Raw genomic sequence first — 141653 nt, 5'->3', positions numbered from 1 at the left:
TTAAGGTAGAATTTTTGCACAATCCGTCAAAAGTCTATTGTCAAACTTTATGTACGGATACATTCATACGAAACCAAATGCTTTCCCGTGGCAAATTGAAAAGATGTTTAGGGTGACATGTTCAAATAATCAGTTGAATCTAAGATCTTGATACTCTCTCAATGACTTTACAACTTTCTGAACACTCTGAGTCCCAAGGCCAAACATTATAACAAAAAAGTTGAAATCCACAGTACATTATTCTGCTGAATGAGGTTTTGGAAAATCATGTCAATAATAACCCCTTTCCTAGATTAAATTAGCTGGTCCGTGCTATCGCTAGGAAGCAGCTGGGTTATCAACAGATAATGTTGCTGGCTCCAGGCGCTCTTCATATTGTCTCAATTATAACTCAATAAAGAGCCACGAGGCGTATGTTCACGCATAGACATCCTTCCATATGTACTGACAAACGAGTACGAGACAGATACAAGTAACCCATTGAATGAGGTCCTATTGAATTTTTATTACTGTCAAATGTTAAGTACAATGAATGTTTTATTATTGTTAGTGTTCATAAGAATAGACAATTAAATAATGTTTTTTTGCTGTTGTTTCAGATCACTATTTACATAGTGAACTGAAAAAATATATTTGGGCTAATTACTTGCACTACTCCTACAGTGTAATTACAAGAGCAATTACAGTGATTATACAAATAACTGCCTTGGGGGAAAGGGGCCTTATTAATGTAAATTGAGGTGTTTGTAATTTCAAGCAACATCAAAGTGATATAAACATAACAGAAAAAAAAGGGAGAAGGTTGTTTGTGTTTTCAACTCGTGGTGAAGCGTTGCGCAGCGGAGAGGACAGGAGAGCAGATGCGACCTCAGGTAGGGGCAGCGGAGGTGGACGGGGGAGGATGGGGATGAGAGCATAGGGCCATCTTGGTCCTGCTCCAGGCCTCCACAGATGGAGGTGAGAACCAGGGATGATCTGGCACAAAGAGAGAAGCTAATCAGAGCTGGACAGACTGGAGACTGGTTCAGTCCACAGCAGGGATGTTATCAGGGGCCCACACATCAATGTCATGGCTTGATTGGGTGACAGAGGTGATGAAAAGGATGGAAAATATGGGATATCTTGCGTTGAATGTGACAGTAGAGATTTGATCACAAATGTTGTTTAAGCATGGGACTTCAATGTTGGAAGCCATAATACAGTTCTGTGTTCACTTGCTTTGACAAAAGTAAATAATGTGACAGAATAGACTTTTTAATTGGTGGTTGTGGTTGTGTTCATTATATACATCATTTCACCAAATAACCAATAATGAAGCTTTAGCAATTTTTTCAGTCTAACTGGTTCCCTTTTAGGTTATGATGTGCCTGAGGTCAAATGCCAGATAATGTAGACACAACAGCTTAATTTAAGATGCTAAGCTTTTTAAACACTGTTTAGATAATGCTCAAACATTATTGGTTGGCAGTACAGTAGGTATCAAGTGTACACAGGGAAACATACAGAGACTTATCTGGAATCGATACTGTTTGTGAGTGGGTTTGATTTACGATCGGTTCTGCCTGGTTGACATTCATTTGAGAAATCTATATATCATTTTTTTGTTCATCCAAAGCACATTAACGGCATAGGCCAACTGTCGGTGAAATTAATTAGGACGGAAGTGGAGCCTCGTGAATGGGAGGTGACCCCAACATGGTGGTGTTCCAGGGAGACGAGCACACACGCCTCATTCATCACAGCGCATGCTCATTTCCATATTTTTATTGGCTGCGTTTGTCAGGACAGGGAAAATACATAATATGTGAAGCCGCATTGTTTAATAATAGACTGCACAGGCTCTGCATATTTCACCAGCTCGCTGTGGCCTAAGAGTCAGAGATGCCACTGCAAATTGTATTTCGGTGTTATTCAATTGAGAGATTCCTCCTCTAAAGCCTGTCTATGACCACTGGCAGGGACTCTGGATATTAGTATGACTATTACTGATAAAACCCCTCAGCATTACCTAATAAATGTCCTTCTTTCGTTTCGCAAACACAGTCTTTCACACCAAGGAAAATTGTGCCGTGCGTTAACAGAGGCTTTGTCACATTGTTCGAGATGGGTTTTACCGCAGCTACCACCAACCCAGACATTCTCCACATCCAAACCCTGTGGGCATGAGTAAAGATGAGAAAGAAGCCTCTTCACTTTATCAGCTATCCCAGACCCCTTTTAGCCTCTGGTCCTCTATCCTACCCTGGCTGAAGCTCCCTCAGTCCAGCCCCGTCCCACTCCATCCCCCTTCCCTCGCCTCAGGTGAAACAGAAGAAACAGACAGCTTGACCCACCCCAGGGCAGCGCTCGATTCCGTAGCTGTCAATCAAAGCAAGTAACCAGAGAGCATCATTGGAGGATGCCCTCCTGTGTTGATAGGTATATGTGGCATTGGAGACTGATGAGTACAAGGGAGTTGTTTATTATGGCTGATCAGCCTCAAGTCAGCTGTCTTCAAGTAGGACTTGAAGGCTGTACATGCTGTTAAACAAGTAACATCTGGCAGGAAATTCTCCAAGCTTGGCTGTGGGGTAGGATTTATCTCTGATTATCAATGGAATTTCAAAGCAACTTAAAGTCAAGATGATAATGGAGGTTTTGCTGCAGTGCGTTTCAGAAAAACTATCTTTCCATGAATGTATTGCCTGGAAATTGATGCATCATAATTAAAGCTTTCGCCCTGCAATCGTCCCATTCCAGGAAAAGCAGAAAACCCTCGCAATGATGAGAATGATGATGACTCCCACGCTTTCTTACGAACGTTTCCCTCCAGAATAAAGACTCTTGCAATGCCATGGTCATGAGGATAATAGTAATGAGTTGGTATCTATGGAGACCTACCATGCTATGGAAGCAGTAAGTCTTCAACATGTCTGTTCTGCTATCAGTTAGCCTCACACTAGAGCTCCATGAGCCCCAATGGGACTCATCTCTCGTTAGATTGGACAGCAACAGAGAGGGTACTCTTGTCCGGACAACATGAATTATTAACTGTTTTTATGTGTTTATGTGCATGTGTATTTCATTGCGTCTGTCTGTTTTCCATCTACCTTAGTATTTGGGTTAAAGGGTTAAGGGGGTTGAGTCACGTTCTTCTTTTCCGTCCCAGACTGTTCTAGTCAGGATTTTCATTGTTCAATCTAGCTGTGGACTCCCAGACGAAAGTTTATTTTTCCATGAGAAATGGAATGGCCAGGCTTTTGTTCTGCTACAGCCCTGTCTGCCACTGCCTAAACCTTGTTTAGTTTCATAAAGTGGTCAGTAAAAATCAACACGTTCCTTAGTGATGGTGAGTCTGAGGCAGTGAAGGTTCCCTCTCAAAAAATGAGGTCATTTCTGCATATATACTGTACATCAAAGCTGGGATTGAGAGTATGGTCTAGGAACCATTTTCTGTTGGACCAACCATATACCACTTGGCTTTTTTATATATCTTGAAACAAAACATGCTAACAGTTAGTGTGGTTAAACAAACGCCCTTCTGCAGTTTCCAAGAGCTCATTGAAGCAAGTTACAAACAAACAAGCAAGTTTGGTTTTCTTTCTTTGAATATTGAGTTTTGGCAGAATATGCTGATGTCTGTCCTGTGAGTTATAGGACCAATATACTGAAACTGGCCCTTGGGACTAGCCTGATTTAGCTTAAGGATCAGCAACAGTTTTTGTCATCTTTTTGATTTATTAATTAAAAGATAGGATTTTCATACTTCAGATCATCAAAAGATTGTGGCCTTAAGGGGGAATTGTACCTCTGGTTTCTTAGCTCTTAGCTAACCAAAGCAGTTATTATCCAACACAAGCTTGTAATCACAGAAGGGCATTCAAACCTCGCTATTAGCTGTCTGTGTCAGTCCTGATAAAACCTTTTTTTTTCTGAGATGGTCATGCACAAACAGCTCATTTTCTGCAGTTTAATTGAAGAAGTCATTATAAAGTTAAATGATTTCAAGAGAACTAATTTGAGTGTATCCAATAGTACACACTTAATCAAGGCTGACATTTCTGGCCTTCAGAACTGTTTTGAAAAGAGGTGATAATAACACATATTGGATACCATGCAAAGGATAAAACATACATTATCTATTAGTTTAGACAAGCAAAGAAAATCAACTGCTCTTTCATATCAAAACAGAAAGTTGCCCTGTACACGCAATATGTTCACAGAAACTTCAAACATTATTGAAGAACATTAGATTGATCCACGTGGTAGCTTCCACTCTGTCCACCTCTGTTTTCTTGTCATTTTTAATCATTTCAAATGAGAGCACACATTCTTTTAACGCAGACTGAAGTCACTTTAATGAGAATAAGAACAAGAAATTCTAATGATTACCTGAATATATGAATAGTTTATCGTATCAACTGACTACAGTCTTCTGATTAATGTAAAATATAATTCAAATAAACTTTAATTACTGGATGGCCTGGGTTTTTCTTTCGTGGCTAAGTGAATGAGAATTGGAAATTGGATTAAGCCACTGCTTTTATAGAGTGGGTTTAACTCTTGACCAGTTCAAATTATTTTCACTTCTCACGGTCAAGTCGAGGTCGTTGTCCAAGGTGACACAGCTGCTGGCTCTGCAAAGCTTATCCAATCCTGGTACACCACGGCCTTTAGAAACACACACATCCACATTCTATAATCTCACACTCTCTACTCACTTTCCTCCAACTCTGTCAGAGAAGTGGTTAACTCCTTCACTGCTAATCCAGTGACACAATGCACAAGCACCCAGCAGTCTGCCAAGCAGGAACAGTCTCCTATCTATATCATGCTATATTCATTTTATATTGAGTTAAATATAATTTCACATCACCCTCCCTGTGTTATCTCTCATCTGTCAACTGCAGGGCATATTTTAATACAATTTTACTATGTACAATTCAATCTTAGGAAATGTACTGACTAATATCATAAGGACAACCTGGAATGCACAGAAATGTACATGGAATGTATTGTGTCTCCAATGGTCAAAAAACAAATCCTGGCTTCAGGCTTTAAGACAAAACCAGCATAGATTTATATCAGTGGTCGCCATCATGTCTGTCTCCAGTATATTCAAAGCCCACTGCAGTGCTATTTCTAAACCTAATCAGTGCTCAGGTGATGTAGAGGTTAGGGGCCTATCTTCATAGGAGTGCCTTGTCAGGTCAACATTCTAGAGATGGCGATGAACCACGTATTTTAAGTTAATGGAGTTCATGTTGGGTCACTGACAAACCTGATTACCAAATGCTCTCCTCAGTATATGAAACGATGCATCTCTAAATGAGCTGCCAAAGCAGGCGCCGACTTTCAAGAGCACCTGCATTGCGTTCCTGAGGGATTGTGGAAAAAAGACTGAGGAGGTCACATTGCAATTGTCAGGAGATGGCTCTTCAGTTTTCAAATGGTGACCTCTAGGTGGTGAAGACTGTCTTGTAGCTTAAACAGGGAATACATGGACTTCTGGGAATAAAACTACATTTAGGTGCTTTTTTTTATGCAGTTGCAGCAAACACAGTGCATTAGATTGGTGACTGGAATAGTCTCAGTGGTATTTGTTGCTGCTGTTCATTAAAAAACATCTACAAATATTTTTATGCCAGTGGGAGTATCTGTTTTTCATATAAGAAGGCCTATGATCAATATCGTTAACTCCAAAAGTATACTCCTGAAACCAGTTGATCAAAAATCTTGAGCCTTTCCTTCTTACACATTTACAACATGCTTATTTACATTATCGCCTGGTTTACAGCAAAAGCATGGCAATATACCGCCTTCGCTAGGGAACTAATAATCCCCATATTAACACATGGCTAAAAACCTGACACTTTTTTCTTCTTTTGGTTTATTGAATGATTCCGTCTGCCTGCTCTCCTGCGTTTGGTTAGCCATTCAAGTGCTTTACTCAGCGTGTTCAGTTCCCTTGAAACCAGCCCAAGCAGATTCCTAGCTCCAGAACCAGGCCAGGCAGCCGCCATAGGTTCTTAGCTACCATGTCGGCTGCATCCCTAGTTTTTGTACTGCATCCTCAGTCATCAGGGGCCCTATTGAGGGCAGGTCTGTCTCTTTCCACTGGTTCCTAGCTCCAACAACACACCTGTGTCTTGTTTGTAATCACTCCGCTGTTGTCAACTGCCTTTTTTTCCCCTGACACACACACACACACACACACTATGTGTATTTATGGTTGCTCCCATTGTCAGTCTATAGTCGTGTTTCATAATGTACATGTTCCAGCTTTACATGTTTGCTGTTGGTTTTGCATGCCATCTTACAGTGTTGTTCTGAATACCTATGTTTTTGTATTCTTTTGGTTTGTTGAAGAAACCCATAGTTCTTTTGATCCTGTCTCCTCTCCTGCATTTGGGTCCACTCGCTCTCCTACACACGTTACACCGCTCAAATAAATCACATTTAATCCCTCAATCCTTCTAATAGCATTACAATTAATTAGCTGGTGACTGTGATTTTTATCCAGGGTCATGGTGAGATCAATCCACCACTGAATTCCAGCTTCCAATAGCATGAAGAGTTGGTGATACGCTGCATGGACAGAAAAAGGCTTTAAAATGGCTGAATGCTTGATCTATTTTGCATAATTAAAGTCTCTAATGAAAACTCAGGGTTTGTTGCACCAAGCTCAGGAGCAAGACTCTGTTCAAATGAGGCGTGTGCATAAAATTATATTAAACCTCATGAAATATTGTTTAGCCGTAATTCCATTTGTGGAAAAAGACAATGCTTTTGAAATAGCCTACCAACATTTACAGAACAAAGGTACACCAAGTCTGTGTGTCAACAGTGTGTGTATAGTAAATGTTGTTGTACTATTATTGCAGTGATGGTATCAAGATATTGAAATGTAACTGGATTCTTTGTTTTACATAATGTATTAAATTGATATGCATTTTTTTTGTTCAAACACATTGTGGATGGCTATGTAAACGTAAATGTATAAAATGTATGAAAGTAATTGAGAACTATATTTTAGGACAGACACAGTCTCTCCGAACACCGAGATGTTACAGCACATGGCAGTTAGCTAATTTATGATTTTTTTTCTGCTTGAGAACCAAATAAATGTAATCGAACTATCATTCTGTACCATATTTAATTGCACAGGATCATTCTTCTATCGCATTTTTTTGTATTGAATCACGTTGTGTTGAATTAAATCATGTAGAATCGCCCTGCATCACAAGAGGGGAGAATCATGTCGTATTGTATTTGTAGTTGCTTCATACGTATCGGATTGTTGGCAATGCATTGGATTTGAATGAAGACATGTATACCATCTGCCTCAATGATGGAGATGCATATCCCTAGTCATTTGGGTTACACTATTTGAAGAAACATTCGTATTTAATCAACCATGTGTTGCCACAGCATTCGGTTGTGCTGCGCATGGGACAGGAATAGCTCTTAAACTGAAACATCTGCTTTTTATGACTATATTCCATTTTCGCTATCTTGCCACAATAAGTTTGGTACTACAGGCAATCGTGGAAGAGAAGCCACATAACACTACTGTACATAACCTACTCAGAGTCATCTTTGCTAGGCTAGCCTGAATCTTAATCGTAATCTGAATAATTTTAATTGTGTATAAGCTATTTGCTTATGGTTTAGAGTAATACTGTAGGAATGGTTCTGAGGGGTTGTGCTGAAGTGGAGGGAGGGTATAAACAAACAAACACACACAGAACAAAATTATTGTTCTGTTTGTTTTCCTGTAACCTCCTTCTCATGTGCTAGTGCCCCAATTACAAAGACCCCTGATCTTTCATCACAGCAAGCTAACTGGCAAATTGTCTCTTGACCGTTGCAGTTGCAGGCTACATTACTGACATAGCAGAGGCAAAGGTGGTCATAGAAAGTATAAGAAAAAGATGTACAGGCATAATGTACAGGCATAGGGTTTTATAATTACTTTCTTCTGTTCTCAATAGGCTACTTGACAACTTACTGTTTGCCAGGAAATGGAGAGGTGTCCATTTCAAAGATTCTGTTTTGGTTTACTTCTCCTACTCTTTCTTTTTTTTTTTTACATACAGTAGGTCTATGTACAGAAAAATCTTACTTAACCACTCTTAAGTGTTGCTTTTCATGTTTTGCATATTGTATGCTAACCCTAACCCTAACCAGCCTATAAAAGCATCAGCCTCAGCCAATTAAATTAGCTGAGACTTTTTCTAATTATTTGTAGGTTAACTCAGTGGTTCCCAACCCTGGACCTCAGGGCACCCCTGTCCTGCATGTTTAAGATGTTTCCCTGTTCCAACACACCTGATTCAAATGAATGGGTCGTTATCCAGCTCTGCAGAAGCCTGCTTATGACCATTCATTTGAATCAGGTGTGTTGGAGCAGGGAAACATGCAGGACAGGGGTGCCTTGAGGACCAGGGTTGGGAACCACTGGGTTAACTGATCTCAACACTGTGCTTTGAGTCATGTCACTCAATCTTTTTCATTATGTTTTTGGCGAGAAAGAAGCGTGTAAGAAAAATAAATTCATTAAAACTACTGGCGTCAGATTATTAAAGCAGATGTTATACATGAAGAAGCTTTTAATTACAGCAAGGTTTTAATTAGGTACTGATTTTGGTTTAGTTGTTTTACCTTAGTTCATTTACAGCTGTTCAAATGATGCCGCCATAGACCTCCTCTCCACATACTGTAAACAAGGTCTGTCTCCGTTATGCATTCCACAGTCTGATTATAAGGGTAATGTATTGAGTACAAAATTATGATTTATTTAAAATCTGAGCATGTTTTTTTCAAATATCGTGATACTATTTATTACTACATTGCCATTGATGCATTGATGCCGCATAGTTAATTATACATGTTTCATGACTTTAGATATGCCTGTTTGTTAGGAAGCAGTGAGTGACACTTGTTTGGTAAATGGTAAACACAGCCAAGTTAAAGCATTAGTTTTTTTTATGACTGCAGAATGGTTTAAAGGTTTAACGCATGGTTTAAAGGTTTAACGCATTCTACGATTTCCCTGACAGTCAGAGATCCAGGTGATACAAGCAGTGATTAGGTCACACTCACCCATTCTCCTCCCACCCTCCGTCACTTCATTTGACTGAGATTAGAATACCCCAACAATCCAATGTTGGGGTATTCTGGAGGTGAGTAATGAAGACAGTATATCCTGGTACGGACTTGTCATTAACACACCATTACCAGCCTGGGTAGATGCTGCTGTAAATCAAGGGGCAATTTCACTTGGAAGGTGCTTGTCTACCTCAGGCAAAGAAATATCAGATGAGCTCAACTCTCAAGTCCACACTGAAACAACAATATTATCATTCATAGTCATCAGAACAGTTGGAAGGAAAATTGTTTGGTAATGCTGCCATCTCATCATAAGGCATTCTTTTAAGTGGTGATGTAGGTAAAGTAGATATTCCTCCACCGAGATTCATCCCTGATGGTTTTTGTTGGAGATCAGTGCATTGCTTGAATGTGGCAGAGATGGTTGACCTTAAAGACTAGCCTTGCATGGGCTTCCTCTTAATGAATATTGGCATAAAGCTAACATGTCCTTGAAATCCGTTTTTGAATATGATTACCTCACCATGGAGATTAGTATTGTTTACCAATGGTGCTCTGTGAGACACTATACAGGCTCTAAAACCTCATTGGTTAATGTAGTTTGTCCATAGACAAACAAAGGCCCAGTTAAGCATTAATGTGATGCCTTTCATTGACTGTATTAGAATGCATGTAGGTTTAAGGTTTACCAGATGCTTTTGTCCAAAGCAACTTATTGGGGGATTGAACCTGGAAAAACCTTTGATCTGCAGTTCTACCACTGAGCTAAACTTATCTCCTCCAATACACAGTTAACATTTCAGTGTGTATTACAATGCTTATTAAATATTATTTCAATCCAGTCACTTACAATATGCAGCATCAAGATTGTTCCTTTATTCATCAGTTAACATGTCTGAGCGCACTAGCTTTTTAAGTGCTATGTTAGCAACTGTAGGGGATTATTAGGGGTACACCATGGGAGCAGTGCTGAGAGTTGCCACTAGTGTGTATAATTAATTGCATCCCAACATGAAGTGATTAAGAGGAGTAATGATGTTGACATTATGTCTCATCTGGAAATAATACCATCCCCCATGAAGGCACAACACAAAGACACCCGAAGTCTACGAAGCAGCTGCAAAAGAAACACACCCTTCCTCCTTGATAGTTAATGATCATGTCCATGTTGACAATCTCCCCTGCTGGGAGGTGTCACCCTGTCCTTGACCTGAGAGCACAAGAGGCAGTGTAAATCAAATGGCATGCTGGAGACAATTCAAAAACATGATGCAGTCCAATCTTAGGCATGATCATGGCTAAGATCACTGGGGCACAGTTCTGATTCACAGGGTAAAGGGTTTAAAATCCCTCATCTTTCAGATGGCAGATCATTCCCTTTTAGCAGCTCTCAGGGATGGAAAGTGGCTACTAATTATACTGGGAGGGGATCACCCTCTTTATTACATACAATGGCAAGAGATGATTAGCGATATGCTTGAGAGGTTGAGAGTACGCAGTAGATCTTTTTCTCTTGCTAATGCTAATATGAAAGTAATGATCTCTGTTTTTTCTTCTCAGTTGTTTTTCTCTTTTTTCAAACTCCAAAGAATCCTCATCTGTTAGACAATCCTTAGAAGTGAATTCTCAGGGGTTGCTTTGACATAGAAAAACATTTCAGTACACGTGAGAGAGGGAAATGTATCCCATCCCAGGAAAACCTGCTCAGGGCAAGGGTCACAAAGAAAAATAATTATGTGTGAAGTATTATAATATACGCCTGGTGGAGTTGGGCATGTTGTGAATTGTGAGGTATTTCTCTGACTCAATGTATCCCAGTGAATGCACAGTATAATTGAATTGTCACATCTAAAGCATACTGTACACGTCTCTCTCTCTCTTTCTCTCTATGTCTGTGCCTCTCCACCCCCTGCCCTCTCTCTCTCTCTCTCTCTCTCTCTCTCTCTCTCTCTCTCTCTCTCTCTCTCTCTCTCTCTCTCTCTCTCTCTCTGCTCTACCCCTGACAACTCTGTCTGTGGTCCGATGCAGAAGTGATCATTATTACATTTAGAATCCAGTAGAGTCTCTCTCTGTTCACTGCTGCTGTACTTCATTATGGTCCTTTTCGCTTCACTTCTTTGTCTAATCCCCTGTAGCTGGGAGCATGCTGGCTTGGAGACCCTGAGGCTTCTCTGATAACAAACTCATACTGACTTGCATCTCTCTGTCTTTCTTTCTCTAAATAGTTCTTAGTTTCCCTTCTTCTTCCTCTTGTAAAAAAGTAAAGTTTGATAACATTTCCACCTCACTCCTGCTCTTTCTCTCTTGTTCCCTCTCTCTCCTCTTGTCATACAGAGAACGAACATACTCCGTTCAATATCTATATTATTTCATCTCATTGCTGCACACTGAGACATAGCTTTAACACTGTGCGATTGCCGGAAAATAATTTGTGTTTTTTTTGATAATTATTTTGGGTGTTAAAACCTTATGGGAGCTTTTAACAGGGTAATCCTCTTACATGAATTCAATTTGTGGGCAGCCTATAAGCCTTGGGCTGGAAAGAGAGAAAATTATAAGGAGAGAGATAGAGAGACATAGAGAGAGAATCTAAGGCAGAGAGAGATAGAGACATAGAGAGAGAATCTAAGGCAGAGAGAGATAAAGACAGAGAATCTAAGGCAGAGAGAGATAGAGACATAGAGAGAGAATATAAGGCAGAGAGAGATAGAGACATAGAGAGAGAATCTAAGGCAGAGAGCGGGAGAGAAAACGAGAGGTAGAGAGAGAAAAAAGGGTATGTGAGAGGGACGGAGAGGGGGGGGGAAGAAAGTGGACAGGACGGGTCAAAAATGTGTTGAGATTCAACACCGTTTTATTCCTCAAAAGCTTTTTACAAGGAGAGTGTTTCTCCCACTCTCCAAGCTGTGACTGTAATATTGGGACACAGGAGGACGCAACACTGAGTTGTTGCATATGACCTCTTATGTAAGCTGACAGTGTGCATATATTAGTGTACAAGACCAGTCTCATCCTTAAATCAGCCGAGGAGTGCGTGTGAGCGTGTGACTGTCGGTGTGTGTGAGTGTGCATGTGTTCGTGGTTGCACGCTCACTCTTAAACAAACCACGGTGCAAAGTGAAACAGAAATCCCAGTGGAACCCGGCTGTTCCTCACACCCCAGTCGAACTCGCATGTCCCTCATACCCCATTGAGTACAGTAGAGAAGCAGGTGAATGTGGAGACTCCTTCTGCTCTCTGTGATTTCCTACATTAGGGACTTGATCACGACCTGCTCCAGTAGAGCCAGGCTGTCTCTAATCACTCTGGGGTAATTGGAATTTGCAGGGGATGGTCTTGCTGCTTGAGTAAACTTGTATTAATCCAGGAGGCGTTCAAGTTGAAAATAGTCTGTTCTCTCCGTACCCCGGGAGAATGAACTTGCATTGCATTAGAGTGATTTTTATAGAAGAACATGAGGAATGGGGGAGGGAAGACCACGATTTAGGAGATTTAACGACAGTGCTAGTCACCCCGGATTCATCTAAACTGGACAGGTGTTGGTGATGCTCAGGGAAGCAATTACATAATGATATTATAACCCATTAAAGAATTCCCATTCACTTGTTTCACTGGTGCCTGGTACTATTATAGAATGAAATGCTCACACATTTGGCAGTCACTATAAACTGTAAACTCAGCAATGTGGCGTCCTTCAATTCGTGAGACCAGTGGACTCCATCAAGGACCTGAGGTCTTTGCTAAGATATTTTGATCATGGCTCACACCCTGCCCTGCCAGACTGATCAAAAGCAAGCTGGAGAGAGAGAGAGAGAGAGAGAGAGAGAGAGAGAGAGAGAGAGAGAGAGAGAGAGAGTTAGTTAGTTAGTTAGTTAGTTAGTGTTAGGCCTGGGGCTGTTTTCCTTATCTAAGACTTTGTGAAGCTCCTTGTGAGGCTTCTTCAGACATCCCAGCACACTTTATTTGCTCTCTGGTCAAAGGTCTAAGAGCTGTGAACTTGGCAGTATTTTGTTATATGTAATATCAGTTTCTACTTCTTTTAACAGCTCATCGGGTACTTTCTTTAGTATATATTTACATTCTCCATATAATAATATAAGTTCACCATTACACAATATCGGAGTGGCATTGATTATGGAACATCTTGTAGGTATAGTATGTTTGGGACAAAATTGTTTCCCTGTTATGAAATTAAAACGCTCTGTCCACAATGTTATTTCAAGTCTGAAATGTTACCTGACCGAAAAATATAAACATCTGTCCTGTCAAAATTGACTATATAACAGGGCAACTATTTGCGAAGTGTCCAGGCTGAAAGCATCAACTGTGAAATGGTTCTTGTCTGCTCTCATCATTGTTAGTGGTGTTTGAGAAGATCTGGACAGAGGCAAGGATGTCTTTGTTGGATTGAATAAGGCGTGGATGGAAGTGACACGCTGATGCTTGTTCCAAGCTGTTTCAACCAAATGCCTCCACTGAAAACTTGCTTGCTTCATCATTGCAGTAGCATGCGCCAGGATGGTTGTGTCTGTGGTCTAACTTCACCTGGTGTGAGATCTAAGTGAGCTCTTTTCATGCACACACACACACACACACATGTATGCTATCACACACACAAATACATGAGCACACAGATACACACACTCACACACCATGTTTATCTCCTTTTAGCTGATTATTACTACGATTATTATTAAACTAACAATATGACTACTTCTGGGTACTGTTTTGGGTGTTAGCACAATTTATTGCCAGGATGAACCCAGATGTACTGTATAGTGGCAATATTGTTCATCCTACGCTGTATTCAACAACCGCCATTGGAGTGTTTTGGGTAAATATTATAAGTTCTTTTTATGTGGATAATCGGATAAGCGTAATTTGCATAATTCTGTGGAGTGGATTATAGAGATTTTGTGGGAGAAACGTGTGTGTGTCAATGTTTTTCTTCATCTCCTTTCACCTCCATCACCTTTCAGCTTGAAACACTTTAGAACACTGAGTTCTTTCTCTCTTCAACCCACATCCCTCCAGCGTGTCATCACATTCCTACTGTACATCCTTCTCTCCACTCATCCTCTACCTCCCCTCTGCTTTCCTCACCTTGTCCACCCCTCCATCTCTTTCCCTCTTTAAGTCTTTGTGTCTTCAAACCCCTTAACTACTTCACTGGGTGGAGCGCTGTTCATTTGACAAACAAATTTGCACGCAGGCCTCGGGTTGGGTCAGGTATGTGGCGGTGCTGATTGGTATTTCTGTCTTCGGTGCACTCTCACACTGCAGGGCTTCCTACTGTTGAACGATGATACGAGTCACAGAGAGCTTCTCCACGCTTTTAATACACGCTTTTCATAATCAACCTATGGCACCCTTGAAAGTCCTCCACTGGCAGATGGAGGATCATTTTATCCATAAAACCATCCAGATGTTTCCTAAAGTTAATTCTACACCTCACTGATCTAAGATCAGCTACTGCACCACTTGTTTGTTAGATAACATGTGAGTTAGCAATCTTCTTTTTGCATGACTGACACAGTCCCAAAGGACCTGTCCCAAAAACCTGGCTCTTTGTGATGATGTGTGATGCTAACGCTAATAGGCATATTGCCATAGGTTACATGCACAACATGTCCATGTTGTGCATTTCTTAGCCCACAACGTGGATAGTGTGGATAGTGAAGATGTCATTTTGGCAAAACTTTTTTCCCTGACAATGTGGGAAATTTTGACAAGCTTGTTTACCTGCTACCTTGCATTGCTTATAACGAGCAACTATGACAGGAAATTGAGACACAGCCAGTGTTACTGTAGCAATGATCATAGTTCGTAGATCATAGATCATCTTCAATAGTCTGGAAGAAACGTTGGAGATTAGTATCTTCCACATGTGACATGGGACACAGAGTTATGGTCTAATCACTGACTGGAGCCTTCACTGATCTGGTTACGGAAGACACCTAATGGTGATGTGATGCAAATTAATAAATTTGAGGAAGAATCATGAATAATTCAGACGGTGCCGTGCAGGCAAGTCAATGGTGATTAAACCCCAATGACGCCCTGACTGATTAGCTACCATCCAGTGTATGAACCGTTCGATTAAGATAGCATTAAAGAATGGTAAAGGATATGATGCGATTGCACTGGTGTTGCGTCAGTCTGATGCTTTCACCTCAGTGGACTAGTGTCAAGCCTTTGTATTGCTCAAAAGGATGGAACTCTTTGATTTTCCTTGTCTGGACCTAAGACTGATTGAAGTGAGAGAATGATGGAGAGTAAAAATGACGGATCCTGGAAAGGCTGCTGTTTCAGAGCTCTCTCCGTCTTGGTGGCTTGTCAAGCAGATCATATTAAACCTAGAACACATGTTCAGAAGGGTTATCGCGTAAGAGGCTTTGTGTACGCAAATGTGTGTCAGTAAAGAATTTCACAGTCAAAGAAAATACGCTTTTGCTTTGATCAGAAAACCGAGTGATCTACTCACCTCTCGGATGCGAGTTCCTGCTATTATGAGATCACTACAGTCACCTCACTTTGTATAATCTGTTGTTGGCATCAGATGTACATGGTGTTGAAGATGTTTCATGGTAAAGTCGTTTGGCAAATCTGCGTACTCCGGTGTGGGGCTATTGCTCATCATATACCGCACATTAACATTTCAGCAACATCCGCACATCCAGTCATTTAACATTCATGAATAATTGAAAAGGAGTGGGGAATATAACTAAGGTGTAGTGAGATACAAATGGTAAAATGAGGGCTTGCATGCAATCATGTTCTGAGGGACCATTAGGGATTGGCCGGTAGGGGAGGGGTGGGGGGAGAGAGAAGAAAACCGTCAGGAGCAGCTGTGAGAAGAAGGGAAAAAAAAGAAATGATGAAAAATACGGATTTAGTGGGAGAGGAAAGAGCAGAGCTTCTTGGGTAATTTCATATAGCACTGTAGATCCTGGAAAGTTTTTTTAAGCCTCTTTGTGGAACAGAAGGTTTTAAAGATGGCCCTGGTGGGTAGAAAATAAGTTTAAAAAAAGCATTATTATCTCAGTTGTGGGAAATCCAACATACCTTTTTCTCAAGGATTTTATGTGGCATAGTCTTTAAATTATTCACCCACAATTTGAACAGTAGAATGCATAATGTATGGTGACAGGATAGTCTTTTTTTCATGCGGTTGCTGTTTATTATATTTGAAATGGAAGTAATTAAGATGTAGTTATGATATAAAGCATTATATCAGTAGAAGTTAGTCTAGAAATTATATAGTTATAATTTCATAGTCATGGTTAAAACCATTGCAAAAAAAAAGACTATATGAATATTGATTTAGGGCTCGATCTGTACCCCTGGTTAATCTGTTCTGGAGAGAGTAATATGACATGATTGGACAAAGCTTTAGAGAATACACTGCCTCAGAACCAAAAATAGCTATCATTGTTTTTTCCCTGAGGAAATTAGCCTGGCCTTCCAATCCTTGAGGAACAGTATCCTTGCTTGGCTTACTCACAGACATTGCCCAGTAAAGATTTCAGAGAGGCCTGCATTTCCAATGTAACATTGTAATTGATATTCAAAGGATTCTTACAAGGTAAACAAAGCCGTCTTTATCGAACAACTTCGATAAAGACGTCAGTATAGCTGTCAGACGATATAAGATATTAAGGAGGTGTTTTCGTACAGTTGCAGATTCTGAGGAGTCAACAGCAAGAGTAAAGCTCTGATTCTTCCCTGGTAAACAATCAATATGCACTGGCCACATGTTCATACTGTATACTATGCTGTAAACACCTTGAGTGTTTATCCAAATAAATAGTTTGACAAACCAGTGGTATCTTATTTCACATTCTTAATATACCCTACCTCGATTCAAACATGAAAGTAACCATTAATAAAGTGTTCTGTGTTTTCCATGGCATGACCATGACACTAGAAAAGTTTTCACTAGGGCAAGCAAAGAAGCCGGCATCTGGCACTTAAGTCACATGATCTTGTCCTTAAGTAGTTATATTGAGTTCATCACTGGGCCCATGTTTAATTAACTTCACAAATTGCAATGAGCCTCTGGCCTAGTAATTCCAAGGTACATTAGTCCTCCCCTGTGTGCTGTACATATGCATTACACTTTATTTTTTCTCCCTGCATCTAATAAAGTTTCATATGTTCAAGCTGTAACACAAAGATATTTAATATATTTGTTACCAACAACGTGTAATTGAGGTTTAAAGTTTAGGAAAATTGTTTATAATGTCATTTTATTCTTTCTTTCAGTGCTTGAGCCAAATGGAAAAGAAACGTTGACTCTGGCAAGCAGTGATGTGAACAGATTGGACCTTTTATTCAATTTGCAGGTTTTGGAGAATAACCACCCAGCTTGTCAGAATGAATACATCTCAAAAAGAAGCAAAATCATGACTATTTTCAGAAATGTGTCCTGATACTGTTTCCTTTAAAGAGCAAAGCTGTCGCCAGGTGTGCATCGCTGGCCAAACCTTGTCCCCAATCCCAGCCGTAGTCCACTTCAGCCATAAATCATCCCAGAGCTGAGAGCTAATACAGAACGAGCACAGCAGTATTTCACTCTGAGCTGTCTGCAGGGCCTGTGTCAGTGAAGGCACACTGATATCCACACTGCTGGAGTAACACTATGGTCTGCAGTACCACTCTGTTGTTTGTTAGGTCTCAACCCATGTCACCTGACAGATGTTTTAGGGGACACTCATTGTGTTAGTACTGACAGGAAGGATGAGTGAGCTGGTCGGTTTTACAGTTTGTGTAAAAGTTACATAAGACCATTACCCCAGCCCTAAACTTGTTTCTGTGGTTTATGTGTGTGGTTTTTACACGTTTAGTACAGTAGTTCTTCGTCGTATGTGTACTGCAAAGTGTGCTGGAAAAGTACAGATGTACAGTAGCATAGCAAATTCCCACATCCCTTCCATCAATGAATAAGGTGAAAATGGTTTCGAACATATTGTCTGAAAAAAAGGCTTTTTCATGCCTTTTAAAATCAATCAGTCATTTAAAATACTAAAATCCCTCTTTGTATCCAACCCACTGCATATTTAATGAATGATAATGAACGACAATGTTTAGATTTTGGTTTCCTTAGGGACACTTGTGTTCTGGGCGCTCTTTTCCTGTGCTTCCACATAAACTTCCCCAAAGGTACAAACTTAATCATTTTGTAATTCCTCTTCCATTTCTTAATTAGATGTTTTAACTTGCTGTGCGGCAGTCGCTTGCAAAGGTCAATTAGATAATTAATTAGTCTAGTATATTTAATGGCTTTGAGCTGCATGCTAATTGTTGTTGCTCCAATGATTTATTTTTCCAGTTTTTCTTTATTACCACCTGTTAAACCATCAAGTAAAAATACCCTGTGTTTTGAGAGAGTAGTCTGACTTATAGTCTGGTAGTGACTAATTGGGAATGCCAATTACAAACACTAATGGCCTGACCTCCATGTTGTTTCACTAAGTGTTTCTGGACGATGAACATCCAACAGACAAACGCACATAAGCAAAACATGCAAATACATAAACACACAAGCGCAATGCAGTCAACTGAACACCTTGTCTCAATATATATCTCATCACTTGTCCTTTCCATATTATTGTGCCGTAAACATTAAACTGTGATTAGCTGTCAAGACCACACACAGACCCAGTCACTTGCTGTGCTCCTGCACTTTTGAACCATAAGCGCACAGACAAGCATGGTGGGATGGAAGCCAGTACTCATTTTATCACTAAATACAGAATCAAGTTGAAGTACATCCATGACCTCCAAATGCAGTATACGTGACAGTGCAGCAGCATGTACAAATGAATGTGTTTTGGCAGTTGAGCACATCTGTGGGCCTGCTTTCATGGGTCTCCAGTGTTGCATCTGCTCCAGTTTCTTCCTGCTGTGGGTCAATGAATCTCAGAGACAGTTAACAGAGAAGAGCTCTTTGTGCGTTTGGCCATCCTGTATTGACAGGATTCACACCGTGATGTGATTTCGGGATTGATTGCTTATCCTCACTGTGGTAGGAAGTATACTTACCTGCTAGGAGTGTTTGCTTTGGTCTTTAACGCACACAATGTTTACACACTGTGACATTCCCACAGCGTCGGAACCTCCCCAGTACTTGCTGCACCAGGAAGAGCTGCAAATAGGGGTGAGGGGGACCTGTGTCCTGCTCCCCACTCTAACGAGCCGCACTGCTGCAACTCGATTCGCAATCAGAACCCCACCTTCCCGCCAACATACCCCCATCCTCTCTCTCTCTCTCTCTCTCTCTCTCTCTCTCCCTCCCTCTCTCTCTCTCTCTCTCTCTCTCTCTCTCACACACACACACACACACACACACACACACACACACTACACAACCCAACCTGAAACTGTTTGCAGTGAGACTTTCATTTTGAAACCCTCAAACGTGTTTTCCAAGGTAAGTCGAGAACTCACAGAGGCTCAGAGTGTAAAATGAGTCCATTGTGTCAGCGTCCCTTTCAAGCTATCTCCTTCTCCTCTGCAAATCACTTTAACGAATGAACACACATGACTAATTGTTGGGAGAGTCCAAGTGATTACCTCTTCGAAGTGAAGGATGGGGAGTGAAGTGAGGCGGAGCACTGCTCTCTCTCTCTCTCTCTCTCTCTCTCTCTCTCTCTCTCTCTCTCTCTCTCTCTCTCTCTCTCTCTCTCTCTCTCTCTCTCTCTCTCTCTCTCACTCTCACTGCACTCCATGAAAATATATTGCTTTCATGGGAAAAGAGGAGAGATGACTTGACAATGCAGAGACATATTTTGTTAAATTTGTTATTGTTTCTACAATGCTCTCTTGTCAGTTACACATAAGTCGTATACTGCGTTAAAAAGAAAAACGTGTCAATAATTTGGCCTGTCGGTCTGTTTACTTCCAATTATCATCTTCTGAACTCTTATCAATGCTGTAGCCCATCAATACTCTACTGTAACATTGATAAATCAGAGATCCCTTCTGTGTAGAAAATATTTATTGGATTTTCCCTTCATTAAAAGTTTTGAGCATGAGCAACAGAAGAGTCGAGAAGTTTTCCAAAGATGTACCCACAGTGCTGTATTAATTTCCTATTACTACTTCATGATTGCTGATGCTGATATGTTTCAAATAGTAAAGGGTCTCACACTCAAAAGTTGGATTTTGTGATGGTTGGTGTGTGCCTGAAGCAAACGTCTGCACATCCTAGTTCGTTCTGAAGTCAAAGAGATGTAATATGTGTACCTGTGTAATGTCTGTACCAGCCTGTTCTCCAGTGAGCGACATAGTTCGATATATACACATCACAACACTACTCTTTCAAACATTAGAATGCAGTTAAAGGTGTGTTTCAGTTGGGGATCATTATGAATTCCCCTGTTGTCTGGGCCTCTTAAAACACATTCCCTTTACTTTGACCTTTGTTCAAATGATGAAATGAGTTTTGGGCGACTGCACACTCACCTAGCAATAAATTCTATTTCTTCGTTTTCGTTTTTTTAAATGTCATCCCATTCTTCTTTCTTTTTATCTGGTAGCTTGCATCAGAATACAGAAGGAGCCATGCGCTCATTAATCTACGTTTCCGGTTTCACGACCTCTGAATAACAACGGATTCTTCATGCGTTTGTCCTTTGAATAACAAAAGCCCATCATACAATAGAAATGATCTTCACTTGTGTTCGTTGTATTCCCTTTTTCACCCTGTCTGGATTATCCAGTGTCAAATGGTAATGTGTGCATACCTCCAAGGTATGTAACTAAACATTGCCTTTTTAATCCTGAAACACATAAACGTGATTTGTCTCATCACATTTTAGAGGAAGCCCATGGCGCTACTCTGACTGATCTACTGCTAATGATTCTGCAGTGTGCAAAATTGGTTGAGAAAATGAATTTGCTTTAGGCCACAGGCAAGACTGGCAATATGTAAATGGTATCGTTCACTACAGGCCTGTCTAAAGTGCTGAAGAAGAGTAACTTGAATGTCTCAAGTCCAACATGCTTTACTGTAAGTCGATACCGGACCTCAAGTATGACTGGCTGTGACTGAGCCTTCGCCAGTGCCCCTGCCCTCATTCACACATGTAATCACAGTAAGTTAACCAATCAGGAGGAGCGTCCGACCTCTGACATCACGGCTCCTGAACTTTAATCATTGGAGACATTAAGCACTTCTCTTTCCATGCAGTGGGTTAATGTTGCCATTAGAAACCCATTACTCACCAGTGAGACCCTGGGCTCTTTCACTCCAACAGAAATACACCAAATCCTTCTCCTCGCAGCCAACAGGATAATTAGCATGCGAACGCTCAGAGAATGGAATGCTATAGACCCATATTAATCACTGAGCCGCATACACACAGACATAAGTCAACATGGGCACCATTAACCATGTCACAAAGCATCGACCATGTGTGTGTGTGTCTGAGTCCTTAGGATAGAGATAAAGAATGTGTGAATAGAAATGTGTGCTTCTGAATTTAATCTCAACAAACCTACTTTAAATTGCCTTCATAAAACCGTCTTTGCCAGTTGTTAGGATTCATTCATGGAACTCTGGCTAACTCTACTGTACTCGGATGCTTTCTTTCTTTTCCTCAATCTGTGAAATCCCATCGACCAGTCTGTGCATTTCAGCAAGACGGTGGCTTCCTGTGGCAGGTGTTTCATAGCCCCTCCTATAAATACATATAAACATATTTCACCATAAATATCATGAAGCTGCCACTCCGAGGCTGTAATGGATGCCAGTGTGCTGTGGAAGGAGGGAAAAGATTGTTAAAGACATGGCCTCCATCCCACACCTGTTCTGACATCAGATGGATGGCTGTAATGTAGGTTCTCTTCACTGAGGCAGCCCTGCCAGCTGGACTGGGAAACCCCAAACACCCATCCCTCTCAGCTGGATCTGTCAGCTACTAGGCGAGTAGGTCTTCACCTGGGAGACTGATGGGTTGAATTCTCAGAGGAAAGATTGGAAATTCACTCCAGGTGATCTACTATAATACAGATAATATTATGGTAACCCTAACCTATAGGATTATGTACCAGCATGAAAGCATAGCTTTCATGGGACACACTCGATTCTGACTGAAGACGTTCAAATCAAGTAATAATGATCAAAATGTAGCATAGTGTGAGGTTATTTTATGGGGGTCTGTTTTTTTAACAAAGAAAATGTATAGCATCAGAATAGAGCAGCACAGATCAGCATAATGCTAAGCTCTGTGTTTTGTGTGTGTGTGTGTCTGTGTATGTGTATGTGCCCCACTATATACAGTCCCCTCATATGATGCAACTGGATGCAATTTAGCTTTGTAATCCTCTGAACACAAATACAAATTTGATGTTTGTCAATTTCACTGCAGACAATCTAATTTATATTCATAAGGACCGTCTAACCCTATTGGGAGATCAAACGACCTTCACATTGCGTGCAGATTTTGTGATACTTTACTCATATTATTGTATTAACATATACATAGAAATTTACTCTAGATATTTTCCCAAACATTTTACATAATACATTTAATTAACAACTAATGTTTAATAACAATAACAAGGTGCTACAATTACTCATAAAGTTATCTGGTATAATATATTTCTTTATGGGAAATGGTTGGGCTTTTGAATCTTATACAAGTAAGCACGAAGTCGTGGTTTAAAAATCTTGGCGAAGGTTAAACTTCACCTTTGGTTAATAGTAAGTATGGAAGACCTTCCTTGTGTAGACTCATGAAGGTTAGCAGCTCTTAACGACCTACATATATCCCACACAATACCAATCATCAGATGCAGGCTTTAAACAAATACAGACACACATACCTACATACATACATGCGAACATATACACGGTAAGGCTAACCAGTTAATGAAGGCTCTACGGGATTCCTGGACTGTGCTGGCACTGTGAAGCATTGGAGTGATAAAACTCCCTCGATCCCTCTTGGGATTGTGACATCATCACACAGCTCCTTTTACCCTCCCGGTGTCTCTCGTCCCCTCTCTCCCTCACTCAGGCTCAAATGAAACAGCTCCAGCATCCCCCAGCTACTCTGGCTGTGAGGGCGCAGGGTGCCGGAGGAGGGAGTGGTGGGGGGGGGGGGGGGGGTGACAGCCCGCTGCCTGGAGCTGTGTGGGAGAGAGATGGGACTGGGAATAAGGGATGTGGTGCGAGAAGTGGAGTTTGGGTGGGTGAATGGATGGGGGGGGGGGACAGGAGGGGGGAGCGGGGGTTGTGTCAGAGAGGTGACGTTTGTGGGTCTGTGTGTGTGTGTCTGTAAGTGTGTGTTGGGGGGGTGGGTTACAGCATGTGACATGGCAAGACTTGTAACACAGAACAAGTGCAGGTGTGCATGTGTGTGTGGGCGTGTCAACCCTGCAGCACATTTGATCTGGCCTGCCATGACAGTAGCATAGTGGGAGAACTTAATGCATTCCCTCCTCTCAGATGTACCTTCCATGTGCACTCTCGCTGAGAAAGTCAGAGAGAGAGAAAAGGCGGCTTTGGGAATTTCTTCTTTCCAAAAGTGTCAGAGAGGATTAGCTTGATGTTGACTTGAGTTTTGAGAGAGGTGGTGTTAAAATGAGTATTGAATGTAATGGCTTCTATGATGTCATGCAGCATATTTAGCACTTCATAAAGTAGTTTATAGGAACTATTGATGGCTTTGTTGTTTTGTTGTTGTGAGCTGAGAGGGTGGAGAGGAGGTGAGAGTAGCTGTGAATAGAATTCTTCTGGTTTTTCAATGGCACTTCATACTCAAATACTGGTATTATTGCAAGTTTTTCGTAGTTCTACAACAGGACTAGAACAGGCTGCAGTTGGCTGTTTACGATGGTACAATCATACTATTTCTAAGTGATTGGACACAAGTAAAGTAGGAAGAGTAGGAAGACATGCCAGAGAAAGGAACGTGCCTCTCAATTAACATCGATATAAAAATGCTTGGGGAAGAATAAAAGCTTGATTAATCTGCTTTTTATATTAATACACATGATTGAATTATCTTTGGTCAATTCTAAATCTCTCTTATATTAAATGTACCACTGTGGCAGTGGAAAAAGCAGGTGCAGGAAGGGAATTGATACAATTTTGAATCAGACAACCATTTAAATTAGGCCACTTTTTCTGGTAAATGGCCACTTGTAGGTCCATTACACACTACCTTGAGTTACTTCCCCTGAGAGAAAATTAATGACCACTCTCTATAGCCCAGCTTCAGATTGCACAGTTATTGCAAAGTGAGGCTATTAATCATTTCTATGGACCATAGAAGAAATGGTTCGTTTTGTAGTCTGAAATACTGTCTAATTACCTTTTTGGTTCTTTCTACTGTATTATTTCAAGCAAATTTCTAACGTACAAAGAAATTCAAATAACAAAAAGGACTTTTTTATGGTGTCTCCTCAGCACAGCCAACGATGACATTCAATATGTGGGTGTTGATGCAGTGGAAATATTCCATTGCTCGTGGCAACCATTTTGAAAGCTCCGGAATGTAACCGACCACATGGGCAGCAGGGAGTCTTGACCCACCACATAATTGTAGACAAGGTCACTGCAAAGGCCTGTCACTGCGGGCTGGGAATTCATTTGGAATGTGCGGACACCACAATGGTGCTGCAATGCACGTACATGTTCCCAGCTCCCATCGACCTCATCATTTAGCCAAGGTTATCTGTCTTCCTGTCGATGAGGGAGAGGGAGGTTTCTGAGACTGTATGTGAAGGAGCCAGCTCTCAGGGGAAAGGGACGGAGGTCCAGTCAGTCTCCATCAAGACCAATGATCAATAATGTCAGAGGCGGCGTATCCAGGTATCCTGAAGGATCTCTGTCGTCGTGGGTGACCTGTCGCCACTGACAACTGTGTCGTTAGTGGCCAGGAGGGAGGTACCGATGTTGGCCGAGCAGTGACAATGCCTGCCATTATCAGTGTCTCCCAGCAACACGCAGGAAAGGTTGTGGAGTCAGGCTTGCCTGGTAACCGCTGAGGCACTTCTTTTGACCTCAGTACTTGAGGTCACAGCTCCTGTCTTACAAAAATGATTAGGCATTTTGTTTATATTGCAGCCATTATTGTTGAGGCAAACTTGGGGCGTTAGAGTCGATAGGGCTACTTCTGATCCATCGGTAGTTCGTGAAGGTACGTGGTCGTGTAGTAAGGAAATCGTTTTCACAGTTTTTCCGCTCAATTCTTCTTACTGTTGACAGATGTTTTGCTAATCTGGGTTCAGCTGATGTTTTGTACAGCTGCAGTTAGGATGTCTAATGATTCATCTGAAAACACAAGAATTTACACAATTTTCCATGTTTAGGCAGCCCATCTGTGGAGCTGTTCAGTCTTCATTCAAACGCCAGGGATAACACCAATTCCACAGCATCATTTATCAGCTGTACCATCCTGTCAGCCAGGCAAAGTCTTTGATATGAAGCCAACGATGTTCCCCAAATAGAAAAGTTTTACTACTTCACCGAACAACCTTAATGATGAGGGGGATGGGATTCAGTACAACAATAAGATGAAGAGAAAACTCCAAATGGATGACACAGAGAACAAGCTTGTTTTTCTCAATTCCTCTCATTGACGTTTCGACATGGACCGTTTTTTTTTCTTATAATTCAATGACATCTTTGAAGGCTTCATAGAACAAAATAGAAGCCAGGATAAATCATAACGGATTGTCTTTCCAATTATTCGGATGCAGTATATATGTGCATTTAGCAGGGATAGTAGGGAATGATATCCATGTCCATGAGCAGTGGTATCCTTGTACCCTGGACTTGTTCATTATTCTACAGGGCATTCAAGTTGGCCAGTCCAGACAATACACCAGGTCCAATGCATTGTTGCATTACTGGGTCCAGGATAACAAGCTGAACTTGGAGTACAATCATCATACATTATATATATAGTACAGGCCATGTAGGGATTCAGCATTTGTTTTAACAAAAGTATTCTGTCAATGTTGATATCTTGCCATGTCACACATGAAACCGAAACAGGATAATACTTACAGTACCTGTACTGGAAATTGAGAGAAATTATTGAAGAAGTTTCTCCTGTTTAGAAAATCGAGTTGAGTAGTGCTTCAAATTACCTTTGAGACTTGGCATCTCAAAGAGGTATACTTTTGGAATTGATTTCATTACGTGGTTCAGAGATGCCGTTGTGAAGGTCGGGGTATGGTCAGACCAGAGTTGTGGACCGGGTCAGAGTGAACTTGCGGCATTGTGTCTATTTACGATGCGACAGGCATCGTCAAGGGTAACTCCGGCGCCCACAGCACTCTGCTTTCATACTAATTGAATTAGCCCCACCTCCCTGTCTCGTGTCCCCACGTTGTCTACTGGACCAGGAATTAGTGCCTGCTGGGAAAAGAAGTCCTTGGTGAAACGTGACACGCAATGACAACAGAGTTATTTCTGAAACAGATTAGAGAGTTTAGACTGACCTTAGTGCATAATGGCAGAACCAGTTGGCTGTACATTTTTGGTTATGTTTGGGCCCAAAATATTATTTCCTTGTCAGGTCCCATGGTCTAGGGAACATCAAACTGTCATTTCATAGGAAACATTGCAACAAACCCCTCCCACAACCTAGCCTGGCTCTGCCCTCCTACGTACTTCCGCTCAATTAAATTTTTGCTTCTGTACATAGGTCTGGCCATGAGGTAAGTCAGATTTTTCAGGTTGATTTTCTACCGGCGAATCAGCGAACAGAGGGAGTGGCTGAGGATGATGATGTTGATATTGTGCGCTAGATGTGTTGTAGTTCCGTAATGGCGGCGGAGAAAGATGCGAGCAAAGCCATTCGGTCCATTGTGGCAACGCTGCCGAATATCCAACAGCTAAAGCCAGAGCAAGAACAAGTTTTGCTGAGTTTTGTTGGTGGCCATGATGTTGTGACCCTCCTCCCCACGGGGTTTGGGAACAGTTTGATTTTCCAGCTACGGCAGCTAGCTCTGTTACAGTAGTGGTGAAGGAATTGTCTAAGGCGAACGCTAGCGATTGGTTATGGCAGATCAAAGTGGCTCTGGGCAGATCCAATAGTTTTAAACTTCAACAGAGTACCCGCCTACAAGGAAGTCAACGCTTGTCAATGGAGCGAGGCCAGACTCTCTGTACAAATGCAATGTACGAGAGTCTGGTTAGGACCAGGCTACCCACAACCCCCCATCACTATTGAATAAATAGTTTACTTGTTTATGTCCTAGACTCCAAAGTGGTTCATATAATAGGTTAAGTGTACCATAATTGGAAAGCCTACACTGTCTCTCAAATCCAAATTACTTGTCTAGCTGCTCTTCACACCATATAAACATCCCACTTATATGTGTCTGTCACCACAAGAGGCACGGGTAAGCAGACTGTATTTTCTCATACATTTTGTTCACCTCTAACTAATTAAACATGTTTAAACATGTCAAACAAAAGTGGAGGGAATACGTTCCCTCCATTTTGGAGAAGGATCCAGTTTCAGTATCTGCAGTGGTTTGTTTTCAGTATTCCTTTCACAAGTGCAGAGATGAAGTTGTTACCGGGAGCTCCTCTGAGTCTTCATGTAAATATCCACTTTCCTCTGCTTCTATCAATATTTCTCATGATGCCTGTTGAGAGAATCCACAGATAAGGTGGATAATATTTATTTTGGTCATTAATCAAGCTCCAGGCGGCTCCTCCCCTCATCTCCTACAGGAAGTTCTACTTACCCAACAAGGAGAGAGACAGAGAGGAAAGTACACCTGCATGCTTCATCACTGCAAAACTTCATTACCAAGCCTGACAGCTGTCATTGATATTCTGACGTCCGTGTGGGGATTTGCAGTCAACATTGAACACAGACTGTTTCCCTGTGGAATATTGAATTACATAGTTTGCACATGAGCAAAAGCAATGAGCCACCTCCAGCAAATGCACAAATGAACCATGGACAAAAGCAGATTTGTTTCCCTAGAATCAGTAAATTTCCCAGAGAGAAGTTGATGATGCTGACTCGACATTGGATCATTTGCTACCAGATGGTCCAGAGTCGGTCGCTGTCTGTTTGGTCTGGACCTCGTCAGCACTGATGACTGTTGGGCTCCACGGGTTCCCAAAGTCAGCCCAGAAGTTTCCTTTTCTCAGCATCTGCTACCGTCCCTGTCTGCAGAGGGAGAAGTAGTCAAGGGTGATTACCTCAGTGACTGTATTTTCAGGCTTCCTCTGGTCCATTGCCGGTTGGTCTCATGGAGATCCAGCCCTCGGCCATGGGTCTGACATCACTTGCTCATCTCTACCAGGCTGGTTGGTCTCCTCTTCCCACAAAAGCCCCTTACTGCTGGGAGAGAGGAAGGATTTACGTGGGGGGGAGGGGAGAGGTAAAGGAGAGGGAAAGGGTGAAGGAGCGTGGAAAAGAAAGGGAGAGGGACGAGAGAAGAAAAAGAAGGGTTTTCTACACACAGATCATGTGCAGGCTGTCAACACAGATCAGTGGTAGGACTGCCAGCCAGTAGTATTCCCTCATAAATGTCATTATTTACTGAATATATGCAACTAGGGCAACCAAGACCAAAAGGAGGAGGAGGAGGAGGAAGGGCGGGCGGGCGGGCGGGGGAGGAGGAGAAGGTGGTATATCTTGGACAGAAAGGAAGAAAATTAGCAGGAGGTTGAGGAGGTGAAAGGAGAGGGGGATATGGAGGAGGTGTGTTGACCTCCCGGAGCAGCTGGAGGTTAGTCTCCACGGGTGAGCTCTCTCTATTCCTTCATCTGCATGTCTTACCCTGCATATCTCTGTGTCCTACCCTCTGCAGGTCCTGGTACTGGTTAAAAAGCTGCCTGGATCCACGTGATGAATGAGAGACAGAGGAACAAGATATGATGTCAGAAGAGGACCTAATTGGGGACCTGACTGGGGCTGAGGCCGACCATACGAGCTGGGCAGTTCCTGTTGGCAGCTCTCGGTGAGTGAGTGGAATTGTCGTGGTAGACTTAAACACAGTAGGCTTCTCCAAGATACCAAGTGTGTGTAAATATATACTTGTATTCAATGTGCAAATGCAGATCTACTTGTTCAAGGAATAGGTTATAGTGCGGTATATGATATAATGAAGACATGCATTTTTTTCCTGACACTCTTTGGCCCAATGCCAAGTTGGTGGTTCCCTAGTGGGCATTCACCTATGTAGAGGCAGACTGGGTGAACAGATGGACAGCCTGCTATCTTCCTAACTTTACATTTTTACATTTACATTTAGTCATTTAGCAGACGCTCTTATCCAGAGCGACTTACAGTAAGTACAGGGGCATTCTCCCCGAAGCAAGTAGGGTGAAGTGCCTTGCCCAAGGACACAACGTCATTTTGCACGGCTGGGAATCGAACTGGCAACCTTCAGATTACTAGCCTGACTCCCTCACCGCTCAGCCACCTGACTCCCTAACTAAATATATCCCTATTTCCCTCTCTCCATTTCCCTCTCTCACTCGCACTCTGTCTCACTTTCTCTCTCTCTCTCTCTCTCTCTCTCTCTCTCTCTCTCTCTCTCTCTTTCTCTCTCACTGAATCAACAAATAAAAGATGAGATTACTCCTTTAAACCCATATTACTCACAACAAGGAGTACATGGTACCTCTAAGCTACATCATTATAAACCACAACTGCTTCATTGGGTTTTGCACAACGGTTTTGCACAAATGAAGTCCAGTCAGCCGCTAAGGCAAAATTATGATTTCATTTTGGATATGGTGCAAGCTAAGACTAATACCGCCTCTGAGCACCTGTGTTCCATCTCATAGACTATGACGTGTTCGGACGAGGTATAGTCACCTTTCTGCCCACTTTTGCTGATCAAGCACCTGGCGAGGTGGTGGGTAACACTTCTGAAATGTAATTAACAGACTCCTCAGAATGCCCATTCACTTGTGAATACCAAGCACTTACCACTGGACGGTGTAGCCGAGCGTGACAGGGAATGTGGTGTGAGTTTGTTGTGGATTTTTTAAGTATCTAGATATCAGCAACTACGTTGCAAATACACAATGTCAAGCCTGGGAAGAAGATTTCATATTTAATCAGTTGGACTGCAGTGTCAAGGTCGAATCATAATGTAAATCTCTATGATGGTTTGGTTTGTATCTTTCATATATTTTCTTCTTCAGTCCCTTCTGTCTCTGTCTCTGTCTCTCTCTCTCTTTTCTCTTTATTTCTCTATCTCCCTTCAACTCTGTCTCTCCCTCACACTGCCTGAAGCTTAGCCAGAAACACTGCTCAGCAGAATATCCTGACATTGTGAGAAATGAATTGTTGTCTCCCATAAAAAAAAGTTAAGCAAAGGGCAAAGTTTGTTTAATCTAAAGTTTTGAAGTTTATCTCAACCGTGCCAACCTCAAAGTTTCAGAAAACAACACACATTTGCCCAGAAAGAGCCAAGTGCATACCATCCTTTGTTAGTTCAAGTGGAGAAGGGACATTCCAAAACAATGAACATTTTTTGAATTACAATAACAATAGGTTTCCTCCCGACGGATGACTCCTAATAAATCACTACGTTATGTATTTTATTTTCCCAATTCATCATATTAAAAATGGATATGAAGTGATAGATCCTGTCAGAGTTAGAGAGCTCTGAGTGAGTGTTAGCTCACAATGCAAATGTAACATGATAACTGGAACAGCTAAATAAAGATGATCAGTACTATACACCGACATCCAACTAGAAGCTCTCTGATGTGCTCCCGGGACCCAACATGCAATGCTCAGATCTTGGGTCTTTTCAGGTTTATGGTTTGATTATGATGTATACTTCAGCCAAGCGGATATTTTAGAAAACAGGTTGTTAGGAAGCACTCTGTGTAAGAGACACAACCACATAATGGTGTTTCATGTCTTGCTGATATGTTGCTGTTGACATTTGTAAGTGTACCCCTATACATTCCTTTTTATTTGGCTTTGGCAACATTTGTATTCATTATTCCTGATGGAATCCTTCATCGTGTCTATTCTCTGTGAGCCTAAGTGACAGCGGCTACACTTATCAAGGATATTTTGCTGCCAGTAAAATTGGACTAAAAGCAGGTGGTGATTTGGCACAGGGGAGGGTTGCCCTGGCTTAGGTACATTTATCACAATGTTCCACCTTTCCACAAACCAATACATGTATACAATTTATTCACTGTGTATATGTATATACATATATAATCGTAATAATTTGTATGTACAGTTCTATATTTCTGTGTTTGAATCCTTACTCCAAAAAACATCATAGTTTGAGTACCAAGCAATGAAAAATCACACAGTAGTACACGTCATACATGAATCCCCCTTTTATACAAACGAGGCCCCTCTCAACAGTGTAGTCTACTGCAGAAAGGACAGGAGGGTTGTTCTGATGGCTGGAAGCAATGTGGAGGCCAGATAATTGTTGTTGTCGTTCAGATGGATTAGAAGGGATCGTGGCCAGAAGTTAGCACTCATTAATTTTGATGACTTATGACGGCGTTCAGTGTTTCTGGAGTGACATAAGACATAACTTCCATTTTGGACTGGAACTGGGAACCAGACTGGCAACAAACAAAACCGCTCTGTCTCTTCCTCTATCACTCTCCTCCTTTTCCCCGACAGTCTATGGTCCAGGATCATTTCCAATCTCTCAGAGGCCTCCTCCCTTGTGTCTGGGCCAGGGGTTCACAACCCAAATGACTTGCTGGTCAAATTGCTTATTATCTCTTTTCCAAATGACCAAACGTATTGAATCTTGTGATCTAGGTGTCCTTGAGAGGTGAATCAAACTAAAACACTTTTGAACCTTCCTGCAGTGCACCATTACATTGCCCCGCCACCCATACCAGTCATGGCAAAATTGCACAAATACTCATTAATAGAAAGAGTGAAGATAAGGGTAATTGGATTGACTCCATGCATATATTTTCTTTTTCCTTTTGTTGATCTGCTGTTCTCTCACACTGTCACAGTCACACTCTGTGATTTTTAGCTCAATAGTTGATTATTCTCATCCAGGGATGATTTAACTAAAATCAATAGACTGCAAGTTATCTTTCATGTCATTAAACTGTTATGTGCAACAAATCTATTTGCATAAAGGATATGATATTTACAATAAATATACTATTGACTGCACAAACAGTATTGGATGGGCAGTACATTAACAAAATATGCAGTATATCCTATCAACTCCAATCCAATCAGAGGCTCTTTTGAAAGATAAGTTTGCACTTAATGCCTACCTTTGAAAAGCTACAACAAGAAATGTACAAGTACTGTGCAAAAGTCTTAGGCACAATAAAAATAAAAAAGTTTAAGGAAAAATGCTTTAAGAAATAATGAAATAAAAAAATGTAACAAAAGGTTTAGAAAAATTGTGCTTTTATACTGCTTCCCAAAAAAAAAAATTATATTACATATATTTCTTTGATTAAACGTTGCATTCAAATCTGATACACTTAAACGAAAAAATGCAGCTAATTAAATTACATTTTGATTTACTATAATTTTTAATTTATTTTTACTACAAATAGGTATGGTACAACACTTTCTGCATCACTATTAGTATCCTCATCTGCCTCCTCACCGATGAGACACCAGAGATGTCGCCTACTAATTAATAAACTGCTTTGCGCAATTCCTTTGTTGTTCTTAATTACGAATTAAATATTAATAATAAAAGCTGCCCTCGTGTACACACCGCCCTCATCGAAAGGAAAAGAAGAAAAGAAAAGCTGTAGCATTTAATTGAAGAAATACAGTATAAGACATTATTTGTGTAAATAATCTTGGGTGCCCAAGACTTATGCACAGTACTGTATAGAACTTCCTGTAAATCACCAGGGAAGAATAAAGCTCCACATGATGATGACCACGTTACTTCCCTTTAAAAGATTGCATTTTTCTTGTCAGTCACAGAGCTATGGCAACCGGTTTCCTATTTTTGGCAAAAGAATCTGTTTAGCCAGGCACCCACTGAGCAGGGTGTCAAGTGTATAGAATGACCTGCAGAAATGAATTCATATGTGCTCCCAACGTCTCAGCCACTACCATGACTCCCGGATGTGCAGGAATGTGTTGGCCTGTAGCGTGTTGCGTATTTGTTGTTGCGTACCTCTGGGAACTGCTCATGGCTAACACCCGTCTTGACGGGAGCTATGTTCGGCTCACCCAGCCCTGTGTTTGAGTCATCCAGCTATTACCATTTTTATTATCTGTGTGTGTGTGTTTTATCTCTCAGCCGTATCTGGATGATATTCTCATGTATAATTCAACACTCATCCGTGTATGGAAGCTCTGTAATTAAGTGTGTACCTGTGTGTGGGAGTGTATACCTGTGTGTGCCTGTGTATACCTGTGTGTGCCTGTGTGTGTGTTTATGTGGGGTAGGGTAATGTAACCCCATGCTTGTTCTGAACTCTTGGTTGAAGATGTGTGAAAACTTCACTGAATTCACCACTTAATTTAATTTGTCCTATTGATATTTAGGTCCAACAACAAGGTGCTCATAAAGGCAATACACACCATTGAAGTTTCACAAAGCAGTGAAGTTTACTGCAAATGGTAGAATGTATGACCAATATCATTATTTTTCAACAGACCCTGTCTTTTTTGACCAGTTTTTTTGGAGTTATTGTGTATGGGGTAGGGTTAGTGAGGGTGTTAAGTCACTTGCAGTTACACACACAAACGCACACACATGCACGCACACACACACACACATCGCACTCCCTCTACTCTTCCATATGCACACACACATGTAAATGGAGATCCTGAGGTCCCTGAGCAGAGTTAAAGACAGCAGCAGCCCCAGTGTCTCCACTGAGGTCAGCTCTATTTAAGGAGCAGACAGCCAGACTCCTGGAGCCAGGAAGAGGGGATGCCTGACCAAGACAGACTCAGAGAGGGGAGGGGGGGATGGGGTAGGAGCACAACTCCAGCCCCTAAGAATCTCACGATTTGTACAGGGGAAGGATTTCTTCAGACCCTGCCACATGCTGTTTGCACCGTCGGCAATAAGGTTGATGTATGCCACACACACACACGTACACACACACTACAAATGTATATACACAAAATGTAAATACCAACACACCCACACACAAAGAAACACAACACAAAGTGTACTTTAGACTTATTGGTTATGCATATGTACTTCCACATACACACAACAAATACTACTACAAATACTTTTGACATGGTGGGGATCTATATTTATGCTGTTTTAGTCATCAAGTGTCATCAAGTGAAATAAGAATGGTGATGTTTCCCCATTTTATTGTGATCCCATTTTAGACTAAAGTAACCATCTTCAATCCTGCTGTGAGAGTTTTGTTTTGCTCTCCCATATTTTGAAAGAAGCTTCTACAGTGAAGACTCTCCCCCAGTGTTGCCATCTGCAGGGAACAACAAACTGCTTCTAGTTCAACAGAGTAAATGAATGCTTCTTCCTATCCACTCCTGTCTAGCCCTAAATGTGAGATCTGCTTGAAGAGTCCATAGGGAGACATGTGCTTTAGTCCAACAAAGAGACTCCTACTGTACAGATACATTGAGACAGGCAGACAAAAGAACTGTGTGACAGCTTTTTTGTTAGGTCTGGACAGCCAAGAGTTCGTTTTTTATGCTCTGTGGTCGATGTGAACTCACTGCCTTCAAAACAACACAAAGCTTGGAGAAGACAGAGCTGAGAAAGTTCAGACTCAGACTGAAAAGGAGCTCCGGAATTCCACGTTTCTTCCTGTCAGTCTTTCTTAAGCCAGAGTCCCAGCCTAGTTAGGCCGGGAACAAGGTTTAAACTTGGTCTCGGGTGTCAACATCTATGTGCATTTGGAAACCCTTTTGTACTTGTAAAAAGAGCCATACAAATGAAGATTCCCAAACTCTGACAGTTCTGACAACATTTGATTAATTATTTGTAGTCCTTGTTATCTGAAAGATTCCAACCCCCCCACCAGTCTGGCAGACAGACAGACAGGCAAACAGACAGGCAAACAGACAGGCAAACAGACAGGCAGACATACAGTTGAATTACTTTTTCGTCCTCGGTGGTCACTTAGTTATTTTTCTTCTTCATTGCCTCGTTCATTAATAGCCCGTCTGTCCACACCTTTTGTCGAGGCCAAAAAAATGTAAACCTCCGCCAGACAACAAATCACATTAAAAGATAGATGTGAAGTAAATACATCTGTTGGATGTCCTTATTTTCTTTAACAAGAAGCTGATCTCTGGAGCTCTCTGCATATAAAAATTATCCTCAGTGATCGGAGCAGAGATGGGAGTTGTCTCGGCCTGGCCAGGCCTGCTGAAGCGATGGCAGAGCCGGAGTTCTTGTTGGGTCTCCTGGTGAGGAGGGGGAACTAGCAGACGGGTTCTCCCCTGATGGGGCTGAGCTTCCGCCTGGGTTCCATGTGGTGCTGCTGGAACTGGAGCAACACCCTGTAGTAGGCTCTGAACACACACACATAGAGACGTATGCACACACAGACACTCAAACTCTCACACACACACTACACACTTTCACAACCAGAAATATCAGTCATTAATCAAATATTGAAACAGAAAACCATATGGTTCCACCATATGACATTGGCACAATATACTGTATACAGCCAATTTGTTTCTCTCAACTCATCTCTGGCCTGCAAAGAACTACCCTACCCATAAGCCCCTTTATGCAATGGTTTTTTTGATGCTCTGGACAAAGACGAATTTTGGTATGAAGTATCAAATATCAAGTATACCCAAAATTATCTAGCTGCCTGCCTGCCTGCCTGCCTGCCTGCCTGCCTGCCTGCCTGCCTGCCTGCCTGCCTGCCTGCCTGCCTGCCATCAGATTAATATGGTATACAGCATGTGAGTTATACTGATTTGCTTGGGCATTTGGCAGTAAACAGGTGTTGAAAGGAAATTAAGCATATTGTATGTCCAGATGCAGAACATTAGAGCCGAACATAAATGTTATGAATATTCATTAGGCTTCGTTAAACGTCCCTAATTTGACCTGGAGTACCTCCATTGGTAAGGGATGGGGATGTTGAGTATCATACTGTCTAAATGAAAAGATTATTTGAAAATACAGTTTTAAACAGTGGAGAAAGAACATGGACACGTCTGACAGATGTGGAATGTACATTTTGCTTCCAATAATAAGTACATCTTGTGTTTCTTTCTAGAATCGACCTTTTCTCTACAGAGCTTTGGCGAGTTCGAAAGTTTGACACCTATGAAGGAGATGCCATGCTTATTATCTTCAGGCTGTTCAACTTCCATTCAGGATGGACAGAGAAAAAACTAGAGGGAGGGAAGTGAACCTCGGCCAACCCCCACAGTCCTCATTAAAAGGAGAGCTAGGTCGTCCGGCAAGCGCTGTCTCAGAGAAGCAGAGTAAAGGTATATCCACAAAGGGTAGTGGCAGACAGGGCGCCATGATTGCATCCTGCCAGGAAGCCTGTACGACCTCTTGTAACACTAATGCCAGCAGAAGATAACAGTCAGAATCTGATTAGTGGAAGAACAAGAGCCACGGCAGGAGCACTTCCCTGCAACACCAGGCACAACATAAGCTCTCTGTGCCAAATGGTTGGGTGTGGGTGGGTGCAAGTTTGTGTCAGAGAAAAAAAGGGAGAGAGAGAGAGAGAAGCCCATCTGTGGTTATTTGGATGTGTGTGTGTGTGTGTTGGGGGGGGGGGGTGTAGTCTGATAGTGTAGTGTTCTGTAACAGACTCCCCCCTGGTTTTGTCCCTGGTCTTTGTAGAAACAGCTGCTGTAGAATAGTCCATTTAGGAAAAGAGCAGCAGCCTGCTGTTTTAATATAATTCCAGCTCTGTTATGGTGCACTCAGAGCCGGGTTTGTATGCTTGGCAAAGTCCAAATGTGATTGGTTGCTAATGATGTTGATTATGACATTATTAGCCAGTGATCATGCTGCTAATCTTGTTTTGACCTGCAAAGGCCAAGTGGCTTATGGCAGAGGTGTAGTCCAGGGTATACGCTGGTATACGGCGTATACCTACTTATTTTTCAGTCAGCATTGCGTATACCCACTTCTAAATCCCCCCTGATGCGCATCATTCAGTAATATCTGTGAGTCAGATTGCCTATTTTCTTCCTCGGGGATAGTGAAGCCATGACCCACCCTCCTCTGCCTCTAATTGGCTGGTACTCGCTGCTTTCACTGATTAGATTGGTTAACTTTAGGCATGAGGACTGATGAGCCAATCAGAGGCAGAGTAGGGCGGGTCATGCCGAGGAAAATATCGCTAATACCTCAGGTGCCAGTGAAAAAAAAAAAAAAAAAAACTCAGGTGCCGGTGCCACTTGACTACGATAACGGCAGCAGACCAAACAACAGATGAAGAAATGACACAAGCGGCGGTGTGCCACCCCAGTTGATGGAAGACATCATTCTGAGGTAAGTTTTAAGGTGGTTTCCAAATGAATCATTATTTTAAACTACTGGCAAATTGCCAGTGACTGCACATTTAGAGGAGAAGAGATGTTGCCGCCAATAGTTAGTGCGAGTCGGCTAACGTTATGAAGCTAGCTACGTAGATTGGGATAATGTGGGGAAACCGGGGCATTGTTGGTTTTCAGTAAGTGTTTAATCAACCCAGTTCATAAGAATTTCATACCAGACTGATGAAACTGATTATCTCAATGTTTATGAAGCTTGTTTATTATTGTAAAGGTCTAAATTATAACGTTAGCCAAGTTACTAAGCCCTAAATTATAACATTAGCCAAGTTACTTAGCCCTAACTAACCTATATGATCTAGTTTAATTGCATAGTAGCTAAGCTGGTAGTTGATTTTTAAGTAAGTTAAAACACAAGAATGGGGACAAATAGTTTAAGATTCAGCCTAAAACAATATTGAGGTCTAATCAGGCTGTCTTATTTTGTATAGGGACAGGTAACCATGAAAAGGAAGGGAGATATTGCTGACTTTTTTGTAAAGAGGCACAAATCAGGCCCAGGCAGACCCCACCCCTAAAACCAGCAGCCCTGGCAGCTCTCAACCGGGAGCTAGCCAGGCAAGTCAGTGTGAGCATAGACAAGGATCCAGTCTACCACCACCAGGTCAGAACACACAGGCAGTAAATTGCATCTCCAGTTTATTGAAAAGTGAAGCCTCACACTGTAACAAAAGGTGATTTTGACAGATTAAGCCTCATTTTGAATTTCTGTGTGATGTTATTTATTTTATTGCCCTTCTATTTATTTTGTCTGTATCCATGTTTGTTTTTTACAATGCTACTGTTATATAACATTTTGTACATTTTGTGTTAAATTTGTTGTTTTTTTGTTAAATAAACTCTCCCAAGTATTTCACTCACTAATCTCCTGTATGCTTCAGCTTCACTTGCTGAAAATATTTCCACTTGGTTATGCAGATTGTTAATGTAAAGAGGGGGACCCATGTCTTGCTGATGACTATTGTGATCACAGTAGTGTGTGTGTGTGTGTGTGTGTAAGTGTGTGAGAGAGAGAGAGACAGGGAGATGCATAATTAGTTTTGTTGTTGTCTGTAGACATCAATAATGACTGGCCAGACCTGTGGAGTGCTAAACAAACAGAAGACTTCAAATCCAAGAATAATAGTGTGCAAGTAGAAATTACATATTTTTGGGTAAACTAAATCATAGTCTTACATGTCACTGTTTCTAAAACAGGGCTTTTTTCTGGACTACTTAAAAAAAAAAAAAGGTGAATACTGAGAGTATACCCACTTCTCCAGGGACCACTACACCACTGGCTTATGGGTATCAGTGGGTCATGTGTGTCTCCTCCTGGTTTCCCTGTGATCCTCAAAGGGGACAAACAAAATATTTTGGACAGCAGGAATTTATTTCACAGGACAAAGAAGTGTTGATAAGTCATGCCAAGTTTTCTAATTCCATTAATCAAAGCTAAAGCTGTTACCATTATAGTCAATCTACATTTTCTATGATTAAAACACCCCTGTTATACCTGATCATATGGTCAATTTGTCAGTGACAAACTGGGTGAGCTCCAGAACATTCAGAGGTAGTTATTGTGCACAGTACTGCTGGTGCAGGCACATTCATCACAGATCCCAGATGTTGATTTGCAAGTATTGCTTGAATGCTTCTGTGATGTATTTGATATAGATCTGAGTATGATCAATGGAGGTTTTAAAACATTGTTTCAAATAGGACCTGGACTATTTTATATGGTTTCTCCACAATCATAATGACCAAATAGAAAAACAACAACTCATGGAACTCATCAAATTGCTTTGGTAATGAGGATGTAGTTTCAGTTATTTGTGTTTGTGTGTGTTTGTGTGTGTAGCACACCTGCTACCTAAATTGCAATTTAGAGGAATGAGAAGCACAGGAGATACAAGAAGTTCATAATTTAGTTCAATTTCAGTTCTGACATCCGCTGAAATAGCTATTTCGAGAGATGTAGTGCATACGCAATGCAAATCAGTAATGTTGTTATGTAACAGTACTATGATACTTATGTACTTCAAATGTAAACGATCAGTTAAATAGTTGTGAGTGTATTTAATACTGTATGCTACAGTCTGACCATTGGGGATGGGGCAGATTGAAGAACAGTGATATTAGTAGTTAATTGTGCAAGGTGGTTCAAATATTTCCATGCAATTTCCCCAAGGGGATGAATAAAGTCTCATGAAATAGACAAAGCAAGTACAACAGCAATATTTCAGGTTGTGACTTTTCTGAGTCCTCCTTTAAATTAATGCACAAGTTTTAATGACCAACTGCAGTGATTGGACATAAGAAATTAGGTGTTGATGTGATAAAGCACCCACAAAAGGCATTTGTTTGTATTCTTCTTTTTTCTTCCTCAGAGAGACAATTAGCTCTCTGGCTGTGCTGGTAGTTTGATCTAGGAATACTATCCTGTTAATCTCAGCACTTCCTCCCCCTCTGTCTCCCCTCCCTGAGGCTTCATTCACATTCTGAACACTGCAGATCGTTTGCTGGCTCCTGTTAAATACCCCGGTATGGATCGCAGCCGTAACCTGACTTTGTAGATATTCTCTGGTGGAGGATTTAGGGAGGACATCCGTAGGTCAGCTCTTGCAGTGTATATTAAGATGAACTCTGGTTTGGTTCCATAAGTAGTTGTGATCCTTCAAAGATTGCAAGGAATGCACACGTCAAGAACATACATACCGTAGTTAGCAGAAATAGTCAGGAAGGGAGGTCATTGGTCAAGAAGTGAGATGATTCAACCAACACACCTGAAGATAAACAATCTTGGCGTTGTGAGATTTCATCTCGAAAGATGATCGTAGTATTACTGTTTTGAAAAAAAACGGGTCTTTCATGTCTTTAAGTGGCTTTTGACTAACATGGTCAATGGGCATCTGCGTGCCAACACAAGTGTACCCAGACAAAGAATCAAGAGATCACTCAGGTCACAGTGTTCCAATCCGATATCTGACAAAGCCAGGTGCTCCACACCTGAAAAAACAAGAGGATTGAGAGCTTACAACCAGCTCACAACCGATTATTCTGTGATGGCTCTCATGCTCTTGTGTGCAGAGGAAAAATGCCTCTGGATGCATTGACTTCAAGCAGCATGAGGCCATGAATGAAACTATCGGTCATCTGGTCATCAAGGTGTTCAGCCATCTGTGTGCTGTACAGTAGAGTGGTTTACTGCTGAAATGGTTCAGTACTTGAAACCACAAACAAAGTACTGGGAAGCCAGGCGAATAATGGCCAAAACCAACTTTGCACTTTGTAGAGAAATCTGCAACCTAGGGTTGTTCCTTGAGTTCGTTTCACTCCAACTTTCCCTAACCACCTCATGGAAACAATTTCCCTCCAATTAGTGCAACACCATTTGACTTATGTGATTAATGAGACTAGGTTACAGCAGATTGTGGTTTGAATGTTATGTTCAATTAGTGTGTCATCAAAACATAAACAGGATTGATGAATTACAGTAGCGTTGGTTCTCAGGCTCAATTCACAGGGTGATACAGCTACTCTGGAGGGTTCTGTGCAGTAACAGGGAGTAGAGATGTCAGGCAAACACAGAGTCGTGCTCCAGGTAGCTACCTGATCTTTCTGGGGGGCGGAGAGGGTGAGGAGAGGGTGGAGGAGGAGCGGTCGATTTGGAGAAGAAGTGGGAAGGGGAAGGGAGAAGGGGAGATTGAGGTCAATGCACCTGCAGTCTGATTCCAGAACATTTAAATGAGTGCCGATGGTGAAGGATTTACGAGAGTTCTAATGTCAGAGTTCTGCTGTTGAGACCCTGCACTTCTTAATGGAATGCTGAACTATCATGATCATGCAGATGGCCACAATAACAATAACATCCTGTGATTGCCTCCCAGATAGCAACAAGACATTAAAACAAATTTAAAATCACGGGCACAATTCTCTCCTTGGGAGTTTACATTTAGCAGACGCTCTTATCCAGAGCGTCTTACAGTAAGTACAGGGACATTCTCCCCGAGGCAAGTAGGGTGAAGTGCCTTGCCCAAGGACACAACATCATTTTGCGCAGCTGGGAATCGAACTGGCAACCTTCAGATTACTAGCCCGACTCCCTCACCGCTCAGCCATCTGACTCCCAGTTAATGCATGTTCTGTGCAAAAAGAGGAAGTATCAGAGTTTGCTGTGACTAAGCAGAGGAAAGGAATGTCTCCGTTGGCCTGTCATTCAAAAGACAATTCATGTCTCTATTAAAAAAATGGTCTCTCTGTTATGAATAATTCATTGTTCGTCAAATTAAAATATCAGGATGCGCAACAGTGACAATGTGGTGATTTTAGATGACATTTTATCATCTCTCTGGGGGCTTATCACATGCATTTGGCACTTCTATAAATCAATTCATTCAAGATTAGATACATAAATTCATTTAAAATACATTGCAGGTTTGCGTCTTGCTCGCTTCAAGTATTAATGTGCACAGCCATTTTATTGGCTGTGCACAAAGAAACTGGCTTGCAACAAAGAAACCCTAGTCGGCATGTACCAATTATACCTACCGCTTAACAACCTTCTAATTATGGTTATCATCCAGAATGTATATCCTTTTAGAGACCCATACATATTTTTTGTATAGAATGTAAAGAAATCACACTTTCACTGTTAGACTGCACAGGGATTTGAAAGTATGATTCATGCTAATGGTAAAAGTAGGTGATGGTAAAAGGATGTAAACATCCAGAATGTCAACCCATCCTCCCACACACAGCAATACACCATCTGTATAAAGGAAATATTTTTATTAATAGTTGATATACTTGTTCTTGTTTGGTCCAGCTGTACCCTGCATGTTTGGTTCCCCGTGGCTTTCTCTGACCCCTGTGTCTGTCAGACTAGCCTCCGACCCTCAAACGACTGGACCCCGCCCCCCTGATGCTCTGAAGTGCTGAGTTTCTGGTCCCTCTGCAGGTCTCACTGTACAAATAAGACCTTCATCATCCACATAAGAGGGCACAATCAAGGCAGAACTACGATGTGTGAATGGTCAGCCATGGTGTAAGCAATTCTATATGTTTTATTATATTTAAGTACTGTAAGTATGGGTGCTTGCATAGGGCCATTTTCTGTACATGTGTGTTAAAAAGTTTTTTGTCCTTGAAATTACTGTACTTTTTATCGAAAAATATAAAAATTATATTTAATGTTACATAGGTGAGGTGTGTGTGTGTATGGAAGAGTACATAGAGTACTATTCTATGCAGTAATCAGTTAAACTGCAGATGTCAACCATCAGATAAGCATTAGCTCTGTTGCTTGCCGATGACTTACATAAAAGACCCAGGAGGTAGATACATCCCTCACATCACAGACACACTACAACCCTGTTCCGCTGACTACACACTCATTTAGATTCATCCGTTTTTTGATCCCTCATGACCTGGTTCTCATTAAAACCCACAGACTAAGATACGTCTTCTAATGGATAATATTGGAGGTAAGTGAAGAAAGTCAGCCAGCAATGCTGATTGAGCAGAGGAAGGATGGATGTGAGACTGGATGAAACACTGATGTCTGAGTTTCACTAGTTTCTCCAGTGTGAACGTCAACGATTTGGGTCATCGAGAGTTTTCTGTGTGGCTACTTAGAGTTTTCTCTGAGCTGAATAGTTGTGTTGCAGTGGGACAGTTTGAGAAAAAGTGAGCTAGGCGATGCGCTAGTCTCACTGAACGTGTCAACAGAAAAACTATTAGCAAGTCCCAACCTAACTGACAAATCAACATCCTCGATTACAGTGCCTTGGCCTTCAACATGGTGTATGCAAAATGACATTGATGGCATGGATTTGACATGTATTCAGAATACTACGCTGACAACAATGGAAGAAGACCAGTTTGCAGAACAGCTAAACTGTTTCAAACTTGTTTTGTTTTTTACCAACATTAGCTAGTAAAATACTTTTTTTCATCATGCATTCATTTCATCATGGGTCTATAGAAAAGGACAGAGGTCTGAATCCCAGTTGGATTCTACATCTCAGTCCAGGCTTTGCATATTTTTACACAAAGTGAAGGCAGGTGGTGCACATGGATTTTTTTCTCCAAAGAAATTCCATTTGACATTATCGTAGGCAGAAACATATTTCATGTCCATCCAGTTTTCCGAATGAATTACCATATCATTACTGGCCGGGCAGGAGTCAGGCATGAGTACTAAGGAATATGAAATGGATTGGATAATAGAAAATATATTTGGGTAATGAAGAATGTGTCAGAGAAAGAGTATGATAAAGGGTTGGGACCCTAGTTTATTCAGCCCAGTCAGTATTGATGTGCTGTTCTAGCCTCCTGACAAGCAGCCTCCGTCAGTCTCCACACTCCACATTCTAGTTAACCTCCAGTCACACCAAGAGCCTCGACCAATCAGCTCAGCCAATCAGTGTCTGTTGGCTACTGGCATGGTCCCAGCTTGTTGGGGTGGGGGGTGCAGGTAGAGCATGAGCAGCCCAGCACAGGTCGCTTCAACATGGAGTACACAACACAGCGTCTCTGGTGCAGTTGGTGGCTGGGTGGCTGGACAGTGATGCTGCTGGATAAGCCTGAGATCTTCTCATTCTGAGCACGCCACCCAACTCCCCTCCCCCTTCCCCCCTTCACTCCCCCAGGTACAGGCTACAGTATTGTATTCACCAGAGAATAGAAGCAAATTGAGAAGAGCGTTCTCTGATTTTAACATGCAGAGCCACCGTCTGGGAAAGGAGAGCGATTCTCTATGGCAAGTGTTTCTGTAATGGCACATCAAAGGACAGGATGATTTCCATCAATGGCCTACGGACTTACTGCAGGGCAAACAAAAAGGCTTTCTCCATGTCTATTCAAGGAGGATTGGTTGTCTAAAACCACCTTGTTCTACAGAAGGATGCAGGTAAGTTCCATTCCTCCAGGCAGAGGACTGTGATGTGAGGGAACGTTCTCCGTGAAAGACGAGCCACCTTCACCTTTTGATTTCTCTCCTCTCTCCAAAGACCATACTGAGACTCTCAAACCCAGGTGTGTGGAGAGGAGGGGGAGGGCAGGAGGGGAGGGGGGGTAGAGGAGGGGGGAAGATAGAAGGGAGGAGAAAATGGGGAGAAAGGAGGAGGGGGAGGTGGTGTGGAAGAAGAGGGGGGAGGGGGCAGGCGTGATTGGGGTCAACGCACCTGCAGCCTGATTTCTGAACATTTCAATTTGCGTCTCTCATCTTTCAGGATTGACCAAAGTCCAACCTCAGTTAATCAACTTGTAACATATTGACGAACCTACTGCAAATCCTGATGACGACGCAATGGCCTGGAAACTTATAATGTTTAAATTCTTTTTACCCTGAAAAGATGAAGGCTAAACAAGGCTAAAACTCAGCCCCCACGCAAGGGTGTTTACCCATCCCAGACATACTAACGTGAGGGGGGGCTAGGCCCTCCTTGAATGCTGATAGGACTTTAAGACAAAGATATGAATAGGATCTGACAGGAATCAGATAGCACTCCATCACATTAGGGTGTGTGGGCCTGCCTGTGAGGACATTAATTAAAGTGTGGAATGGCAGTGTTGTCAGCTCTGTGGGGAAACAATCATTTACCGGTCAGGCTTGGTGAAAGAGTTAGGCATTAATTTTACTAATGGTCCACGGGTGGATTCTGTTGTCTGGGACCAGCGGACACATTTCGTTTTTAATTAGGCAGTTCAGTACAGTGGATATTATGAATCTTAATTAGGCGTTGGTCTTATCATTTTTTGTATCTTTGTAGTAACTGCCAAATTTGACAGGAGAAGACATGCATTCTTTATCACTTGGGTGTCACCTCCTAAATGGCATGATTGCAGTGGCCACCCCTCTGCATTAAAATGGTGCCAATCTTAATTGGTAGCTTGTTGTTGTCATATTTACCAGTCATCTGTTGGTATTGTGGCTGCGATGAGGAAGGGGCGATGCATTCCCCTCCATCTTTCACATTATACAAGCCCAGTATTTAACCTCTTTGATTTCCCAGAATCCAATGCATAGTATCTGTCCTTGGTTCCTATTGGTTGAGCTTTACACAAATGACTGGCATTCACTGTCTCATGTACAGTGACACAGGCCAGATGGTTCTGATAAGCAGATGTACTGTAGAGTGTGTCAATAACGGCAGTGGCAGTCCAAGTGATTTCCATGTGAGAGTGCAGTCATGTCAGTGAGGGAGACTAGAAAACACATGCCATTAGATTCAGAGAGACATACTGGACTGCCATCCTACCTTCACTCTGGAAGGAAAATGGCAATAACAAGCAAGAGATGAAACCTGAGATTGAGTAGTCTCTCCCCCCTCTCTCTCTCTTTCTCTCTCTCTCTCTCTCTTTCTCTCTCTCTCTCTCTCTCCCCCTCCCACCCTCCCACTTCCTGTCTCTCTCCACAGATAATTCTTCTTTAATCGCAGCTCTGCAGGTGTGCAGTGGACACAGAGGGAGCGAGGCGGGTGCATCCACAAAGATTTAGCAGCCCAGCAGCCCAGCGTTATCAGAGCCACAGCAGCACCAACACACCTCAGCTGGGAAAGTGCTGCAGATGAAGCTTGATATCATCACAGGAGTTTGGCTTTTCAACAGCCAGTCTCTGTGTTTGCAGAATGGGGAACGTTCAGGAAGCAAATCTTTCTATGGTTCTCATCTCATTGTCACCCGTAGGAGAGCCTGTTACGTTGACATCATGGCCAAGCAATGGGCATCTTCATTGTTTTAAACCTACAACCAAATGAAAGTGGTCAGGGATGCAAGTGTGGTGTGGGCTGTCTTTTAAAATGTCTAGCTGTGTGGTCTGTGTTTGTGCAGCTAGAAGGAGTAAAACGGACGTTTGAAGTAATTTGCTGACTTTGTGGCGGTCTGATCAAACTGACTTTGAATCTGACTGATGAAAGTGAGAATACCTGTTTCATCCTGGGAAAAACTTGATAACTGAGTCAATGCTAAAGCAAGTAAACATTACCGTTCAGACTTAAAAAGGAAATATGTGGCCCTACAAACAGAAATTATGGACATTAGAGAGAATTTGAACTGAAATGTATTGTGCATACTATTATTATATTCCCACATCAAGAAAACAGATGCATCAAGAAATAGGACAGAATGAATGACTTTTAGATGTGTCTGAAATGCAATGATCCTGAGCTTGATATGATATTAGTATATACAGTTGTTGGGAAGATCTGTATATACAAATTATCCAAATTCCGGTTAACAAGAAAATAAAAAAAACTATGTGTGCCACATATCTAGTTATCTTAAAATGTTTTTGAGAGAGAAGCTAAGTTGGACTTACTAAAGAGTGCCTAAAATAAGAATAGTTCAGAATTCCTATTGCACACCATCCCTTGCTTCTGAATTACACCAGTCCCTCTCAGTCCCTCTCCCACTCCCAGTTCCTCAACCGATTTCTCGGGTTCACAACGTGAGTTATAACCCATTGTGCCGGCACGTCACATTTGCCGAGATGAACGATCACAACAACATATTCATCCACACTACAGCAATCTGTCCAATCTGTTGGACGTCACAGCTGTCAGAGTGCGAGGAGTAGCCCTACTTCATGGGGTCAGATGGTGTCCCTTCAGAGGAATAGAAAACAGGGCAGAAAGAATCGTCTAGAATATCAGAAGGTGTGCGTATCGACATGCCAGTGGTCAAAGGTGGTAACGTCTTTCTTCAATTACCTTCAAAGTTTGCAGGAGAAGCGCAGTGTCGCCGGTGCCTCCCACGTAGAGCGCTGACACACGGCCCATCTGTCTGGTAGAGCTCAACCCATAATGCACTGGTGTGTCCATCTTCTGTCATAAATGATCTCATTTCTCCACAGTGAGTTTGGTCGTTGGATTGAAGTGGCTCTGGGTCATACAGGAGCTACTTGTACACTGCGTTGTCGTGGCCTGGCTAGCTGAATGATTGTCTCTGTCTAATGTTGCAGCAAATCAATTTAAGAGATGCTTTTGGACAAGTATGATTTACATAGACATGGCGGGGGGCTTTCTGTGCTGACTGTCTGATTTAATTACTCGGACTCTGGAGTCAATGTAAATTTGCTGTTATGTCACTGGGTGATACATTTCCTTGTCTTAGGATGGATTATCAAGTGAGTTACTGTTTATAGAGAGCGGCAAAAGTGTTTGGATTCAGCGTGATTATAGCGGTCTGGTGCAAAGAGTTTCCATGCCAAGATTAATAGTGTCAACCTGCATCAGCGTGACACAATAACTTATTGTCAGACAACAGAAATGCAAGAAAATATATTGATAGAAAACTCTGTTCTCTTCCTGGAACGAATCAATATTTGTATTCATTTTTTGATTAAGGTTTTTCATCAGTCCAACTACATGGTGCACAGTCATGAATATTGTGTATAATCACCCGAGGCTATGGATAAAACTAAAACATTTGAACTATGTTTTGTTTTGACAAGAGTTCACTAAAGAAAGTTGAAGAGCCAGTGTATTTAATTTGACCCCTTCAACGTAGAGTCACAGTCCCCTGTGTCTGAGGGATACTTTGTATTATTCATTCAGATTTTACTAAATTATTTAGTCCAGTGTGCAGAAACACTGGATTATCTCAAGTCAATTATTCCTCGTGAATAATTTAGGTGCAATGAGTGGCGTTCTGATCATTTGTCGTTTCATGCATCAGTAATGCTATAAAAATATGCTTTCTCTAGTTTGTTTGTTTGCAGTGTTATTTCCCAATGCAGTGCTATGATAGTGGAGTAAATCAGTCTTTCAAAACGACTAACTATTACCAGCTGCTGGGGATCTTCTGGATTTTATCCCTCCGCTAACAAGGGACCAAATCCTGGCATTGACAAGCATTGACTTTTACTGTATTTTCTGTCTTCATTAGAGGCTGTGTTTTGAACCTTAAAACCAGTCAACCCTTTGAACTTGAACTGTGTATCTTTGTATTTGCTCCCATTGCCTCAAGGTTTTTAAGATGACATTTAGTGTGCCCTCTGACAGGTCAAAGCTTTAGAGCATTCACTCCAAGACCAAACAAATCCTCAGAAAACTCAGGCTGGGTCTGAAACTCTACTCTGGGTGGTCAGGGTGTTTCTAGGCAACGCTCCCAAACTATCCCTGCCCACACAGGAAGTAAGCACTCAACATTGTCAGAGATGGATTGGGTGGATGGGACACGTACGACTGTCTAACCTTTACTCTGATGAAAGTATAGTGTTTTGGACTACTCTCCTGTGTTGAACTCTATGGAGACTGGAAGGACTGCACAGAGGTTTTCTTAGAAAAATTCTAAAATACTATTTTGATGAATATAGTCTTATATAAGAGGGATATTAAGAACTTCAAGAAGGGGGAAAAGCACGACAGGGTTTGAAAACTTTTGAAGCCCCACTCCAGCTCTGTGAGGACACCATCGGGGAAGGGATTTCTTCCTCGAGTTTAGTCGTTTCATTCACACAGCACAGCTGGTGCAAAGCAACACATTCCTATTGAGAGTTAGAAAGGGTTGAGAGCTAGTGATGTTTTTTTACCACTCAGATAACAAGAAAAATCAGACTTTGAAATTCAAAGGCTCTCCAAAGCATACAGCTTAGCTTGATAGCCAAAAGAATTGCGTTCCCCTGGAAATTACATGTTTTTGAATATGGTGGTTTTAGACCTTGTGTAAATGAGTGGAATCAATGGATTCATGTCTTATCGTGTATATTCGTTCTGTCCCTCTCTTTTAATCCTCTCTTTTAAGTCTTGCTGAAGCACATTTTCAAATCACAGTTGGACCTTATGCGTGTTTGGCACAACAGTATTTTCCTAGTTGTGTAAATATTACACAATGTTATTTTAAACAGTCAAATAAAAAGTACACGATTGAATCTGATTGGTTTCATGACTGTATCTAATCCTTGATTGTAATTTAGAGGTTTCAAAGATAGTTATAATGCCGCTGATGTTTTACAACACCAGTGTCAGTAAAGTTAACAACTATCATAGACTGAATTTGCAGTTGTTTCTGTGGCAACAAAGAACACTAGTGACATACCAATGTTAGTTTCAAGCTAAATTAAATGTTAGATAAAAAGCCACCAACCACCAGAGCATTTATGTGCTGTATTTGAGATATGTTTTCTGAATTGTCAGAATTGGTGACCGGTGTGTTAATTTGGACACTTTACAATGTTTCAGTGGAGAACTGTTTACATGAATGGTCTCTCAAGTGTTTCTGTCTACTTCTGCCTCAGTTTTGCTGTGACACAGGTGGCAGACAGAGATCCTACACTGTAAAGAACCCAGCAAAACTGAGATAGAGCACAAGTAGGAGGATAGAGTTCATCTCAGTTAAAAAAAATATATATATATATATTACCTTTAGAGTCATTTTGATGTTTTGGAAATCCTCTGGTGGGTCTCACACAGGGTTTTACAGTTACAGGTTAACAGCAGCATGAGAAACCCCAACAGTGTCCTCCAGAGTCTGACAAGGGTGACATAACGCTGAACCAGTCACTGTCACGCTCTGTTCTAAAAGAACTGTAACACACTGATAAGGTCCTCTGAAAGAGAAATGGAGAGACGATGAAAGACAGAAATAAAGAGAGAGAAAGAGACAAAGGAAAGAGAGAAATTTGGAAAGACACTCCAAAAACAATTGGTTAAAAGTTGAGAGACTCTATTCTAAGTAATGATCACGTAAGATCCTGTAAAATTGAATTGAAAACGAGTTTTAAGTTCACCACACCACAGAAGAATGTGTTATTAACTACCCATCCAAATTCGAATGAAAAAAAACACCGACAAGTATGTTAAATTAGGCTTTGAAATCGTGAAAAAATCTGCACTCTTCTCTGCTTGAGACTGGGGGGGCGTGTCGCCTGAAGGAGCTGAAGCTCCGCCCCTCGCTGCCTACCTACGACCCAGATAATGGACGCTATGTCAAGCCGAACAAAACAGTATAGAATTTGAATGTATTTGTTCAATGAGTGAAACATACAGATGCATATACATGTAAGGCTCCGCGCTGCAAGAGAAGCCGTGTGTCCCTGAACCCCGTCTGTCTCTGGTCCATGTTAAAACTATCCGCCGTGAAATGGTCACTGCAGAAGCGGCTGTTGGAGTTCATCCGAAGCTTTCCATCAGTGTGGCTCTTCACAAAATCAATCCACCTATTTTTTCTTTCCTCATCAATAGGGAAATTAAATAGCGTTGCAGCGCAACTGAAGTTCTTGCATCCAGGGAAGATGCAGTTGCGGGTGGAGGGAGACATCCTGAAGCTAGCTAGCTAGCTGATATAGGCTAGGCTACAATAACAGTACATCAGGAGGAGCCATTCAGTGATCTGACGTAATAGGTCATTTTTTGGCTCCACCCTTTAAAACCTGATCTGAAAATGGAAGAGAAACTGTTCTACGGTCTAAGTCCACATTTCAGTGCGACAAAGTTTTCGCGCTTTGCACATGCTTTCAGGAACTTATTTCACACGTATATAATGTACTGAGAAACAAATCATGGAATTGCTTTACAGGATCTTTAAGGTTTTCAGACAAGTGAAAACACTATTTAAACACACAGCTCTTCAATATTTCTCCCCGTTGCAGTATTTGACTGCCTGAGTCAGTCACCACCTGACATTTTGGGATATGTCAACCAAATGGCAGAGATCCGAGAGTCATAAACGTGGTAATTAAACGACCATAAACGGCGTTTCAAATAAGGATCATCCTGACCTGAGCTTCTTTCCATTTCTCTTCAGGCCAATGTTTTGGTTCATTAATAGTCTTGACAACCAACAACCACAAAGTAGACAGACAGAAAAGTCTGTTGGTAAAACACTACAGGATTAGACATAATCCACTGCTTGTCCCCTGATCCTCTTAAATAAATTCTATGCTGTAGCCTTACTGTACAGTCACTGCAGAGGAAACCTTTCATGCTATAAATGGACCGGAATGCGTTTCAGCAATCTCAACAGAGATTGCTGTTTAGAGGGTTAGATGTTGATTGAAGGCTTCATTTCCACTCGATGAGAGAGCTCCGTCTTCTATATTTTCGATAAAAGTGCATCCCTGCAGTTAGGGCACCCAGAGGTAAGTGACACAAAATAACAGGACGAGAGAAAAGTAAATGAATGTACGACAAAACTTTGATTTCTTTCTTTCTCCATTTTTCCTAAACTGTCTAATTATCATTACATCTACAGACCCCTCTTAAAGTGCAAATATGGAACTTTTAGTACTCTATAAAATCTGTCCTCACACAACAGGAGCACCTCTTTCTTCAGACAGTGCTGGTTGGTACATCAAAAGAAGAACCAATTTAGTATCGTTTGATGAAGAAAGGTCTTATACTTCTCCCATCTCTGTATTTGAAGCTGCATGTTCAAATACTTTAAGAGCTTCTTCAACCTCTCCTGCAATTTAATGCTTGTTCAAGGAAGATGGCATTTTAAACTCTGTGATTAGTAGAAATGTCAATGTGCTCCGCTATTTTTGTACCCAGAGAATAGGATGAGAAGGAGGCACTTGATGCCAATTGGTTAAATAATGTATGACACACAGGAATTAGCATTTGGAGATACGGTAAATATTCAATATATATTTCACATCTGATGGTGTGAGTTTTGGTGGGCTTCTAGCACATCAAGAAAAACGGCATTGGTGTGCAACTATGAAGCTAGGATTCATAAGGAATCACTAATATCTGGTCAAACAGACAAATAACCGCACCTGTAACCAATCTGCCAAGCATCAGAAATCAAGAGAATTCCTTTGGGCCCGACAACACATTATGTTGTTATAGAAGTTAAACCCACAAAGTTGTTCTCCTCCATGTTTGACCTTGAAGTCTGGGGGAGCCTACTCTGTCATCTTCCTCTGAGGTCCGAAAGTTTTACGGCCTCCGTACTGGAAGGTGTTTTATCTCAGTGTGGGCAGGAGACTGTGACATTATCAAAGCGTAATTCCCTGCAACTGCTGTTTCTAGCCCTCCTCTCACCTCTATAAAAGCTGTGTAATTTTCATTCTGAGAATGTTAAATGGCCGCCAGCTGATGTAGAAGACCAACCATTTAATAACTTTCAGATCACTTGAAGAACTCTGAAAAAAATCAGTTTGTCTTTTATATTATGGATGAAAACCTAGACAGGTATTCAGACAGCCATCAAAGAGAAAACAGCACACTGCAGTCAGGAATGTCTCTGTTCAAGGCATATTTAGATCTCAGAAACATATAGGATTTATGACTGAACCTCTCTATTTGGTGTTTTAGCTTGAGTCAAAAACAAAGAGGAAGAAGGCATTTCTTCTGCAGGGCCTGAAGGGCCTCAAGGTCGGCCACTGGCAATCTGGTGTAATTTACCAAAATAGCAGTTCTGTGTCATTCAATTTCAGGCGAGCACTTCCAGAAGAAATATGTAAAATGACTGCACCCTCTTATTCTCCTCCTTTGGCTAAACTCTGCAATTAGACTGAAGACAATGCAGTGGAAATGAAGTCTGCACTCTTGGCAAACCATGGGATTTTAGGTGGCTTGAGGCCCAACAAAATATTCTCAAAGGGAGTTTACACCACATAGATTTAGTGAAAACCATTCACAGTAGAGTACTCTTTGTGACAGCGGTGAGATAGACAATTACACTCAGGGAACTTCATTTGGTGCTGAGTAAAGTCCCATACAGTAGGATTGGTCGTGTAACCTTGCACTTCATAGCACCTGTCCAGCCCAAACCTGCTCAAGATTGGAAATTGTCAGGCGTCCAAAATACTCCCAGTGTTGGCTGGTTGGAGGACAGACAGAGTATGTAGTTATTTATGGAGAGGGCTTCACCGGCGCTCCATTGAGGTTGGCAGTTATGTACTTCTGAAATGAGTGCTCTCTTTACCTGCCTGTTGATGGATGGAGAGAGAGGGAGCCAAGCGGACACTGAGCCAGAACGTCCCTGATGGCTCCCAGGGAGAAAGACATAATTGTTTTTGAGGACCATTGTTCTGGTCCATAGGTAGGTGCCGGGATTTTCACTTCTCTGGCTCCAAAAGCATAGACACACACACATGCTCCCATACACAAACACACACACACATTCAGACACACACACATTCAGACACACACACACATTCAGACACACATATACAGGGATCAGAGGTGTTCATACACTAAGGCTTTCTGTTACTTCCTGCTACAGTATTCTATATCACTGAATAGACTCTTCCACTCACTGAAGCCTCTGTTGCACCAAAACAACAATATGCAGTTTATTACTGACATAGAGCCCAGAAATAGATGGTACAACTCAACTCAGTCATGGAGTTTTTGTTATTTCAAATGTAAAGATTAATATAATCAAATAACACACAGGAATAGTGTAATGTGAGTACACACATGGGAAGGGAAAAGACCTGCAAGACAAAGCACCCCAGCTTCTCACAGACTATTTGGTACCTTAACAGGCAGTGTTTTCCCAGCGCTTGAAATCCCAGAATTTTGCAGTAATTCTTTTTTCCAGTTGGCAGGTTTCCCACACTGACAGGTCTGCTAGACTCTATTCGGAATCTCATGAATAAATGTAAGACTATTAAACAAATTTTAAGTTGCTGCTTCGCATTCATACAGCCCAATCATTACAATGGTTATGAGACCCGTGGGATGGTAAATAAGAAGCTAGTGACGAAATGGGTTCTTTAGGTGGAAATCTGTGGTGGCCATATTGTTTTGGGGGTCTGGAGCAGCCAATTTCAGTAATGTTATAATAATGTATGTACGTAGTTACCATATGCTTTAAGAGATGTACAATACAGAGGATTTGCACCTGCAAGCTTTTGGTCTGCAGTCAAGTAACCTCTGAGTAGCACCCTCCCCCAGTATATAGAAAACATTTTTATAATGGGTGAAATGTTATTAAAATTGCTGCAGGAAGTTGGATGTCTATACATGTATCTTTGTGGATATACATATTTAATAAAAACATATACAGTGCTTTCTCAGTAGAGCAATTACTGTTTTCTGCCAGTTTCTGCAACTTGTTTATCTCCAAGTTGTGCTTCAGAACCAGTCTCACACAGCTAAAATGAAAAACGATAATAACATATCTGCATATGCTTACCGCTGCAAATTGGATTTTCTGCACCAAAACAAGAACCTGAAAATGGACATCTGTCACCCTAACTTCACGCCACCCCCTTCATTACCCTGCTGGGGACACAATGAATATAAACACATGATGTGTGACAGGAGACCCATTCTATCAGGGGAACAGAAAGGTGGCATTTGCAGCTGCGGTGTGCGGTGATGGCGATCTGCCAGAGGCGCTCTGTGAAACGTGACCTTCCAGGGGCTCTGTGACCCGAACAGGTCGCTCAGATAAACCTTCTGGGGCTGCTGTGCTGCTCCTCAGCCCTGGAGGGGTGAGGTTTGACGGCCACGCTCTCAAGCTATTTTCATCCATCACAGGTAAACAAGAAAACTATTTAGGCCTCATGCCTGGAAATCCTTGTGTCAAATGCCACCCTACTGAACACAGAAGCTTTCTTTCATGAGTACCACATGTAATAAAATTCAAACAAATGTACATGTAAAATGAATTATAATGTTTATATTATCATTCAATGTAAACTATGTTGGTAAATAAATGATACCTTAAGTTACAATTAGTTACTTTCAGCATGCAGTGTCATGGAAATTCATGGTATGGTTCTCCTGACACTCATGAGAAAAGCAGTTCTCCTTGTCTTATGACTCCGGTACCAATATGAACCTGCTATTCCAACATGGTATTAGGAACATCATGATACACGATGATCAGAATATCCAGAATATCCCTGTAACAGATTACTTTCTTGATCATAAATCAGTGACTATATTCCTCTATCCCAGGCCACATTCAGGTCTGGATTCAACTCACAACCACAACAATAAATATCACTGCAAACCTCCCACCACAACTTTACGTTTGTCTTAAAAATGATGACCCGATTGATTGAGAGATGGGCCAATCGATGGCAGATGAGTGGCTAGAGGCATGGTAAGTCGAGCCTAAGTTGGAGTCCATCACTACTGTTTGTCAGAGATGAATGTGTGGAGTCGGTATGCCAGACAGAGTGGGCTGTGTCCACCTCTCAGAATAGATGGAGATCCTGTCAACTCTCTGCAATTATATGTTGGGGAAAACCTCTCATCAATCTGCAAACTGACCATATTTTGATTTGCGAAATGAAACACGGGTAGTGAGTAGTGAAGGGTAGTGAGTACTACCTGGAGTTTCTCTGGGCACATAATATGAACAGGAAAAACACTAAGCTCCAGGCCTGACTTATGGCTGTGGGACCCACAATATAGCTCTTCCCTGTAATATCATGAGATAAGGTTAGAAACTTGTTTCCCATAGATAGGAACGTACTGTGTGACACAGAGTAAAGATTTCTCCAGTTTTAGCCTCAATGTAGGTAGAAAAAAGTTATTATCAGGGCTAAATAGACCAGAGGGTGAGACTGCTGCGTTGGTGTTACCAGCACGGCAGTTTTTTTCCTGTATGAAGAACAAATGAACAGTAGAGTGGCAGTCTGGAAAAGAGACTGACTCCCTTCTCAGCCTCTCTGCCATTTATGTTCAACCTCCTTACATAAGCCAGCAGCTGAGGTGTATGGTCCTCACACACACACACACACACACACATTCACATGGACACACATGCACACACACGCACACAAAGACTCCTAGTTGATAGGTGTTCATTGTTCCAGAACAGTAAGGAATGTGCACCTGAAGCCTAGATCTAGTCTAACTGCTGAGAAATCTTGGCAGTCTAATTGTTTTACTGGAACATACTTAACAAGAGATTTGCAGCTCTGTTTAGTTATTCACTTTTATTTGGGAGGGTATGCTTTGTGTCTTACTACACAGGCGAGTAGAGAAGTGGCTTGGGGAACATTCAGGGGAAGAGTATTACTCATAAGCGAGCACTGCCAATTTTGTTTTCCTTGCTCAGCCCTTTTTTAGAACCACAGGAATTATTTGGTGATACTGGAGACTGTGACACCACAAGAGGCTAGGTGCTGGATGGAAGATATGTCCCCCTCCAGTGGCTGAGGTCATTCGGGACTACAATCCACAATGGTGGCCTCAGCTGCATGTCAGACAGTTCTGCCCTCCGCGTCATCCATTCATTCCTGATAATGGACACCTTGTCGGGCCTTATCCCTCGTCTTCAATGCACTATTTGTCTTCTGAGGGTTCTAATTCTGTTCTTTCCTGTGTTCCAAAGAACCATCAAACCTGAACCACCCGCTCATCGTCTCTTTGCTGTCTGTTGGCTGTCTGCTTGCTGTCTACCTGCCGACCCGCCACCTGCCTGCCCATTCTGCCTTGCCACCCTGCCAACCGGTCCCACACCCTCCACTTCGGCCTAGCCCCCGTCCCTCTACCACCCTGACCTTCAATAAACCCTCCTGCTCTCCTGAGCTCGTTGTGTTGTGCACATGGGTCCACTAGTTGGCTCTCATAATAGTAAACTGCTCATGTAATACCTGGGAATTCGTATTTTCTTTGCATGCTGTCTTTGAAATCCTTTTAGTACCACTGTGTAAGAGACGGCACCCACAATTGTTTGATGTTGCACTTCAGGAAAGATGTTTTTGCTGCACTGTTCTGTGTAATAATGTTATTGTTGCACTGTAGTTAAGAGTTGGGAATATTGTTGCACAATGCCTGGTAGCTGAGATGTGATTGCTTTATACTGTGCCACGTAAATACAGACCGTTCCTTGATCACCGAAATGATGTTATAATTGTGCACTTCTGATCCTTGATTTGCCGTGGTGTATGTGGACCATTTGTATGTCACTTTGGATAAAAGCATATGCTAAATGGTTAATGTCTACTTAACCCATGTAACCTTGCCTTTTTTACCACTGCCCAGCTCCTTTCAAACAACCTCCCTCTTTTTTCTTTTTACCACTCTTCTTTCATTTCTCTATCTCTTCTTGTACTCTGGCTGTTTGTATCTTCTTTCTCCTTTTCACCTTGCCACTCTCTCTCTCTCTTTCATCCCTCATTTCTCAACTGTGCCATTAGCATCCTGAAAGGTTACAAATGGGGGACTGGAGGGGAAAGACAAGGGTAGACGGATGGGGTGAGAGATAGAGGCAGGCAAAGAGGCAGAATGAGAGGCAGGCAGGAAGGCAGGCAGACATCTGGAGCCTGATTGCCAATTAATCTAGAGAATAGAGACAAGCTAGTCATGTGTGTTTGTTGACTCGGGCTGTCAAGGGGGTGGAGACTTGAAGATGCCCAGGACATCTGTGAAGACTGAGGTAATCATGGCATATGCTCTGTGGAGTTGTACAGTGGCTGTGAGAGAAAGTGAGTGTGTGTGTTTGTGGGGAGGGGATTATGTGTGTTGGGGAGAGAGTCTTCTGCCCTTTAAAGTTAAAAGTTATGAATCTGACCTTTGTGTTAACTTTCAATAAAGGCAACATGTTTTCAGTTCTCTATAGGGTGATCTTGGCATTATGGTCTTCATACCATATGATTCAGTTTGTTTTCTGATAGACAGTGCTGCTGCAGTTCAAAATGTCCTAACAGACAGGGATTTCAGACAGAGTCACCTCACCATGAAGCCAGAGTGTCATGCTGTCAGGCCACAGTAGATGTTAATGAGAAATGTGCACTTGCATCACAATGACCGCTGACCCACACAACGGGTTTTCATTGGTTCTATCTGGCCCTCTGGGTGTCCTCTGAGCAAGGTCTCGACCAACCGCTGCTCAGAACCTGCTCAGAATATTCATTGCCTGGTGTGTTTATGGAGCCAGGAGACAAGAATTGATTTGTTTAAAATGACCCAGGGCTCTTCTGGTGCTCTGTGGCAGCAGCTCAACTTCTCTTCCCTGAGAAGGAAAGGGATTTTGAACCTTTGTTTTTGTCTCGGAACAATCCATTGTAAACCTATGTTCTCAGTAGGGGTGAAGTGGTGTTCTCAGATGGGGAGGAGGTATTATGTAAATGTTTTGGTTTTTTTGCATCCCGGAGGGTACCATTAAAACCCCACTCTTTACGGTAAAAGAGATGCCAGTATAAGGAGCTTCTTGCATTTTGACACAATTCGATGATCCAGTTTGTCCCATTGGCTGTAGTCTCTAAGCTGGTGTTCATGATGGAATAGTTTACCTCGTACCACTGAATGAGTGGAGACTTTCTCTGATTGAGTTGTGGCAAATATGTCTTGGTTTTTTAATATAAGAACAGATGAACTGAAGCGTGTGTGTATGTATGGTGTGCATGTGCGTGCATGTGCATGCATGTGTGTGTGTGTGTGTACTGTACTCAGTATTTCCATGTTGTACTGAGTCTCCTCAGCCAGAGGGCTGCTGGGACTGAGTTCCATCTATCATTGATGAATGCCACCATCTCCTCACTGCTCCACTGATTTGTGTCTCTGTCCCAGCTGTGATTTCCAGTGCTGGGTCATATGCTAGGACTTGAACCCACTAGCACACGCAAATCAAAATACCTCCATCCCTTGTTTTGTGCCGAGTCGGGGTAATACGAACAAACTCTCATCTTTATTAAATATTTAGGCTGAAACATTTTGGTTGTATAATGTGTTTAATGTTTGATTTTTTTTTATACAGTTTTGTTATCAAAGTGTAGCTTGGTTTGATGGTGATCGAGTAGTATTCACCTGGATCAGGAGTGGCCATGTTCCAAGTCCTCCACTATGTGACACGAGAGAGAAAATGCTTGAAAGTATAACACCTTTAGCCTCTTGATTCTCTCTCCCTGGAGCAAAGTGTTGTCTCTCAGATCTGGGGATTAAGAAACAGCGTGGCGGCCCAGGGGCATTCCCTACGCACCCCAAATTTGAGAGGAGATATGGCTCCTCTTAGAAAAGCAAATCTGTGTGTGTCAATACATTATACATCGACGCCACAGGACGTGCATTTGGTGTTGGTTTTTACACAAAGAAAGGGTTAGAAGAAACAGACAGATGGTAAACAGAACAGAAGCCGGTAGAGCTGAGGGAAATGTAATATGACAGAGTAGTCTCGCATTTACAACAACGTGTTTTGTTAATGCATGTGTAACAGACTGTGCAGAGGGTGATGCATCAATGATGTGCGAGAAAAGAAGCGAAAGGGCCTCAACAATGCAGATCCACTATATCTCTCTTGCTTCTTTTCGAAGATGTCTAAAATGCAAATGGAGGACGTATTTGATCCCGCTCTCTGTTGATTAGAGCCCACTGTCAAGCGCAAAGATCTGCCTGTGAGGCTGATTATTGAGACTCGAGACTCACACATCTGTCTCTCTCTGATACGCCAGCAAAGAAAAAAAAAATCCCTCCAAGAAATTATCTGGGTGCCCAGACTTGAAGATGAGTAATGTGTGTTGGTTTAAAAAAGAAAAAGAGGCGTGCATCGTTTTAATGTGTCAGAACAAGATGGTGCTTCTCTGAGAGCCTCCATTACATGGTTTTGCTAATCCAGACATGCTAATCCATGTCCGAAATGCGTCTTTTGTGGGATGCGTCCATGGGATTAGGGTTTAAGAGGGGACTGGAACGATACACTTTGTTGGCCAATATGACCCAGTATGCATTTGTTGAGTACCACTGGTTGAGAGTCACACAGAGCATTCAACTTCAGAGACTACAGTAGAATTTAGCTGTTTTAGGATGGTGAAGGAGGAATAGTGAGAATATTTTGAGCCTAATCCTTTATGCTAATGTCCTGGTGTGTTTCTCAGAGCCTGAGCCTGTGCATCTCTATGTAAAATCCCATGGTCTCATGGCCCCAGGAAACTGCACCTCCTCAACAAACAGAGTCCGGGACATTACGTGTGTGTGCTCTGGGAGGAGGACCTGCCAATCGCAATGACAAACCTAGAGAACACTCACACATATGCACAGCAGCTGAACTTCAGTAGGAATCAGCACATGTCTGTATGCGTGCTCCTGATACAGTAAGACTGGACAAGACAATTCATCCAGTTATAATTATGGTTTTGGTAACACTTCTTATCTCCTTATTCCAGGTGCTTGTAATAAGTGTAGTTATGTAATAAGGCCTTTCTAAATTATTCATATTAAGTAACACATATTAACGTTAATAAACATTTAATAAAGGTCTCAGACTTATTAACTCTAACCCTTACAAATATTTTTATTTTATTATTAACACACTGTTAATAAGTATCTTACGAGGGCTACTTTCCTTCATCTCACCAAACTATCTGTTTCCAACCCTGACCTTTTTTAACTTTCACTGTTTTCGCTGTTTAGTTGATCCTCATTATGCAGTATATTTGTGCTGTATCTAAACGCGCCACAGGAAGGATTTAAGCAGCTACAAGGCATAAAGTACACACCGCTTAACATATAAGGCACTGATTTCAGCTGACTCCCTATTATGTCAGGTTGGATCTCTCTCCCGCAATTACCCTCCCTTCTCACATCGCTCTCCGTGGCTTTGTTTGGAGCATTTATAATTCAGAGAGATTATGCTCCACTTTCCAACTTCCTTTCCCTCATCCTACTCCCTCGTTCTCCTCCTCTCTTTCATCCTAGATTACAGATTTTCAATTTCCCCTCTTATCTTTTTTTTTCAAAGTTGACACTCTTTTTCTTTCCATAGTAAGGCTCAGTCTTTACACATTCTCTGTCACCTTCTTCTTCATAGAGTCGGATACATCTATTAACGATGGGCTCCTGCTGGAGCGTTCCATTGTCACGGTGATATGACTTAACCCTTGTGTTATCTTCGGGTCGTTCTGACCCATCAGTCATTGTGACCCACCGTCGTATTGCGACAACTTTACCGCATACAAAAACAAAGTGAAGCATTTTCTTTTAACCGTTGGGCTGTCTCAGACCCCCCACATTGCGAAGGTTAAAAGAAAATTATTTTTATTGTTTTTTGTTTTGGGTAAAATTGGGTAAACACAACGATGGTTCGTTATGAACCTTTGGGTCATGTGACCCGAAGGCAGCACGAGGGTTAAAGTAGCCTACGGCAATTGCAGATGAGAGTATAAAGAAAGTAGAGAACCAGTAGAGTAATAAAGAGAGCAGGAGCTAATCTCACTCCGTGGTAGTCCTTCACATTCCAGGGGCTCTCTCGCTCCAGAAGTGTGTGTGCTTTCGAGAGACAGAAACAGTGAGAACAGGAGAAGGATATATTTGTGTGTAGGTGTGTGTGTGTGTGTGTGTTCTTTGCGATGTGGATAGTAAACATAGACTTCACTCTGACCATCAAAATACTTGTACTTTCGATTTTCACCATTCATACATCACTTTGGATACAAGAGTCTGCTGAATAAGAATAAACTAAATGTTTGTGAATGTGTGTGTGCCCATGGGTGGAGGCAGACACTGAAAGATTAACAGTATGCCAGTCTCGTGGCAGCTGGAATATGATTCACATCTCAATGCATTATAAATGTATGGAATGGTTTAAAAATATACAGGATTTTTAATTATTCAACCTTGCCTTCACTCTGGGAGAAACATCTTAGCCTGAATGCTGTTCAGCAACTGCGTAATGGGACAAACAGCTTGAGCATTATGTTTGACGATATGGAAAAGGGGGAATTTTTAGATTTTAGGCACTGGAATACACAGATTGCACAAAAACAAGTCATCCTGCTCGACAAATGCACCTGTGGTTCTATCTATCCAACACTGGACATGGGTTTGGGAGATGATTCTAAGTAGAAGTTGAGACAGTGCCACATAACATTTGTGTCTTTGGAACAGACTCTCTTGTATGTGCATTAGGAAGTACATTTATAAAACCCGGCAAGAGTTGAAAATTAAAAAAAATAAAACTTTAAAACCCTCTTCCACCAATTCAAGTTACCGGTAAACTAACATTATCCAATCTCCTCAGGTTGTGTGACCTACAAAAAAAGCACTCAAAAGTGTTTAATTTATTTATTTCGAATTACTTCCTAAAACTAGCAATGGCACACAGACATGACAGAATGTGTTGTCGTGCAGACCAATGTGGATGTGCCTAAGACCATGATGGACATCCATGAGTGCATTACGCCCCCCAGTGGCTGCATGTGGAAGTCCAGGAGACGATGAGTCATTCCTGCTGTAAAACAACTTTGCCAAATCTGCAGGGTAGGCCTCATTTGAGAGACAAATGTGTCTCTTTTAACAGTCAGCAGTGATGGAGTGATGGAGCCCCAAGGTCTGTGAAGGGATGGGCACTGAAGGAACTGTACAGGGTTATAGGGAAAAGATGGAAGGGGGGATGAAAGGAGGCGGTAAGGTGGAGAGAGTGACAGAAGGAGCGGGCGAGGGAGCCGAGGTGCCGTGATGAGAAAATGTAAGTGTGTGCCAACAGTGAGCAGAGACTCTCTCAGCATGCAGCTGCCGTTTAGACAAGAGGTGTGTGTTTGTGTGTGTGTTTATGCATGCAGGTGTGAGGGCCAGACTGAGAAGATGAGGTAAGAGCCAGAGTCTGTGCATCCATACGATAAGATATGAAAATTATAATGATTTGATGCTTCATACAGCTTTCCATCTGTGATTGGAAGATGCCCACTGAAGGATTGTCCTCAGACTGACAGCACACACAGCAGTTCCGCTGCAGTATCATTTTCCCTAAACAGATAAAACACAAGCCGGGAGGTTTTTGAAAAATGTGTATTTTCATTGGGCACCAAAATGACTAGTTTCATCAGCGCTGAGAGTTTGTAATTACAGAGGACCGGCTGTATATTGAACCCTGCCAATGAACACTATCTGGCATGGCAGAACATTGAAAACCCATTATTTCACATATTTTAATTTCTCCAAAACCAAAAGTTTAAACGATAGTTGATGTACCACTACTATCCAATAGTAGTAGATTGATCAACAATTACATATTTCTGTTTCATGTCTCGCTTTAAAAATAGGCAGAAATGCTTTGGTGAGGATTGTATGCCCGGTAAGCACGTGTAGTCCCCTACCAATACGCACCTTTACACACCTTTATTTTCTCCTTGTAACAACCAAATGACATCCTTCAGGCCAGGGCCTGTGTTTCCTCACCGGGAGGTGTAAGTAAGCCCCTCTCCTCTATGTCCCTCCTCTCATCCTCTCTTTGGTGAACTGGAACAGGAAAGCTTGTCTGTTACCTCAAACTAGGCGCTGAAAGGGCATTTCATGGGTGTTTATCCATTCACTAAACTCCTCTCAGCCGTATCCTCCTGCAAAATTGCTATAAAATACTTAAGACTATAGTCAATTTCCAAACTCAGAGCCCCATGAAACTGAGTATTACCAAAGACCAGTCCACTATGTGAAAAGTACTCACCTGAAAAACACTGTTTTCACAGTTAATCCATTTCTAAACTGTATGAGTAACAGGAGGGTTGAGGACATTAGTCACACCAGCATTGTGTACCAACACAAACACTTGCATGTATTCAAATTGTACTTTGTTCAGTCTGCTTTCAGTTGACTCAATTCTTTTTTGGGGGAAAATGTAAACTATCACCTTTTCACTAGAAGAAATAGCCACCTGTCTTACACGTTCGTCAATTAGATTAACGTCTCCTTCAAACCTCACCCTTAAAAACGTAGGAAGAAATGACATCATTATGTCATTTTTAACCAGAGGGCCTCCTATGAGACATCATCCTAAATGTTAGGTTATCGAATCCGTCGTGGTCTCTCTGATATCTCCTATTTCAAAGACCCTCACCCGTTTGAGAACTTACATGAATGCTATGCGTTTGGCCCTCTGTGACATTGACAAAGTGAGAGTACGGCTATAAGGCACCGTCGCTGTGCGCTGTCACTGAAGAAGAGACACCTGCTCAGTGCTGTCATGACTTCACCCCACATCACTCGAGTGTTACCCAATTGAGTTTGAGTGACCCTGCATTGAGAGATATTGAGAGAGCTAGCGAGATGGAGGGAGGAGAGAAAGAGAGATATTGGGAAAGAGAGAGAGTGGGACATCTTTACATATTTTGGCCGCAGTGTTGTTCATATCCAAAGTCTTGTGAATTGAGATAAAGAGAGTTGTCTCTCCATAGTTTTGAGTCTCAGCCACACATAATGGAAGATAAATGCTATTTTTCACAGTTAAAAGGCAACTAATGGGGTACAGGGAGTTATTAGCCAAAAGGCCTTTTAACAAGGACAGAAGGTCACATCTCAGCGTGGATTCTACTCTGCTTCTCCCCAACACATCTTTTAACTGTATTCCTTCGAGAAAGCTTTTTTGTAAACATTATAGATAAAAAAATGGATCCAAACTTGGATGCTTATTTAGGTAGTGCTGAATCAGCCAAAATGTAAAATAATGGTAACAATGTGTTTGCAGATGAAGTAGGGATTGGCATTTGAGAATGCTACTCACTCCCCAGACTCAAACTGTAAATGGTTAGATGCACAAACTTCAAAGCAAATGTCTTCATCATCTCCAAGCATACTGTGGACACTTAAGTCAGCCAGCCAACCCATCTTCCAGAATACCCTTACCTCTTTACCGGAAGGTTTTCTGTAGACTTCAGTGAACCATGTCAGCCCTTTTTGTGTGGGTTTTGGTGCAGTGTGGAGGTAGATCTCTGTCTAGCATAATGTTTTGACGAAGGGCAGGTCACACAGCTTTATGTCGCATTTAGTTGACTTCCTGACAATGTCAGCCAATGATTTATTACCTCCCGCCATTTGCTTCCTGATTGGGCCATTGCTCTATAATAGGGCGTCATTAGCATAAACATTATTTGAGCATGCCCCTGTCACCTTCCCCTCTCAGGTTCATGTGGTTAGCTTCAAGAGACTGAAAGAGGAATGTGTGCAAAAGAGAAAAAAACAGAGTGAGAATTATCAGTATGTTGTACATAAATTCATAATGTGTTTGTGTGTGTGTGAGAAGGTCTAAGCAGTCTGTGTGTACACATGCATGTGCACACTGTGCTCATACCCACAATCCTTGCGTTAGTGAATACGACACAGAGCCAATAAGGTCTGGGCTATAATTTACTGTAGTCGGCTGGTCAGAGACTGCAGACCCACAGTCTACTGAGACGCGAGCCAGACTAGCAAGAAGGAAGGCCAGGAGACAGTCACTCACTCCTACACTGCCAGTATGGTCTGGGGGAGTTAGTGTGTGTGTGTGTGTGTGTGTGTGGGGGGGGGGGTGTGTGTGTGTGTGGGTGTGTGCATACATACGTGCGTGTAGGGTTTGTGTGAATGTTGTGTCAGTTTCCCTCACACAACCATCACCGACTCACTCAACCACAGTAAAACAAACTCAACAACAATACAAATGAGAGTTTGTAGGTTTACATATCTTATTCCACGTTTCATGTTTTACGCATTAACTTTATGAGGACTGTGCCTATGTAGGCTACGTAGGATATATGGATGTGCTTACGTTCATGCCAATATGTAGGCTACATACATTTATGGCAGGATCACCAGAGGGTGACGCTGTTCTAGTTTGAAATTAATTGGAACCTCACGGCCACCGTACTTACGGATGATGTTGTCGTGCTGGTTGGTGTGTGCTATCTAGCTAAAGGCTGAAGAAATGGCTGAATATTCGCATGTAAAATCTACTAAACTCGTATTGAAGGGTCAGAACAAAGGGTGAGTAATTTATTAAAGTGGAGACCCAGATGCAAAACATATTTTTAGAGTTTTTTTTTGTTTAGCATGCAGGCTACCTAGATAGCTACATACAATAGCTATCGTGGTTAAAGTCATGCTTTCACACAGAATGCATAGCTAAGTAGCGAGGAGCTTAGACTTTAGAGCTGATGTTTGTGTGTGTGTGTGTGTGTGTGTGTTTGAGTGTGTGTGTATGCGTGCGTGTGTGCGCGCGCGTGTAACTGTACTGTCTTCCATGCAGAAAAAAGAAAAAGAATAAAGACAAGAAGAGGAAAAGAGAAGATGGAGAAGGGAAAGTTGACATTGTTGGTATGTGGCCGATTCTCCTGTGGTAACTGCCATTCCCCCGTTCTACAGCCAGATATGAAATGTCTGCGAAGGTGTTGAGATCATTTACGGTACATCTTTATCACCTATACTTACACCTACAGGTGGATGGTGGTGCGTCAGCAGCTTTGGAGAAATCTCAGGAACTGTTGCTATAGAGATGCACAGTCATTCCTACATCCATGCCCTGGACACTGGCCTGTTCACTGTTGGCGCTCCACACAAAGGTAAAGGATTAGACCATGTGATGTGGACTATGCTTGCAACTGTGTAATCCACATCACTCCTTATTATGTGAGCTTCACTATAACGTACATTCGTAAAGACAGCAGTTCATATTAGAGCCCGACCGATAAAGGATTTTTAAGGTCGATACCGATACAAATATTTGGTTATTTAAAAATCCGATATTCCGATATCGGCCGATATAAAAAAATATTTAAAAAAATCCAGAAACGCGTAACAAAACAAACTGATTTCCCTAACAGTAGTTATTTGTAGTTTACATTTAGTCACTTTTAGCAGAAGTTCTTATCCAGAGCGACTAAGTACAGGGACGTTCCCCGAGGCAAGTAGGGTTAAGTGCCTTCCCAAGGACACAACGTCATTCGACTTGGCCGGGAATCGAACCAGCAACCTTCTGATTAATAGCCCGATTCCCTAACTGCTCAGCCATCTGACTCCTGTTATTTCCTCACTAAAATAATGTTAATGCAGTTTCTAATAAATAAAATGTATAACAATACAAACTCAAGATATGAAACTTAAAGTCCTTTGAACAAAAACACAATAAAAAAAAACATTAATATTCATTTATCGGCCATTATAAATGCCGATACCGATAGTTTGGAAAATGTCCAATATCGGCCGATAATATCGGCCCGCCGATATATCGGTCGGGCTCTAGTTCATAGTTCTATGTACAACTTCAAGTGTGAAATATTTACAGTAAAATACTCAATACAAGTGCTTTTTGCATAATTGAAAGACCAAAGTCGTTGTCAATGTCTCCATGTGTCCACAGGATACAGTGCAGGAAAGTTAAATTCCAGTTACATTCTACAATATTATGCATGATCAAACGTGTTTACTGCTTTTACATAAACTCTCAAACTATTCTTCACATTTATTGTACACTTAGAGGATTCTCTAGTTTCGAAATGATCCCTTAAAGGTTTAAATCATTCCACTTTGTCTAACCCCCGCTATTCAAACAGGCAAGGGAAATGGGCCTTAAGTGATGCCTCAGAGGCTTCTAAATTTTTACTGTATTATTTTTGAGAAAGTCTCATACTGAGTCAGTAGAAATTACTGCCACAGATTCAGTAAGCCTTTAATTGCACAGTAAATGGAGCCAGTAATTGTTAAGAATTAATAATTCTAAGAGGAGAATAGAAGAGGCTCTCTGGGGGGGCAGTTTCCTGATATCCCCATGCTGGGAAAGGAAAATAATTGAGCAGTAATGGACATCATGTTCTGTTAGGGTGCGTAGTCTGGCAAAATGGAAGCAATGTTTTTACTGTTCATTAATTTTTGAAGGAAGAAGAAAAAAAATTGCCTCCGTAAATGTTTATTCCGACTACATTTGCTGCTGTTCTATGACCACGGCATTGAGGTGCATTGCACACCTAAAAAATAAAACACATTTCGTACTAAGTGGCAGGCTATTTGTTGGCGCTCCTCAAAATCAATAAGGAATGACATTCTATCAGAGTGGGTACTGGGGGAAAAAAGTGGACACTATTGTTCCTAAATCCATTAGCAATACATGCCTGCTATGCTTTCCAGATAACACACACACACACACACAAACACACACTCGAGCCATTAATCTATTCTTTGACCTCTGAGGCATGTTATTTAAGATCATCAATTGAAGCCTACAGACCAGGGTGATTAATGGTGTCTATTCCACAGCAGAGGAGCACAGTCGGCTTCTCTTACTTGTGAGTTACCGCACAGTGCCTCTCTGTTTCAGAATGCAGAGGCTGTGACCACTAGAGAGAAGGCTTGTCTGTTCTGGTTTTCTCTTTCTCTGTTTTCCCTCTCCGTTTTCTCCTATTCCATTCTTTCCCTATTCTTCTTTTTTCCCTCTCTGTATCTGCCTGACTCTCTCTGCCTCTTTCTCTTGTCCTTTTCACTTATGATTGGGGCACATGATAGGTGCAGAGGGAATGATCAACCTAGTCTCATGTCCGGCCATGGTCCTGCAATGGCTTTCTATCCCAAAGAATAGCAGTAAGGGCCAACTGGGGTTGTGTTTGTGACAAGCACAGTAGTTTCCACCTGATTATCGGCCTTCAGGGGAGAAGTGTTCTGTAAAATAATATGTCCAAAGATTTAAAAAAAAAAGTACAGAATCTCTGAACTTGGAATTCATCTAGTTCACTATTTGACCGAGAGACAGTGGAAAAATGTGTAGTAGGTTGAAATATCCCCATTCCCTAGTCGTCCCTCTCCTCTGCATACCCACAGGCTTGAAGAGAGATGAGAGAGGGATACTGTAAGCTCTACAGAGACAAAGGGAGATACGATTCATCCTTCCTTTCTGGGAAATCTTTGTATGGACTACAGTGAGGGATTCAATCATCCCTTTAAAAAGAGGGGAAAGGCCTTATAGCTTTTTTTTGCAAGGAAAAAGTTAGAAACCACCACCACTTTGCACTGGAACCTACCCGTAAGTTAATATTTTTTAGATGAGAAGGCCATTTGGATTCAAGTTGTGCATTGATCGAGCATGTTTGGCAATTGCCTAGAGAGCTTTGTCTTTGTGTGGCTGCGCATATGTTTTCAAGAGCATCATCGGTTTAAGGTTATAAGATATTAATCACCCTCGCTTGTTAGGAAGACATGAAGGCTCACAGAGTCTCAAGGGTACGCCCACTGTGTGAAGAAATTATGCACGATGTCCAAATCAGAAAAGAATGACACATCATTATTATACCTTTCAATACATGGGAGATTAAATGGCTCGTTTTAGCACAGCGACCGCTTTCTCTTTCAAGTTCATTTCCATGAGACGAGGTGACGCACGGAATGCTAAAGCAGCCGCTAGGATGTTTTTATTTTCTTATCTCTCCGTCCAGGTCCCTCATTAAATACAAATCTGAAGACATAAAAAAGAGACCTGATTGGGAAACCCTTTCAACCTCCTCTGAATAGAATGTCAGTCAGATTAGTATACTCCTGAGATGTGACTCTTAAAGGGGATATATTGTCTTTGAATTTGCTTCAGATGATGATGGACCAGACCCACCAGAGCAGTTCACCGCCATTAAGCTGTCAGACTCGAGGTAGGTTAAAGTGAGAACTAACCAATGCCCATGTAAAGCCTCTTCTGAACAATACCCTTCTTTTCCATGTGCAGTCTGCAGAGTTGTTCATTCAGAGTTTGAATCTGGATTGTTTGAATGCCAAGCAACAGGGCTTTTATTTTGAGGCAATGAGAAATAATTGCCTGACAGTATCTCGTTCTATTATAAAAGTTTGTCTTGTTTATCTCAGGGTCGCCCTGAAGTCTGGCTATGGCAAGTACCTGGGCATAAACTCTGATGGCGTAGTGGTGGGGCGCTCAGACGCTATTGGCTCCAGGGAACAGTGGGAGCCAGTCTTCCAGGATGTGAGTCGTACAAATTTGCTGTTAATTTACATTTTGGTCCTTTCCGAAGAAGTCATAATGGAGACCAGGAGACAGGATGTTTTTAAATGAACATTTCCCTCACAGGATGCTCTTTCTGAGATGCATCTAGAATTAAGTGTCTTGTCTTCATCCTAGCAGACACAGCATATGCAGATGTTTACTGTCAGTGGAATTTTGGCATGTTATGTACTCATCATTTCTTCTTTGTCCTCATTTCTTTCCTCCTTTTTAGGGTAAAATGGCTCTCATGGCTGCCAATAGTTGTTTCATCTCCTACAGTGAGAGTGGTGACATTGAGGCCAAGAGCAAGATGGCAGGGGAGGAGGAGATGGTAAAGGTGAGGGGTTCATATTGTGTTGGTTCACACACTGATACACACACACACACTCACTCCCCCTCACACAAATACAAATTCTTTGGAAAGGGTTCCGGAATGAATATCATCCTTTTTTTCTGTTTCTCTTTCTCTGTTTCTGTCTGTTTCTCTCTCTGGTCCTCTCTCTCTTCCTCGCTGTTACTTCCCTCACTCTATCTCTCTTTCTCTCCATCTGGATACTAAAACAGATCCGTTCATGCGCAGAGAGGGAGGTCAAGCATAACGATGACATTGCAGATGAGGACCGGGGCAACGTGAAGAACTGTGAGATAAATTATGTGTACGTAAACTACGACGTCCTTTCCCTGGCTCTGAAAGGGGTTGGACCTTAAACTGGGTTGTAGACCCATACCCTCTGTAGTACCTCTGGTGACAGGTGTGTGTGCATACTTATGTCTCTCAAGTTTCAATATCATCATCAGAAAATGTATGTTGGAAAGACAAAAAGACATTTGTATACAGGCTGGTTATCTCGCATTGCATTTTGTTTTTAAGATGTTCAATCTGTTATGAAATAATATTATGGGGTTTAGTTACAATTTCCAGTGTTAAAATACACAAGGGTGGTTGTGGCATTTTGTGTTGAGGAGAGGAGGTAGGTGCCGGGTGACCTTTAGTAGTCTTGACTGCCGTTTTCATCCCAACGGCCTGGTAACCTCCCTGCTCCACAAATCTGACAGCTAAATGACCAGCCCAGACACGGAGGCGGAGAGGGAATGGGGCAGTAAGTCTGTCACCCCATCAATCCAGGGCATGTTACAGGCAAGGAAGGGATTGATGTTGTGGGAGTAATATGGGAAGGTGGGTGACCTCCCCACCCTCCGAAAGACGCCGCCTGTGGCCTTTTCTGGTCCATTACACTCCCAGGCACTACATGTGAGGCCCGCTTGTGTCTTTTTTTTTTCTTTTTCTTCTATTCTCTCCTACTCCACTTTTTCTTCATTGTGTTTTTCAGAGGGGTGGGTTGAACAGCAGGGAAATTGAGTCATCACATTGACACAATGATAACAGCTGCCCTTGAGCCCAAGCCTTGATCTAGTGCTCAGCATCCAGAATGTTCTTGCGGAACAGAGTGCTGCTTGAGAATCATAAAGCACTGCCAGAATACCTAGTGCTAACTCGACCCTAAATGCTGTTAAAGTGCCTGATAAAATCACTTGTTTGTCCATAGCCCCGTTGCGCTCGGTGTTCATTCACCATTCAGGTTGTTTATTGCGATGGAAATAAGCTCAAAATAGCATGCGTTGTCCCAGACACATTTGTTATTGATGAAGCTGTGTTTTGCAGTGATAAGTCAGGTTTATGTTCAGTCACTGAGAGTGCCAATCTCGGCAAAGTCATTATGAACTCATTCTAGCTGAATAATAGGGGGTATTTTATAAGAGTGATGCAGAAGTAGGTCTCAGAGTTGGCAATTCCTCAGTTTGAAGTCTGCACACAAGCTTGTATTTCTAAATGTGTATTTTTTCAGTGAGTGTGTAGTTTGTAAGTCTCTGCTTATGTGAAGGTTAGTTAGTCTGTTTTGCACGTCCGTTCTTGTTTGGTTGGTTGTGTGTGCCAGAGATGAATGCGTACCACTTACAATGGTTATCACATTGACACAAAAAAATGTGGTGTTTTGATTTACAGAAAAAAGTTTCAGAGCTTCCAGGATCGTCGACTGAGGGTGAATGAGGAGGATAGCGTCACACTGAAGAAAGCAAGAACAGATGGGAAGTTTCACGAATCCTTGTTAGACAGGTAAGAAACACTACCAATGTGTTGGTTTGTTTTAGTTTAAAATGACATGTATATTGATTTGAGGGACAGGCCTTGCCAATCGAATGAATGAAAGTCTGTTTATTTTTTTGTCCACAGGAGAGCCAAAATGAAAGCCGACAGATACTGCAAGTGAACATTCATAACTACTTGGATGATCGACATGTCTTCAAATTTCCAGTTTGCATTTATTAAAATATTTTTGCTTCTTTTTTAATGTTTTAATGTCAGACAGAACATTTATGTAAAATGTAAAATATACATTACAATGTACATTTTTGGATGAATAAATCTTATTTGGTCAAAAGTAAGTGTTCCTTCCCCTCTATTTCTGATTATGTAACTAAGCCCAGGTAATAAACCTTGGTTGTAATGGTACACTCTGTTTACCATCTCCCTAAACAATAAAATGCAGAAGTGAAACGATTACCACTTGACCTGTTTTTACATCTTATTACACAACACCTCAGCATAGCTGATTTCAACAAAAGCAGTTACATTATGAATGACATGGGGACACAAATGACTCTGTTATGTTTAATTGCTAGTGGATAAATAATTAGGCGCTCTGGGTGTAATTAATTGACGTGGAGCTACTCACTCAATTATATTCATTAAACCCTTAAAAAGTATTTAGTGGCATTTAACCAAAGCCCAGTGATATTTCAAATTGGTTTAAACAAAAGAGGAGTTACTACACTTCCGTACAGACCGTAATGCATTAAGACCTGACAGACCTTTACCCCATTGGGACAGACGTTTTTGCTTAATTGATGGTCATGTGCACTTGTTTTCACTTCCACCCTGGGACTTTCAAGCAAAGGGGAAGATTGCGTAACTCCTCCATCCTATGATTTTATTATAACCGCCGTTTTAGCTTCACTCAGCTCCTATAACTAAGACATTTGACATTCGATAGATTAAAGATCTAAACCAGCGTGCGCCCCGTCAAAGGAATTTGAGCATTTTGAACCTGTATGGTGTACTCGCCCCTTTAGATCAAATGGTACGTTCCGACACTGTAAAATCACGAGGAAAACAGCACTTCCGCATTGACTAAACATAACCACAAGTCACTTGTAAATTCAGACCAAATCTCGGATAACAACTGAAAAATGGGACAGCTAAATTGGCTTTTCTTGGTGTCCCTGTTAACGGCAGTGTGTGGCCAGTTTATACCTCCAGTAAGTGTCTTTAAAATAACAAACAATTTGTTCTCTTAGACGCTAGCTTTCTTGCTAACTTTAACTAGCCTAGTGGGAGTGTCACTGTTGTGTTGTTTCATTGTTATGAAAGAGATCTAGGTTTTTGTAATTTAAAATTGTACTGATTGAATTGTTACAGTATACGGAAGAATGCCAAAAGAACATGTACCCACCTAAAGGCCCAACGTAAGTATATTACTTAAAGATGACACATTGACTTAAGTGAGAAGATAAGTTGTTACGCTGGATTTACTAGTATAGGGGTGGAGTTAAGTGCAGGTACTTTCAATTATTTTCTTAAATTAGCTTTGGAGTACGGTGTGTTCTGGCCATCTACTGGTTTAGAAAAAATTGTCCAGCGCAAGGCCAAACCTGCTTTCCAAACCCCTGTTCTACTGGCGCTGTGTTATCATATAAACATGGGGTGCCCTATAAACATTGCACCCCATGTTTATAGGGCACAAAACCTTTCAATATTTACAGAAAAAAATCTAACCTAAGGTACCTTTTTAAGCATTTATGCATGTATACTATATCACTTTGCAGCAGCAAAGTTCAATTATTTCCCATTCCATTTAAAAGGTTTAAAGGAGGAGTCACCTGGTACACAGTAGATCTTGATCTACACCCTAGTGACAGATGGACTGCAATAATCACGGACAAAAAGGCAGATGTAAGAATTTCACATTAGATTTCAGATTCCAATTGCTCACATTCCATAAGACCAGTACCATTAGAACCAGTTTATTTTTCTGAAATTGGGTGTCATTTCCTTTAGCTGGTTGACATGATCCAGGCCATCAGGGATTTGGCTAACGCTTTTGTTCCAAGCGGGAAATTGATTGAAATGGTTGACATAGGTTTGGTGAGTATGTCTGATTATCATTGTACTTTGTCCTGCATGAAACCTTGGAGATGTTTACTTCCTAAATTCCTTGTTGACTGACTTGATAGCCATGTCATCTGTGGTTACGGTTTTATGTTCTTTTTAGCCCTTGGTGGCAAGCACACTCCCCTACCCCTTCAGGGATGAACTCAAAGGAATTGCAACTGCCTCTGGACTCCCTCTTGGTAATAAAGCCACAACTTTATTTTTGGTTTCATACTTGCTCTCATAATTATCTCTATTTTAAACATTCTACCCTCTCTCTCTTCTGCTTTTTAAATCTGTTTCCTCTCCTGTAGGTGAGGTGGTGCTGTTCAACATCTTCTATGAAGTGTTCACTGTTTGTACTTCACTTGTGGCTGAAGACAGTGACGGTAGGTTGATGATGCAAATCCTGTTGACATGGAACGTGGTCAAATGGACTGGATGTGCGTCTGTTTGTATATTGGAGTACACTTATCGTCAAATACTCTTGGTCTCTTCTTTTTGTTCATCCAGGTAATCTAATCCATGGAAGGAATCTAGATTTTGGGTTATTCATGGGGTAAGACAGTAAATATATTGAAAGCTTCTATTACATCTAGTTGACAATTGTTCACTGATGTTGTAAAATGAGGTTTAAGGTAGACACACATGTATCAAACAGATGGATATGATTCATGTTGGGCTCTCTGTCTCCCAGCTGGGATTTGAAGAATAGGTCGTGGATGATCACAGAGAAGCTCAAGCCTTTGGTGGTCAACATTGACTTCACGAGGGATAATAAGACTGTTTTCAAGTCCACAAACTTTGCTGGATATGTGGGCATGTTGACCGGGATCAAACCGGTAGGTTTTAGCTTTCTATCAATAGCAGTGGGATTGAGATGACAAACACTCATAACATTCTATTTTCCAGTTAGTAATAATGTTAAATGCAAATTGGTTACATGCGGGGCTTGAATACTATTTGAATCCATTCTCCTTTTCTTCATTAAGCATACTTTCACACTGACCATGAATGAGCGTTTTAGCCTGGATGGAGGATACATTGGTGAGTTTTTCAATGCAAAACACAAATGCAAAATGCTAAATGAAACCTGAGACAGGCGATGATCACCCCTCTGTTTCTTTGCTAGGGATCCTGGAGTGGATCTTGGGAAAGCGTGACGGGATGTGGATGAGTTTCCTTACTCGCTCTGTCCTGGAGAATGCAACCAGGTGCCTGTATACGCTCACAGTTAGCCAAATAAATCCTGTTCCTGCATCCTGCTATGAACATGATGTGAAGCTGTGTAAATAGGGTGTAAATAGTCTGATGGTGAACAAGGCCAGGCATGAACGGTACCTTACATGGACATGGTGAGCCGGATGAAACGGCACACTAAGCTAAAAGGATGACACGTAGGCCTAAAGAATAAGACTATCAAATGAGATTGCATCCTTGTTCCCTTTTGATGTATGTACGAAGAAGACGCTTTCATCCAAAATGACGTGCTGGGGGGATTTGGACTGGAGCTGAACCTGTGGCCTTTTGATCTGCAGTCAAATGCTTTATCTCTGAGCTATACTCCTCATTTTCTGTGTATGTAGCTACGAGGATGCTAAGAATAAGCTGTCCCTGACCCAGCTCCTGGCCCCAGCCTACTTCATACTGGGGGGAAACCAGACAGGCCAGGGCTGCATCATCACCAGGTCCAGACTCCTGAGCCTGGATGTGTTGGAGTGAGTGGACAGATTTCCCTTTTATATTGATATATTTTAAGCATGTGCTTCAAGCAATGTACAAGAAGTGCAGAAGATATCAAAGACTAGAAGTGCACAGTTCTAACAGTATTGAAGCGGAAATATGTCGGCAAGGAACTGTCAAAAGGGAAATTTTGCAGATACCTTGACAAGTAATGTACAATATCCATAATGACATTTCCAATATCAATTCAGAGATGCACTTCCAATATGGCGTAGTCCTTATCTGTGTCTGTTGGTGTCATTTATAGCATGGTGTTGATCTTGTCTCTGTAAGGATTGACCTGAAGCAGGGCCGTTGGTACGTCCTGGAGACCAACTACGACCATTGGAAGGAGCCCCTCTTTCTAGATGACCGCAGAACTCCAGCCATGAAGTGCATGAACCAGACCATGCAGGCAGTGAGTACAGCCTGCCACACGTCAACATGAAGCAGAAGATGGGGACCGTTTAACAGACTTCCTCCAGTGTTAACACCTTTTTGGCCTTTCATATATTTCCAGAATATCTCACCAAAGACTGTTTATGATGTGCTGTCCACAAAACCAGTCCTAAACAAGGTAATCCCACACTAAGATTTCCAATGTACTTCCAGTGCATTGATTTACCTAAAGCAATGTAAAAAAAAGTCATAATACAGACAAAGTCCCATTTGTAACCGTTTTGCTTTCCTTCTCTGGCTGTGCTCTCTGCAGTTGACCACCTATACTACACTCATGGAGGTGTCCAAGGGGAAACTGGAGTCGTACATTCGTGACTGTCCAAATCCCTGCATGCCGTGGTAAATGTCCTCAAAGCAGAAACGGGATCAGGTTTTAAACGCTCTAATTGCACAGTGGCCTTCTGGTGCATTGCTAAGTCTTTGCACAATGACTTACCTTTGAGAACCAATGATCACCTCGTAACCAAGCACTAGCTTTACTTCCTTTCAACTGCTCATGCATTTTTTCAATGTTTGTACACGAGTATATGAAAAAGTCTTGAACTGGAGTTTTTGGATTTATGTTTTATGTTTTCTGGGTGAGGTGGGTAGTGGGTGCATACAGACAGTTTTGGGATTGGGGCCATTGCAGAAATAGCATCTCAGTTGCACTAAGCTATGTATGACCTTTGTTCTTCCTGTGGCTGACAATTGCATTTCCAAAAATATGATTTAGCGAATAATAAAATTGTCCTTTTTTAAAAACTTTTTTCCAAATAAACAATTAAATCAAATGTTATGGATGTGTTATTGAAATTATGTATTTATATAGAAATTGTATATGTTTAAATTTTGATATGGAAAAACGTACAGAATAGTATTTGTCAAAAGAGTTATGGGAGTCTATGGCTAATAGGAGCACAGTGTGAGAGTAGGACTGATGAAGATTACAGGATGGAAGGTTACAAATGATTTTTTAAAGTTTGACCTTGCCCCCCCGTATTTCGAACCCTGGACTCTAGAGCTCTGCTTTGTAGGCTACGACTCAATACTTTGTAAAAACTCTGTGGCCAGTGTTTCTGGAAATGAATGAGGGTAAAACCTTTTTTTAGACCTGAATAAATGAAATTTAAGACCTCTGATGAAAATCTGGCAGTTTAAGACCTTAAATTTCAAGTTCAGAATTTTAGACTTAAGACGCACAGGAACCCTGGTCACTGAGCTTTGTGGCTGGTAGGATTGTGGGTGCATTTGGAGAAAGCGTGGGGCCCACCGCAGTGTCTGAGAGGAAAGCTGATGGGATGGAGGGAGGTGTTCTGGGAGAAGGGTGGGTGCTTTCCAGAGGGATGAGTGGGAGTGCCGCACAGGGAGGCTAGGGTGGAACAGCCAGCAGACATGCGGCAGTGTGTATACAGTGTATACAGTATACACTTTTATATGATGGTGCATATCTTATGGTTGGTTGTGCTTTACACACAAGACAAACAACTGCTGTCAAAAGTTTCATTGTTTTTATTTTTTTAAACTTCATACAGTAGTCAACAATTTTATAATATGGAAATCAACGCTTTAAAAGGTAAAAAGAAGATTTGAAAAAGAAAAAGAGTGCATACATTTTCCCCAACAAGCTCCAGATGCATGTACTCAGCTCCGATCTTCCTGCAATGTTCTGTACATGGACTACAAGCTTCCTCTAGTTCTCCAAGTTCACGTGCAGGAACATTTGGGTACCATTTTCTGCAACTGGTTTTATGAAATAAGGCTGAGACACCAAATATAAAATGATTAAAATGACAATGTTTCAAACTGATCATTAAATATCCCCTAGACAGGACTAAGGCAATTCTCAACAAGTTGCAAAACGGTTCAAACAAAACGTTCAAAAACGTTATCCATAACACAGCATAAAGCCAGCCCCTCCCCAACCCAACCTTCCCACAAATCCCAAACCAGCAACAAATAACGACACATTCAGAAAAAAAGGAAACAAAGTTGTTCTGATGTTTCAAGCTAGGTTTCAAGAATATGGAATTTTAGGGTGCAGAAATTATGCCAGCTTAGTGTTTCCATAGTAGTCAAAAGCGGTAGTGCTTTCATGCACTTTGTGCACCAACTGTTTCTAAGAGAGGGAGAAAGAAAAGAGAAAATAATACATTTAAATATTGTACTTGGACTGGTCTACAAGTATAAACAGTCATTCAACATCTAATCATGTACAAATTTAGCAGACACTTAACCAAAGTGACAAAGAGGAATTTAAACTTGTGACCTGCTCTGTAGTCAAATGATCAAACCACTGAGCGAAACATCCTGTACAAGTTCACTAAATTGCTTACTCAAGAAGACAAAGCCTGGTCAATAGTGTGTTACTAAATTTCATGCATGTCCAAGTATGTAAAGTGAGTGTGGTTGAGGTTTAAAATAGCACTACGCAGTCTATAAGGTCTGGCACACAGTATAACACACCTGGTTCTTTGAGGGCCAGTTCGCTGCCCACGAGGCTGGTCAGTGTGTCTGTATTACCATTGAGGATCTCTGCTGACAGGTTGTTGCTTTGCTGTTCCTCCACCATCCTCTTCTGAAGCTGCTCCTTGACATGGAACACACGCTGGTTTAGACCTAACACACACACGCTGGTTTAGACCTAACACACACACACACACACACACACACTGGTTTAGACCTAACACACACACACACACACACACTGGTTTAGACCTAACACACACACACACACACTGGTTTAGACCTAACACACACACGCTGGTTTAGACCAAACACACACACACGCTGGTTTAGACCTAACAACGGCTGGGGTATAACCAGCATGTGTTAGGACCATTTACTGCACCCAGCAGCACAGTCATTTCAAGATGGGTTTGCCTCGAAGCATCACTGACCTCACACACAACGGTAAGCTGTAAAGGCAGGTCCTCCACTTTGACAAAGTCGTCCTCATCAGATTTCTGACTGGTGTTTCCAGACCCCACCTCCTGTTTAAGACAACCCATTAGGTAACTGTCAGTTAACGGGTCAGTTTCTAACTTCTTCAGAGTGAAGACTTGGACAAAGTGCTGCTCAGCAGTCATTACCTCTTTAATGGGACAAAGGGTATACATTAAGAGAAGGTTGCACAAGTATACAACTCAACTGTAAGGCCTCATACGTAACATTTAAAAGAGCCCTATTAAATTGATGGATACATTCTTTAAAAGTATTTTGAGGCTACCACATAGCATGCATCATTGTTAAGTTTCAACCATGAAACCCAGCTGAAACGTTTAGCGGGCTCACATCTGCATTGACCATGACAGGTGACTCAGTGTTGGGACTGCTGCTGCTGCTGCTGCCGGAGTGGGAGGGCGGCTTGGTCATGGAGGTGGGAGCACCCCCATGGCCGGGGCTCCCCCCCTCAGGGCCCTGGCGCTGGGCCTGAGCCCCAGCCTCCACCCGCTCCTCCTCTGGAGAGTCCACCACTTCTATGGACTCTGACTTGCTGCTCTTCACTGTGGGGCAGGAGGGGACAGATGGACGGACACGGGAGGACAGTGAAGGGGGAGGAGGAAGGTTCAGGGAAGAATCAAGGTTATTTGACAATCAGGGGCTAAAGAAACATGGCTTCCATCATGCGATGGCAACTTATACAATGTACATCGTCGCCTGAGGTGAATTTGGCCATGGAACATGGGTCTTACCATCATTACTTTCTGAGCTTTCCTGGTCTGACTTTGTCTCCCTGACACCATCAGGTGTTTGTCCATTCACCATCTGAAATACACAGAGAACACAGAAAAGTGATGACAATTGTGGGTATTTACAAGTGTTCACAATCTGTTTGTGCATGTATGGGGGAGCGTCTTAGATGCATAATTGTGTGCATGTGGGGAGAGTATGTGTGTGTGTGAGACGGAAAGATGCGTGTAAAGCGGGACCTGCGTCTCTGCCAGTGCGTCGTGGCTGGCCTGCAGGGAGGTCTGGACGTCTACAGGGCCGGCCTCAAACTCCTCCATCTCCTCCACCTCATTCTCATCCTCCCCGCTCCCGTAGTTAGTCAGAGCCTGGGTCTCTGCCTTGGACAAGCCTGCCACCACACACAAAAACATATTTAAATCATACAATTATACACAATAATCATATAAAAAAAAAAAAAAAAAAGCCCCATTGGTCATTTACGCACTAATAGAAAGGGGAAGTCCCTCTCCATCTTCTTCTTCCTCCTCCTCTTCCTCTGAGGCCACGCTGCTCCCGCTCACCTCCCCCTGCTGGTCCCTCTCTGCCAGGAGAGACCGGCCGCTCACTTCTGACTCGTCCTGGTCCTGCAGGTGGGGGCAGAGCACAGTCAGGACGGACCATCCCTTCACCTCTCCACATGAACAGTCACAGGTGTACCCCTTCACCTCTCCACATGAACAGTCACAGGTGTACCCCTTCACCTCTCCACATGAACAGTCACAGGTGTACCCCTTCACCTCTCCAGATCAGATCCAAATTGGATTTGTTTAGAAGTGATGATTCACAGATCAGCACCTATAACCAACCTAAACTTTCAAAGAGGAACAATTCTGAATTGCTCCTTCTGAGTACTTCTTTTTTCTCTCTCTCGTGAGGGATGCCTTCCACCAGGACAGTGTACAGTGAGAATGTGTAGTTGGAAACGGCACGTACCTTGTCCTCATCCAGATACACGGGGGAAGCACCCTTTTCACCGGTTCCTTCTTTTTCCTGATGGGACGCAGTCATATTTTAGTACGCAATCCAAAGCCTCCTCAGAGAATGACACACACACGCACTCCTCTCACCTCAGGTGGGTGGAAGTGTTTGGTGTTGTTCTGCTCGGCCGTCTTCTTGGGTCTGTGTCTGGGCCCCCCCATGGGGCCGCCTCCGTTACTGTCCAGGTCCTGCATGAGCCTGAAGAAGGCCAGCTCGTTGAACAGGATCTCAGAGATCTCCACCAGCAGGTCCTCGCCACAGTCCTTCAGGGTACGTCCCGCAAACTTACCCAAGGAGTCCTGGGGGTGGAGGGAGGGAGGGAGGGCAGAACCGGTCTGTTATGGGACTCCATGGACTGCTGTCCGCTGCACTTCAGATATCATGTCCTCCAAATCTAGAGAGACTGGCCTGCTGGTGTTGTGCTTCCTACCTGCTTCTGGTAGGGCTGAGTGATATGACAATATATATTGTTTGACTATAGAAACCTTTATTTTGTTTCGTATTATGCTCTATAATTAATTAATCAAATCCAACTCGTTGTGGCAATATTTGTCGTCATTGGGACAGCGGTGCTACAGCGCACGATTCTAACGTTTATAGACGATTATATAATTATAAGGTTTGCAAGTTCACAAAAAACACATGCAGTGCAGTAATTAGCGATCCTTTTTTAGATAAAAGAAAACAGGTTGCACCACAAAAATTATTTGCCCTCGCAATAAATGCTCCTGTAAGTAGTTGGAAAGACGTGAGGTCTGCAAACATCTCCCTTTTGGCACACAACTTTGTGAGTTGTTTTATTCAAGTAGGCCTACAAAGACTACTTTTTGAACAGAAACCGTAGCTAGCCACCCACAACGTAGCTGCTGCTGTTGTGTGTATTGCGGTTCCTACCTGCAAGATGCCTCCCAGCTGGCGATGGAAGAAGCGTACAAACTCCTTGCTCTCGTCGTTCTGCTGGGTGAGGGAGAGGACCATGCGCCTCACAGCCTGCAGAAGCTGCAGGGAGCACACCTCCTCCATGTGCTCCTGGAGAGAGAGAGAGAGAGAGAGAGACAGTGAGTGAGAGAGTGAGAGAGAGAGACTTAAGATGTGTGTGACTGGTGTCCTCTCCGACCTTGAGGAAGGGGATGACCTCCGTCATGATGGCTTTGATCTGTCGGTCCAGCTGCTGGGTATCGATCTGGGGGCAGCGCACGTCGCCCGCCCCTGCACACACACACACACACTCATCATCATCAACAGGTCTCATATGTGGGTTAGGGTTAGTGTAATTAAAACAAGATTAGTTGCAGTGGTGCCACCCGCACCACTTAGGAAGGACACAAGGATGGGAGGATTCAGACAAGCCCTGGTACCTTCTAGTAGCTGAGCAGCGCTAGCAGGAATACGCTCAACCCTACAGGCCTCTGGGCCATAGGCGGCGTCTGCATTAGTGATAGTAGCAGCAGGGGCGTTGCAGGGGTTAAACTCAGACTTCATGCGGTCGTACTCTCTCATTCTGGCCAGAGCTTTGTCTAAGTGAATCACCGTGTTACCTAACAGGACAGCATGGAGAGGCAGGGAGGGGAAGAGAAGGACAATGAGAGGAGGGGGTATTTAGAGAAATTAGACAAAGAAAGGTAAGGGAGAAAGGTAAGGGAGATGGTGGGAAAATGAAACGGAAAGAAAAACGGAAACAAAGAGGATCAGAGGGAGACAGCGAGCGAGAGACAAAGACAGCAAGCGAGGGAACAAAAGGGACATTAGTGTAATCTCCATCTCAGCTCTCGCTCTCCAAAGCCATTAAGCGAAGCACATGATATGGATGCTGGGGAAATGGACCCAGGTCCTGGCGTGTGCCCGCCCTCTACCTAGGTCATCGTTGGCAAAAGGCTCCAGGTTGGAGGAGGTGGACATGCTGCTGTCGTCATCGTCCACACGCTCTCCCACATTCCTCCTCCGGTTGGACTCTGGCTTGATCCTCACGTTCTTCTCTGAGCCCTCCTCCTGAAGGGAAGACAGACACACATCTGTCACACACACACGTATAGAGAGAGGCCGTAGAACAAGACAGAACTTCTCTCTGGAGGCACCCCGGGGAGGGAATCTGTCCTGCTTAATCAGTGACGTGGGCAATACCCCTACGAAAGATCCAAATGTATCAGGTCACACGAAGTGCGACTTCTGAGCCCTGACACCTCCCAGACAATAGGCCTTCATCCGTCATCCTCCACCACATTGTGGAGGAAAACAGGAGATTTATCAAGATACACGCCCACGGCCCTGCCGCCCACCACCTCTCCTTGAAACCACAAGCTCAAAACTCCCATGATGGATGCGTCAAGACGAGAGGAATTAGCGGTAACATTGAGCAGGGACAATGGTGGTCTCCTGTGGACGGAATCCGAACGCTTCATCCATCACGCCAGAACAAAGTCAGGTTATTTAGAGAGACAAAAGGCGGCACTTCCAATTAGCGGAACCCCAGGGAGCGTGGCACAGAACAAAGGAACACACGTCTGGGTTCTGTCAGGGAGGTTCGAAGCCACAGACACGCTCCTCACCAGACCTGACGGGAAGGATTCAGATCAGACACAGCTTCTCAACACTGACAGGAGGGATTCAGATCCCATGGAGACGGAGAGGAGGAACAAAAGACACAGAGAGAGAATGAGAGGGATCGGAGAGGAATGGATAACAGAGAGGCTGACAGGAAATGTCAGCTGGCTGAGCGGTTAGGGAATCGGGCTATTAATCAGAAGGTGGCCGGTTCGATTCCTGGCAGTACAAAATGACGTTGTGTCCTTGGGCAAGGCACTTCACCCTACTTGCCTCGGGGGGAATGTCCCTGTACTTACTGTAAGTGGCTCTGGATAAGAGCGTCTGCTAAATGACTACATGTAAATGGAGGGATGTATGGCGAAAGGAAAGGAAAAGACAAATGGAATCCCACCGCATCGCTGGTGGCCAGACTCTCGCTGGGCGTGAGCTCCGACTGGGAGCCCCCAGCCCAGGCCGCGGGTCCCAGAGACGAGGCCTGGTCCTTGGCTGCACTCTTCTCCGTCAGGTTCCTGGTCACGATGTCCTGGAGGACGGGACACACAGGTACAGGAGGTTAAGCAACTTCACAGCGGTGTCTGAAGTGTTACTGTAACTACTGTTCTCACAAAAATAGGAGACCCAGTGGGGAACTGACGGTACCAACCTGCAGGGAGTAGAGCGCCCTCTGGCGCAGGTAGTCGGTATTGAGCAGCTGCAGTTCGTGGAACAGCTCAATGAGGAAGTGGGGTCGGGACTCGTTCTGGGAGATGAGAGTGGCCACCTCAGAGTAGATGGTCTCCCTCAGGGCTTCAAACAGGGAGAAGTCACTGCTGGCATCTGACATGAGGGACAGAGAGAGAGAGAGGAAATGAGAGAGGAAGAAGGAGAAAGACAGGGATAGAGAGATGGAGAAAGTGATAGGAAAAGAAAGAGAGATTGGAAAAAAAAGCAAAAACAGAGAGACAATATTATCATGCCTAAACTCCTTAAAATATATTAACTAATCATGGTGAGCCTTTCTTATCGGGGGATCAAAATGAACATTTAACAGCAAAGAGTTCTGTGTTATGCATCTAGTCTTTGAGGTACAAATGGAACCCAGGTAAATCAGAGATGAGGGTTCTTGTGTGAGTGTCAGTTAGAAACAGCGCATGCCTGTGTGTGAATGGCACATTTAAGAAATAATAATTAAATGAACTGTAAAAGCCCAGGCAGATAAGCAAGTGTTCGCCTAGCTCTGTCGGGGTAATGGAATCTTAGACATGCTAGGGGATGCAGGGTGAGTTTACCTGGTGCTTCAGTGCATGCTATTCTGTTAGACAGGAAGGGTGTTCTCCAAGCATAGGCTGTGAAGAATCGGACAAAGTAAAGACAAAAAGTGACAAAAGAAACCCCCAAATCTTTAATTAAAACACCAAAACAGGCGTGGAACACAAACACGAGGACACAAACTTAAATAAGGATAAAACTTTAACACACAGAGCATGCATCTGAAAATAAATGGACTCCTTTGGGTTGGACTGACAACGTAAAGAAAACCCAGTTCAGGGTTTTCTGTGGAGAAAGTGGGATTCTTCAAATATTTCCCACCAGGAAGTACACGACCAATCATGGCCATCCCTCTCCCTCTCCCCCAGACCTTTACCTGAGGAGAGGTCGTTGGGCTTGTTGCCAGGTTTGGTCTTGCTGTCCAGCTTTTCCTGCGTCAGTCTGTCTAACAGGTTCTGGTTCAGGTCCCTGGGACGGGGCTTCAGCGCCCTCTGCTGGACGAGGTCTGCGGCGCTGGACACACTGTCACTCTCTCGCCCTGGGGACAGGTGGACACAAAGTCAAGCGACAGAGCGTGGCCCTACATCGCCGACATAACGCAAACAGTCCGACTAAGGAACTGGGACTTGAAAGCCCTTACATCCTGGGCCTACCTGTCTGGAGATGACTAGATTGTGAAAACAGGTTTAATGTTTAAGCTGTTGGACTCGTAGAAATGCTTCCACGCAGTGTGAAAAGGTCTTGGGATGTCTGTTCCCGTACCTGTGTTCTTGGGCTGTCCCTTGCTCCTGCGCCGGCGGCCCTTGGAGGTTGGCGTCTTGTCCCTGGATGCCAGGCTGGCCTGGGCCGAGGCCTTGCGCCCCGCCCTGAAGGTCTTGGTGACGGTGGTGGGGTCCACAGGGTCCGCGAGGCTGCTGAAGCTCTCCTGGGAGCCCTGGGGGTCGAAGCTCATGGGGTGGGGGTGGGAAAGGGAGGGCGAATCCTGGGGTTGCAGCCGGTTGTGGAGGGAGGTGTTGTTGGCTGGAGGGTGGTGGCTGTGGGAGGTGGTGGTGTTGGCTGGCAGGGAGGTGTTGAGCCAGCCAGGTTCTCTCTGCCTCGCAGGCCTGGAGCACAGACAGCAGGTGAGGGGGACCAGGGGACACGGCATCATATCAACACGTGCTGTTTACAATGCGCCGTGACACACAGCCAGACACTCATCCCCGTGAACACACAGGCACACGCTACCTTTTCTCTGTGGAGGTGTTTAGCGGCGAGCGTTGCAGGGGAGGGGGGAAGCTCATGTACTCGGTCCTGGCTGAGGTGTTGGGGTCCAGCTGGAGGTGCACCTGGTCGGGGCTGGCCTGAGCACCCTCAGCTTGAGGGAAGTCCCCAGGCATGGATGGGAAGAGGGGGTTCAAGTTAAACCCTGACAGACATAGGAGAGACACAACAGGGTTTGGATGAATATTAGAAAGTTCATTCACACAAACAAATTCTCTTTGTTAAGTCAGCACTTAAACACTACTCAATCTTCTGTAAATCACTATTCATTTCACATCCAGTGCATCAAATCCTATAATATATTTCATCCTCCAGTGCACAGTCTCAGTCAAAAGCTAGGTTAAGGTCACTTTGTGTGTGGTGCATGTGACTGAACAGTGTGCATATGTGTGTGAGGCTGGTGAGTGAACGGTGTGTGTGTGTGTCTGCACGTTTTCATACCGACGGGGAGGGGGGAGAAGGCAGGGGCCAGACCAGGCAGGTAGAAAGCGTTTCCCGAGGAGGGAGGCGGCGCCAGGGAGGCGAAGGGCAGGAAGAGGCTGGGGGAGCTGGAGGGGGGAGGAGGACAGTCCTGGGAGGAGGTCTGGGGGGAGGACTGGGCCTGCTGACCTGACGACACAGGCTGCTGCTGCTGGATGAGCTCACTCAGCACCTGCTTCAGCCTGGCAGAGGAGGGGGCACACAGGACACACCTTACACAATCACACTACACAGTCACAATGACAGAGATTCAAATCAAATGTGACATTTCAGTTATTAACATAACTATGTTAACTATCTAATTTACACACATTTAAACATTTTTACAAATGCTGACTGCCTTCTAAATGAGTGCTGGGACCTTGAGCTTGCAGTGTGTGTGTGTGTGTGTGTGTACCTCTGGACGTTGCTCTGCTGCCAGGCCAGCTGACTGTAGCAGTGGTTGAGCTGGTGCATGACCAGGTGGACCTGGGGAGAGGCCAGGTTGTTGGGCAGCACGCTGTACTGGCCCGTCAGTAGGGTCTGCAGCATGTAGGACAGCGTCTGCAGAAATGGAGATGGAGGGCGGACAGGAGGGAGTTAGACAGAATGAATGGAATTCATTCACCTGTCCAATGTCTGAACCAGATCTGACAGGCTGCAACAGACTGGCGAGAAGCAGAGCTCAAAGGGATGACAGCGCTGGCATTTTCACTTGAGAACGACCATGAATTCCACATCTGCCCCACACGTCAATATACATCACTAGTGACATCGCAAAGCACGCCTGACAAAGACCCTTGGAGAAAAAGACATGTGCGGGACCTGCATGGATGTGTCTGCGTGTGCACCCACCTGCTGGTCTTGCAGCAGTGTCTGACACATGCTGGTGCTGAAGTCCAGTTGTCTTTGCAGCTGGGTGACCTGGTCCTGCCAGTGGCGCGAGCCCTCAGAGAAGGAGAGCTCTGAGGCCCAGCGCAGGTTCTCCTGGCGCCTAGAGCTCCCTGGCCCTCCTGCTGCTGCTGCGGCTGCTGCTGCTGGCCCGGGCTGCTGGAGGCCCTGGGCCTGGAGCTGCTGCTTGGCCCTGGCTCTGGCCCTCGGAGACGGACGGCCCGTGCTGTCGGAGAACGGCTGAGGAGGCTTCAGGTTGCTGGAGAGACGAGAGGAGGACGGGGATGGAGAGATGGAGAGTAAAAGACAAGAGTTGGTGCCTGATTTGCTGCTTTGGCATCATCAACCGTGTGAGAAACCCCAGAGGCGAGCGCTGGAGGTGACTCCAGGTACACCCAGTCAGGTGGGCTGTGAGCTCTAACCTGGTCATGTTCTTCCTGGTGCTGTGGCTGCGCTGGTTCCAGCTGTTAGAGTAGATATGGACATCATCGCTGGAGCTACTCTCAGCCCCGTCCACCTCTTCCTCATCCTCCTCTTCTTCTTCTTCAGCTCCCATCTCGGACGGGTAGCCGTCCTCATCCTCGTCCAGCTGGCAGGGGGTGGAACCACCCCAGGTTGCCATGGTTCTGGAAAGATCAAACATGAAACGCCCAATCAGTTGGATGTATTGATCAGTGGGGGGGGAAGGGGGAGGGTTAACACAGTTCCAGCAATGTCTACAAAATGATTTGTGTTAAAAGTCGTCCATTTAGAGCCATATGTCAAGTCTTACAGAGGTAGATGACTATAAATATGGCTTTTGGATATAAATAGACCTATTCCAAATCCATAATGGGCCGAATGTTCCTCGGGAACAGGAACAGTGGATTGAGTTGTCATGCCAGCGCCCTCCTCCGTCCTACCTCTCGTCCCTGCTGAGGGCCTGGGAGGCGGCGTGGGGCTCGGGGGCCTCTGAGGCATGGTCGGGGCCGCTGCTGCGGCGCTGGTGCTCGGCCATCAGAGACTCCAGGTGCTTCCTGCGCTGACGCAGCTCCTCACGCAGGATCTGGTGGCGACGCATCTCCGACCACAGCTGCTAGAGGGAGAAGGGGGGGCGGGGGGGAGAAGAGGAAAAGGAGGAGGAGGTGGAGGATGGTTCAGATATGCAGGAGATGGTGTGTGGTCATGTCCTGTTAATGGTGTTAGAAATGAGGTGCGCGGTGCGGGTTCTTCATGTGTGCTAACTGGGACGAGGCTCACCTCGTTGTCCGTGACTGAGGCGCTGGCAGCCTCGGCGGTGGGCTTGAGCGTGGCAGCGCTGGCTTTGGGGGCGGTGCCGCTGGGCTGCGGCGTCGGGGTGGAGGCCGCTCCCGGGAGGTTCCTCATCACAGGGCCCTGCTGACTCATCGTGCTGGACATGGATGACTGGAGAGGGAGGGAGGGAAAGAGTGTGTTAATTGTGTGAAATAGTGAAATAAGTATTTGTACAGTGTGCTGCAGTACCACTGTGGTGTGTGTGTGTGTGTGTGTGTATTACCTGGAGGTCGGGGCAAGCCCACTGAAGGTCCTGGATCTTGCCCTGGATCTCCAGCAGTCTCTGACGCTCCTCGTGGAGCTGCTTGAGCTCCTGCTGCTGCTGACGCAGCTTCTCCTCGTACAGCTTCTCCCTGATCAATCACAACCACTCGTCATTGGCACAGTCACAGATGATCTACGTGATCATGATCCAGAAAGAGAGTGTGTGTGTGTGTGGTGCCCATACCTAGCCTTGTCAGACAGGCTGACCTCTCGGGGCGTCTTGGGTCCCACGCCCCCCCCTCCCCCAGGTGCAGTGTGTCTGGTGTTGTTGGGTTGCTGGTGCAGAGCCTCGTCCTCATTGGCTGTGGTGGCGTCCGTGTCATCACTCTGAGACCAGGAGAGAGGCGAGAAAACAGCTCAGCAATGGGTGGTCAATTAGCCATCACACAATGACACTTATCCATGTATCTATCCATCAGTCTCTCTGTGTCTGCCTCCCTCCCTCACCTGCACCATGGCCACCAGCTCCTGCAGCTGTCGTAGCTTCTGCTTGGCCGTCTGCAGGCGGTGGACCTTCTGGGCGAAGTCGGCGTCATCCCCAACCAGGCTGCTCCTGCGGCTGGAGCCAGACCCGTCACTGGGCCGGCCCCTGCGCCTGCCTCCATGGGCCCCCTCCAGACCCTCGTCCTCCTCCTCCTCCTCGTTGTCGTCCTTGGGATGGTCGTAGGGCCGGTCTTGGTTGTACTGGCACTCTGAGGGTGGCAGAGTGGAGTGTTCAGCCAAACGTGTGTGTGTGAGAAAGATGGTTGGTCTCACAATGTGCCAAGGTGTGTGTGAGTCAGAGTGGGGAATAGAGAGAGAGAGAGAGAGAGACAGAGAGAGAGAGAGAGAGAGAGAGAGAGAGAGAGAGAGAGAGAGAGAGAGAGAGAGAAAGAGAGAGTCTGTCTCCCAGTGTGTGCATCAGTGCGTCTGTCCTACCTATGACAGAGGGGATGTTGAGGCTTCGGAGGTTAGCAGCAGAGCGGTTATTGATCTCGCACTCCGTGTTCAGTCTGCCGTCACGGTTGTTGGTCCCTCCTCTTACTCTCCCTCCTCCTCCTCGTCCGTCGGTCAGGCTGTTCATGTCGGTCCAGTTCCCGCTGTGCTGAGGGTTTCTGATGTTGGTGACGGGCGGCCGGTTCTCCTGCTCCGAGTCGAACATGGCCTCGAACATGGAGCCGTCTTCAGTCTCGTCCTCCTCGTCCTCCTCGTCCTCCTCCTTCACGTTCTCGTTGACGGTGTCCACCATCATGTCGGACGTCTGCTCGTAGTACTGCACCAGCTCCCGCAGCTCGTTCAGACGCTTGTGAACCTCCTTCAGCTTTCTGTGGATCAACACAGAGGGGAGAGATAGGGAAGGAGGATTTTGTTCTATATCAGTCTGATGTGTCTGGCTCTGGTCCTGTTTAGGATTGGGTATGGCTTTAAAAACCTTATGAATATAATAACCTAAATCAAATGACGACATTAAAGAAAGTCAATTTCAACTTGAACTATAACTAAATACAAAACACTTTGTTGAACATGCCGATGTTGGAATCCTTTTGAGCAAAATACAGCCCCACTTTCAAACTTTTAGCTGTTCCACCATGTTTACTGTAGCTACCAACTAACGGGAGGCTACCTGCTGCAAATCAGAGCAAGTGTAATGTATCTAGCCATGGCACGTGTGGCGCGTACCTGAGTTTGTCTGCAGAGTTGGAGGTGTCCTGGTGTGCGGTGTGGAAGGAGGCGGAGCTCCCGTTGGAGCAGAGAGCAGAGGGGCGGTCTGACGAGCCCGCTGCCAGACTCAGGCTGCGCTGGCTGGGCACGGGAAGGCCTCGACCTGGGGATACAGGACACAGCAGGCTTATTACCACTTCTTAATGCTCCCCTCAGGTCTACTAATAGAACAGCCCCACCATGCGGCCCCCAGCCCTCGCCTGGGGTCTTACAAGAGTTGTTGTTGAGTGTCTGGTCACGGAGAGAGTGCAGCTCCTGCAGGATCTTGTCCATGGTCTGCTTCTTGTCCTGCAGCTCCTGCAGCTTGGTGAGCTTGGCGCTGGCCGCGGAGCCGTGGGGCAGGGAGGAGGTGGTGAGGGGGGAGGAGGACAGGAGGGAGGCGCGGGACGAGGGAGGAGGAGGGGGCTGGGAGGCCCGCGACCGAGACACTTCCCTGGACAGGGAGAGGCTTTCGGCCTGGCGACGGTTGTCTGGGACCGCCTTGGTCTGGGGGAAGAGACACACACAAACACATGTTATCAGTAGGACAAATCTGAACTATTTTAGTACAATAAAACATTGTCTGGATACACAGTGTCTTTCACTAAATACAGTTTCACAGAGAAACAAAGATGTCTGAGTTTCGCTTGTTGCCGTGATCTCTTGTTGCCATCAACAAGCTTAAGGTGGATAACGGGTTTCCAGCAGTTCTAGCAGGGTTTATGTCCTGTACCTGGGTGTCGTGGAGCTGGTTGTGGAACCTCTGGATGAGGTCGTTGAGCTCGTCGTTGAGCTCCGAGGTGATGCTCAGGCCCGACACGCTGCCAGTGGTCTCCGTCACCACTGCTGCGATGGGGCGGAGAACGACACATGAATGCAAGCTCATATGTTTGTTCATGTGTGTATGAGTGTGTCAGTTAAACAGAATAAAGACCTGTGTCGTCCATGGCGGCGATGGCGTGCTCGGCGCTGTGCTGCATGGTGAGCAGAGCGGCCTGGCGGCCCTGCAGGGCCCTCAGCTGCTCCTGCTGTTCCAGCATCTTCTTCAGCAGCTCGTGCTGCTTGCGCAGGTTCTCCAGTTCCTCCTTCTGCTCGCCCCGGCTGGACGCACCGCCGCCCTGGACCACACACACACAACGAAAGAACAATCTTAAAGATGATCGGATAAACAGACCAGTGTGTCTGTATGCATGGGTGTGAGTATGCATGCAAGAATAGGAACGCATTTGGCTACAGTATGTGTTTAAAGCATTTGGCTAGTGTGTGTGTGTGCGTTGCTTACAGTGGCGTTGGACACGTCGGAGGAGCGCACCTCAATGTTGAGGGAGGTGCTCTCTGCCAGGGAGCCTGAGCCCACGGCTGAGTCCAGCGTCCCCTCCTCATCCTCTTGGTTCTCTCTGGCCTGCAGGGGGGAGCAGGGGAGCGCCACAGCACATTTAAACACAGGTCTACGTGTCCTCGCAGACTGGGTCTGAACACCACGCATGAACCCTCGCGACGCACACTGAGCACACATGCCCTGCAGCACTGAGGTAAAAGCAAGAGTCTCATGTCCCAGTTTTTTCCACCTAAGGGAACAGGAGACCAGGCTGGCATGTCTGTCTGTCGGATGCAGTGTGCGTTTCAGGAACACACAGGAACGCAGGCATTAAAAATACATCCCAGCCACGACCTGTGTAACGGAGCTCTTCCACAACAACACCCTGGCAAGCAGTCTAGAACCAAGAGGCATGTGTAAAGGCACAAAGCTGAGTCACAGCTGACGCAGGCTCGACGATGTAAACAACACTAGTCTGCAAACATCGTACTCGCAAAAAAAAAAAACTGAATACAGACAGCCAATCGAATTAACCAACAGTAAGGGGTATTAACCAACAGCAAGAGAAGTGTGTATGTTTATAATATACATTTATACACACACACACGTATCTATAAAATAGACAACTGACCAGCATCTTTTGGAGGAAGCGCAGGTAGGACTTCTCCTGCTCCTTGAGGTGGCAGATGAGGTGAGAGAGGCGCTCCACGTTGGCTGGCACGTCCTTCTTCTCCACCAGGTCGTCCCTCATGGAGCTGGCCTTGCTGATGTACTCCCGGATCTGCACCAGCTTGCTCACCACCTGGGGTCACCGCCGGGGTGGGTGGGTGGGTCAGGTTTGTGTGTCGTAAAACGAACAAGATTAAGAGTGTCGTCGCCAGAGACCCATATCATGAGTGCGGTGTGGTGTGACCGTTATAGAGGACGTGTGTGTGCACGAGCGAGCGAAAAGAGGGAATGAGTGGTGAGAAAGAGAGGGAGAGGTCTTGTGAGAGGAGCAAAGATCCTCAGCCAGTGTACAGACTGGTTTAAAGGAGGGCAGAGCGAGCGAGGACGATGCCAAACTCACTCCGCACCAGGGGTGGCATATTTATAAATTGCCCTAAATACGCACTGCCTGCATCATCTCTTGCGCTCTCCTTTTCTATTTCTTTCTCTGTATCTTTTTCCAATCCCCGCTCTAGTTTCCACAAGAGGGAGTGCACACTGGGGAATGGTTGTGAGACATGTATAAAATGTTACTGTCCATGCAAGAAAAATACCTTTTTACATGACTGGACTGACATGAAAATATGGCTATTCCAGACGTCGGTACTGTATGTCAGCTGGAACTTAAATGGCTTTTGGAGGGCTACAAAACAAGAAAAGTGGCCAAAAGTTCAGCATGTGCAACCTGCGTTACCTGGCTGCTGTCAATACCAGGCCCTTCACGCCCATCCTCCCTGGGGGGCCCTCTCTCCGGCCCGCGGTCCCGACCAGGGGTCTCTTTAGCCAGGGTTAAGGTTCCCCTGAAGCTGAGGCTCTGCTTCTTAGCCACCGCGGGGGTGGCAGGGGCCGAGGAAGAGGGAAGGAGAAGCTTGTCCTTGCTCTTGTTGGTGTTAACGTGCAACGGCAGGAAGTTGAAAGGCTTCTTGTTCTCAGCCAGCTGCCTCTGGTTGTTGGCGGCTGTAACACGGCCTTGGGAGTCACTACCGATGCTCCTCTGGATATAGGGAAAAAGTGTATAGAGGGGGACACGGAAGTCATTCTATCTTACTGTCAATGCATAGTGACTTAAAGCTTGAAGTCAACAAAATCAGAGGCGAAATACTGTTGTGCAGGTGAAGGATCCAGCGCATCCTTCCTGTGGCTCTCACCTCGTCCAGGTCGGTGAAGTTGATCCTCTGCCGTAGCCGGTCCAGCTCTGCCTGGTCCGGTACAGACATCTGGGTGGTGTACTTGATGTGGGGGAAGGAGTGAGGGGTTCGCGCCCTTCGCCGCCCGGCCCCAGGGGTAGACTCCGGCGAGATGTTGTTAGTCAGCCGCGCAGTCTCGGCCATGCCTGAGAACTTCTTCCTGTTTTTCTCTGAGGACCGGTTGGCCCTCTTCTGCTGGACGCCCCAGTCCTGATCAGCAACGGAGGTGAAGGGTTTGTTTGTTTGTTTGTTTTTTAAGCCATTCAAAATCCTGTGAAGGATCTTACTTCTAGCATTTCAATGTTAATAAGCTCCACGTACCATGTTGTTGAGCCTGTCCTCCAGGCTGCTGTTTGTAACCGTCCAGTTGTGAAGCTCTTGCTCTGAGCAGTCATCAAATGGAGTTCCCCCTGTTGCCATGCCTACCGCTCACCACCTGTTCAGTTCACAATGACATTAGTCAACACAAAGAGAAAAGCTCGAGAACACATATTTAAAGTACCTTCACACAAAGAAATATGAAAAAATTAATGAACTTACAAAAACAGGCCCACAGACCAAATACATATTTTGCTGAAAATTTGACACCATAAAAAGCTAAAATTCAAGTCTGAAGAAGGCCGAACAAATTTTGCGGATAGAATTCGCACACATAGGCTACTGTAACTTCTTCAATGGTAATGTGGATTATCATAAACCACAGCACGTGAGGTTTTTTCGAGGCAAGCAGTACAGTGATTGTAGTCGATTAATCTAGCATTTGAAGGTCACATGTGAGACAATGTCTGCTAACGTTATCTTACCTATAGTGTGGATAGTTAACCGTCTTAAAAGACACAATTAGGCCTAATACTTCCTTGAAGACTGGGGAGATCACGAGTTGCCAATGTTTCTTGAAGACTAACCTTGTGAGTACCGTTTTTCAAAATTTGTTTCTGTTTAAATGAACGCTGGTAGCCGGTAGGATGATTCCCGGGAAATAATCACAAATTCCCTCCACAACGACACAGTCAAGCGCGACCTTTCTACCACAGCACAGTCAGTCAGATGCTATTACAAACTAACTTGAGAGTAACCAGTGAATGTCATGACAACACCTTGCCCCCCGCTAAGAAACTTTGCAACAAACGGTACTGTACGTCGCACGAGCAAATATTTTATTAAAACTATATCACACTACAGAATAACTTTTCCCTGAATAAATAGTTATTGGTTTGCCCAAACAATTAAGCTAATAACTAATATATGTACATGAATCTTGGCTACCTAGATATCCATCTAGATTCCCCGAAAACCCGATGTCACCATAGCAACTCCTGACCCCCATCCCCGCGAAAAACAGGGGTGACGTCCCATCACCAGCTAGTTAGCGAGAAGCTAACTAGCCATCCAGCTTAGAAGGGCTAGCTCGCTTGCCACTTTGTTAGCTGTATGCTAAAGAGTTAACGTTGCACAGCTAGTTGCTGAGCTAGCGAACTCGTTTTTAAGTAAGCTAAACTACCACAAAGTCAGCTTGTCGGCTACCGTTTGGCTATCGGTACTTACTGGGTAGGTAGACTAGCTACACCAACGCAGTTAGGCCGACTTGTCATTGCGGATTGCTAGCAGGCTGACAAGAAGTAAACACTGTTCTGGTTGGTAATAAACTGCTAGCTTGTTTCGACACTGTTGCAGGCTAGCAGAGTCGTAAAGTGCTAAACTAGTCTAGCCTAGCTAGTTAGGCACGGTCCTGGAGAAAACCACGACAAATGGAAAGCTGAGCCAGCTAGCCTAGTGTTATCTTAGAACATTATAGAGAAGCTAGCTAGCTAGTTTGAGTAGGCAGCTAAATAATTAATTACCTCAGTGCGTGCTTCAGAAAATGTGGAAGCCGTTTGTCGTTATTGGCTCATTCTCTAAGCCAGGATAATAACTCAAATTAGATAAATCCAAATAGGGTGAAGACGAGAAGTGTGAATGCTTTGATATTCTTTAGGAATTCACTTCACTCACTCAGTCCTGCAAGTCGACCGAATGTCAGCCACCTTCTCTCGTCGTAAGCGGAGTGATCATCAGTGGCCTTGTACACAAACGAATGATTTTACACTTTAGCACATCGCTGCAACAAACACTGCATAGCTAGTGCCAGCTATCTACGCATATTTAACTGTCTAGTTAAGTGGAAAATAATGTTTATGTTGGAAAATAAACACAAGCCTATGGCACTATTTTTTCTTACGGACTTTTTTTATTATAAAGTGCAGTGACGTTAAGAAAGTTGAGAGGTAGTGTACATCTATAGGATGAGAAAACACATTTCAAAGTTTACTTCTAAGTATATTTGAATTTAAAGTCCGACACTATTGTGTGAGTTTTATATCTGCCTCGTATATGGCACATATGTAGTGTACACCTAATAGAAATGTGTTTAATTGGACAAAAAGAAGCCGCAATCAACAGCAATAAGAGCCTTGATGCGCATGATGCGCAACTAAAGTATTGCACATTATTACCAATGAAAGTGCCTATGACTAAATAATGCGTATTTTCGTTAGATTCGGATAATGGCAAAAAAATAGCAAAGCCATTCACTTTTATAGCATATCACTGTGCTTGTATCAGTGTTGAAAGACTCTTATTTTGGTAATTACTACAACGGATGCACTGATCAGTGTAGCCTATTTGTAAATGTCTCTAACGGCACACCGGTACTTTAAAGGTATGTAATGATGGATGCAGGATATGTTTCGAAACCTGTAATTAAACAAATGTATGTTACACTAGCTATGTTGTCAGTCAATTAGATGGTGATACACACCAGAAACCTGCAGACCTGAAAACGAAGGTTGTCAGCTAGCACAATAGCTAGCTGGAAACATCAAAGATTTGAGGCTTTCCACAATTGAGTGAGTGACCGATACTGACAGGAGCGAGCTGTCAAACTAGCAAGGGCTGATTGTATTCTAAGGATATACCGTCAGTTTATTTGTTATTGGTTAGGTATCTAGCCAGCGAAAGTGTTCAAGGTTGGTATCATTTGTATTTACTATTATCAAATATTTTTATTTATTTATTGATATTGTAAGATGTATTTGTTTTGCTGCTAGCTTGATAGCAAACATGGACCCACCGCCGCCTGTAATTGTCGTAAGTCCGAAGTCAATGAACTACTGTACATGAGGATGTTCTTAGTGTTAGCCTACTAGCTAGAGCTGGCTAGTTGTTAGGCCTCTAACAATCTACCGTTTGCTTGTGTTAGTTTGCACTGTAAAGCATAGAAATGTAGTGACTTTACGACATATTGTGTGTTGTAGTCCAATGGCTAGATAACAGATGTCTGTCATTATGGTTAATGTTAAAGCGAAGGGGTTGTTTACTCATATCTAGCTTGCTAACTCACGAGTCTGCAGGTTCTCATCCAGCTCAGAGATTAGCAGATAACCTGATCTCAACTGCATGTCTATCTTGTTAGTTAGCACAGCAAATTTTAGTCGATGCAGCTTTCTTAGCTTGACAACTGTGTGTGGAAGTTGCATTTATCAACCTAATAGTATCCCGCATAGACGTAGCTAATGATAAATACATTGGCAATGTCATACTGTCAACACAATAAAATAATATAAAGGATTTATTTTGCCAGAATTTCCATTAGTCTTGCTCACCGGTCAGTAGGCAATAGCCTCCCAATGAATCCATTGTTTACAGTAGCCTTTAGGTGGGCTTTGAACCAACAACCTCTTGGTTGCTTGTCTAATAGACTTACATTTGGGCTACAACATACAATATTTCTCTGTTTTCACCACCTGTGAGTAATTGACCTGCTGCTAACACATGATGTAGCATATAGCGCTGTCTAATCAACCTTGGTTGCTATCTTTCATAAACCGCTCTGCAGGCTTTGAAAGTTGTTGCTGAATTGTCAGTGTGATCTTCGGCTGCCTGTTTCCTCAGGTCCAACCTGACACCGCCAAGCTTGGGCCTTTGGTGATGTCGGAGCCCAAGGCGCCCACTCCGACCCCCGGAGACACGTACAAAGGCTGGCTTTTCAAATGGACCAATTACATCAAGGGTTACCAGCGGAGATGGTTTGTCTTGAGCAACGGTCTCCTCTCGTACTACAGGTAAGGATGATGCAAGCAACACTTGTCTCCCTTTTACAGGGACAACCCTGTGGTCGGTCAGGACAATGGCAAGTCAAGACAGTCAAAATAAATATATAATGGGACACAGTCAAATTTTGGGTTATACTTGTACTTATAATGGTGCCATTGTAATTAGTTGTGTGTGTACTGCTGTAGGATTTCAAACTCGCTGGTATGTACAACATCACACAGTCTTCAGTATTCCCCAGAAGAGTGTGAATCTGTGTGTTTGCCAACCTGTGAGAAATGAAATCCTGGCTCCTGGCCTGTTTGCTTAATCAGGTTTGGAGCCATACCCTTCACCCCTCTGGGCTCCGTCAATAATTAATGTATCCTAACACTGTGTGTGTTTGCATGTCTGTAAATAGCACTGTTGGTCCATCTGTTTTAAGATCAAGTGATAAGCCTACATGGTACTCATTAATTCTGCCTCTGCCATATTCCTATTTCTAGATCTTTTTTCTGTATGGAATTTTGGCTCTCAAATGCTTGGCTTCTAAGTGCTTGGAAGTAGTCATGGCAAATTGTTTTGGTCATTGCAAGTGACATTAATGCATCTTTGTAAACTTGAATATTAGAAGTTTGAACAATAGATAGGTATTTTTGGATTGTGGGTTTTGAATCCCTAGGAGGGAGAAATGGCTATGACTTATACATTTTTAAGGTTACTGCCACAATACCTGAAATTATTAGTTATTGTATTAATACTTTGTTTATATCAGGTTAAAACTGCTACAGTTGGGGCAACGCCAGATTTAATGTAATCATAAAAATAGGCATTTGGTAAGAGATTTTAAATTGGACTTGCAAGCTGCTTTCTCAGCTGATGCAATTAAATAGTCTTAGATCAGAGTCCAAATCTCACTGTCGGATTGGAAATGGAAGGTGAGGAGTGGTTGTCGAACAAAGGGCATTACATTTTATATGTTTCATTTAACAATCGTGTGAAACATTAGTCGGTTCTTAAATGTAGCCTAGAAGTTCAATGGGTTGCTAGAGGCGACTGGGATTCATGTAGCCCACGCAATGGGACTGACATCAGATAACCTTCTCCTTCCCCTTCGTCCAGAACCCAGGCAGAGATGGGCCACACATGCCGGGGCACCATTAACCTGGCCACAGCCAACATTGCAGTGGAGGACTCCTGCAACTTTGTCATCTCCAATGGCGGGGCACAGACCTACCACCTGAAAGCCAGCACAGAGGTGGAGCGCCAGCGCTGGATCACCGCCCTGGAGCTGGCCAAGGCCAAGGCAGTCTGCATGCAGGCCGAGTCTGGTGAGGGCAGGGGGAGAAAGAAGTGGGAGGGTGGGGGGGGGGGGGGGGGGTGAGAGGGGAAGCAGGGGATGGATGGCGAAGTAAGGATCAGGTGGTGGAGGGAGGAGTAAGGAGGTATAAATAACAGTTTAGTCTTTTTCTGGATGCTCTCATCTCTTCCCCCCCTCAGATGACTCCGGAGACGAGTGTCCCACGTCGCCCCCCACTGCAGGACAAGGCGGTGGCTCCCGGAACTCGGCAGTCCAGTCCACGCTACGCACTCTGGGCAGCAAGGTGGAGGACCTCAGCACCTGCAACGACCTCATCGCCAAGCACGGCTCGGCACTGCAGAGGTCAGGGGTCACTCACGGACCAGAAATACCTACAGCACTGTAGCATGTGGAACTGTAGGGTGTGGTCCCTTCCCAGAGCATGGCAGAGATGTGTTCTCTATCCGGTGTAACAGCAGCGCACATACCACAAATGTGCTAGTTCAGTAGGATCTGTTCTCTACTGTCCTAGATCCCTTTCAGAGCTGGACGGCGTGCGCGTGGGAGGAGAGGCAGGAGATAAAATCCGCCAGGTAACAGAGAGGGCCACGCTGTTCCGCATCACCTCCAACGCCATGATCAACGTAAGTCACCTGGAAGGACGCAAACTCCAAAGTTTCGTCTTGAGATTTCATCCAATGTTTTACGTGCCATGCCTTGTTCAGCTTATGAACACCAGACATATCGCTCTCTTCACCAGGCTTGTCGAGACTTCCTGGCCCTGGCCCAGAGCCACAGTAAGCACTGGCAGAAGGCTCTGCAGGCAGAGAGGGACCAGAGGATGAGGCTGGAGCAGACCCTGGAGCAGCTGGCTAAACAGCACAACCACCTGGAGAGAGCCTTCAGGGGGGCCACAGTACTGCCCCCTTCCCTCAGTAATCCTGACATAGACAGCAAGGGTAATGTCCTGACGAACCGTGCCTGACCTTTCTGAGCTCGATATCACCAGACCACTCTGTTCGAGGAATGTGCTAGCGGAGACTTCCAGAGTTCTCTGCTGTTTACTGACGGCTCTCGCTCTCTCTAAGGGTCGGGCTCGGGGAAGGGGGACGCCAGCGACGAGGACGACGAGAATGAGTTCTTTGACGCCATGGAGGACCCGGCAGAGTACATCACCGTCCCGGCCGACCCCAAGTACCACAGGTCTGCTCCTTTCCGCGTCTCTCCCACTCCCTTCCTGTCTCCTACAGAACTAACATCCCACTCTTGTTCCTCCTCTCAGAAGGTCGGGCAGTAACGCCAGTGGTTTCAGCAGCGAGATGGGAATGGATGATCAGTCAGTAAGTCAAGCTCAAATCTTCCCTTGGGTTTCACCTCCACCATGTTGTCAGGAAGCCAATTGTTTCTAATATATACTTGAATCCTTTTTTTTGTAGATTCCCTTGTTAATTGATGACTAACACTGATGGAACAGTATTGTGTATTTTTTATTGTGGACGTTACTCACCAATAATGTGTTTGTCCTTCCTTCACAGCTTGACGAGCAGTCCCTGGCATCCAACCCTGAGTCTCCACATTCTCAGGAGGTGGAGCCAGTGAGAAAGAGGCGAAGCCATATCCCAGACAAGCCAAACTACTCCCTCAACCTCTGGAGCATCATGAAGAACTGCATTGGCAAGGAGCTGTCGAAGATCCCCATGCCTGTAAGAAGCACCACTGGGTGGGGTGGAACAACAGCAAAAACAAACGCAAAGACAAATCTGACAAATGTTCTCTGTTCATTTTCAAATTCATCTCCATCTTTCTACACCCACTCCATACCTTACACCACCTGCTTTCCCCCAATTCCTCTCTTTCTCTCTCTCTGTTTCTCTCTGTGTGTCTCTGTCTCTCTCTCTCTCCTGTGCCTTCCACCCCTCCTCCTCCTCCTCCTCAGGTGAACTTCAACGAGCCCCTCTCCATGCTCCAGCGCCTGTCTGAGGACCTGGAGTACTACGAGCTGCTGGACAAGGGCGCCAAGTGCCAGAGCTCTCAGGAGCAGATGTGCTACGTGGCGGCCTTCACTGTGTCCTCCTACTCCACCACAGTGTACCGCACGGGCAAGCCCTTCAACCCCCTGCTGGGAGAGACCTTTGAGCTGGACCGCCTGAAGGAGAGTGGCTACCGCTCGCTCTGCGAACAGGTGAGGCAGGTGGGAAGGGAAGAGGAGGAAGGAGGCTGGAAGAGAAAGGGAGGGATAGAAAGGGTTAAGGGAGGAGGATAGAGAAGTTTGAATTGGAATGGATGAAGGAGAGAGAAAAAAGAAAGCAGGGCAGGAAATGTCAAAAGAGAAGGAGAGAAGAACAAGAGTGGATGAGGAACTAGGAACATTATGATGCCAGAGGACAGGCTGCAGAGTGAGAGCAGTCAGGTGGAGCTGTTCTTTGTCTGTGGTGCTAAAACTGAGACGCAGACACGGCTCCTTCTGAATTCTACAGGCTTCCAATATGCCCTCTAGTGGCTGACCCACATAACATCGTACACATACATTACTTCCTTGAGCAGACACTAAAAAAGGATGTACAAACAGTGCATACAAATTAGAGCAGAAGATCAAGTTTTACGTTTTGAAAAGTTTTTTTCATAGTTTTACAGTATTTCAGTGGAACAGTTAAGTTAAATGTTGAACAAAAAAGAATATTACGGTACAACAGTTACTTAAAAACAGTATAACAATAACTATCTCAATAACTGTAGCTAGCTAATTAATAAATAGTAGACAAAGACAGTGTCAGTGTCAGAATTGTGTCAGTTCTTCAACTACAGTCTGTCAATAACGTTTCAATTACAGTAGTGCAATGTACACTGCAATATCACTCTATGGAATCTAGTTGTCATTAGTTTTTGACATATATAAAGTGTAAACGCTTTGACTCGTCACTGTATTTTTCCGGTCACCTGGTGCCAGGTGAGCCATCATCCACCTGCAGCAGCCCATCATGCCATCTCTGAAAAAGGCTGGACCCTTAGACAAGAGATCTCCCTTGCCAGCAAGTTCAGGGGCAAATACCTCTCCATCATGCCCCTCGGTAGGACTTCAGAGTGCCTGCCAACTGCATGCCTGTGTTCAGAATAGTTCCCTCTATTTTTTCAAGACCGTCACGTCGGTGCGTTGACCACCCTCTTTTGTCCCTCCTCAGGTTCCATCCAGTGCATATTTGAGAAGAGCAACAATCACTACTCGTGGAAGAAAGTCACCACCACAGTTCACAACATTATCGTAGGCAAGCTGTGGATCGACCAGGTACAGCCACTCCCCAAAACTCAGCCAATTACTGCAGTACTGCAATTACATGACAATACTCGTTCTCCCTTCCTACCCCTTTTCTGTAATCTCTCTTTTTTCTCCCTCTTGCTGCCTGTGTCAGTCAGGAGAGATAGATGTGGTGAACCACACCACTGGAGACCGCTGTCACCTCAAGTTTGCCCCCTACAGCTACTTCTCCAGAGACGTGGCCAGGAAGGTGAGGCTCTGACCTCCCTCACTCACTCAGAACCGACACTTCTACTCTTTAACACACACACACACAGAGAACTACAAGTCTCTCTCTCTCACGCACACACACACACACACACCATTCCCCCTCCCTTTCTGTCTTCCCCAGGTAACTGGGGTGGTTACCGACAAGGAGGGCAAGGCCCACTTTGTGCTGTCAGGCACCTGGGATGAGAGGATGGAGTTCTCAAGGGTGATGCAGAGCAGCAAGGGGGGGGAGAATGGCGCTGAGGGCAAACAGAAGACGGTCTACCAGACCCTGAAGGCCCGCGAGCTGTGGAAGAAGAACGAGCTACCGTGAGTACAGACGAGGTCCCCCCCGCAGGAGAGCGATTAATCCTTTTGACCATGAAAAGGCCATGAGATTACAGTGCATTGATGACACTTGATATTTCTCTCTTTTTTATTAATTTTTTTGTTCCCGTCTCACTACCCAACCCTCACTTTCTCCCTTCCCACAGTGAGGGAGCGGAGACCATGTACTACTTCTCCACCCTAGCGTTGAGCCTTAACGAGGCTGAGGAGGGCATAGCCCCCACCGACAGCCGCCACCGGCCCGACCAGAGGCTGATGGAGGATGGGCGGTGGGACGAGGCCAACACAGAGAAGCAGAGGCTGGAGGAAAAGCAGCGCATCGTGCGGAGGGAGAGGGAGAGGGAGGCGGCCAAGACGGCCATCCCACCCGAGGAGGGTAAGAGACAGAGACAGAGAGAACAGAGAGAGAGGATGGGGGGGAAGAGGGAGGGAGTGTCTGTCAGTCTGTCGTTCACCTGTTTGTCTGTCTTTCCCCCCCCCCCAAGCTGTCAATGAGGATTCCTTTACTGACTCACCTCACAAAAGCAAGTACTCCTCTCTTCCTCCTCCTCCATTCCCTCTTACTCTACCTTTCCTTAACTACACGCACACACACGTATGTACCACAAGGTAAGTATATAGACTTGGTCATTCATGCCCATCCTTCAAGGCCCATCTCATCGTTATCATTTTGTCCCCTCATTTTTTCCCCATCCCCTATCCACATTTACATTCCATTTAGCCGACACAGTGGAGGTTGGCACGGAGGCCAGCGAGGCTTCAGACGAAAGCAAGTACCTTTGCATCTGCTTCCCTCGCACTTAAACACACACGCAACACACACTTGGTTCTCTCTTCCTCTATCTAAACTCTACATATAAGTATTACATACAATTTGGGAAACACTTATTATTCCGTTTTAAATACAGTAGATAGTTCTAGTTGGTGATGCCATTATTCCATCAAATTCTCTCTCTTCTACAGTTGAGCATGCAGTAGTTAGTAAGCAGCTACAATGTATCCCATATCAGTACTACTAGTAATATAGTGACATGTTTTGCATCACATTTGCATGTGTTTTGGTTTGGGGGGTTGAGAAACATACGGATAGACGTCTCTTTTTCCCCTTTTTCTTGTTCAGCTGATACAGAAGACTCTCCCCCTCACACACCTGTTGCATGCAAGTAGCTCTATCTATCAGTTTACGTGTCTGTCTGTCTGCGTGTCTATATGTCTATCGATCTCCTTTCTTAATTTTTCATAATTAAATAGAAACCTTTTTACACATTTACATTTTTTCCCACTTTATCGCTGCAGCTTCCCAAGGGCCACCCAGCTCTCCTTTTCAAAGCAAGTATTATTTAGGGCACCTACATACATACACACTCATGCACAGTCCAACACCAGGGGCCTCATTTAGGAATGTTGTGTACAAAAGAAGGCGCAGACTACTTTCTAAGCAAACTTTGGGATTTACAAAAAGAATGACTTGATAGTAGACTGTGGTCCTTCTTACGGGCCTACAGCAGTAGGATGAAACTTGAGAAACACTTTGAAATTGGTAGCCTAAGCCTACCATTGTGTAGAATAAATATTATGGTCTGGGTATCTCTGTCATATATGTATATATGAAGAGTACCCTGAGTGAACACATTTAGGATAATAAATACAAACAAAGATATTAGTTATTGCAAAAGAACCTCATATGTTTTGAGAATATAATTCGATCTCTAATTATTAAACAATAGGCCTGCTGGCACATTATGAAATGTATTTTCAGAAATGATGAGGAGAACGGTATGATATACTACATTTCCAGCGTGAAAGGAGTGTGTGCACGCTTTTAAATCAGAATTTCTTTGTCCATAAGCACTTTGTGTTTTGTTTATATGCCACTTCTTGATGTTAATCTTTTATAAATGAGGCCCCAGGCCATCATCATGCCATTTTAGTTCCTCTTCACCAATATTCTCCCCCTCATCTATCCATCTTGTCCTTCAGTGGAAGGCTCTGAAGCCCCTAATGGATCTACGGTCAAAAGCAAGTAACACCAGTCCAGTTCTCTTTTCTCTCTTGCTTTCTCCCACTCAGCCCTACTCCCCCTTCCCCGTAGTCCTTTTCTCTGGTTTGTGTTGTTCCTGTTTTGGTCTCTACCTTCTTTGCAGCTCCTCCAGCAGCAATGATTGCTGTGTACTAGGATTTAGAACCAGTACTACTATTTAGAACCAGTATGAGTAGTACCAGTATGACTTCCTGGATTAGCATCTCGCACCAGGAAGATACCCCCATCTTATCCCAATGGCGTCACAGTCTACGCGTCGCCACCTCTACAGCTTCTGGTTTGTTCTCTCCAGGCTCCCACCAGGACAACTACCAGGCACTGTGGTTCGAGAGGTTCGAGGACCCTGTCTCGGGAGAGACCATGCACGTCTACAAGGGAGGTTACTGGGAGGCTAAGGACCAGGGCAACTGGGACATGTGCCCTGACATCTTCTGATTCAAACCAACCCTCCCCTCCCCCAGCTAAATGGACTTATCCAGACATGGCAAGACATTCTTTATTTCACCAAAGGGGGGTGAGGGCATATTGGGGCATCCCCCCTGTGTTATCTACCCCCCTACCTTCCAGCTGAGATAATGGATTGCCCCAGCATCTCTGTGTATATTGCGTGTGTTTGGGCTGCTACAGACAAACGGTAGGACAGAACTGGACAGGGTAACCTGCTTCATGCCTTGATTATTACGACAGACACCAAATAGATGCCCCTAGATCAGCTCTGCCCTCTCTCTCCCTCCACCCACTCCATCTCTTCCTCGGACTCACTCCCATTTCTAAGTCACTCTATTTTCACTCTTCCTCACTCCAACGTCCACATTCTTGACCTCTTCCTAAGTAGTCTCACTGTGAAGACGGATGCAGCTCATCCTTTCACCTGTCAAACAGAAGAACTTTAGAGAGCGTCTCCCTTCTTTTCTGTCTGGGTGTGAACAGCCATGTGGTGACTGATATTTAGTAAGGGTAGCACTAGAAATGTGGTGCACAGTGCTTCACAGATGCTGTTTTGTGTGTGTGGGGGGGGGGTATTTAAAACATTGTATTGTGGGACTTTACTTTCTTTTCTAAAACTCCATGAGTTTAAGTGTGTGCGTGTGTGAGGTCTGTTTGTGTGTTTTCCTAAAGAAGATAAATCCACATTTTATTTTCAAGTGTACTTAAATAAAATTTAAAAATCAAGTCAGAAAAGCAAGAATACAAAGCAAAACTATAATACTGCAAATGTTCCTGTATATGTAAATATCAATTAAAGTTACAAATATTATTGCTATTAACATTATTAACCACTACCTGAGTGATTGTGGTAGTTGGATGTCGAACACAGCAGAGATTACGAGTTTACGTTTTCTTTTCTGGACAGGATGTCCAATATTGCTTATTAGTGGTTCACTGTTCTTTGACAATGAGTCAACTGTAGGCTTACATTTGTTTAATAATCTGAGGAGGGTGTGTTCAACCCTACCTCTCAGCCTTGACCCACAATTAGTTACTAGCTGGTCCAACTTTTTGCTTTATACTTATAGTTTCACAATTGTATGAAGCACAAATGTAATTGCATTGAAATTGGGTAGCTATGTAATATAAAAGGACTCTATTCTATGATATTAATATGCATTATTTTGTTTAAGTGTAGAAGGTTGGTAGATCACTTAAGTAAATGTCAGCGTCAGCAAATAAGGCCACCATCTTTTTTGTTGTTGTTTGTTTCCCACCATCTCTTTCTCAGTGTTTAAAGTTGAATGTTATCTGGTTAACTGTAAAAAAACACAGTGTTATTGATAATTGTAAAATTGTGGGCTACAGTTTTATTTCTCACCAGTCTGTTTCTATGCATTGTTTGTTTTGCCTTTTGTTATTTTTATCCGTTTGTGATTTTAGCTTTTCTCACTCCAATAATTCCCATCTGTCTTCATTCCATTATATTATATGTTTTACTTTCTCTGTTACGATATTCGTCAGTGCTCTAAGACAGAGCGTAGCAGGATGATGTAATAAACCTGGCCGCAGAAAAAGTCTATTGTCACTGGTTCATTCAACTAACGAAAGTAAATGCTGAAATAGTCCACTTGTGGTTTCATTTTCAGAAAGCCTGAGAGCATTGAGACACGGGTAAGATAAGGGCTCATTTTTATTGCATTACATTCATTATGTCTCTAGATGGGTCTGAATGGATACAGAAATGTTTTAGCCATGCCTTGAAATTCCTTACAGGCACATACAATGAACCAGATATGATTATATCACAGGTGTATAGGAGCACAACTACAGCAAGTCACATGTTTAAAGCTGAGAAACAAAGACATAATGCCAGAATGTACTTGGGTGTTGTGGTGCAGGACTAGTCCCTCCAGAAGCCTCTGTTGTGACAGAGCGCCTCTATGAGTCTGGCCTGCAGTATCTCCTTGGAGCGGTACATGGGGAGCAGTAGTAGAGAGTGGCAGGTCAGAGCTTCTGGGAAATGGTGTTCGGAAGAGTTTGCTAGGTTTTGGACCCGCATTCGGATCTGGCCCATACCCAAGATGGGCACCCGAAGACAACCTGTAAGGAACACTGGCAAAGAGAGAGACAGATATGGCTACAATATGAAAAATATTCTGAACCTTTGTACAGTTTGTGGATCTGGAAAACGGTGCCGGTCAAAAGTTTGGAAACACCTAGTCTTTTATCATTTTTCAGACACATGTACCTATTGTTTATATGCAACAAAGTAGGTAATTTAACCGTGTCACCTTTAGCAATATTTGGAGAACTCATGTTATATATACATGTAAGTTAAATGCCTTACAGACCTTGATTGATTGAAATCTGGCATTAAAAAAAGAAAAATGGTGCATGTATCTATATTGATGAAAGGCTAGGTGTTTCCATACTTTTGACAGGCACCGTAGCTCTAAAGCAGCAACAAAGCTCTTCTGAATACACATTATTAATTAAACAATGTATAACTCATATTAAACTGAGTCAGAGTCATATTGCAGTCTTATTGTACTTACATAGGAAAGCTCTCTTTTTCTCTTCGGATAGTTCTTCAAACACCTCCCAAAATATAAAAATGGTTGGATGGACTGCATTGTACATTCCTTCGTAAACGGTGTTCTAAAATTGGGAGGAAAAAACATATACTCAACATTCTACACAGATCATAATTAGCATAGCTGACCATGACAGCATCATGAAACCTATAAATCTATTGCTTATCCCGCTTTAGAGGTATGAGGACCTGTTTGAGTTTCTCCCAATCGTAGTTCTCAGAGCCAACCATGACCGCTCTCAGTTCCTCAGGCCTGAAGAGCAAGGCTGCATCCTCTTCACACACAGTAAAGAAGCCACGCCGGAACTCTGCAAACACACCCTCCACTGATTTGTTGAAGACGAGGTTCACATAGGCCTCTGAAAACTCCATCCTGGCAATGGTAATGTATGGTATCCAGATATTTTTACCAAGAACAGAAAAAGTTATAATTTATCATTCTTTTGAGAATTTTACTTAAGCCTTATTTTGTGAGGTTCTTTTTCATAACCTTACTTGTTTTCACCTGTGACCAATTTCTCTGGTTCTTTGGAATCAAGTTCAACCCTTGTGTTGTCCCATATCACCTGTTATTGCGTATAAAGGAAACAATGAAGACTGTTTAGCGGTTATAGTTATTGTAAATAAGATAATGTTCCTGTTCATTTTTTTTTTTATAATAATCTGACTGGCAAAATCATCACAATTTGTATCGTCATTTCTTCATGAAAATATTTTTTTTCACAAAAACACCAAAATGTAATTACATAAATGGGATTACGCAGTGAGATTATGTAAATATATCAATTTAAATTATGCTGCTACTATTATGATACTATTTCAACCTACAGGCGTGGCCATACGTTTTGGTAATGACAAATGTTTGCAAAGTTTGCTGGTTCAGTATTTTAGGAAATGTTTTCACATGTCTCTATAGAATACAATAGGATACATTTAATATTTTTTGGGGGGGCAAACATTTTCAATATATGCAAATAGTCCCCCCTTTTACAGCAGTCAATCTGCTCTTAAAATCCAATCAGAATGATAGTGATTTCACCTGGCTAGAACTAGTTCACACGTTCCCCTGTGCTGATGATATGACTTACTGAAATTATGTTAGCAGTCATTTTATGCCAAGGCCCAGCAAGCTTTGCAAACACAAAATGTATGTCGCTCCCAATACTTTATGGCCACAGCTGTACAGTCACAATTACAATACTCACTGTGAATGTCATGTCCAAGTTTTCAACAACATCATCAGGGTAGTCTAGGATGTCCTTCAAAATCCTTTAAATACATCAAATATATCTAAAATTAGAGTTTAGTAATCAAGAGTTAAACATTTATTCCTACAGTATCTCTTCTAAATTACCAGTATTTGATAAGAGAGGACTTTGTTAACTTACTGTCCATCAGAGCTGAAGTCTATCAGATCCTCCAAGGAGGGCTTTCTGTTCAATAGCTTTTTAAAAAGGGCCAATGGGAAGGGCAGGTGTACAACCATGTTGCCGTGTAAGGCCAGCCCACAGAGAACCCCAAAAAAGAAGTACCTTTTCTCTTCTAGTATGGGCTGTTAATAAAAAAAAAATTATAAACTGCTAAATGTATTCACAAATAATAATAATTAAGTTAATTAATTCAAGTGACCTCAGTATATTATGTTGCTGCAGTCTGCAAGATCTTTCATGATATCAGGTAAGAAATGTTTGGAAGAGGGAGCTAATGATGACACAGAGGTGAAAGACAGACCATGAAACCCACTGTAGGCTATCTGTTCTGAAAGTGAGACCTTACCATCGCAGGAAACCAGGCCAGCGTTTTGGTGTGATTGTACATGAACATCTTAGAATCAGGGTCCAGCAGGCTATCTAACACGTGGAGGAAGAAGTCCCTTCTGTACACATCTGACAACTGTGAGTCGCCATCAAAATACACCTGAGAAAATTAAAGCGGTGCATAACATCTTTGTTAATCCACAATTCTATCATCCCTCCCTTCTGTTGGAGAGCCATAGACACCTCTTGTTTTAAGATTTTGTGCCGAGTAAATAATCAGGCGTATTTACTACAAGGTGCTTCTTGAAAATACTGGGATCTGCAACATTCAGTTCTCTGAAGGTGTCTTCAATGAGTGATGCTCTTCTCAGCCTCAACTCAAAATAGAGAGAGGAGGAAGGCTGGGGTATTCCAAAAGGCCACATCCCATTCTCATGGTTGGTTTCAAGTTGTCCCTGCAATCAATTCACACTATTTTAATCCTTCATATTTACCCATCAGTCCTCATACTGTATGACATCAGAGCTGTGATGGAGCATCTGGTCAAACAAAAGCCTTATATCCTGAGAAGCATGACTGACTTACCTGTGAGAGATAGGCAGCAACATTCAGAACCAATTGCTTGCTTTGCGGATTCATCACAAATGGGTAACGGCAAACGATGGGTAATGACATCCCATCCAATTTCTAAAAACAAAAACACAATATTTTAAAATCTGACAACCAAGATCTCTTATGTTCTCTACCATAAACACAATAATGAAGATTAATGTTGTTTTCGCTATCTCATCTATTACAGTATAGTACATTCTAATACAAATAGCTTGCTTGGTTCAATTTATCTGCCCTATTTTAATGTATGTATGTATGTTTGGATAAAAGCATCTGCTCAATGTGTACATTGTACAAATGTATTGTAAAATATTTACCTTCTTTTTTGACCACAAACGCCAACGTTTCACATCTTCCTGCAGGTATTGGAAACTGAATACAACGTCGTCCATACAAAAGGCACTGACTGGAATGTTAAGTGTCCCTCCAGCCTTCTGGGTTGCCTACAAAGTTGCAGAAAGAGAAATCCCAAACTGAAAATGACCCATCAATGGCATTCTGAGTAAAGGCGGTAGGAGTATTGGCTGTGTACACTGACTGTGAAGAGATGCTGGAGCACATCGAGAAGGTCTTTGACTCCTGTTCTGTGGGAAGTAATACTGAGGGTCCTCAGAATGAATGACAGGGTGTCCTTCCACATCTGTATCTGCTTGACCAGAGTAGATGGCTTCAGTGAAGACCACAAGTCTCCTACCATGTGGGTGGGTGGGAGGGGGGGGGATTTACTGTTTAATGCAGAAGCTAAATTCACAATAGAATGACAGATTATAACAATAAAGGGTCAATAGAAAGACATATATTAAAAATACAAGAAAATTGAAAAGAAAACTTGATTAACTCAACAAATTTGCTTTAGTATACATTTAAAACACTAAACAGAGATGTTTCCTCATAACCATCATGGCTGTAGACCATTTTAGGTCGATTGAGAATGACCTCACCCAGGATCTGGAGCTTGTTGGGGTGCAGTCTTAAGATGGCGGCCGCGACGGCCACAGTGAGCTCTATGTCTGTGACCTGGTTTGGCTTAACTGTGGCCCTTAGGAGCTCTGAGAGGACAAGGTACACTCTCAGGCTCTCCACACTAAAGGGGTTCTCATTCAGGGTAGGGAGCAGTGAGTGCAGGACCACAGTTTTAATCTAGAGGGAAGGGGGTTACAGTATGTCTAGATTTAATTGAGTTATCAACCACCAGAGTACAGGTCAGTTCAGGTAAACAAATAAATATTAAAGGCTGACTTGGATTACCATTAAACATCTAAGGTCATATTTTTCCCAAAATACCTCAGCCAACACTTTCTCCTTTTTCGCCAGCTTCTTCAAAACCTTTCTTGCAAGTGACAAGTCCAGGCCACTATATTTTGAAGAGGTTTGGTAGTGCTTGTTGCTGCTTATACAATCATAATAGAAATGAATCATCATGGAATGATAAAACAAATTGTTTTAAACAATACAATAAATAAAATGAAGAGTAAGATTGAATGGAAGAATGCAAGTAAGGACACTAACCTTCTGTCTAGGAAACTTTGATTTAGACAGGATGAAGAGGAGAACATTGCCTTGATTTCCCTGAAAAGATTGCATTAATTTAAATGTAGTTGACACATTAAATTATGTTATTATATACTGTACATATATGAGAGATAGTGACAGTATTAGGGCAGGAAATGTAGGAGAGAGACAGGGGAGGACATACTGGAAATGACCATGGTCCCTGGATATTGAATCCAGGCCCCTGCAGAAAGGCTTAAAGGTCCCATGACATGAAAACTTCACTTTAGGAGGTTATTTAACATTAATATGAGTTCCCCTAGCCTGCCTTTGGTCCCCCAGTGGCTAGAAATTTCAAAAGGTATTCCTGGGTATTCTTCTCCGCCTTTGAGAAAATGAGAGCTCAAACGCTCGGTTTTGAAGTTTACATCCCCTTTCTCTGCTTTGCCCGCACAGAGAATTTGGACCACCAATGAAAAAACGAGCTACGACCGTGTGAGCGCGACATTGGTTTTCCCTCGAGACATCATGGCTTGCAAAAGACCGAAACATGGCAGTTAGCCCCGCCTCTTTCTTCCTCACAGCATTTAAAGCTACAGAAACAGCGCGTCCTGAGGAAAACTCATTGTGGGACTGCTCATAGTGCCTGTAATTCTGCACCAAGGCTGAATTTCAGGAAATAGACTTCAGATACAGTATTAGTGGACCACTAAGGCCTATATAAAGCATCTAAAAACAGCATGTCATGGGATCTTTAACTTATGCAATACGCACTCTACCAGGTGAGCAACCCGTCACCTCAAAACACTGATAAGTTTCTGTTTGAGTGTTGGTTGTTCATTTTCTATAGCATGAATAGTTATTTTGAGTTTTTAAATGGCTCTTACTTCTGTATTCTTTTCCAAGATTTTGTGTCACATTTAGAGATCCATTCGTCGACCCTTCCGTCAACCAATGTTTTCTGTCTCACCTTAATTACACCCTTTATATTTAAGCAACATTTGATTATAATGTACATTACGAAGCAGCAATAATGATCTGGTATACCAAATATTGTTGACAATTTTTATTTCTATTTTTAATACCTGTGCAGAAGTGGTCATTGCAAATGAATGGTTTCCTCCTGCAAATATACGTTTGATTTTCTGGTCATCACTCTCTGAAAAGTAAAATAATTGTCAGTAGATTGATGCATTATCATTATGCTATTGGTATCAAAATCAGGTGGTGCTCTGGAAGTCGTAGTTTTAACAGTTAATAAAGTTTAGATTCTACCAAAAATGCATACCCTGTGATATCTGTACTGGCAAAGGCACAGACTGGTCAGTCAGGATTCCATTTCCAAGCTGCCCGTGCTCTCCATGTCCAAAAGAATATACCTTGGCGGAGCCCACAAATGCCAGCGTGTGATGTCTAATGTTGCACAGAAGTAACAAAGCTAAAGTGAAACCCCTGTGGTATTATAATGTATTGATATAATCCAACATTAGAGGTCAGATTTTTCTCACTACATTGCTCACTCTGTGCGGCATGTTCTAAACACTGTAATATAAATGTTATGACTCAGTGCTTGGTATTATAAAGGATCATGTAAGGAGTGTTGCGTACCTTCCACAAGCTACCTGAGTGACCTTTGACCCCCAGAGTTCTGCCACAACCCGAGGTCGGTGTTCATCTGTCTGAGTGTTGTGACCCAGCTGCCCATACCGACCGCCACCAAATGTGAACACCACACCTCCCTATGGGCAGAGAAAATACTACTTAGATTATGATTAACTATATCTTGCAATTGAAATTATGTTGTTGGGGGATATAAATACATACTGAATTTGTTTCAAATAGTGCAGAAGGGGGGGGGGGGGGGTCTCAGAGAATACAACCTTTGTCAAAATGACAGTATGATCTTTTCCACAAGAGATGGAAACTGTCTTCTTTCTGTCAAGCAATGTGACAGGAGTTGGGACATGTCTGTCTAGAAAGTAACACAAACAGATTTTCTGTCAGGCAAAAAATGACTTAACGTTTCTATTAACAATATTCACGGCAGATGCTACATGACCAAAAAGTATGCAGACACCTGACCAGCATCTGCAAGGAAGGTCTAATCACCAAACTCCAATCTCTCTTATGTTTTTGTGGCTGAATGGAAGCAAATTCCACATCAATGTCTATTGAAAGGCTGGCCCAGAAAGGTGAAGGCAATTCTAGAAACCAATCCATATTAATGCCCATGATTTTGGAATGTTCACATTCAGTGAGGTGTCCACATACTATTGGCCATGTATGTGTGTATGACCTCTACACACTCACTGCAAACAGAGTGTGAGAAGTAATCATTGTCATGTCAATACTACCAGTGGTGTCCCCTAGCCCCAGCTGGCCACAGCTGTTCCTGCCCCAGGTGAACACAGCTCCAGAAACTGAGAGGGCGATGCAGTGGTCCCCCCCACTGGTGACCTGGATCAGGGGAAGTCCTGACAAAGAGTGCAGGACCTGGGGGGGGCGGTGTCCATCTGTACCCAGGTCCAAACCCAGCTGGCCAAAAGTGTTCATTCCCCATGTAAATACCTGCCCATCTAAAGAGGAGTGAGACGTTAGCAACTATTCTCACCATTACACAAGTATTCCTATGACCACATTTTTTGTGGTAAATATCATACTATTATACCAGGAATCTCTGTGTGTGTCTGTTGCTTGATTATCTTGCGAATCTGGCACTGTGTGAAGTTGACATGTAGCAATTGTATGGCTCTGGACCCAAGGACATGCAGTGAAGTGTGTGAAGTTTGAATTAATTTTTGCTTTTGCGAAAAATAAATAGGCATGTAGATGCATTGTATCAAGGGATGCAGCCATGGATTTCAATAAACCCTCATCCAATCAAAAAGTACCCTTAGTCTCAGCTCCCAATGGTAATTGAAAAGGCTGCTCAACATTAACACGGGTATAGTTATTTCTTGCAAGCGCAAATTGGTCATCCAAACATTCACACACAACACAGTATGAAGATTAAATGTGGTAGGTGTATTGCTGGGCCTACTTGCTGGACAATTTTTCAATTGGCAATTCAAAAGAAAATTGGGCATACTGTCACTAACCAACATTTTTATCACTAGCTGCATCACGGGCATGGGCATCATGGGTAAGACTATCAAACTATAATTCCAGGAATCTGTGTGTGTGTGTTTGTGTGTCACTGAATCAACTAACCATTGTTGTAATCACCTGCCACACCATGGACACGAGCACTACACTAGTAATTTAAATGCATTATACCAAACTAGAAATGTTGAATGAATTGAGGCAGGGTGTATGTGAGTAATATTTGTAGGCCTACATTGATGGGTCTCCAATAAAATTATAGTATATTCTTTACCTTGTGTGAGGACAATTGAATGCTGGTCCCCACATGCAACTTGATTCACTTGAGTGTTGCACAGTTCCTTTAGAGGCCTGAAGAAGACAGAATACAGGCAGCGAAGTGTGGTGCCACACCATTTAAGTGAATATGGATTTACAGTATCTATAGTGTAATCTGTATTCATTTAAATGGTGAGTAGGCTATTATATAGTATAAAGGACTTGCCTCTCAGACTCACAAACATACTGACCTGACAATGTTAGATGAGTCCATGATTAGAACCTTGCCTTCCTCAGACAGTAAAACAGCAAAATCGTCACCACAACTCACTGCATGAATCTTCTCCTCACAGTTCACACTCCCTAAGGATAGATAGGCCTACAATGTCAATTACCTACCTTTTTTCAGGGACACACTATCATTTTCATCAACATATACAGTATTTACATAGCATGATAGAGTATCTAGATGAAGGCAAAAAAACGTAAGCCTACTCAATTTTCCTGTGGACCTTCTTCCATCTTGGTCCTCTCGAATCCGAACAATCGACGCTTTTCCATCAGTCCTGACGAACGCGACCACGCTTTGACCTGCGGAGAGGTCCCTAACATCTGATCTTAAATTTGTGAAATTAATAAAATGATTCTGATTGATTGGATTTGAACCATCCAACTTCCTTAAACCGAAGCCATAATTAGTGTCTTCTCCCCATGAAAACATAATTTAAAGTCTATTCAAAATATTGAAGTAGGTGCACTGTTCAGTTTCCACAGTCTGAATGAGCTCTGAAGATAACTGCCTATATATTTCCGCATTTAAAGACAGCAACAAAGCAAGAAACGAAAATGAACCTTGATTAGGCTATGGTTTACTGGGAACAGAAACTCAAACACAATCAACCGGTTTTGTGCACGACAAACATAAGGTGTGAGCAGCACTGTTGAGGGCAGTTACTATCTGTTTTGTTGACAGACCTAGAATGCTCAGAAAATGAAAGTGATTCTTAGTGTCGGTGTGTGTGTGTGTGTGTGTGTGTGTGTGTGTGTGTGCGTGTGTGTGTTGAAGATAAGGAAGTCGTGGATGGAGAGGGGATTGCTTATATAAATGTTTATAGCTTACTGCTGTAAATTGGTTAATTATTAATTGTATGTATATGTGGAAACGACAAGTTATGTTCTAGCCTACATAGACAAGATAAGCCGATATGGTAGTGGCCAAAAAGTGAGTCTAACTAAACCTTCTTGGGGAAATACGGCCGCGGTGGATGTAGGTGGTATTGCATTTCCGATTTGCTACCCGACTCGTCCGGTCGTTTTTATTCTATAACCTAACTCCAGTCAACATTTCCAAAACTATCTCCCCCAATAATTGTTGTTCGATTCTCGAACGTGGCTCATACTAGCTTTTTCATAGAATAGTTTTTCCATATTTTTGCTAAGTTTGAAACCAATCCTAAATGGGTAAACTAGCATCGAGAGCTAGGAGCCCCTTACTTTTTTTTTTTATGTCGGCCACCAGAAAATGAACGAATCACTCTGAGACTACTCGTTACTCCCGAGTCTTATTATACATTATGTGTAACTGTTTGCAATGGTTTAACTTAAGGGTACACAGTTGTCTATCAAAAGGGTATCTCCACCCCCCTCCTTAAAATCCTGTGACTTTTCTCAATTGCTCAATAGCAAAAGACCTATGTAAACTGACCTGTATTTTCTATTTATCATGTCATCCTACTTTAATATACTGAATTGGCCCATGTCGGTCTGTAGAGTAGTCTAACAGTTCAGAGAGCTCAAAATGAGCAACTGTTGTTGCAGTTCATTCAGATTTTGCACTAGTTCTATAGTCTAACTATGCAGTAATATGAATTCATGTCTATCTATCAAGTCTTGATAAAGAAAGACCACTGGGAAGATAGTACACAAAGTTCAGCTTTGCTGATCCCTTTCCAATAGGGAAAAGGTGGTAGAAAATGTTAAGAAGCGAAATATTTGTCAGATAAACTTGTTTTCGTCACCCATATTGTAATCAAACCTGTTTTCTTTATCATCGTACAACCAGTCTTGACTATTACATTACTTACTATTCATGTATCATATCATAATGCAAACCAGTAACTTAATCTGTGTCTTAAACTTCCATATTGTCCTGTCTATCTACGGTGTGATCCAAGCTGCTGTGACGTTTGGACATTGACACCTCTTATTCAGCTTTCTGGATCACTTCATACCAGTCTGAGCAGAGCACAGGGACTGCAGCATTTACATTAGCTTACATTTACATGTGTTCGTTTAGGAGATGCTTTTTTTCAGTCTTCTAGTAATAGGCTGTTGAGACACCGTTTCTCTGTCATGGGTGTTTCTATGAAACACCACATTCTGATTATCATCATGAGCATGGTGGTGAGTAGAAGGGATCCTTTGCATGTATGCATTTTTGTCTCATTTTATTATAGCTAAAACAAATGCCACAGAAACAAACAAATCAGCCTGAAGGGAATACAATAGCATTATTAAGATATACATTCATAAGTTGGAATCACCAATGATTGCTACATTGTGTAAGCATGCACCATGTTTTTGTAAAGGACGTGTGATTCATGTGCGCTATCCCTTTCCCACTTGTGTCAGGCTGGTAGAGTAACCAAGGCTCAAACAACAGCCTTGCACTCTGCTACTCAAGCAGGCATGACAATGGAGCTGAACTCATTTGATGACCAGTATCTCAACTGTGGAGAGGGAATGCTTCAGAAAGTTCTGGAACCAGGAGGATTGCTGGAAAAAGAACTGCAAGCAGACTCGGATTACTTGGAAGCTTGGAAAGATGGGAAAAGGTGTAGTAAGCAGATACCAGGAGCCCAAGAGGAGCACAGTATTGCACTTGCAGTTTTCACAAGCAACTTTATCTTCTATTATAAATTCAATGCCGAAGTAAGGACCAAAGGAGCTAATGCTGACATTTATAAAAGTGACTTTCGCTACAAATCTCTGCACTTTCTATTGACAGATGCCCTTAGAATGCTGAATAAGACAAACGGCTGTTTCAACGTCATAAGTGGATCTCACACCAACTTTAAAATGACAAAAGTGAACTCAGTTGTACGTTTGGGTGCCTACCACTGGGCAGGTGCTTTCATGGAAGGCTTTTGCACCACTGAGTTCAAGATGGTGTCATGTCAAGCAACTGATGTGAATGATTATTCTTGTCTAAGAGACATTGAGATGATAATCCCTCCATATGAGAAATTTAAGGTAACCAATGTGGAAATTCTCACACACGAAGAAAGGACATCCATCACTTTGAAACCTATCATAGGAAAGTATCAGAGACATGAATGTTCATATCTAAGGTAATGTAGTACCAATACATGATCAAACTTTCTAAAACAGATTTGCACTGTTTGTAGCCTACTTTCTCATGCAAACCTTTTTTTTTCTTCAGGCCTGAGAGGCTAACTGGTTCCTCCAACTCTTTGCCAAATGATGGGGCTATGCTGTTGCTGCTGATGTCCTGTCTATTGAGTCTCTAAACACACTTGCAGCTGACATGAACACCGTAGCAATGTGTAAACTAAATAAAACAAAAAATACATAGTTACATACATTAATCTGTCTTCTTTGCACTTGAAAGTTGCGTGCTGTTTTTCAGCTGTGTTGTAATCTGAGAGCCTGTAATGAAACGATGGGTGGAGTTTGTCATGAGAGAGTTGCTTCACCTGTACAAGGAGCAGAGGGACATCATCCAATTGTTTGTTCATCAAAACAATGCAGGTCCTCTGAATGATAAAAACAGTGCAGTGGTATTGTTTGTGGTGACAAACGGATTTACAATGGATGTACAGATGAGGAGCATCTGAAATGTCCCTCTTTCAAAGCCTCATGGATCAAAACATGTCATAGTAGTAGTTGAGAGTATGAGTTTTTTTGTGTTACCTGAATAGCCTGATTCAAAATAGAAGAAACAGAAACCTCAAGGTTTTTTATGACAATGATGGGGTAAGACTATTCAACAAAAAACCTATATACATTGATAAACATGACATAAACAATTGATAATGTAGGACACAGCAGACAATTGTAGGCTAAATTCATTTGCATGAATATACATTTGCATTAATGTACAAAATCAATAGCAATTTGTTCATAAGAATAAGTTATTGCTTTTATGATGCATACATTTTTTTGAAGATGTGGAGGTTGAACAAGTTTCAATTGTGATCTGAGAAATGTAGGTATGAAAGCAACTGAGAAAAACTGCACCCAGATCACTTTAAGATTAAGATGGATTTCATTGTGGGAATTTATATTAGTCATCCATGTGTACACAACATTGTGCAGCTCTGACATTCACCATCTACATTTTCCCATCCTGTTATCCTTTAAATTGAATAATCAGTGGTCAGAGATTTGTCCTTTGGGTACTCTGCCAAAAACTATAATCTGGTAAAACACACATTTCTTCTCCCATCATGACTCATCACCCAATATTTGTTGTTCTGTGTTACCCCTAGAGGGTAGTCAATCATCAGAAATTCCTCAGGGGACACCTTGTGATTCAACACTAATGATTATCATATTGTTATTGAGCAACAGTATTTTGATATACACATTTTAAATACAAAATATTATTTTCTTTGTCTGTAAAAATTAGTGTTCCATGTAATACATTTAAGGATGTTGGGTTTAAATAAAATGGAAATGAAGCTGGAGCATGGTTTTTAATAAATTAGTCCTTGTGATATGCCCTCACTAATCATCACAATCATCATAATCAGTTTTCTAACACTCAAAAGAGTTTTCCTTAAAAGTGAAGTACTGTCTGTGATTCTAACCGACTCAACAGTACTTAGCTCCTGAGGTATGCAACACTGATGTTGCAAAAGTCTGCCAAAGACAATGTTGAGAAAATCCCACTGTGCCTGTAAAATAATCCTGAATGCACAAATCACCATAGACAGCCAGATCTTAGGTTAGCAAAACTGGTCAACACCAAGCTCATGGAAAAAAACACTATGTTATTTCCTTCAGGAGAAGAAAAATGATTGTGTTGCCAAGATAAGGGGCTTGGTTTCCTGCACAAGAGAGTGAAGAGGAAAATAGGGTGAACAGCTCATGAAGCCTGCAGGAAACTCTGATTCACTTTCTTGTTCCGAGTGATTTCATTAACAGCACTACAACATTTCCAACGGTATGTTTTTAAATCTGGATATTCTTTCTTTTCCTCTCAAACGATTTGCAGTCCAAAGTTTTCAGAACTGTGTTACTGTATCTCATCTGGGTCAGGATTGTCTAGAGAGGGAGTCGTTTCAGGGGTAAAACAATCTATTTTCCATCAAAGTAATACTATCCTGCTCCTCTCTTATTGATCCTTCTAGAGAAGACGTACACAGGCCATTTCAATTTCTGGATATAGTTTGTTTGGTTTGTATACTCTATGTGTGTGTGTGTGTGTGTGTGTGTGTGTGTGTGTGTGTGTGTGAATTACCAAGGGATTGGGTGAATGTGTGTTGCACTCACACTCTGAATGGATTTTAACTGTTTTTAATATTGTCTTATTCCAAAACAGAAAAGTACGACATTGCTGGCAAAATGAGTGAACTGACTCTTGTATTTTTCCTGATTGCTACACTTAAGGTAAAGTAACAACTTTCACATGGGATTATAAGGCTTTTGGGAAAAAAAGTTAAACAATTATATATATGTAGTAGATATAATGTATATATTGTTTTTAAGAATACTGCTCACGTAAGATTTGAATTTCTTTATTAGGAATTAAGATTTAGATCCTCCTACACAGAATTCCAATGTATTGTACCTGTACTTGTACAAGGTACTTGTACCTGTGTTACAAATAACAAAAAAATACACTGATGGTACCACAGAAAACCCAGGGTGTATAGTTTGCTAAAGTAAATATGTCTACATTCCAAACCTCAACAGATGATTGAGTCTAAAGATCTGGACATGGCACCCAATGCAGTGGACGACCAGTATAAAAACTGCCGGGACGAGATGTTCCAGGTAGTTATCAGGGAGTTGTTGGAACGGGAGCTTGCCACCACTGAGCTCAGCTCAGCCTGGCAACAAGAAGCCTGTAAAGCACCAATACCAGGAGGAGATGAAATGCACACCAAAGCGTTGGCGATTTATGGACACAATAAAAGCTTCCGTGACAGTTTCACAAAGGGAGTTGAGACTCTGGGTGGAAATGCCAATGTCTACATCAAGGACTTCCAGTTCAAGTCTTTTCACTTCCTGCTAATGGATTCCTTCCAGGTTTTGAAACCCAGAAAGTGCCAGACTTTATTTCATGGATCTGAGACGGTGTACACAGCAGGCGTAGGGTCAAAGGTCAGATTCGGCAGCTTTGTCTCTGCCGAAGAAAATCTTTCTAATGTAGTTGAAGAGTCTGAAACCGTTTTTAAGATCACCACCTGCTCGGCCATTGACCTGTATAAGAGCGCATGTCAGCCAAGTGATGTTGGCTCCTGGCTGCTGTCTCCAGCAGAAGTGTTCCAGGTAGAGGAGGTGAAGAAGCATACTGAGGACGATAACAGCTACACTTTGATTGTCTTGAGCAGTTTAAAGAATGAAAGCAACCATGACTGTCAATACTTTCCAAGGTAAGGCTGTCACCAGTATTGTGGAAGAAATTGTTCGTATTTATTGCCCTAGTGACTAAGGCCCCTTTAGAGCGAAAGTGGCTGAGGCCTTAATGCCACATTTCCTGTCTATTCTCTTACCATCTTTGTCCAAGAATGACGGAATGTGTTTTATGTCTGTCTACACTGGAACAGTGTCACTATAAGTTCAGCTTCTGAGTTTTAAGTATTAGACAATCAACTGATTGGAAAGACAGTAATACCCCCCGAGACAAGAATAATGACCAACTCAGACACACAGAGGTATTTGCAAGTCTCTCTAAGGCGTGAAGGCTTTTATAGTGAATACAGAAAATTAAGATTAAATTAAATTGTCTGGTGTTCAACCGCCAGACAATCGTGGAAACGACAGCTACAGTATTTTAAAACAATCTTCCATTATAAGAAGTCTTAGAATCTAGGCTGATGTAAAGTGTAGTGGTTCTCTCAACCCCCAGACTAGTCTCCCCCTGGGCCATGAAAGGCTGTCCTTCAGCCTAAAGTATATATTTGAGATAATAATAGCAATAGTGGTTTCACTGATTGTGATCAACATAAGCACATAGGAAATCTTTGATTTCTCCCACAGTATACACTGTGGTTAGCTGCATGTATGATGATGTTACAGAATGTTTACCGTTTCAAAAACAATGTATCCTTTTGTACGTCTCCTCCCTCTCAGACCTACTACAGTTCCAAGCTCCACTCCGCAATGGCTAACCAGCAAAGCGTTCCACCTGATGGCTTTGTCTCTTTCTGCCTCCCTGAGTATTGCATCTTACCAAGCCTGACCACAGAGAGAGAAAGGAAAAAAGAGAGAGAAATACATAGATAAAGCTTCCCTGTGTTCATAAATAAATAAATATTTTGCCTCAGCCTTCACCTGCATTCATCCATGTTCCTCCTCATGCTAGCAGTGGAGACATTCAATTACTAAAGTAAACAGGAAGTTACATTTGTGTAACACCTTACGTTGTTTGTCTGCAGAATAAATGTCATGGCTTACCCATCAAGAAGTGTACATTATCTCTTTAAGACACATTAAGTTGAAATTTGGTACTACCATATACAGCATCATTCAACTAGGTCTTTATGTAAGTGGGAATCTGTGTTTGTGGTTGTGTGAGAGAAAGAAACAGAGGCAGTGAGAGAAAACATGAGTGAGACAGCAAGAGAGACATACACAGTGAGTGTGAGAAAGAGTTGAAACAACAGGCCAAAGAAGGATAAGAGAGAGAGACAGAGAGAGAGGAAGCTTCGCTTACTGGCATGTCCCACAGGAAGGGAATGGAAAGTATGCAGTGGGAGGGCTGTACCAACTCTTCAACATGTTTATTAGACTAACTTCATAACTGCTGGCCTGGCAGCACTACCTAAGGATAAGGATATAATTGTAGAAGGTAGAATGTCTCCACAATTAGTGGATCATTTAATCTCCTATTACTGACAAAAGAGGCTTGTTTAATTACATATGCACCATTATGGTTAACATACTGAACTACACTTACTAATGTAAATAACATGTTATCACAATATTTGTATACAATTCAAGAAATCATGTTCTGTTAGAATCACATTGTTGTAAAAAGACACATATAACAGAGTTTATATTTCGTCTGGTAAACTGATTGGTTACCAGACGTATATCCTGGTTAAGAGCCAGGATATATCTCTTTAACATAAGGTGTTATGCACCAGCCTACGGTGATGTTCAGGCAAGTTTGTGATCACCCAAGCCTTGACAGGATTTGAGCCAAAGTTTATTAAGAAGAATTAAGGCAAGCACTCACATGTACTATATAAGTCTAAAGGTAGGCTATTCAACATGCCCTTACCCACCCCACATTTTCAGCACACAGCCTCATAATGGCCAGAGTAGAAAAATTAAGGATTGTTTCAATAAAAGAACATTTGTTGAACATTATTTGTACAAGAAAAAGCCAGACAATCACATATTTTGAATCCACAAAAGCCAACTAGCAATACAAACAAATCTAAATCTAGCAGGTCAATACATGAACACATACCTAACAGCTCAGTATTTAACCTAAAAAAACTGAAAGTAAAACACAAGTTATTGGAACAAAAACATATTGGAAACCCCCCCAAAAGTATTTGCATTTACGTAATTGATGGACAAATGTGCAGTTAGCTAAAAACACTGGGTGTATGCTTTATACAAAATAGGTTATAGATGTAAGAGAGTGAGAGGAGGGGATGAGGGGGCGAGTTGACCAAGTGATTGACACTGGAGAGTTGGAGAACATGACACAGTCATGTTTAATGAGAAGCCAGGCCCTTGCATAATCTCTTTGCGCAATATAAAAAAGCTTTTATATTGTGGTTAATACCTCAACACTGTCATAATCCTTTTATACTGTACAGTAATGCACTGTTATTTTCATCCTTATGGAATGCACAATGGTGTATATGTATGTGCGCATGTTTAGGCACATGCACTGAAGCAGATCACAGTTTATGTACACTTTAAATGCACCTCTCAATGAATACAGAATAAATAATAAATAACAACCAGATAGCATCCAATTATGCCATTTACCAATCTGGTATCACAAGCACAAAAAGGTGTGATACCAGGTTACATTTACAGGTCCTTACTCACACACAAGAAAATGAGTCTGTGTTCTCAGAAAAGTGACACTTTTGTGACAATATTATTGTTACAGCTTCAAATAATTTAAATTCAGCTGAAAGATAATTTCTAGCCTGCCTACCAATAACAGAAACAACGGACATGATGTTTCTTTTTGGTCTTTTTGTCAATTCTTTTTCATTTGTGAGGAGATGCCATGTTCTTTCACTTCAGGAAATTGCTGATGGACGTTAAGGCATTTAATATATTTTCAGTCCGGTGCCTCGAGGTTAAAGTCCACCCCAGGACGCACAGTCGGCATTGTTGTCAATCAGTCCAGCAGCCAATGATCAGCCAAAATAAACAGATTTACAGTATGACGTTCATGATCCACATAAGGAACCTTGTAATTCTTCCTTCTAACTGAATGTTCTAGAAAAGATGACTCTGTCTCTGACTCTGTACTGACTAGGGAGAGATTCTTATGTGGGTCTGATGCAGTACACCTGCCATAGCCAAAACAATACCTGTGGATATATGGAAGTTAAAGGCATCATCGTTTATTACATTCGTATGCACTTACTGTAACAAACCGCTTAAGTCGATATCATCACTACTAATTAGAATCAATACTTATGCAAACTAGGTTTTAAAGATCCGCAGAGACACATTGTGAGTTTGTACAGAAGAAGAGACTGGTTAAGATTCAGTAACACACAGACAATCTCTAGTACTAATAGTTGAATCAAAGCGCTGTGTTCTTTAGACGTGATTCGGAAACATAATACGACCAACACTAACGATTACAGCACAGTAGAGGGCAGTAAAGATCCTGCAACTACCACCATGGTGTTAACACTGAATCCACTGGTCCACAGACCCAGTGTTGATCTCTCTCTAACCTTGCCCCCAGTATTGACCTCTCCCCAAGTGTTAACCTCTGAACTCGTCCGTCTCTCAGGAGAACTGCTCCTTTGGATCCTCGGGGTTGCTGTACAGGCTAGATCTGACCACGGTTGGGTCAGAGCATTCAGCAGCGGCGGCCTCTCCATTGGTGTGGGAGGCAGGGCTCTTCTTCTTCTTGCTACGGTGGCTGCTGATACTGGTCTCCATACGCGACAGCGTGCACATGCTGCTCTGGTTGCCAGGGCGGAGTCGGGTCATCTGCAGCTCCAGGTCGTCGTAACTGGACACGTGCACGAACGGGCACCAGCGGAATGCTCGCTTGAAGCCCGCCCGGAACCTGGGACCCAAACGGAGACAAACTCTTCCATGGGTTGTCACAAAATCAAATGCGAGAAGATGAGTGAATAAAAAACACTGATTTCTTTATTATCCCGGTACTGTATCACAGATGTAGACATGGTCAACTGAAACTATGTTGACATGCAGAATGCGAAACTTTGCTTTAGTCGCTTTATATCAGTGTGTGTGTGTGTGTGTGTGTGTGTTTAGCCTACCTGCTATTCAGACAGCAGTAGATGATGGGGTTGTACATGGTGGAGCTCATGGCCAGCCACAGCACTGACAGGTACACCTGCTGGATGAACTTCCACCTGTTCAGGTACTTGATGAGGCCCGTCACGATGAAGTAGACGTGGTACGGCAGCCAACAGAGGGCGAAGGTCACCACCACGATGATCATCATCTTCACCACCTACCACAGAATGAGTGAAATGTGTGTAATATGTGTGCTTGTTTGTGAGAGAGTTGAGAAGATACATTTAGAGGGAAACAAACAGGTGAAGAACATTGCTTCCCCAATTGGTCCTCTAAAATTAACATGAGCTGAAGACAAAGAGGGACCTGTGGACACACACACACACACTCATGCACACAGCCACACTGCCTATGATGACACCTCTCACACTACCAAAATAGCTGCCCTCCCCCTGCCAGTCAAAACTCAAATGCAGTCTGGATTTTAAAACCAGAATACAAATGGAAAGAAAAGCTGAAAAAATAACCATCAAGTAGAAAGGCAGAAATGGTCAGTGACACATCACCCAGAGAGCATGTTCCTTTATGAGTAATGCAGTGCACAAGACAGGTTTTCAGATAAAAAGATAATTCTACAGATGGTTGGTGACTATCACCAACAGCGTGCGACACACTGTCGTCACACGCTGTGTATCACAGCCTCGCATTGTCTTAGGCCAGGTCTGTGTGGGGTTGAAAGTACTTGAGACCAATGTGGGCAACGTCAACCTTTCAGTTGTCAGGTGGCTATTTTAAGTCTCTCTGTAACACCATTAACAATATATTTTTAGGACAGGAACCATAGCTTTTTCTTTAATACATATACTGTATTTGTGTGTTAAAAACCGCAATCACAAACTGTCCTTCAGATAACCCATGAAGGCTAAATTGCACCCACAACACATACATGCCAACTATAACCATTCTTAAAATGCTTCCAAAACACACACTAGAATCACTACAGAATTATAAGACACTGAGCCGTTCCTCTACCAGACACATTCATGTGATAAGAAACCAATATCACTTTAGGACAATGAGACCTTCATCTCCAGGATCCAGTGCTTTCAGAGAGACAGCAATGGGCTGATTGCATCTTTAAGTCCCCAAAGATCCCCACAAAATCTTCCAATCTCTCCCCTAGCAGCAATGTGCTGTATTGTTGTGGCCAATGACACATACTCGTATTCCTTCTCAGGTCTTGTTGTCTACGAGTTCTGAATATGTAATGGTGGTTTGGGGTTTTGAGATTTCACTTACAAAGATCGTTTTTTTTCTGTGAGGAAGGTTTCTTTTTATCTCTGGAGAGGGCCCATTAACCATCTGCTGTTCCCACTTCATCATGCCTGAACTGCCAGTGAACAAGTGACCCTGTGGATTTGGCCGTGATTGCCGTCTGTCGATCCAATTGTCCCTCTAAACACCTGATTAGAAATTACACTGATTGTTTTCTGGCGAGTCGCAGGGAGCAGCCATTCAAAAGCATGATCTGGGACTAGAAAGTGAACCATGGTCACCTGAAAAACCTTCTTCATAGCGCCTTCAAGGTGTGAGGTTTCACCTGCATGCAACAGGAGGGAATCTAACTGCCATACAGGAATCCAAACATCTAACCATTAAACCAAAGAGCAACTCCTGGACTGGACTGGGGGGAGGCAGTGTGCACAATGACTAGCAGGGCCACTTTATAAAAGGACTGTTATTACTAGCAGTCCTTTCAGAATCCCAACCAATATAGCAGACTAGCAATTTAGAAAAAATACGCAATACCACTTTCCTGCCCGGAACATTCCACCCACCTCCAGGATGGACTCCTTCCTTCATAGTGATATATTTAGTGTGCATCAAAGTGAAGGAAACTGCCAGGTTTGTGTGGATGACACATCTGGCTCTAATGAGACAAGAGAGCAGTGCATGATGGTTAGCTCTCGCCCCCTCGTCTGACAAAGGCCGACACAAAGAGAAGGAAAGGTGGGCCGCTGACGAGGCCTCCACAGCTGCTCATCAGGTGTGATGATGGCGGGCTGGTGAGGAGCTTGTGTGGGGCTCGGGGGCAGACAGATGAGGCTCTGTTATCAACCTCCACCAGCTGTGTCACACCTGAGAGAGGTGACCATTACTTGGTAATAAAGACCTCTCATCTCCAACCCGGGAGACCATTTATTTCATGATGAGCTGTCCCTTGGATTGTTTAAACTCTTTCCTATGAAATAATGCTGATTGTCTCCAGAACTAAAATGATTTCTCTGGAAAATGAACTAAATTAAACAGGCACCCACAGTGGAATGTAAAACAAACCAGGATGACCTTTTTGGAGGTTTCTTTAACAATACATCAGAAACGTTTTGACTGTGATCCAAGAAGTATCAAAACATCTTAAAATGGGGTTGATGTTTCAGATGTTCTGTCCATTCTCATGTGCACACACACATGACTGCATCTGCAATACCTTATCACCATATTCAAGTATCAAACTATCTAAATCTCCTGAACGCAGGAGACCTGCTGTAATCAGGTCAGAGAATAATCTGAATGAATCTGAGCTTTCAATAAGGACCTCCCCTGGCACCGTAGATAGGTGTTCCCAAATAATCCCAGAGAGCACCCTGTGGTCTCAGGCATTTATGATGATGATATTTGCTTTGTTAATCCTACAGATTAAAAGATAGATGTTGATCATGCGAGTTGTGAAGGATTTAATCCCCACATAACCTGACTGAGTTTGTGGTTCCCATGGCTGAATATGCACCATGACCGTTATGACATAATGCATTTTATGATTCACTAGAATTCGTTTTTTACTCTAAAACCATTTCTTTCGCTTTCAATTGGGGCATCACTGGACAGACATACAATGAATCAAACTAAATAAAAATACAATGTTCCCTAGATGGTTGCGGGATTAAAATAAATCAAAGATGAGGTCACATGGTGTGTAGTGGTGTCGCACCTTCCTCTTGGCTCTGAGCTGTCCGTGGTAGTTGTCTGAAGAGTCCCCAGGGATCTCTCCTCCCCACAAGGTCACGCCCACGATGGTGTAGGTGATGCCCATCACCACTAGGGGCAGCAGGTACACCAGCACCATCACGATGATGTGGTACCTGCACACAAACAGTAAGTATGGTCAGTGTATTTCCATTGGCATAGGATTAACATTCTTGACAGCAAATCTGATATCAGTAGGGCCTATACTTCCCCACCTGGACACAATGAGGTGAGATATCATAAACACCCACGATTACATTTACATTTAGTCATTTATCCATGCTCTTATGCTCTTATCCAGAGCGACTTACAGTAAGTACAGGGACATTCCCCCCGAGGCAAGTAGGGTGAAGTGCCTTGCCCAAGGACACAACATCAATTGACGCGGACAGGAATCGAACCAACAACCTTCTGTTTAATAGCCCGACTCCCTAACCGCTCAGCCATATGAAGCTTGCGCAAGTTCAGTCAGGCAAGACCAATCCCTGCACTCGGGCTTAATCGTAGTGTACACTACTCATTCCCCCCGCTAAGAACGCCCGACCTTCCCCCGTTCTCTGGTCGGGCGGTCACTGGGGCTCAGGTCGATTAGCGCTCCCACCTATCGTCACATGATCCGTGCCTTTAAATATGGTTCTCTCCCTGTGTAGTTTGTTCATGCTATCAAGTGCGCGACCCTCCACCACCCCGTCACCACCAGGTTCCGTCTCAGTCTTCGGCTCGATTGGTCGTCGGCTTCCGCCACCGCCATCAGTGTCTGGACTCCGTGGGGGATTCTTCTTCGGGCGTTGGGCAGGCGCCCGTTGATCTATATAATTCCTCGTGGGGTTCAAGCTCCAAACACCATAGTACATTTATTATTATGTAATAAACTTCTTTCACTCATCCCAGGTCTCTCCTGATTGAACTGACCCAACACCCATTTATTACTGGGGTGATGGTGATCATTTCACAATCTGCTATTCATTTATAATGAAGTGCTTTTGAACAGGCGTGTGTTGGTGCGTGTGTGTCTGCATGTGTGTGTGCTTGTATTGGTGTGTGTACCCCCTCACATGAAGGAGTCGTCCGCGGGTCGAGGCCAGGCCACGTAGCAGATGGTCCTGCGAGGCATCCTGCGGAGGGTGGAGTAGAAGCAGAGAGGGAAGGCCAGGGCCACAGCCAGAGCCCAGATACACACGATCACCACCTTGGTGGCAGTGGCCGACAGGCGAGGCTTCAAGGGATGGATGATGGCCATGTACCTGAGTTCACAGGGTTTAGATGTCAGAAGATCAGAGATCAACACTGGGGATCAGCTCTGGCTGGTTTTCTAGTTCTGTCACCAGATATCTTTTCACCAAACAACTCAGAAGGGATTGGCTGTACTCTCACTCACTTGTGCAAGAGTCAGTCTAAGAGTGACTGGAGCCAGCATACTTATACATCATCCAGGGTCATGTGGAAATCGTAATATGAATGATCTCTAAGACTATGTGCGTTACTATGGCTCAATCATAACAATGATCAGTTTACACACTTATGATAACATAGGCCTATGTATTCATTGTACTTGTTTAGTGTCCCCAACTCACCTGTCGTAAGCAATTGCTGTCATCGAGTAGATACTTGCGAAGACTGCGGTGACAGGGAAGAAGTTGTGGAACTTGCAGTAGGCTTCACCAAAGTACCACTCGCCATGGGCAGCATAAATAAAATTTATTAGAGTGTTAAACGCAGCCATCGAAGCGTCAGAGAAAGCCAAGTTGAGCAGGAAATAGTTCGTCACGGTTCTCATCCGCTTGTGAGCTAATATGATCCAGATCACAATTAAGTTTCCAAAAACCGCCACGGCTAGCACGGAGCTGTATGCTACTGACCATAACGCAATACGCCACGGGGGTTGAACGAATTGATTCGTTAAATTCCTTGTTGTGTTGGATCCGTTGTGTGTCGCCTCCATTATTCACGTGTTTTCAATCAAATAGCCTATTCAAATGCAGTCGATGTGGAAGCAACAAGTCCCATTGGTACAAACCCCCAAAATACGCACTGGGACGCAAATACGGGTTAAGTCATTCAATGTCTCCGTTGCTATTTTATGTTCAGAACTGAACATCATATGTTGTTGATATGCTTTCAACAAATGTTGTTGTCTACGTAGAGTGTCAAATTACGCATGATGCCAGTTTACGCAAAACCCCGGAGCGCACGTTACCGTCGATACGTGTACAGAAAACCTATTATATTAAAAATAATTTAATCTTGAAGTCAATAAACGGAGCTGCTGAGTCCTGGTCTACATCCAAACAATGGTATAGTCTGGTGGTTGTCAGCCTTGTGCCATCAGTCACGCGGCTCCCCACCCCAGCATCTATCGCACTTCCTCTCTCTCCGCGTTTTAATATATACAGAATTAATGTATGAGTCGAAGGGAGTCTCACCAGGTTTGTCGTCCCCACAAATGAGATGTTAGCATATGGCCAGCTCAGAGTTTGGTGCCGGTTGAGGGGACTTTAACGACGTGCGTAATCGTGATTGACTGCAAGCAGTGGCACCTAATAGTAGTCTGTTGCCACAGTTGTCGAATGAGCCCCCATTTCTGTTTGGACGGAATTACGTGGATTCACCCAAGACTCTTGTCACATTCTCCTAAATAAATAATGAATAAATTCCCTTGGCAAATGTACAGCTGTATACAAACGCATGCTAATAAATATGCAACGGTCTGATAGTCTCAAAAAACCCACAATAGCTATTTTTGCTGGAGGCTCATCCTCTAGTCTTTACTTTTAGACAGTTTAAGACACCATCCGGGTTAGGTGTCGCTTGATTCCATAAATGTACAACTTAAGTGAAGATTCAAAAAATGAAAATACTGTGTTATGGTAAAGACCCATGGATTTCAATATAAGTACACACAATGAACATTCAGAAATCTTATTGACCACTTGTGTGATCGAGACCATTTTCAGCCGAAAAACAGATCACCGAAACTCACTAGTCACCATTTCCATGTGTGCTATATGAGTCACTGAGATAGACTGTAGAGCATGGGGGCAGGTGTGATAAAGCCATTTCCTCTCACCCTGGGCTAAACCATTGATGTTACCCACAGGTGTCTGTCACAGAGCCTTTCCCAATTATCCTGCTCTCCTCCTGGTGGGCTCCTATGCCAATTACCAGGGATTAGCGATGGTGTTCCCATTTGAAGGAGCTCTGTGGTAAAGCCTGTGCCCGTGTGGATAGGTCAATTAAGTGGCTTTGTACACGGGCACCCAGCTGTGTGGAAATGAAGAACTGGGTGTGAAAGTTCAACTTTTCCTATCTGAGAAGGGCACGGAGGTGAAGGTGTTTTGCTATGTGACCTTTTCTGACGATCAAGCACACCCTTGTGGAGAAACAATTTAGATGACGGGGTCCACAAATACACACACACACACAAATACAGCGTAGGTACAGATGCACACATAAACAAACACACATAGACTTAACACATACAATACCCTGGTACACATGCATATATCGAGTGTTAACAAACACCCACTCTCTCTCTCTCTCTCTCTCTCTCTCTCTCTCTCTCTCTCTCTCTCTCTCTCTCTCTCTCTCTCTCTCTCTCTCTCTCTCTCTCTGTGTGTGTCTCTTTCTCACAAAACACAATTGAGACACAGACAGTTTTGTGAGGTAGAACTGTTTCGAGGTATTCTTCCTTCTTAGAAGGTCAGGCAGACCGTGTCCTCTCAACAGGGCGTTCATAATTAGTCTGCCCACCCCCGCACCTGAACCACTCCTTGTTTGAAAGGGTGGGATGTCACTTAAACTGTCTGGCCCCCACATGAATACACCTTTAAAGGTTATAAGTCATTAAAAAAGTAAATGGCCAACCTTTAAGACACTATTAGTGTGCTTCAGGCCTATTAGTCCCCCTATCTTCTATGTATAATTTAGGAGTAACTTTCGCAGGGGGAGGAACGGCTGGTTCACTGTTTGTAATAGGCTCTGTCATCTTTCTTGTGGGCTCTGTCATCTTTCAAGATTGGACACTCTGGCGACAGATGGCAGCTCAGCCAGGAGATGAATGGCTTTGGGTGTGTGTGAGTGTGTGTGTGTGTGTGTGTACACGTGTGATTTTCCATGGAACACAGTGATTTGGCACAATGTTAAATCAGTCCTCAGAACTGAATGTGTTTGAAGCGTGGGGCTGAGCTGCAGGGTGAATGAGAGGGTAACTGCCCTCCTTGGAGGCAAAAAGAGCTGAAATTGGATGCCCCTTAGAGGACGGTGTGACCTGAGCTGCTTTGTGTTCAAAGGCCTTGCTGATTGAAAAGCAATTGCGAGTGTGTGTGTATGTGTGCAATATTTCAGAGTGAGACATGATAATGCCAGTGATTCCAACGATCATGACCAATGCATCACAAATAGACCTGTCAGAAAATCAGCTCTTGTAGACTCCAGGAGTGTTCTGAGAGAGGTATATAGTCTGATATATAACACATACTCCGAAGGAATCACTTGTACCAGAGATTACAAACCACAGGGAATAATTGTGTTTTTCATCTGCATTTTATTCACTTGTTCTATCATTTGCATCTGTGTTACTGTCCCCTTGTGGGTAAAGTAGGCATTACAGTGCATTTACATTTAGTCATTTAGCAGACGCTCTTATCCAGAGCGACTTACAGTAAGTATAGGGACATTCCCCCCGAGGCAAGTAGGGTGAAGTGCCTTGCCCAAGGACACAACGTCATTTTTCACGGCCAGGAATCGAACCGGCAAACTTCTGATTATTAGCCCAATTCCCTAACCGCTCAGCCATCTGACCCCCCAGTAACACATTTATGTTCCCTCTTCACTCTCAGTTTGTTAGCCAAGTGTTGTTGTTTTTGTCTGTGTGAGCCTGTGCGTATGTGTTTATTAGAGATTCAAATAGTCTGTAATACACAAATAAATAATACACAAATAAATAGCACGGTTCTGTGTACAGTAATCAATGAGATGTATGTCTGTAATGACTCCAGCAGGGAGCATGGCTATGTTAAGGCTTTGTTTCTCTGGATCTCCACATCCCTTTCACCAACATAATAAGGCCTTGCTTAGACAGTACCGGTAACCTTACTTGCATATCTAATATGTAGCAAGACAGCGATGCACCTTTGGATTTTCCAAATTTTGTTTTTTTTCAGCGAAGTTGTTATTTATAACACAGGTTCCTGCAGTGCACTCTAAACCTTGTAGAAGCGTGCTGGTGCTAACAGCTAATACATGTCCTCATATACACACCTGACCTGCCCCATTCTGCAGCACTGCGGGACTTTCCTCACACTTGGTTTATCAACAGTAGACAGCCAAGGGTGACCTTTTTCACTATTCCAGCTCCGGTTATCAGATACAGCAACACTCAGGAGGGCGCAATGTGATAAAGACCTCGACGGGAGGCGTCTTTAAAAGGTATGGGGAATAGAAGATAGAGGGAGGGAAGACTGAGAGACAGACAGATGGACAGACATAGAGAGAGATACCCATTCAAATGCCAGCAGGGACACAGTGCCTGTTGAAGGACTTTCACATCAGCATCAACAAAATGGGCCTGATGAACTGTCTGCTTCTGGTCCTAGATTATGTGCTGTACTGACTATTGACTGTTAGGATCAAAATGACTGCTATTTGAAAACGAGCGTTTTGATGTAATATTTCAACTTTGTGGAGGAACACATTCCAACTGAGGGGGAGAGTAGCGTGGGTTAAGGAGCACATGCAACAACCCTTGTCTAAATGGGCAGCCGCCACCATAAGAATTACCTGCTTGTTGGCCTGGCGGTTTTCCCACAAGCTCTGCCATATGGAGTTGGAGGTTGGTCCAAAAGCCTAGAACCTGGGGGGTGGTTTCCATAAGTCTGGAGATTGTCATATTTGCATGCTATTGTTACCAGGATATAACTGTTGTGTGGGAGGTGTGTATGTGGCCAGCGAGTAATTGGGCTTCCCACAGTCTAAACCTCCAAAAAGGCACCCTTGAAGTCAAACTCCTGCTGGGCGGGACTATTAGGTTTTGCAGAGCATCACAAAGTGAGGGCTAGCTTGACATTATGTCAGTGTAGGCTGGAGTGTGCGTGGGACATTGTGTTATGTACTGTAAAGGTGTGCAGTGTGTTTTGGGGACTATGTTCCATGGAGGAGTTGTAAAATCACGGGTGGGCGTGAAGTGAGAGCCTAGCAGGGTGGTGCGAATTGGAAGGTTGGGTTGCCCTGTCCTAGTTCATGCCCAAGTGGTTCATGAACTAGTACAGTGTCTATCGTTATGCAGTCCTTTTTGATTTCCCTGAAATAAAACAAAGCTTGTTTTTACCTGGGAAAGAGGATGGCAGCTGAACACCAAGTCATACATTTACTACTTAATAGTGTGGGCTTCTTTAAAACAAAATAAAGCTGGACTTTATCTGACATAGAAATGCATGACAGTACTTGACTACTGAATACTCTTAAGTTTGTCAGTTCTTTTTAAATAAAACTAATTTGCTTCCAATTCATCCTGTCATATGTGGGGCAAAATTGTCAGTCTAACAATGAGGTTCCTTGCACCTCCTAGTGAAGCATAGAAAAGGAAGATTATGTATTTATAGATATAGATCTCAGAGGTGAGTCATACTTAAATGATGCTCCCGCCCCATTGATTATATGGTAACTACATGACCACTGCGTCAGGCCTAAGTGTGCATGTCAAGTCAATGTCAATATGTGGTTTCTGTATGTAAGGAGTAATTGGTTTGGAAATGGAATGGCTCTCTACCACACACCTATAAACTGGTGAATTTCCTTAATTATTAACAAAGCAAATATATTTAAAGACACAAAGATAAATTGCCAAAGGAATACTAATGAGTAAGGTAATAGAGGGGGATTAAAATGTGCATGCATCCATCAGATATGATGATGATTCGTGTTGCCTGATCTCTTGACATAAACCCTGTCCTCTCAGACACCTTAGCATGATTATTATTATTATTATTATGATATATCATTACAACACCATTGTTGTAAAGCAATGCAAGCCTGTCACAAGCGCACATTCATAGTGTTGAACTATGCAACCCAATCAGTTCTAGTGGCCTATTTATAGTGGATCTATAGGAGAAAAAACAGGGAAATGTAAAACATCAATATCTAGACGACTTAATGATCACCTATGTGACTCCCAGAGAGGTAGAGCGATAAGATCAGATCCAAATGAAACAGGCAACACATGGGGAATTAAGGATACATTTAGAGGCTTATTTACCAATAGTTTGAGAATTGAATATTGAAGATTTGCAATAATGTGGTTATGTTTTTAGTTCTGTCTCATCTGATGCTAAAATTACATTTCAATGTGTAGTCGTTGAGACCTGACTTGTATTAGGAGACAGAAAAGACGCTTATGAATCAATGGAGTAAGCTTTTAATAACATATTGATCAGGTCTGAGAGTGAACATGGAAGTGCTTTGCCCTTCTTGCCCTCTCAGAGCTTCTAGGACTTTAACCATTCCAGACCAACATGCAGTCATATCCTTCATGTGATTCAACAGTGTTCATCAGGCCCTGACTATTTATAACGTTTCCAACGGTAAACCTGTGAAATTGAAACATGATTTTATATATGAATTTTGCCACACCTGATGTTAATGTCAATGAGACTTCACTTATTCGGAATGACTGAAGAGGCTTATGAAACAATAGAGCAATCTTTTAATGACATAGAGATTGAGTCAGAGTTAAAATGAAAGTACTTTTGTGACCGGTGAGAAGTGTTGACGTACATACCTCAAGGCTAACAGGACAGGACACTCCATTGCTTTGTTCTCTATTCTCTATTCTCTACTAGGGAGGTCAGGTGGCTGAGCGGTTAGGGAATCGGACTATTAATCAGAAGGTTGCTGGTTCGATTCCCGGCCATGCAAAATGACGTTGTGGCAAGGCACTTCACCCTTCTTGCCTCTGGGAAATGTCCCTGTACTTACTGTAAGTCGCTCTGGATAAGAGCATGTACTAAATGACTAAGTGTCTTTATGAACCAACACAACAAAAAACACATTTCTGCAGGTTTAACAGCAAAAAAAAGGTCAAAGGGCAGCTGTGAATGTTTTCTAACGTCAATCAATTTAGGAGTATGGCACCACAAACTCACACACATTATAAGATGAAAAACATGAACTAAGAAGACACCATTTCCATTAGTCACTTAATGGTAGTGATAAGTGATAAGAAGGGTTTATTGTTTCAGTGCATGGCTCTGCTGAAGTTATCAAACACTGTTCCTAATCACAGACTGAACAACTGTCGAGTGGCCCTGGCTGCAGGGAAGCCAATGAATCAAGGAACTGGGATCCCTGTTTTAATCAGTGACATACAGACTCAAGAAGAAGTGTCAGAGAGGAGAGGTTGAGGAATATGATCTCAAACAAGGTTTGAATTGCTTAAGATTTTTTTATGGGGCTTTCATTGGAATAACATGTGTGTGTGCGTGTGATGAGAATGTATTCCGTTGTGTGTGCACCTACTACATTGCATTTGCTTGAAAGTGTGTGCGTGCACAATGGTGTTCCTGAGTGATTGCATGTGTGTGTATCTTTGAAAGGGGGGAGGGGGTACTCAGATCCAGCTCTCGCTAAGCATCCTGAAACATCGTCTTGATTTGATCTGGCCGGCAGGAACGCAAGAACTTCTCAAGAACTGATTAAGTGCACGTCTATGCCGAGAGCCTTATCCTGAGAAGCATCTTCCTCTAATTAGGACACATTATTCTGAAGAAGAGAGCAGATTAAAATAAAAGGGGGTTGAGGTCCTCACAAACAAACTGTAATCCTGTTTCTATGGATTACCTCTCTGTAAAATGGGACTTAATGTTGATAACTGGATTGGCAGGGGTCATCTGTCTTGTAAAAGCATACTGCGACTGAAAATTATCGTTCTGAACAGTTGTCACGCCTCCATACTCTTTTATTAAATAGTCAGTCTGAGCCTTGTTACATTCATTTTTGTCCGTTTCTCTGATCGACCATTTGCCTGTCTTCCGACCACGATTTTGAAATACCTATATTTCCCTGTTTGCCTATGTACCGACTTTTGCCTGTTCCTGGACTTCCCCGTTAAATACCTCTGCACTTGGATCCGAGTCTGTTCTGGTTACAGCAGTGTAGGTTGCCATTGTTTTCCCCTATGGAAAGGACATCAACAGGACATATACATCCCCTCTGTAGTCTTCTGATTATACATGCCATTAAGGTTTTATAGAGTAGAGTATGAGACCATCTTTTAATCCTCCGAATACCCACATAATAATTGGTGTCAAAGAACATTATAGTGCATATTCAAAATGTTTCAGCTAATGAAAAATGTTAAAGCTTGGAAAATTGTAAAGCTGTAGCTATAATCAATGTTTCTTTCATTTTCCATGTTTGATTGCAAGGCTAGAAGCACACTTTTAGAAATTTGCTTCAGTACTAAATCTATGTAATTTAATGTTATGCCTTGTCCAATTACAACCACTCAAATGTGATCGTTAATGGCCAGGACTGAGATTGGATGGCACATGGATGGATCTAATCATAAACCTAGAAAGGATATTTGTGTTTGTTCTTCTTGACTTTGTTAGTTTTGCAGTTCTGGCATCACAAGGTTAGAGTCGCAAGCGAGGCTGAACGTACAACCACAGTGTGTATACTCTCATCAATAGATGTGATTGTAATGAAAGGTGTGGACTGGGTCAACATAGGTGCAGAAAGAAACCAGAATCACATTTTACAGACACGGGAGGACACAGACTTAGTACTGTAGCTAGAATTGAGGCAATTCCATCAGGAATCTCTCAAACTTTGCAAGAGCCAAACCTAGATGCCAGAATGCTTCATCGGGGTAGACAACATAAAAATGCAACCCATCAAGGTCAAAGTGTCAGGAAGTATTATGCCCATGACTTTATCCTTTATTCATTCATATGACAGGACACTCCCATAAAATAAGAATGTCGAGGGTAAAAACCAGGTAAATAACATGTATTTCTCTACAGCTAAAGAGACAGATTCAAACTACGTATTCAGTTTGATGTTCACCTGCTGCTGGCTACAGCCCCGAGGGCTCTGCTCTGATCAACACACAGTCCGCAGAGGTCCATTACCTGCTGGAAAACTACAAATCCTTTTTTGCAAACATAATCAGGGCTATTGTCCAGCTTCAAGGACACACTCAAGTACCGCTCCATCCACTCTAGTTCTCTCATTTAAAAAAAGATTTATAATCAGCTATCTTAACAGAATTGGGCTTGACAGGAATGAGTGCACATATAGCCACTTAATTAACAGCATTGATCAAATATAATGCAACGGTATTATTAATAACAACACCAGTGGACTTATTACATGACGAATATCATTCCACTTGGCTGCGGCTTAGCTCCCATTATATGCCGTATACCTGCATATATGCAGCACTACACCACAGTATTAGGACACAGTCTGTGTACACATGGATACAACAGTCTTCAAGTCTACCGAACAAAGACCTTTAAGGATAGCAGTTTCTACTTAGACGGCGTGGCCAGTTGTACTTTTCCACAATAACCAGAGACGAAAACCTTGTGAGAGTATCTGCCTTCCAAACAACAGCAAGCCAGGGGAGCTGGATATCTCACAGAGCTTCACAGAACTTCCCAGAGCTTCCCAGAGCTTTGAAAACAATAACACATGACTTGTCTACTCATGTTTCAGTATCACTTTAACCACAAACTGATTAGAAATCAATGACATACCCCTTTTTGCTCTGTTGAATTGCTGCACTAGTCCACACTTGACCGGTGGGGATCTCATTCTATTATGACTGTAACTGTTAGCTGCTCCTGGCATTCTCTAATCCCTGCTTTCCTCTCTCTGCCCCCCCCCCCCACACACACTTGTGGTGTGGGGGGTTTGAGCTGTCAGCACCTGCCTGGTCGTCGGTCGGCCAACGCTGGACCTGGTCGTCAACCGGAAACCAGTCTCCATGACGGCCAACAGCGAGTCTCCAGGTCCTGTCCTACATTTATAAAGTTGAACAATGGATTTTGGTGTTTCAAAACCCATTGACACTGTATGACTATGTTTAGCCTAAGTTCGGCTCCTCTTTCTCACCAACCGTCTCTGGAGGAGGGGATCCCTCTCTGAATTGCTCCTCCCAAGGTTTCTTACATTTTTTCTCCTGTTGGGAGTTTTTCTGGGAGTTTTTCCTTGTCTTCCTTGAGGGTTTAGGTTGGTTGAGGGGCAGTTCTATGGGCGTATGTGAAGCCCTCTGTGACATGCTTGCGTGTAAAAAGGTCTATACAAATACATTTGATTTGATTTGATTGGCTAGTGTGTAGGTATTTGTTGACCAAAAAAACTGATGCTGTGTCTTGTTTTAAGATGGGGCTGAAAGAGCTGGGCAAGATCCTCTATTTTGAAAAGCTTAGATTCAAGGATGCAGGAGAGTGTTAGATAAGGCATGGAGACCAATGTTGAGACCAGTGCACAGTCCTGTGACAGTGGTGGCTGTGTGTTCACTTATACTTTGTTATAAAACAGAAAAACGAAATGCATGATAACAACCAGCTATGTAGACATAATTCCACTTCAGCCAAATGTAGCTAATCTTGAAAATCATATTAATAAGAAACGAAGATAGCCAAAGACAACACCGTGTCGGGCCATATTTGATGCGTCCTTCATATTTTGATCCCAACTAGTTGCTTGTCCTTCTTACCAGTATTTGGGACAACTGTCCATTTGTATGCTCCAGGTCAGGAGTTCACTGACTCCTGGCTCTCTGAGGAGGCCTTTAACAATGGAGTGGAGAGAAAGAGCTGTGGTTTTTATCACCCCCACAAGGCAGAGATGTTCCCTCCTTGACCATGAAGTTCCATGATATAACAGCAATAATAAAATAAATTCTGGAGAAAATATGGGCAGAACGGTAGAGGAGAGAAAGGTTTTTCCAAAGGGGATCCTTCGGTATTCACTCGGCATCATAATCTTTTTTGACTTCCACTAGCGAGCAAATTGCTAGGCAGGATGAAACCCAAGGATCTCTTTGATCACTCGGTGAAGGAAGCCTGATAGAAGCAGATGCTCTGCTTTTGGCCAGATGTCAGAGATCTGTTTAGCATAGAATTGTAATCCAGAAAAGCAGGCTTCAGTTAACTCAAGCGTCCTGGGGTTCTGTCCCTGGGCGACCTCTGAAATCACTAATGCATGATCAAGCTTTCACTCCAAGCAATGAGAAACATGGTTTTCCTTGAGGAAAGGCTTGTAGCTGAGATAAAGAAGGGATTGCAGTTGGGGAAAATTGCTTGGTACATCAAGAGTAGTTGAAATGGCTTGCATCATAGATGATGGGAAATGTTCCCTGAAGTATTCGGAAGTGTAGGCAGCGTCTGCATGACAACACTCCCTTG

At 43.1% G+C, this 141653-nt stretch overlaps 7 protein-coding genes and 1 long non-coding RNA gene across 33 annotated transcripts; 4 read left to right on the top strand and 4 right to left on the bottom strand.

The window, feature by feature from the left end:
- Nucleotides 1-63644: 63644 nt before the first annotated feature.
- On the bottom strand, nucleotides 63645-64078 carry LOC134033312 (uncharacterized). Its single transcript, XR_009932114.1, has 3 exons — nucleotides 64008-64078; nucleotides 63825-63862; nucleotides 63645-63728 (listed from the first exon to the last, which is right to left on the bottom strand). It is a non-coding gene; the product is annotated as an uncharacterized LOC134033312 (long non-coding RNA).
- Nucleotides 64079-65961: 1883 nt separating this feature from the next.
- frg1 (FSHD region gene 1) lies at nucleotides 65962-72495 on the top strand. Its single transcript, XM_062477373.1, has 9 exons — nucleotides 65962-66112; nucleotides 66375-66442; nucleotides 66565-66687; nucleotides 69696-69753; nucleotides 69965-70079; nucleotides 70333-70437; nucleotides 70665-70756; nucleotides 72106-72216; nucleotides 72334-72495. The coding sequence occupies exons 1-9, from the start codon at nucleotides 66054-66056 to the stop codon at nucleotides 72368-72370; spliced, it is 768 nt and encodes a 255-aa protein (XP_062333357.1). The 5' UTR covers nucleotides 65962-66053; the 3' UTR covers nucleotides 72371-72495.
- Nucleotides 72496-73257: 762 nt separating this feature from the next.
- Nucleotides 73258-77269, top strand: asah1b (N-acylsphingosine amidohydrolase (acid ceramidase) 1b). Its single transcript, XM_062477358.1, has 14 exons — nucleotides 73258-73418; nucleotides 73579-73625; nucleotides 74022-74112; nucleotides 74218-74304; nucleotides 74432-74510; nucleotides 74625-74699; nucleotides 74824-74869; nucleotides 75008-75152; nucleotides 75303-75357; nucleotides 75443-75524; nucleotides 75897-76028; nucleotides 76327-76450; nucleotides 76553-76609; nucleotides 76745-77269. Exons 1-14 carry the CDS (start codon nucleotides 73350-73352, stop codon nucleotides 76832-76834), a joined length of 1179 nt encoding a protein of 392 aa, XP_062333342.1. The 5' UTR covers nucleotides 73258-73349; the 3' UTR covers nucleotides 76835-77269.
- A 698-nt stretch (nucleotides 77270-77967) lies between these two features.
- Nucleotides 77968-96081, bottom strand: pcm1 (pericentriolar material 1). Of its 13 annotated transcripts, none has more exons than XM_062477262.1 (39): nucleotides 95877-96081; nucleotides 94357-94471; nucleotides 93997-94245; nucleotides 93543-93842; nucleotides 92772-92942; nucleotides 92105-92224; nucleotides 91757-91940; nucleotides 91556-91668; nucleotides 91056-91329; nucleotides 90802-90946; nucleotides 90061-90446; nucleotides 89590-89834; nucleotides 89327-89469; nucleotides 89102-89231; nucleotides 88825-88989; nucleotides 88488-88660; nucleotides 88008-88211; nucleotides 87550-87844; nucleotides 87113-87258; nucleotides 86677-86897; nucleotides 86200-86380; nucleotides 85735-86075; nucleotides 85349-85510; nucleotides 84993-85049; nucleotides 84368-84540; nucleotides 84116-84247; nucleotides 83034-83169; nucleotides 82539-82718; nucleotides 82298-82389; nucleotides 82075-82209; nucleotides 81270-81479; nucleotides 81136-81192; nucleotides 80648-80786; nucleotides 80403-80551; nucleotides 80166-80238; nucleotides 79765-79976; nucleotides 79371-79463; nucleotides 78937-79078; nucleotides 77968-78589 (listed from the first exon to the last, which is right to left on the bottom strand). In XM_062477262.1, exons 2-39 carry the CDS (start codon nucleotides 94453-94455, stop codon nucleotides 78564-78566), a joined length of 6453 nt encoding a protein of 2150 aa, XP_062333246.1. In that variant the 5' UTR covers nucleotides 94456-94471; nucleotides 95877-96081; the 3' UTR covers nucleotides 77968-78563. The 13 variants fall into 13 exon arrangements, with proteins under 13 accessions (XP_062333246.1, XP_062333251.1, XP_062333253.1 ...); XM_062477267.1 differs by having other exon boundaries at nucleotides 77968-78583; XM_062477269.1 differs by having other exon boundaries at nucleotides 78937-79054.
- A 470-nt stretch (nucleotides 96082-96551) lies between these two features.
- osbp (oxysterol binding protein) lies at nucleotides 96552-107301 on the top strand. Of its 11 annotated transcripts, none has more exons than XM_062477301.1 (22): nucleotides 96745-97040; nucleotides 97122-97161; nucleotides 97966-98135; nucleotides 99226-99434; nucleotides 99604-99766; nucleotides 99936-100047; nucleotides 100164-100362; nucleotides 100492-100606; nucleotides 100689-100743; nucleotides 100939-101106; nucleotides 101340-101585; nucleotides 102351-102471; nucleotides 102583-102686; nucleotides 102811-102906; nucleotides 103048-103235; nucleotides 103400-103629; nucleotides 103739-103777; nucleotides 103975-104022; nucleotides 104374-104412; nucleotides 104550-104582; nucleotides 105234-105272; nucleotides 105587-107301. In XM_062477301.1, the coding sequence occupies exons 2-22, from the start codon at nucleotides 97135-97137 to the stop codon at nucleotides 105727-105729; spliced, it is 2544 nt and encodes an 847-aa protein (XP_062333285.1). In that variant the 5' UTR covers nucleotides 96745-97040; nucleotides 97122-97134; the 3' UTR covers nucleotides 105730-107301. The 11 variants fall into 11 exon arrangements, with proteins under 11 accessions (XP_062333289.1, XP_062333285.1, XP_062333284.1 ...); XM_062477300.1 differs by having other exon boundaries at nucleotides 96746-97040; nucleotides 100686-100743; XM_062477305.1 differs by lacking the exons at nucleotides 96745-97040; nucleotides 97122-97161 and adding an exon at nucleotides 96552-96733 and having other exon boundaries at nucleotides 100686-100743.
- Nucleotides 107302-107390: 89 nt separating this feature from the next.
- Nucleotides 107391-116485, bottom strand: LOC134033219 (probable E3 ubiquitin-protein ligase HERC3). 4 transcript variants are annotated; one of them, XM_062477290.1, is made up of 23 exons: nucleotides 116035-116485; nucleotides 115791-115902; nucleotides 115556-115632; nucleotides 114534-114755; nucleotides 114060-114151; nucleotides 113788-113918; nucleotides 113468-113592; nucleotides 113265-113338; nucleotides 113067-113161; nucleotides 112198-112257; nucleotides 111973-112078; nucleotides 111630-111828; nucleotides 111227-111378; nucleotides 111006-111131; nucleotides 110662-110763; nucleotides 110367-110531; nucleotides 110096-110236; nucleotides 109708-109871; nucleotides 109525-109588; nucleotides 108815-108885; nucleotides 108509-108692; nucleotides 108282-108384; nucleotides 107391-107838 (listed from the first exon to the last, which is right to left on the bottom strand). In XM_062477290.1, the coding sequence occupies exons 1-23, from the start codon at nucleotides 116258-116260 to the stop codon at nucleotides 107627-107629; spliced, it is 3003 nt and encodes a 1000-aa protein (XP_062333274.1). In that variant the 5' UTR covers nucleotides 116261-116485; the 3' UTR covers nucleotides 107391-107626. The 4 variants fall into 4 exon arrangements, with proteins under 4 accessions (XP_062333274.1, XP_062333276.1, XP_062333275.1 ...); XM_062477292.1 differs by having other exon boundaries at nucleotides 113067-113149; XM_062477291.1 differs by having other exon boundaries at nucleotides 111973-112075; nucleotides 116035-116484.
- A 4066-nt stretch (nucleotides 116486-120551) lies between these two features.
- si:ch211-145b13.6 (ecto-ADP-ribosyltransferase 4) lies at nucleotides 120552-123196 on the top strand. The gene is made up of 4 exons (XM_062477372.1): nucleotides 120552-120727; nucleotides 121106-121173; nucleotides 121480-122162; nucleotides 122863-123196. The coding sequence occupies exons 2-4, from the start codon at nucleotides 121129-121131 to the stop codon at nucleotides 122969-122971; spliced, it is 837 nt and encodes a 278-aa protein (XP_062333356.1). The 5' UTR covers nucleotides 120552-120727; nucleotides 121106-121128; the 3' UTR covers nucleotides 122972-123196.
- Nucleotides 123197-123922: 726 nt separating this feature from the next.
- On the bottom strand, nucleotides 123923-131775 carry LOC134033258 (neuromedin-K receptor-like). Its single transcript, XM_062477355.1, has 5 exons — nucleotides 130812-131775; nucleotides 130293-130481; nucleotides 129203-129353; nucleotides 126234-126430; nucleotides 123923-126016 (listed from the first exon to the last, which is right to left on the bottom strand). Exons 1-5 carry the CDS (start codon nucleotides 131177-131179, stop codon nucleotides 125731-125733), a joined length of 1191 nt encoding a protein of 396 aa, XP_062333339.1. The 5' UTR covers nucleotides 131180-131775; the 3' UTR covers nucleotides 123923-125730.
- Between the last annotated feature and the right edge of the window lie 9878 nt (nucleotides 131776-141653).

This window comes from Osmerus eperlanus, chromosome 14 (genome assembly GCF_963692335.1).
Source record: "Osmerus eperlanus chromosome 14, fOsmEpe2.1, whole genome shotgun sequence".
Classification (NCBI taxonomy): domain Eukaryota; kingdom Metazoa; phylum Chordata; class Actinopteri; order Osmeriformes; family Osmeridae; genus Osmerus; species Osmerus eperlanus.
Note: the sequence above shows the minus strand (reverse complement) of the source record. Positions and strands in the feature narration are given on the sequence as shown.

Excerpts from the sequence above, each read along its gene's own strand:
- asah1b (XM_062477358.1), top strand. The coding sequence starts at position 73,350 with ATGGGACAGCTAAATTGGCTTTTCTTGGTGTCCCTGTTAACGGCAGTG. Across the intron at positions 74,700-74,823 it reads TGTGGCTGAAGACAGTGACG|GTAATCTAATCCATGGAAGG; the intron begins GTAGGTTGATGA and ends TTGTTCATCCAG. Across the intron at positions 74,870-75,007 it reads GATTTTGGGTTATTCATGGG|CTGGGATTTGAAGAATAGGT; the intron begins GTAAGACAGTAA and ends TCTGTCTCCCAG.
- LOC134033258 (XM_062477355.1), bottom strand. The coding sequence starts at position 131,179 with ATGGAGGCGACACACAACGGATCCAACACAACAAGGAATTTAACGAAT. Across the intron at positions 129,354-130,292 it reads CCCGCGGACGACTCCTTCAT|GTACCACATCATCGTGATGG; the intron begins GTGAGGGGGTAC and ends GTTTGTGTGCAG. Across the intron at positions 126,017-126,233 it reads TACTGCTGTCTGAATAGCAG|GTTCCGGGCGGGCTTCAAGC; the intron begins GTAGGCTAAACA and ends TTTGGGTCCCAG.
- pcm1 (XM_062477262.1), bottom strand. The coding sequence starts at position 94,455 with ATGGCAACAGGGGGAACTCCATTTGATGACTGCTCAGAGCAAGAGCTT. Across the intron at positions 87,259-87,549 it reads CACTGCTGCAAGACCAGCAG|ACGCTGTCCTACATGCTGCA; the intron begins GTGGGTGCACAC and ends CCATTTCTGCAG. Across the intron at positions 86,076-86,199 it reads AACACCTCCACAGAGAAAAG|GCCTGCGAGGCAGAGAGAAC; the intron begins GTAGCGTGTGCC and ends TCTGTGCTCCAG.
- frg1 (XM_062477373.1), top strand. The coding sequence starts at position 66,054 with ATGGCTGAATATTCGCATGTAAAATCTACTAAACTCGTATTGAAGGGT. Across the intron at positions 66,443-66,564 it reads AGGGAAAGTTGACATTGTTG|GTGGATGGTGGTGCGTCAGC; the intron begins GTATGTGGCCGA and ends TTACACCTACAG. Across the intron at positions 66,688-69,695 it reads TGTTGGCGCTCCACACAAAG|ATGATGATGGACCAGACCCA; the intron begins GTAAAGGATTAG and ends AATTTGCTTCAG.
- LOC134033219 (XM_062477290.1), bottom strand. The coding sequence starts at position 116,260 with ATGTTTTCATGGGGAGAAGACACTAATTATGGCTTCGGTTTAAGGAAG. Across the intron at positions 111,379-111,629 it reads CAACAAGCTCCAGATCCTGG|GAGACTTGTGGTCTTCACTG; the intron begins GTGAGGTCATTC and ends CCCACATGGTAG. Across the intron at positions 108,385-108,508 it reads ATTGGGAGAAACTCAAACAG|AACACCGTTTACGAAGGAAT; the intron begins GTCCTCATACCT and ends TCCCAATTTTAG.
- osbp (XM_062477300.1), top strand. The coding sequence starts at position 97,135 with ATGGACCCACCGCCGCCTGTAATTGTC. Across the intron at positions 100,363-100,491 it reads TCCTGACATAGACAGCAAGG|GGTCGGGCTCGGGGAAGGGG; the intron begins GTAATGTCCTGA and ends GCTCTCTCTAAG. Across the intron at positions 101,586-102,350 it reads ACCGCTCGCTCTGCGAACAG|GTGAGCCATCATCCACCTGC; the intron begins GTGAGGCAGGTG and ends ACCTGGTGCCAG.
- si:ch211-145b13.6 (XM_062477372.1), top strand. The coding sequence starts at position 121,129 with ATGAGTGAACTGACTCTTGTATTTTTCCTGATTGCTACACTTAAG. Across the intron at positions 121,174-121,479 it reads TCCTGATTGCTACACTTAAG|ATGATTGAGTCTAAAGATCT; the intron begins GTAAAGTAACAA and ends AAACCTCAACAG. Across the intron at positions 122,163-122,862 it reads GACTGTCAATACTTTCCAAG|ACCTACTACAGTTCCAAGCT; the intron begins GTAAGGCTGTCA and ends CCTCCCTCTCAG.